The following is a 144179-nucleotide window of genomic DNA, read 5'->3' as shown; positions in this document are numbered from 1 at the left end:
TGCTCGTTTTCATGTTCGCCCGAAGACGAATGCGCAAGTCTACCGGAAACCTGACCTCGGCTTGTTTGACTTGTTCTGTCCTGGAGTCCTACCTGACCACGGTGTCTCCTAACTACTTGTACATGACACTCTCCTTGAAAAAACAATATATAGTTTACATGGGTACACTATTCACAGGAAAAGAGAATAATCGCTGAACCGACATAGCACAAAAATGGCAAAATTGCTCCGGGCTTTGAGGTACCAAAAACCCTGGGATTGAAGGGGTTAATATAGGCAAACATTTGTTTATCGCTCTTTTAATCTTGAAAGCTTTGTCGTTATACTGTGTTAAAAATGAAAAATTAAAATCATTGTTCCTTTTATGTTTTCTGTTTACTATTAATCGACATAAAACTATCTGTCAAAAGCTCCTCATGATAATTTCTCTCTTCAAACTTGTAATTGGTGGCTCTGGACAAAAAAGTCATCGTCCTGGGTGCAGTTTCATGAAGTGAATTGTAAATTGTATTCATCTGCCCCTGCCATATAATTAAAATGTCATCAATGTAGCGTATCCAGAGAACCAGACTTGTACCAAACGGATTATTCGACCAGATGTGATTAGCTTCCCAGTCTGCCACGTACAGATTGGCATAGCTTGGTGCAAATCTGGTTTCCATGGCAGTACTGCACATTTGTAAATAAAAGTTTCCTTCAAATACAAAGTCATTTTGTGTTTAAAATGAAATTAACCCCTTAACCCCTTCGTGACAAAGGCTGATTTTACTTTTTGTACCCTTCGTGACAATGGCTGTTTTATCGTTTCTGCGGTGTTTGTGTTTAGCTGTAATTTTCTCTTAACCCATTTACTAAACCCACACAAGTTATATATTGTTTTTTTCAGGACAAGAAGGGCTTTCTTCAGACACCAAAATTTTTTTCATATGATGTAATTTCCTATAATAAAAATAATAAAATATGACGAAAAATTGAAAGAAAAACAAATTTTCTCACTTTTATTTGAAAAATCTTTTATTCATCATAAAAAACTACTGAAAAAACCTGCTAAATAGATTCTACTATTTGTCCCGAGTTTAGAAATACCCAATGTTTTTATATTTTTTTGCTTTCTTCTACACGTTATGGGGCAATAAGTACAAGTAGCGTTTTGCTAATTCAAAACCATTTTTCTCTGAATCTGGTAATTCTGTCTCTATGTGGTATTTGGGGCATCTTTGAAGCCAGCAAATTAAATTTACCCCACCAAACCATATATTTTTGAAAACTAGACACCCCAGGGTATTTTAGATGCTGATAGTTTAACCCTTTCCATGCACTAATCCTACCACCAACCCTTGTCAAAGTTTGGGATAGTAATTGTTTTTGGTGTTTTTTTCACATACTTTGTACTTCAGGTGTGAAATTACAGCTCCTGGTATATGTTGCGGTCACACAACACCCAGATATGTGTCCAGCAACATCTCCTGAGTACATTGATACCCCACATGCATGGGTTTGTCAGATTGTTTGGGGGCAAAAGGGCCACGTTTGGAACATGAGCAATTCAAATTCAGTAGGAATTTTACATCTGGGTAAAGAAAAATGCTTGTACCCAACTATCAGTAGGGACAGGTTACAAGAAAGCCTGGCCTATCTCCAAGAAGGGATTTGATCTAGCACCTTAAGTGGTCCCTCATGCCACGGAATGGACACAGGGGTCACTTGACAGTGCAAATAAAAACGCTTAAAAATGGTGGAGCAAATAAAAGCTAAAAAACAGTAAATGTAACAAAAAATTAAAAAAAAATACAAAAATGGAGCAGGAACAAAAAAAAAATTAAAAATGGGAAACTGTGTGATACAGCTTGAAGCAGTCACCGACACAGAGTGCAGGTTTTCCAGGGCAATCTGGACAGTAAAATGTGGTGTCCTTTCTTTGCCCCCTGCTGTAGCATACCCTGCATCTCTTTTGGGGATTCTGCTTCTTTGCTGTAGGGGGGATTTTAAAAATAAAATGGGTAGCCCCAATTCTGTTGGTTCCCATCACTACTTGGGGACCAGGTGCATCACGGTACAAGATACCTGAAATTACTTCGAGCTGAAACTGCAAAAAAGACAGCTTCAGCCCAGTGTCTGCTTTTTTGTGCAGCAAAAAAGCGTTATAGGTTGCAATTTGCATTAGATAAATTGCAACCTTCTTGTACCAGGCCTTTGTCTTCCTCATAATGAGGTAGGGCTGTAGGAGTTGATCTGACAGATCAACTCCACCCATGTGCTTGTTATAGGCCCTGATGCACACTGGCTTTGTAGTGACCCCAGCTCTGCCACGGACAGAAACCTCCACGGTTCTCTCATCGTGGATGGTGCTCAGCATGCACACCTCTTTTCTGTCCTTGAACTTCAATGCCAAAAGCTCCTCTTGGCGTAGAGCTGAGGTCTCCCCCTTTCCTAGCCGGGTTCGTACCAGGCGTTGTGGGAAACCCAAGCGGTTCTTTTTTATAGAACCGCAAGCTACCGTATCGAAACAATACAGCAGCTTGAACAAAGGGACGCTTGTATAGAAGTTATCTACATACAAGTGGTAGCCTTTGTTCATAAGGGGGAATATTAGGTCCCAAACAATCTTGGCACTGGTGCCCAGATGATCTGGGCAACCTGGAGGGTCAAGGTAGCTATCCTTACCCTCGTATACCCGGAAGGCATGAGTATATCCTGTCTCGCTCTCGCAGAGCTTATACACCTTCACTCCATACCTGGAGCGCTTGGAAGGAATATACTGCTTGAATCCCAACCTTCCTTTATATTTCATTAGGGATTCATCCACGCAGATATTCTTTCCAGGTGTATAAACCTCTGGAAACCTGGCAGCGAGATGGGTAATCAGGGGGCGGATTTTGTACAGCCTATCAAACTGGGGGTCCTCCTTAGGGGGGCACAGGCTGTTGTCGCTAAAATGCATGAAACGAAGAATCATTTCATACCTTTGCCTAGTTATAGTTTGGGCAAAAATGGGGGTACTAAAGATGGGGCTGGTGCTCCAGTAGGAGCGGATGGAGGGCTTTTTTATAATGCCCATTAACATTGTGAGTGCCCAGAATTTAAGAAATTCTGGCACGTCAATGGGAGTCCATGGCTGTTTTGCCCAAAAAGAATTAGGGCTAGCAGCACGGTGCTGCTGGGCATAAATGTTTGTTTGTGTGACAATGTCTCCCAAGACATCGTCTCCCAAAAAAACCTGCACAAATTGCAGTGGAGTGAATCCTGTAACATCAATATTGATGCCAGGAATTCCAGAAAAAGGAGGGATAGCTGGCTTGTACCTATTAGGCGCTACCCATGCCTCTGGTGCACTGCCACGACTACGTGTGGTAGGCGTCCTAACAGCCACAGATACATCACTAGATGTATCTGTGAACTGACCAACGTCAAAATCTGACGCTGTATCAGTGGCCTCAGAATCTGTGGCCAAAAAGGCATACGCCTCCTCAGCCGTATACCGCTGCATGGTAAGAATTGCAGCAAAAATAGTGGGGAAGGAAAGGGTTAATGGCTATAATAAAAAATAAAAAAAAACCTAAAAAAAAGTAAAAAAAAAGTAAAAAAAGTAAAAAAACATGTAAAAAAAAAAAAAAAACCAAAAACAATTGCCACTATGCAAGATCACTGTTTATGCAGTGATCAATGGCAATGAAGGGGTTAATATTATATGGGTGGCTCTTATAAGAGCCTTTGGATCAATATATATATATTTTTATTAGGGAATACCTGAAATACCAGAACACACCGATCTGTCTCTCTCCCTCACTAGAAGCAAGTGAAGGAGGGGGGCAGATCCAATACTGATCAAAGGCAATGTTTAGAAAACATTGCCTTTGATTTATCAAATCATGATCACTCTTATGAGTGATCTGACCACTAGGGGTGTTATTCACTGGATGTCCATGACATCCAGCAACACCCCCCCGATGATGTCAGCAGGCTCCGCCCCCCGGCTTGATGGGCGCCGCCATCTTGAAACACCGCGTGTGTTTCGAAGACACCGGCACCGGGAAGGTAAATTGAGCATTTAGGAAGCGATCGCGAGTCGCTTCCTTTGCTAAACAGGTGTTGCAAAGATGCCTCGATACTGAGGCATCTTAGCAACACCAGCTAAGCAAAGGAAGCGACTCGCGATCGCTTCCTAAACCCGTTTTTCGGCGGCGGGCGCCGCCATGTTTGAAAGACGTGCAGTCTTTCAAACATGTTTTTTTTTTGCTTCTAGGAGCGATCGGGGGGGGGCGGGAATGTTTTTTTTGGTGTTGCTCAATGCCTCGATGTCGAGGCATTAGAGCAACACCGTTTGAGTGAAAAAATCGATCACGGATCGATTTTTTCACCCGTTTAAAGACGTGCCGGTCCTGGCACGTCAATTGTCATAATCGTCACGATTTTCAGTGACGTGCCCGGACCGGCAATTGTCACGAAGGGGTTAAGGACCGGGCTCATTTTTCGTTTTGTACCCTGTGGGACCGAGGCTGTTTTAATACTTTTGTGGTGCTTGTGTTCAGCTGTAATTTTCTCCTCACCCATTTAGTGTACCCACATAAGTTATATATTGTTTTTTTCAGGACAAGATGGGCTTTCTTCAGATACCATTATTTTGATCGTATCATCTTATTTACTATAAAAAAAATAAAAAAAACATGGTGAAAAATTGAAAAAAAACACATTTTATGACTTTTATTTGAAAAATCTTTTACTCACCTAAAAAAGCAAGTAAAAAAACTAGCTAAATAGATTCTACTACTTGTCCTGAGTTTAGAAATACCCAATGTTTTTATGTTTTTTTGCTGTTTTTTGTAAGTTATAGGGCAATAAGTACAAGCAGCGTTTTATGATTTCCAAATCTTTTTTAACAAATCTGGTCATTCTGCCTCCATCTCCTCTTTGGAACATCTTTGAAGCCGGTTAACTCAATTTAACCCATTCAAACCATATATTTTTGAAAAATAGACACCCCAGGGTATTCCAAATGCTGTTATTTTAACCCTTTCCATGCACCAATTATACAACTACACTTTGTCAAACTTTGTAATAGTAATTTTTTTTCACACAAATTGTACTTTAGTTATAGATATACAGGTCCTGGTATATGCCACTGTCAAACAACACCCCAATGTGTGTTCAGGAACATCTCCTGAGTGCAGTGATACCCGGCATGCATGGATTTGTCGTGTTGTTTGAGATTTAAAATGCCACATTTGGGAAGTGCGCTTTTTTGTCCATTTTGGAAAGTCTGTACCTATGCCCTATCTTTGAGCTCAGCCACTCCAATTTACCCCATCAGCCATTTTTTTTATATTAGACACCCCTTGGGTATTTGAAGTGCTTTTATTTTAACTCTTTGTTGAGATTTTTGAGAAATTTTAGCACTTGCTCAAAATAATAAACTTTATTTTTTTATTTTATTTTTTTAATACTTTTTTTTTTTTTATATTTTTTTTTACACATTTTGCTGGATGGTTCATCTAGTGACATCACTGCATAATTATTTTTAAATGTTAGCACTTTTAATTTTTTCCATATTTTTTTTTTCCATATTTTTTTTTTTTTTTTTTAATATTTTACTAATCACATTGTGATTAGAAAGCTGGGCTCCATTGACTTGCATGGTTGAATGCAGTACCTGTATTCAACCTGCAAGTGGAGCCAGAGTTCTCTAGACCATCTAGCGAACTTTAAAAACTTGTTTGTTCCTTTTACAGGGCGGCCGCCATCTTGTTGATGGCGAAGAACATCGGCAGCTGCGGCTGTGACCGCTCTCCGGAGCGGTCACAGCCCACCCAGAGGTAAGTGTTTGGTGTCGCTGGATGCCTCCTGATCGAGGCATTCCAGCGACACCATTTAAGTTTAGGAGGCGATCAACGATTTTAAAACGGGCGTCCGCCAATGTATGGCTGTTGTTGACACCTCGGGGAGGGGCCAGACATGGCCCCCGATGCCGATCTCGGCGTTACTGAATGCCTCAACATCGAGGCATTACAGTAACGCCGTTTAAGCGAAGAAAGTGATCGTTGATCACTCTCTAAGCTTATTTTACTTTTTGACGGTTCAGGACCGTCAAAGGTCATTTAGTGACCTTCATGTCATGACGGTCCTAAACCGGCAAAGGTCGCGAAGGGGTTAATACAGTCGACAATAAATTTGTTTTGTAGAGGATTCATTCTTGTATCAGTGGACAATACTTTTTTAATAGTTTCCACTCCTTGTTTATGGGGAATAATAGTGTATAATGATGATATATAGTCCCTAGACCATGTGATGTTATCTTTTTTTTTATTTTTTTTTTATACAAAAATACAAAAGACTTAAGGATAAATACATAAATACATAGAAGATTTAAACATGAGTACATGAGTACATACATACATAGAATAATTTAGGACATACATACAGTTTTGGATTCCAAATGACAAAACTATTGCCACATAATACAAGAAAATTAAAAGTACAAAATAGGAGGGCAATGCTACTTCTTCATATCAGTGTGTTATTAACTCTGTTGGGATATTATTAAAGCTCAATTTCTTTCGTTCTGCAGGGGTGAGACTGCAGAAGAAAGGATGAAAGATTGTTTATCTTTACTAATCCATTTTTCCTTCTTGCAGAGTTTTTATCCAATTTTCCCAGGCTACTGAACCAATTTTATTCCCTCTGTCGTGTAACAAAAGCAATTTTTCCATATAACATTGATGCAGAATGTGGGGTATTATTTTTGTCCAGCTAATTGAGTCTGAGGTTCTCCAATTTCTGGATAAAATTATTTTAACTGCTGTTAAAACATGTAGTAAAAATTGCAATTCCTGAGTAGATATTTTGGGTAAATTTATGTGTAATAGTCCCCAGTGTGGTCCATATAATTTAATAAGCTTATTAGATAATTCTCGCCAAATTCTGTTTATCAGAGGACAGCTCCACCATATGTGGAGAATGGCTCCTTTATAGTACCCACATCTCCAGCAGTTCGTTAAATTATTGGGAGACATTTTTGCCAGTGTTGTAGGGACTAAGTACCACCGGTTCATCAGTTTGTATTGCATCTCATTTAGATTCAAGCAATGTATATATTTTTTTTTTTAATGTATATTTTTTTTTTTTTTTTTTTTTTATAACTTCTTTATTACAAGGAGAAGACAAAGCATACAATATAACAAAACAATGGTACACAGAGACATGGTGACAGATGAGATGCATACAGGTACAAGTAATGCACAATTCCAAAAACACATACAGTGCAGGTTAGAAAAACCCTTCCTCAAGCACAGAACACCTAGCCACAACACAAAAATTTCGAGATCCGTAACTAGATCAAAACCCCGGTATGGGGCGAACACCTTTGAGGACCTGAAGACCACTCCGTGGTATTGAACGTTTGAAACAGGGACAACCTGGTGGCGTTGTCTAAAGTTGCGATATACGGGGACCAGCGACCGAAAAGATATTTAACTTTGCTTTCCTTATGAAGGACAGCCTCAAGCCAGTCCATATGGAACAAAAATTGCAGTCGCGACAGAACCAGAGGAAGCAACGGAGGTTGAGGAGCAATCCATTGGGACAGTATCGCCCGTTTTGCCACCGCGGAAAGTATAAGCAAGAGAAATTTAGCCCTCACTACAGGTGGGGGAGTGTGGTCAGGGAATATACCAAAAATAGCCCATTCAGCAGAGATGGTAAAGCGAATGCCCAGAGTGTAGTTGATATATGTTTGTAGGGCATCCCAAAATAGGGCAATAGAACTGCAAGACCACAAGCCATGCGTAAGATCGGCCTCAGGCAATTGACATTTTAGACAGCGGGAGTGATCCGCTAAGCCCGTTAAAAACCGAAGTTTAGGGGTGACATACGCTCTATGCACAATCTTGAGGAACATTTCACTATAATCCCTAGAAACCAGGACCCTAGAATTGAACACATAAGCCCGGAGAATCTGGCTCGGAGGCAGGTTCGGAAAGTCAGCCCTCCAAGAGGGAAGACCTGCGCCTTGAGACTCCCAATTGAGGACAGGCCGGAGTAGACTATAGATGGTAGATGTCTTGAGCAGCATGGCAGGGGACAATACCGTTACCTGGTCCAAGGGACTGCTAGAATTAGCCCCAGAGAGACGAGGGAGCAGGGAATTAATATAATGACGAAGTTGAAAGTAGTGAATAGGGTGAACACGAACAGTAGGGAATTTAGATTGGAGCTGTAAAAAGGACAACAGTTTACCCCCACGAGGATCCAGAAAATCGCCAATGGTGCGACCCCCCACCCGGGCCAGGCGCCGAAAGACAATATCCTCCCTCCCATGCTGGAATTGCGGGTTACGAATCAAAGGCAGGAACTTAGAATAGTGGACCTCCAGGCCCAAGCGCCGCCTAACACGCCCCCAAGCCTTAACAGTATGATACAGCAACGGGTTGGATACGACCTCCGCGGGCAGGTCAACTGTAGATAGATGCAGGAGAGAGGCCAAAGAAATGGTAGGAGACAAGCCTTGCTCCAATGACACGTTGGTAAATTTAGACCCTCCACGCAACCAATCAGCCGCAAAACGATAATTAGAAGCCAAATTATAGTCTAACAGATTAGGTAAATTCACCCCCCCATTGCGAGCAGGCTGTTGGAGTTTAAACAGGGAAATCCTAGCCTTTTTATTGCACCACAGGAATTTACGCAGCAGTGCATTATGATGTTGGATATCTTTCTTCCTTAAGGTAAGAGGTAACATATGGAGCGGATATAAAAGTTTGGGGAAAAAGGCCATTTTGTACAAGTGGCAGCGTCCCAAGAAGGAGAGGTTAAATTTGGACCACGTTTTGAAAGAATCCTCCATGTGACGCAGCAGAGGAGAAAAGTTATGTTTATAGAGGTGCGCCAAATTGGTAGGAATAGTGAGACCCAGATATTTTAAAGAGGGAAGTTGGGTCCAATTGAAGGGGAACGTCCCTCCCCAGCCACGTTTAGCCTGAGGAAAAATAGGCAGCGCCTCTGTTTTGAGCTTATTTATAAGAAATCCGGAGGCTTTATGAAAACAGTCAAACAGATTAAGAAGGAACGGCATGGCCGCTTTGGGGTTGGAAAGGTATAACAGAAGATCGTCAGCAAAGGCAGCGATCTTAAGCTCAACCTCACCGACTCGGATACCCTCAAGCTCAACAGAACGCTCAACAATTCGTATGAGGGGCTCAAGTGCTAGATTAAACAGAAGTGGGGACAGAGGACAGCCCTGACGAGTACCCCTGCCTAGAGAGAACCAGCGGGAATTCATATTATTCACTGTGACTTGGGCCATAGGCAGATGATACAGTGCACGAAACATCTGTATAAAGGGCAAGCCAAAATGATGGAATTTAAAGAAACTAACAAGATAAGGCCAGGAAATTCTGTCAAAAGCCTTATCAGCATCACAACTAATCACAATGGAGGCTTTACTATCTGTAATTTTAGCAGTAAAAATTGCGGAAATAAGTCCTCTAATATTCCGCGTAGAGTGGCGGCCCTTAACAAAACCCGTTTGAGAGGGGGAGGTAAGCTTCATTAATACAGGTTGCAGTCGAGAAGCCATGATTTTAGCATAAAGTTTAAGATCCTGGTTCAGCAGGGAGATGGGGCGATAAGAGGACAGCAAAGCAGGGTCCCTGTTGGGTTTCGGAATAACTATAATGCGGGAAGCCGTAAACTCCTTCGGGGGTATCTTTCCCTGTAGAAATCCATTAAAAACATCAGTAAGATGTGTCGGTAAATAAGTAGAAAGTAGTTTATAATATTCGGCACCCAGGCCATCTGGTCCCGGGGATTTACAGTTAGGGAGGGACTTTATGGCAGCCGCAATTTCGGAGGGGGTGAAAGGCGTAACCAAACGTTCTCGATCTTCAGGCGTCAATTTAGGAATACCAGCCTGGCGAAACAGGTGAAGCATCATATCAGGATCATTGGATTCAGGGGAATAAAAAGCCTCAAAATAGTCAGCAAATAGTCGCGTGATTTTGTCTGGTTCAGTCACGACCGATTGAGAACCATCACGAAGCTGAGTTACACTATGATATTTAAATTTAGAGTGGCGGATAAGATTGCCCAAGAGCTTACCGGGCCTGTTACCCCAGCGAAAAAAGGCGTTGCGAGTGTAATTATGGGAAAGCTGTGCCTTCTCAGAAACCCAGACATCGTAGAGAGATTTGATTTCCTTATACGCTTTCAGGGTATCAGGACTAGGATGGGTTTTGTGAGCAGCATATGCCGCAGAGAGATCGTCCGTAAGGCGGACAAGTTTAGCTTCGGCCTCTCTCCTGCGTCCCACCACATAAGCAATAACATGGCCCCTGAGAACTGGCTTAGAGGCACCCCAGAATAAATCCGGGTCATCAAGATGGACATGGTTATCATCAGCATAGTCATTCCATTTGGCAATCAGGAATTGCTTAAACGCTTCCGAAGTATAAAGGTAGCTAGGAAACCGCCAATTACGGGACACCTGATATGGGGAGGTTAGCGAGATCTCTATCCAGATGGGGGCGTGATCAGAGATCACTATCTGGCCCACGTGGGCAGCCTCCAACCTATGCAGCAGTAATTCAGGCAGGAACAGATAGTCCAGCCGGGAAAACGAATTATGGGGATGGGAGTAGAACGTGTATTGTTTGTCTGTTGGATTAAGAAACCTCCAGGCATCCCGCAAACTAAGGTGATCCAGCAAGGGCAGGGAGGAGAGCCCGATAGGGCGGGAGGAAGGGCCAGAGACATCCAAAGCGACATTAGCCACTAAGTTAAAATCACCCCCCAAAATCACATTAGGGGCCGCAATCCCCAGTAACAGCGAGTAAACTTTGGCCATAAAAGAGGGCTGGTCGGAATTTGGGGCATATAAATTGACAAAGGTAAAGGATTCATTAAACAATTTGACCCTAAGAATAATGTATCGCCCTTCCGGGTCAGCAATCTCTGATTCGACAACGAAAGGCAACTTTTTGGAGAGGAGGATAGTGGCACCCCTGGATTTCTTGGTGTACATAGCGGAATAACAAGCGCGCAGCCTTTAGCGTATTTCTGCGTATTTAGCGTATTTCTGACAGGTTCACACCAGTGGGTTTCTTGGAGGTAAATAACATCCGGACGCATACGCTTGAGATGGGTGAGAACTTTTTTACGCTTAACAGGGGTGTTCAAACCTTCTACATTCCATGACGCAATACGCAAGGAGGACGGCGCATCACACCTAGTATCGGCTTGCATCAGAACTGTTATGGCAACGGAGCCAGGTTTTCACCCGATGCCCCGCGGAGGAAGAGACCGAATAAAAAATAGGCCGGAACAGGTCGGTCCAGGGGGGTCCCAGCCAGCCCTCCCAGACACCTTACAGACAGAACATAAAATGGAATCGTACACCACCATTTGAAAAGAGCTAGGCTTCTCCCAATTTTTTTGTTTTTGCATAAACCAGAACTCGGCACATGTAATTTTGCGCCTAGAAACACAAAAAATTAACCAAAAACAATAACAATAACCACGAGCAAACAAAACAATGCATGGTAGAAAACGATGACTCGTACGATACAAAGCCAGGCACCAACGGCTGACTGAAGTCTCAAGCCCTAGGAGAGACAGGTGGAGAGGAACCAGGCAAAGAAGCAGGGCGAGAGCGAGAAGGAGGGGGGGAGGCCTCAGGCACCGCCGAACTGTTATCTGGAGCTGGAGAAGACCTGGAATCCGCACGTAGAAATTCCTTGGCCGCCGCAGGGGTGTCAAAGAAATAGGTTTGCCCCCCATGGGTAAGCCTGAGCTTAGCCGGATAGAGAAGAGCGAACTTCACTCGCTTGTTATAGAGTTCAGTACAAATTTCGGAGAACTGACGGCGTTTAACCGTTACTGCAGCAGAAAAATCTTGGAAGAGTAACAGCTTGTGCTTGTGATAAAAAAGAGCCGTGACCTTTCGATAAGCGTCCAGGAGCTTGACCTTGTCCGTATAGTTGAGGACCCGAAAAATCTCCGCCCTAGGACGAGACGAAGCAGCCGCAGGGAGTTGACCAATACGATGTACCCTCTCGATGACCAATTCACCCTGATGTGCGGTCCGCACACAGCTCCCGGGGAGTATAGGAAAGAGGGCAGCGGATCCAATAAACCCACGAGCCAATGCTGGGTAGTATGTCCACAGCAGCGGTGATGAGATGGGTCTAAATTAATAAGCGTAATGCGTGGATGGATGTTGATTGCGCTAGCCCTCAAGGAGCTCATCTAAAAAGCGGCCATCTCAAGGGCCCGCCTCCCGGAAGTCTATCGCAATGTATATTTTTATATGATAAGTACAATGATTTATTCCATTCCTCTAGTTTAATTGTGATATCTAAATCTCTCTCCCATTTTTTAATTGCTGGAGGGATGTATTCCTTTTTAAGTAACGTTATCAGAGTTAAAGCTTTTGAAAGCAATTTTTTCTGTGATTCCCCTGCCACTAAATCGCATAAGAGTTTTTGTGTTTTCAAATTTTGATTCCAATTTATCGATTTTAATAGAAAACTTTTAACTCTTAAGTAATTATATGCTTCGCCTGCTGGTAGATTAAATTCTGATTGAAGCTGAGTGAGGGGCTTTATATTAGAGCCATTGATTACATCTTTTATTCTATGAGCACCTCCTTGTATCCAAGTTTTTAGATTTATATTGTCCATTAGATTTTCTATAATATATAACGGTAAGCCCAATATTATCTTGTCTTTAAGACCTAATTTACTTCTCAATCAGGTCCAGTTCATGTATAAATGTCTTAAGACTAAGCTATTTATTGTTGGCATTAATTCCGTCGCTCTCTTATAGGAAATCCAAAAGAAAGTTTGTAAATCTTTAAAAGGATATTTTTTTGTAATCTCACCCCTATACCAAGGCTCCTGAGTAGATTCTTTTCTCTGGGATATACAAGCTTGCATTAGTAAACCTGCCTGTGAATATTCTTGGATTAGGGGGACACTTAATCCACCTTGCTCTTTGTTTTTTGTAATCAGTTTTGCATTTAATCTCGGTTTTTTACCTCCCCAGATAAATCTGTTTATGGCGCCTTGGATTAGGTCTAACCAGCTATGGGGTATGTTCAGTGGAATAATCCTGAACAGATATATAAATTTAGGTAGGATATATGCTTTCACAACATTTATCTTCCCCCACCAGGAGATAAATAGGCCTCGCCATTTTTTAAAGGATAAATTCATTTCTTTAATCATGGGAAGAAGATTATTTTCAACCCATGTATTTGGAGTATTTGTAATTTTAACACCTAAGTATACTAAGGTTTCATTGATGCATCCGAAACCAATTCTCTCTATTTCTTTCTTTTGTGTTTAGTTGAGGTAAGATGATAACGCTATTGATTTATTTATATTTAATTTATAATTAGCAATAAAACTGAATTGATGTATTAGCTTCTTAATCTGATTCACTGAATTCACTGGATCTTTAATTGTAAGTAATATGTCGTTTGCATAGAGTTAAATTTTTTTGTGTTTCTCCCTCTCCACAGCCCACTATCCCAGAGCTACTTCTAATGTCTCTTGCGAGGGGTTCTAAGGATAGGACATAGAGCAGTGGAGAAAGAGGACAACCTTGTCTTGTCCCATTAGACAGCAGGAACCATTTGGATTTAATTCCTGACCCAGTAACTCTACCTCTCGGATTCTTATAGAGGGCCATTATCGCTTGATGAATCTTGCCTTTTATCCCGAATGCTTTCAGAGTTTCTGATAGATATCTCCAGTTGACCCTATCAAAGGCTTTTTCAGCATCTAGAGAGAGGGTCAACTGAGGAATTTTAGTTTGTATATTCTCTTCAAAAATTCCCAATAGTGCTCTTATATGGTTAGATGCAGAACGTCCTTTAATAAATCCAACTTGGTCTAAATTGTATGCTTACTAATGCCAGAAGTCTGACCAATAAAACTGACGAACTGGAGTTAATAATGTCTGAAGAAAACTATGACATAGTGGGTATAACAGAGACATGGTTGGATGATAGCTATGACTGGGCGGTTAACATACAGGGTTATAGTCTATTCAGGAAGGATCGAAAAAAACAAAAAGGGGGAGGAGTTTGCCTTTATGTAAAGTCCAGCCTAAAGGCCACACTGCGGGAGAATATATGTGAGGGAAATGATAATGTGGAGTCATTATGGGTAGAAATATATGGAAAGAAAAATAATAAAATACTGATCGAGGTTTGCTATAAGCCACCAAATATAATGGAAGCAGCAGAAGATCAATTATTAAAGCAAATAAACAAGGCAGCAAATCACAATGAGGTGGTTATTATGGGGGACTTTAACTATCCCGACATAAACTGGGAAACCGAGACCTGTGAATCTCATAAAGGAAACCGGTTTCTGACTATAAGTAAGGATAATTATCTGTCCCAAATGGTACAGGACCCGACCAGAGGGGGCGCCCTACTGGACTTAATATTAACCAACAGACCTGACAGAGTAACTAATGTGCAGGTCAGGGGGCATCTAGGAAATAGTGATCACAATATGATACATTATAACTTGTCCTTCAATAAGGGAACTCTTAGAGGAGCCACAAGAACTATGAACTTTAGGAAGGCAAAGTTTGATCAACTAAGAGAAGCCCTTAACACTGTAAATTGGGAAAATGTCCTCAAAAACAAGAGTACAGACACTCAATGGGAGATTTTTAAGGATATCTTAAATTCTCACTGTGAAAGGTACATACCGTATGGGAATAAAAGAGTCAGGAAAAAGAGAAAATGTAAAGGGGGTAATAAATGGCAAAAAAAAGGCATTTAAGCTACTAAAACAGGAAGGCAGTGAGGAAGCACTAAAAAGCTATCGGGAAAAAAATAAAATATGTAAAAATCAGATAAAAGCAGCAAAAGTGGAGATAGAAAGACTCATTGCCAAAGAGAGTAAGACAAACCCCAAAATGTTCTTTAACTATATAAATAGTAAAAAGGTTAAAAATGAAAGCGTTGGCCCCTTAAAAAGTAATGAGGGAGAAGTTATAGACGGGGATCAGGAAAAAGCTAATCTATTAAATATATTCTTCTCTGCTGTATTCACAGAGGAAAATGAAATGCCAGGTAATATACAGCAGGATGAGATAACTGCCCCAGTACATGTCGCCTGTCTAACCCAGGAAGAAGTGCAGTGCCGCCTAAAAAAAATCAAAATAGACAAATCACCAGGTCCAGATGGCATTCACCCCCGCGTTCTAAGGGAGTTAAGTAATGTAATAGACAGACCCCTATTTCTAATATTCAAGGACTCTATAGTGACAGGGTCTGTTCCCCAGGACTGGCGCATAGCAAATGTTGTGCCAATATTCAAAAAGGGGACAAAAAGTGACCCGGGAATTATAGGCCTGTTAGTTTAACTTCTGTTGTGTGTAAACTGTTTGAGGGTTTCCTAAGAGATGCTATTTTGGAGTATCTCAATGAAAATAAGTTTATGACTCCATATCAGCACGGGTTTACAAGGGATCGGTCCTGTCAAACTAACCTGATCAGCTTTTATGAGGAGGTGAGCTCAAGACTGGATCGGGGTGAATCGCTGGATGTCGTATATCTTGATTTTTCCAAAGCATTTTATACGGTGCCACATAAAAGGCTGGTACATAAAATGAGAATGCTTGGGCTGGGGGAGAATGTGTGTATGTGGGTAAGTAACTGGCTCAGTGATAGGAAACAGAGGGTGGTTATTAATGGTACATACTCTGAGTGGGTTACTGTTGCTAGTGGGGTACCACAGGGGTCAGTTTTGGGTCCTATTCTTTTTAATATATTTATTAATGACCTTGTAGAGGGATTGTATAGTAAAGTATCAATCTTTGCAGACGATACTAAGCTCTGTAACGTGGTTAACACAATAGAGGACAGTGCACGATTACAAATGGATCTGCATAGGTTGGAGGCTTGGGCTGGGATGTGGCAGATGAGGTTCAACACAGATAAATGTAAGGTTATGCACATGGGGAAGAAAAATCCAGGCTGGGAATATGTATTAAATGGGAAAACACTGGGGACGACTGACATGGAAAAGGACTTAGGAGTTTTAGTTAACAGTAAATTTACCTGTAGCGACCAGTGTCAGGCAGCTGCTGCTAAGGCAAATAAAATCATGGGGTGCATCAAAAGGGGCATAGATGCCCACGACAAGGAAATAATTCTACCACTGTACAAGTCACTAGTCAGACCACACATGGAATACTGTGTACAGTACTGGGCACCAGTGTACAAGAAAGATATAGTGGAGCTGGAGAGGGTTCAAAGACGGGCAACCAGAGTAATAAGGGGAATGGGAGGACTACAGTACCCAGAAAGATTATCAGAATTAGGGTTATTTAGTTTGGAAAAAAGACGGCTTAGGGGGGATTTAATAACTATGTATAAATATATAAGGGGACAGTACAGAGATCACTCCCAGGACCTATTTATACCCAGGACTGTATCTATAACAAGGGGACATCCTCTACGGTTGGAGGAAAGAAGGTTTCTACACCAGCACAGACGGGGGTTCTTTACAGTAAGAGCGGTGCGATTATGGAACTCTCTGCCAGAGGAAGTGGTAATGGTAAACTCAATAAAAGAGTTCAAAAGGAGCCTGGACGTGTTTCTTGAAAGCAATAATATTACAAGTTATGGATATTAGATTAATAGGGACAGAACGTTGATCCAGGGATTTATTCTGATTGCCATATTTGGAGTCGGGAAGGAATTTTCCCCCTGGTATGGGGCAATTGGCATCTGCTTCATAAGGGTTTTTTTGCCTTCCTCTGGACCAACACAGTAGGGACACAATATGTATATTGTGAACTTGATGGACTTTGGTTTTTTTTCAACCTTATGAACTATGTATACTATGTATATGGATCAGCTGCGGTAACACTATGTTTAGTCTTTGAGCTAATATACCTGCGTATATTTTTGCATCTACATTTAAAAGGGATATAGGTCTATAACTAGTTATCTTGTCAGGTTCCTTCCCTGCTTTAAGTATTGGTGTAATATTACCTCTCAAAAATTCTTCAGGAAGCGCCCCCTTGTCCATACCCTCATTAAAGGCTTGGACTAGACATGGTGAGATCTCCTCTATAAATACTTTATAAAATGTTGCATCGAAACCATCTGGTCCAGGGGATTTTTTTTCCCACAATCTGTGTATTTCTTTATGAACCTCATCTAAAGATATTTTTTCATTTAAATTGTCCAAGACATGTTTAGGAAGTGTTCTTTCCGAGAAATAGTTCTTTACATCTAATTCAGTAGTCTTATTTGGCAAATTATATAGCTCTTCATAGAATTCATTAAAAGCTTGGCCTATCTCATTAGGGGCTAGTAAGGTTTTTCCTTTAAATAATATTCTAAGATACTATAAAGGAAAAAGGGCAGATAAAATGTTATCCAATCAATTGAAAAAGAAAAGGGAAGATAAGATGATTATCTTATCTTCCCTTTTCTTTTTCAATTGATTGGATAACATTTTATCTGCCCTTTTTCCTTTATAGTATCTTTTTGATTTCAGGGTCATCAAGTCTCTATTGGTATTCTCCAGTAATAAGTGGTTAATTTTATCATTTATTTCTTTAATTCTCATAGCAGTATTTTTAGAGGGATTCTGTTTATTAAGTTTATTCAGGTGAGAAAGGGTGATATATAGGTCGGACATTTTAGCTACCGCTTTTTTTTTTGCATATGCTCCTAATTTGATGAAATGTCCCCTTATAACTGCCTTAAATGCACACCAGAGACTTAGGGCTGAAGTGTTATCCACATCATTCTCAATAAAGTAAAGACGTGATGTCTTTTTTATATATTCGATGTCTTCTGGTTTTTCCATTAGTTTGTGGTTTAGTCTCCAATCTGTTCTAAATTTTTCCCCTTTCTCCTCCAAATCCATAGTTACTAGGTTGTGATCAGACCATGTTGTTTCATGTATTTTAATATTTTTAGCTTTTAATGCTAGACTACAGTCTCCCAAGATTAAATCAATACGGAAATATGAATTATGTGTTTTAGAGAAACATGTGAAATCTTTTTCTATAGGGTGGGCCATTCTCCAGATATCAAATAAAGCATGCAATTTTATCCAGGCTTGGAATCTTTGTGCCTGTAGAAGAAGATTTCGATCACTAATGGTTCTCTTTGAGGACATTTTATCTAAATGGGGGTCTAGGATGCAATTGAAGTTGTCGTCTCCGGCAGGCGGGCGGGCGTCCGCACATAATGTCCGTGGGGCTCGGAGTCCCCAATCTCCCTGCACTGGCAATCGGCAACTCGATCGCCGGTGCAGGAAGCAGGATGACAGGTCTGGGGATTCGGCAGCGATCAGAATAAAATCTGCTCGCTGCCTTAGGAATCCCCAGAGAGGTTTACTTACCGGTTCGCCGGTCTCCACTGGGGGCGCAGCTAATTCTCACGGCTGGAGCCGTGAGTCAGTGGGACGTCTTAGGGCACGCCCCTGACGCACTGTTTGGGGCGTGGCTTTAGGTGGCGCCAGTTTTAAAAACCCTGCAGTACTCCTCACAGTCACCCTGTTGTGGTCCATTTCCTGAGTCTGCGTTTGAGTTTATTCTGCTACTTTTTGGTTGACCATTGGCTTTCCTGACTACCCTCTTGCCTGCTGATTTTGTACCTCTGCCTGAGACTCTTGTTACCGACCCCTGGCTCGTCCAACTACCCGCTTAGTGTACCTGACCCCTGGCTCGTTTGACTACCCGCTTCGTGTACCTGATCCCTGGCTCGTCTGACTACCCGCTTAGTGTACCTGACCCCTGGCTCGTCTGACTACCTGCATCGTGTACCTGATCCTTGGCTCGTCTGACTACCTGCATCATGTACCTGACCCCTGGCTGTTCCTATCATCTGCTGCTTGCTGCACCTCGTTGCTTCAGCTCAGTATCTACCTTTCTCTGCTATCACTGCGGCTTCTTCATGGTTGGGATCATCCTGAGTTACCTGGAGGTTCCTGTTCTGAAGATCTCCTGTGGTGAGTGCCTTTTGGTGCTAGCATACGTGACATTACAACAGGGTCATGGATCCCTCTGAGCTTCGCAAGGTGCTGTCGTCCCATAGTCAACTATTGGACTCCCATGAAGCAAGGTTTAAGAACATGCAAGATACTCTGGATCATATGGCCAGAGCCCTGCAGGTCCTGGTCTTCAGGTCTGATCTGGCATCTGGAGGCTCTGCCTCATCTTCAGCCTCGGATGCATCTTCTCTAGCCATGACGTCGGGGTCTTCTCAAGCTACAGTTCCCCTTAAATTACCTTCTCCAAGCAGATATAGCGGTGAACCAGAATCATGCCGTGTATTTTTAAATCAATGTTCGATTCAGTTTGAACTCACCCCTCATATGTTTGCCTCTGAAAAGGCTAAAGTGGGCTATCTTATTTCATTGTTGTCGGGTAAAGCCTTGGCCTGGGCTTCACCGTTATGGGAAAAAGACTCTCCTTTAATTTACAAAAGTGCATCATTCATTTCTGCATTTCGTAAGACCTTTGATGTCCCTGGAAAAGCAGCCACGGCTTCGTTGTCTTTATTACACTCTTCTCAAGGTTCCCGCTCTGTAGCTGAATACGCAATTGAATTCAAGACTTTAGCAGAGGAGGTTAATTGGTCGGATGAGGCTTTAATTGCAGCATTTTATGACGGGTTGTCTGAGCGTCTTAAGGATGAACTGTCTACTAGAGATCAACCTGTTGACCTAGAAGATTTTGTTTCTTTGGCTCTGAGGTTACATAGTAACATAGTTCATAAGGTTGAAAAAAGACCAAAGTCCATCAAGTGACTTGTACAGTGGTAGAATTATTTCCTTGTCGTGGGCATCTATGCCCCTTTTGATGCACCCCATGATTTTATTTGCCTTAGCAGCAGCTGCCTGACACTGGTCGCTACAGGTAAATTTACTGTTAACTAAAACTCCTAAGTCCTTTTCCATGTCAGTCGTCCCCAGTGTTTTCCCATTTAATACATATTCCCAGCCTGGATTTTTCTTCCCCATGTGCATAACCTTACATTTATCTGTGTTGAACCTCATCTGCCACATCCCAGCCCAAGCCTCCAACCTATGCAGATCCATTTGTAATCGTGCACTGTCCTCTATTGTGTTAACCACGTTACAGAGCTTAGTATCGTCTGCAAAGATTGATACTTTACTATACAATCCCTCTACAAGGTCATTAATAAATATATTAAAAAGAATAGGACCCAAAACTGACCCCTGTGGTACCCCACTAGCAACAGTAACCCACTCAGAGTATGTACCATTAATAACCACCCTCTGTTTCCTATCACTGAGCCAGTTACTTACCCACATACACACATTCTCCCCCAGCCCAAGCATTCTCATTTTATGTACCAGCCTTTTATGTGGCACCGTATCAAATGCTTTGGAAAAATCAAGATATACGACATCCAGCGATTCACCCCGATCCAGTCTTGAGCTCACCTCCTCATAAAAGCTGATCAGGTTAGTTTGACAGGACCGATCCCTTGTAAACCCGTGCTGATATGGAGTCATACACTTATTTTCATTGAGATACTCCAAAATAGCATCTCTTAGGAAACCCTCAAACAGTTTACACACAACAGAAGTTAAACTAACAGGCCTATAATTCCCCGGGTCACTTTTTGTCCCCTTTTTGAATATTGGCACAACATTTGCTATGCGCCAGTCCTGGGGAACAGACCCTGTCACTATAGAGTCCTTGAATATTAGAAATAGGGGTCTGTCTATTACATTACTTAACTCCCTTAGAACGCGGGGGTGAATGCCATCTGGACCTGGTGATTTGTCTATTTTGATTTTTTTTAGGCGGCACTGCACTTCTTCCTGGGTTAGACAGGCGACATGTACTGGGGCAGTTATCTCATCCTGCTGTATATTACCTGGCATTTCATTTTCCTCTGTGAATACAGGAGAGAAGAATATATTTAATAGATTAGCTTTTTCCTGATCCCCGTCTATAACTTCTCCTTCATTACTTTTTAAGGGGCCAACGCTTTCATTTTTAACCTTTTTACTATTTATATAGTTAAAGAACATTTTGGGGTTTGTCTTACTCTCTTTGGCAATGAGTCTTTCTGTCTCCACTTTTGCTGCTTTTATCTGATTTTTACATATTTTATTTTTTTCCCGATAGCTTTTTAGTGCTTCCTCACTGCCTTCCTGTTTTAGTAGCTTAAATGCCTTTTTTTGCCATTTATTACCCCCTTTGCATTTTTATTTATCCACATTGGTTTTCTCTTGTTCCTGACTCTTTTATTCCCATACGGTATGTACCTTTCACAGTGAGAATTTAAGATATCCTTAAAAATCTCCCATTGAGTGTCTGTACTCTTGTTTTTGAGGACATTTTCCCAATTTACAGTGTTAAGGGATTCTCTTAGTTGATCAAACTTTGCCTTCCTAAAGTTCATAGTTCTTGTGGCTCCTCTAAGAGTTTCCTTATTGAAGGACAAGTTATAATGTATCATATTGTGATCACTATTTCCTAGATGCCCCCTGACCTGCACATTAGTAACTCTGTCAGGTCTGTTGGTTAATATTAAGTCCAGTAGGGCGCCCCCTCTGGTCGGGTCCTGTACCATTTGGGACAGATAATTATCCTTACTTATAGTCAGAAACCGGTTTCCTTTATGAGATTCACAGGTCTCTGTTTCCCAGTTTATGTCGGGATAGTTAAAGTCCCCCATAATAACCACCTCATTGTGATTTGCTGCCTTGTTTATTTGCTTTAATAATTGATCTTCTGCTGCTTCCATTATATTTGGTGGCTTATAGCAAACCCCGATCAGTATTTTATTATTTTTCTTTCCATATATTTCTACCCATAATAACTCCACATTATCATTTCCCTCACATATATTCTCCCGCAGTGTGGCCTTTAGGCTGGACTTTACATAAAGGCAAACTCCTCCCCCTTTTCGTTTTTTTCGATCCTTCCTGAATAGACTATAACACTGTATGTTAACCGGCCAGTCATAGCTATCATCCAACAATGTCTCTGTTATACCCACTATGTCATAGTTTTCTTCAGACATTATTAACTCCAGTTCGTCAGTTTTATTGGTCAGACTTCTGGCATTAGTAAGCATACAATTTAGAGGTGTATGGTTTTTTTCCCTATGAAGCCTATCCCTATTGACTATTCTAACCCCTCCCTCCGCTCCACCCCCAGGTACATTTATAAGCCCCAGCTTTCTATCTACATTATCTTCCCCTTCTATATTGTAGTTTCCCTCCCCCCCTTTACCTAGTTTAAACACTCCTCCACCCTTCTGGCCATCTTTTCCCCGAGCACAGCTGCACCCTCCCCATTGAGGTGCAGCCCGTCCCTACCGTAGAGCCTGTATCCGACAGAGAAGTCGGCCCAGTTCTCCATGAACCCAAACCCCTCCTTCCTACACCAGCTTCTGAGCCACTTGTTTAGCTCCCTAATCTCCCGCTGCCTCTCTGGTGTGGCACGTGGTACAGGTAATATTTCAGAAAATACTACCTTGGAGGTCCTTGCCTTAAGCTTGCTACCTAAGTCCCTGAAATCATTTTTAGGGACACTCCGCCTACCTCTCACTTTGTCATTGGTGCCAATGTGTACCATGACTGCTGGGTCTTCTCCAGCCCCTCCCAGTAATCTGTCAACCCGATCCGCGATGTGCCGAACTCGAGCGCCAGGCAGACATCACACTGTTCGGCGATCCCGGTCTTTGTGACAGATCGCCCTGTCTGTCCCCCTAATAATTGAGTCCCCCACTACCAGCACCTGTCTGGCCTGCCCTGCGCTCCTCCTTCCCTCCTTACTGGAGCAGACACCCCTCTGGTGGTCAGAGGCAGTGACTTGCTGCAGTACTGCTAACTCTGAACTAACATCCCCCTCATCTGCCAAACGGGCAAACTTGTTGGGGTGTGCTAGATCAGGACTAGCCTCCCTGGCGCTTTTCCCCCTACCCCGCCTTCTAACTGTAACCCAGCTAGCTGCCTGACTGTCCTGTACCTCCATCCCGCTATCCTCCCCCACCTCTACCCCCGAGAGAGCTTGCTCAGTGAGCAGCAGACTCCTCTCCAAGTTGTCAATAGATCTCAGTGTTGCCAGTTGCTCCTCTAGACTCAGGATTTGTGCTTCCAAATGAGCAACCCGCACACATCTCGCACAGCAATATGCACCCTCGAAGCGCTGCTCAAGGATTGCATACATTGAGCAAGATGTACACCTGACCGCATTGTCAAACATGGAGGACATCTTGGCAATGGGGATAGCTCAAATAACTGGCAAAAACAGACAGTAAGGTGCAATATATATATATAAATATATGGAATCACAAGGATTTATACTTTACCCTCCTTCTTGCTTTTTAACTCCTTCTTTGCTTGTAACTCCTCACTTAGAGATGTCACTTAGGAGATTCGCCCCAGCTCAGGATTCGCTTGTGTGTCCAAGCTAAATGCAACTGCAAAAGCCAAGCAGAACTCACAGAACCTCTCACAGAGAGGTTAGATAACCGCATTCGGGAGAGACACTCGCAAAGGGCTAAAAGATACGAATATAGATCCTACCCTCCAGCCCACCCCCCAGACCTTCATCACCTGTTTTACCTCCAGAGGAGCCAACTGGGAGCTACTAAACTGTCTTATACGGAAAAGAATCGTCGTTGGGCGGAAGGTTTATGTCTATATTGTGGAAAGAAAGGTCATTTTGTTCGAACCTGCCCCAACAAGCCGGGAAACTACCGTGCCCAGTCCAAGTAAAGGGGCCTTGTCTGGGTGAGCATGCTTCAGCCCCTAAATTTAAAGACTGTTTTCATGTTCCCATTTCCCTGGAATGGGGTGGGACGAAGATTTCTTCATCAGCGATGATAGACTCTGGAGCTTCTGGCTCCTTTATTGATAATAATTTTGCTCTCCTTCATAAGATTCCGCTCGTCAATGTATTTCCTCCCATCGCCATTTCTGCCATCGATGGTCGACCGTTGCAACCTTCGTTCATTACACAACAAACTTCTACCGTACTGCTCTCCGTGGGATTATTTCATCAAGAAACCATATCGTTCCACGTAATTTCGTCTCCTGCATGGCCTTCCTTGGCTTCGGCTTCACAATCCTTCATTCAACTGGCGATCCGGGGATATTCTTGGATGGGACCAGAAATGTTCAACTCAATGTCTTTCCAGAGTTGTTTCTAGGAAGACCTCCATTCGATCTATATTGTCTACAGCGGTGCCTTGGTCTTATCAGGAATACCAGGATGTATTTGATAAAAAACAGGCCGAAGTGTTGCCCCCTCATAGACCGTACGATTGTCCTGTTTAATTGCTTCCGGGCACTATGCCTCCACGGGGACGTATCCATGCCTTGTCTTTACCTGAGTCGCAGGCGTTAGAAGAATATATTAAGGACAATTTGAATAGGGGATTCATACGTAAATCTACCTCCCCTGCCGGAGAAGGTTTTTTTTTCATTACTAAGAAAGATGGGGGATTACGGCCATGCATTGACTATAGAGGTCTGAATCGTATAACTATTAAAAACAAATATCCACTTCCCCTCATTCCTGAGCTTTTTGACCGCTTACGTGGCTCCACTGTTTTTACGAAATTGGACCTTCGTGGGGCATATAACTTGATACGTATTCGGGAAGGTGATGAGTGGAAGACTGCCTTCAATACTAGAATGGGACACTACGAATATACGGTCATGCCCTTCGGACTGTGTAACGCTCCGGCTGTGTTTCAAGAATTCATCAATGATATATTTTGCGATATTTCTCTTCAATTCGTCATTGTGTACCTTGACGACATCCTGATTCACTCGCCGGATCTTCAATCACACCGTACCCATGTCCGGGTTGTTCTACAGCGCCTTCGTCATAACAGACTGTATGCTAAACTTGAAAAATGTTTGTTTGAAGCTTCCTATGTTCCGTTTCTGGGATTCATAATTTCTGCGGCAGGATTTGAGATGGATCCCACCAAGTTGTCGGCCATCTCCGATTGGCCTCAACCTCAAGCTTTACGTCCCCTGCAAAGATTTTTAGGGTTTGCTAACTACTATAGGAAGTTCATTAAAGATTTCTCTAAAATCGTACACCCCCTTACCGCCATGACGAAGAAGGGGGCCGACTGTAAAAACTGGTCGGATGGATCCCTTCGGGCATTTACCCGCCTTAAAAAAGCTTTCGCATCTGCTCCAGTGTTACGACATCCTGATGTCACTAAGCCTTTTGTCGTTGAAGTGGATGCCTCAGAGATCGGGGTGGGGGCTGTGCTTTCTCAAAGGAAAGACTTTAATGCGAAACTTCATCCGTGTGCTTATTTCTCCAAGAAATGTTCTCCTGCTGAAATGAACTATGATGTGGGCAACCGTGAACTCTTGGGTATCGTGTTAGCACTCCAAGAATGGAGACATCTTTTAGAAGGGGCAAGGAATACCGTCACTATTTTGACTGATCATAAAAATCTAGAATACCTCAGTCACGCCAAGAGGCTTAATCCCAGACAGGCTAGATGGTCCTTGTTCCTCTCTAGATTCAATTTTCTCATCTCTATTAAGGCCGATGCCTTGTCTAGACAGTTCGCATCCGATACTGACAATACGTCTGAACCTGAACCTATTATCTCCCCATCTCAGATTATTGCGTCAGTTTCTACTCATGTGTATTCGCCGATGTATACACGTATTCTTAAAGCCCAAAGCAAGGTACTCGTCCATAGTAAATGGCCTCAGAACGGTTTAGGGTTCTATCCTGGGCTCATTCGGCCCTTCCGGCAGGTCACCCTAGTGCTCGGCGTACTCTGGAGATTTTAGGCAGACAGTTTTGGTGGCCTGAGATAAAGGCGGATTGTGTCGATTATGTTTCTTCTTGTCACCCCTGTGCCACAGCTAAAGCGTCTCATTCTAAGCCTTCCGGGTTGCTTTTACCTTTACCTGTTCCCTTTCGTCCTTGGACCCATTTAGCAATGGATTTTATCGTTGACCTCCCTCCCTCTGAAGGTAATACTGTTATATGGGTTGTGCTTGATCGTTTTTCTAAAATGGCGCACTTTGTTCCGCTCCCTAAACTGCCTTCGGCTCCTGATTTGGTTACTATATTTGTTGATAACGTGATACGTCTACATGGTATTCCTATGCAAATAGTTTCAGATAGGGGGGTGCAATTTACGGCGGTATTCTGGAAAACCTTTTGTTCCTCATTAGGGATATCCTTGGCCTATTCCTCAGCATATCACCCCCAGACCAATGGCATTTCAGAAAGAACGAATCAGACTTTAGAACAGTTTTTACGTTTATTCATAAATGAATATCAAGACAATTGGACCCAGCTTTTGCCCTGGGCAGAATTCACTAGAAATAACACCATTCATGAATCATCATTATTTACTCCTTTTTTTTTGTAATTATGGTTATCATCCCTCCTCTCTGCCTGATTCATTTAATGACTCCCAGGTCCCAGCGGTAGACTCGTATGTTAAACAATTACCATCCGTATGGAACAAAGTCCGTGACGCCTTGTCCGCAGCGACCCTCAGATACAAACGGCATTCTGATCGTCGTCGTCGTCGTTTGGGTCCGTCCTACATGCCTAACGATCGTGTGTGGTTATCCACGAAAAATATTAAACTTAAAGTTCCCTCCATGAAACTTGCCCCTCGTTACATTGGTCCTTGTCGAATTCTGCGTAAAATTAATCCAGTAGCCTATGAACTTAACCTTCCCTCCTCTCTCAGAATGCCCCGCGTCTTTCATGTTTTCCTACTTAAGCCTCTCACCTGCAACCGTTTCACCAGATTTATTCCTCGCCCTCGCTCGGTTATAATTGATTCCCATGTTAAGTATGAGGTTCAATCCATCTTGGATTCCAAGAAAGTCAGAAACTCTGTATTTTATTTGGTTCACTGGAAGGGTTACGGTCCGGAGGAAAGGTCTTGGGTGAAGTCCAAAGATGTACATGCTCCTGCGTTACTTCGGTCCTTTCACCTCAAATATCCCACCAAGCCTGGGACGTTGCGGCCGTTGGCCGGCCCTCGAGGCGGGGGTAATGTCGCGGTCCCGGGTCCGATCGCAGTCCCGGGATCTCTTGTGCAGCGATCCGCTCGCGGGTCACGGAGACCCGAGCAAGAGAGCTCGGGCTCCGTCTCCGGCGGGCGGGCGTCCGCACATAATGTCCGTGGGGCTCGGAGTCCCAAATCTCCCTGCACTGGCAATCGGCAACCCGATCGCCAGTGCAGGAAGCAGGATGACAGGTCTGGGGATTCGGCAGTGATCAGAATAAAATCTGCTCGCTGCCTTAGGAATCCCCAGAGAGGTTTACTTACCGGTTCGCCGGTCTCCACTGGGGGCGCAGCTAATTCTCACAGCTGGAGCCGTGAGTCAGTGGGACGTCTTAGGGCACGCCCCTGACGCACTGTTTGGGGTGTGGCTTTAGGTGGCGCCAGTTTTAAAAACCCTGCAGTACTCCTCACAGTCACCCTGTTGTGGTCTATTTCCTGAGTCTGCGTTTGAGTTTATTCTGCTACTTTTTGGTTGACCATTGGCTTTCCTGACTACCCTCTTGCCTGCTGATTATGTACCTCTGCCTGAGACTCTTGTTACCGACCCCTGGCTCGTCCAACTACCCGCTTAGTGTACCTGACCCCTGGCTCGTCTGACTACCCGCTTCGTGTACCTGATCCCTGGCTCGTCTGACTACCCGCTTAGTGTACCTGACCCCTGGCTCGTCTGACTACCTGCATCGTGTACCTGATCCTTGGCTCGTCTGACTACCTGCATCGTGTACCTGACCCCTGGCTGTTCCTATCATCTGCTGCTTGCTGCACCTCGTTGCTTCAGCTCAGTATCTACCTTTCTCTGCTATCACTGCGGCTTCTTCACGGTTGGGATCATCCTGAGGTTCCTGTTCTGAAGATCTCCTGTGGTGAGTGCCTTTTGGTGCTAGCATACGTGACAGAAGTCTCCCATTCATACTAAGAAACCCTGTTTTACCTTCTGAACTTTTCCTAGTAAATTAGTCAGATAGCGAGCTGGAGAGGTATTAGGTGCATATACATTTACTAGTGTGAATAATATATTATTAATTTCAGCAATAGCTATAATATATCTACCATCGGAATCAGTTTCTACATATTTGAATTTTAAGTCCAGATCTTTAGAAAATAATATGGCTACACCTCTTTTTTTCTTTGTTTTTATTGATGCCCTTATGGAATGCGGAAATCTCTGATTTCTTAAAATAATATTATCCACAAGGCGCCAGTGAGTTTCCTGGAGGAAACATATATTCATTTTTTCTTCCCATAACCTTTGTAATACTATATGGTTTTTTTGGGTAGAATTAAGGCCTTGGGTGTTTACCGAATCTAATCATCCTTAATTAGTTTAACAATCTTACTTATTCTCCCAATGAGTCTCACACTGTATATCTTTTGTGTAGTATAAACATGGAATCCACAGAACGACAAAACAACATTTAAAAACAATAAACAAATTAGTAGGAATAACATCCACCGATGTATCTGCCTACATCCGCACCGTTTCTCCCCTCTCATAGTGCGGATAATTGGTGCCATCAAACAGATGGCAATTGGAGTCTAGGTATAAGTTATTAACTAATTATAAATATGCCCATATTAATTCCTAAGAGAACAAGGAGAGAAAAAAAAACAAAAAACATAATGCCTCATATGACTTGTGTCATATAGATTCGAGTGCAATGCTCAATGTACACCCTGAAATACGATAAGTCTAAACTAAATTAATTATCTCAACCTAGCTATTAATAAATGACTATTAGCTGAATATATTCATATCTGAAAATAATTTCATATGTGTATTACTTATAATATTAGTATCGTGTATTAAATTGCTTTTATACCAAGAGTTAATAAGTGCTTATTTATTTATGTCGGTAAACCTAAGTCACCTATAATAATAGTGATATGTTCATGCAGTATCCTAAGTAAAAAAAAAATAAAAAAAAATAAGCCATCGTTTAAATTTAAGCAAGTGTGTATCTGTAAAAACTATATGTCCTAGCTACTTCAATTAGCTTAATATGCCCAATAAGTATGTGTCTATTTTTATGTAAGCAAACGCTTCCTATTAGTCCTCCATGAATTCAATATAAAATAGTGCAAAAAAATTATTTATATATGGCAATTTTAATTTTTGCATAATAAAAAAAAAACCCCAAAAAAACATAATGCCTTAAATGAATTGTGTCATATAGATTCGAGTGCAGTGCTCAGTGTACACCCTAAAATGGGATAGGTCTAAACTAAATTAATTATCTCAACCTAGCTATTAATAGATGACTATTAGCTGGATATATTCATGTCTGAGAATAATTTCATATGTGTATTACTTATAATATTAATATCGTGTATTAAGTTGCTTTTGTACCAAGAGTTGATAAGTGCTTATTAATTAATAAGTGCTTATTAATAATAGTGATATGTTCGTGCAGTGTCCTAAGTAAAAAAAAAAATAAAAAAAATATGTAACAATAATTAATTTAATTATCTCGTCCTAGCTAATTAGTAAATAACTATTGGCTAGAAAAATTTGTGTCGAAAGTTAATATCACGTGTATATTGCTTATAATATTAATATCGTGTTTTTATGGTGTCCTAAATCAGGAAAAAAAAAAAAGTTAATTAATTCTTTTCTCTTGTAGCCATTTCTCCAAATTCTCAGGTGTATTGAGGTCCAAGTTTTAAATTCATATGTAAGCGTAATTTTAGTCGGAAAAGTCCATCTGTATCGGATATTGTTTTTCCTCAAAATGGTTGTAAGATGCGCGTACTGACGTCTTCTTAATCGTGTAAGGTAAGAGAGATCTGGAAGGATTTTAATTTTCTTATACGGTTCTGACAGTGGATTCACTCTATACATTCTTAGAATCTTCTCTTGGATTTGGAGGTTTGCACAACCCATCAAAATATCACGGGGTATTTCTGAAGGCAAATCTGGTGCTTTTGCAGGTCTGTAAAAACGGTCCCATATAGGTATATGGGCTTCTTGAGTGATCCCCAATTTTAAGAATAAGTCTTTAAGAAACTTTTCTAAAGTGTCATTTGTTAAACTCTCCGGAATTCCTCTTATTCTCAGATTGATTCGTCTTGCACAGTCTTCAAAATCTGCTATTTTCAGTTCCAAAGCCTCTATTTTTGTAATGTGTAATGTTATCTTGATGAGACAGGTCTTGTATAATTAAATTTTCTAGTTTCTCTTCATTTATTTTCACCCGTGTGGTAACGGATAGTAAATCAGTTCTTAATCCCTGCATCTTTATTTGTATTTCAGATTTTATTTTCTCAAATTGATCATCCAGAGCCGTTTTGAGTTGCTCTTGAATTATGGGGGTTAAATCTCCTGCGGGAGCTGAATTGATTTTTTGATGTTCTTCCTCCCCAGGGCTTGTATTCAATGTTTGTTCCAATACTGATCTTTCATTCTCGGGTTTAGAGGCTTGTGGTGAAAAAAAGGATAATCTTTTCTCAGGTTTGTCTTTTTTCTCGTCCCTTTTCTCTCTTCTGAGGGATTTCTCAGAGGGCTTTTTTGCCGCCATTTTTTTTTTTTTCTTTTTCCCTTTTCCTTGCCCTTTTTTCTTCTTCCCTTTTCCTTGCCCTTTTTTCTTCTTCTTCCTTCCCTCCTTCTTCTCTCCTCCCTTATTCCCTTCTTTTTCTTTTCCTTTCTCTTCTACTCTATACTTATCCTTCGTTTCTTTATTTTTTTCTTCTTCTTTCTCTTCCTACTGAGGTGTCTATAACTAAGTAGCACTCTATTTTACATTTATGAGTCTTTTCTTCTTACATAATTCAATGAAATAGGTGGTGTTAGAGTAATATATCATATATAGCTTATGTGTAGTAATAATGCTGATTATCACGTATATTACTCTTAACAGAGAAAAAAAAAAAAAGAAGAAAATTTGTTGAACAGCCCAAATTTTTAGAGAATGCCACACTAACAGTCCATAAGAAATATCAGATTTTGTCCACAAAGTTATCCACAGAATATCCAGTAATTCAGCAATGAATTCAGAGCAAATAAGCAAAGTCGGTAAGAAAAAAAAGAAAGTCGGAGAAAAGAGAAAATCCACTTATCTGAGGGATGTAGTCATTTCCAGGTATCTATGACAGCATATATTGAAGTTGAAGTTTAGTAATTCAGGGCCTCAACCGGCACACGCATCAGGATGCAACCTCCACAGATCATACAGCCGTCCCCCCCGCAGGTCAATCCTCTTCTTCACCGGACCGGACCGCAGCTCTCTTCATGTAACTCCCGGTTACACACAAAAAAAAAAAAAATAAAAATAAAAATCCCACCTCTACGGGTGAAATCGTACGGGAGCGGCCTGAAGTATGGCTCTGGTAGCGCCGTCCGCGGCGATTGCGGCGGTAACAGCCTCAGCGACAATTGCAGCGGCGATTGTAACAGCCGCAGCAGTTATGGAAGTCCCAGTGGTCCCGGCATATGCAGAGTTAGCGGCGGTGGCGGCAGTAACGATAGGTATAGTAAAGCCGGCAGTGCCGACAGACTCTCGATACGCCGCAGGATTTGCTGGGCCTATCGCGCCCTAGACTCCTTTGCCACGAGCATGTGCTACGTCATGGCTCCACCCCTCCAGAGAAGATCAATACTTTGAGATGCATGCACCGGAGATCTGGCACCATTCAGTGTGTCTTATCTTTTATATATCAAGGGACTAATGGTACACATTTCTGATATGTGTGATATGTTACTAGTAAGGGAATTGATTCCACTAATAATGGGATGTCCTGGTGGGTGAAATTCTGTATTTAAAAAATGTAATTCATTCTCATTTAAAACCTTCCTGTAACCTGTAATACATTCTTGTAGGATCCATCGGTAATTTTTTATATGTGTTATCGTCATTTAGAATACGAAAAGACTCTTCAATGACCTGTCCATAATGACCGTGGCACCCCCTTTATCTGCTGCCTTTATCACTATTTGTTTGTTTTCCTTTAATTCTTAGGAATATCATTTCTAGATAAAATAATAATAAACACACTTATACACAATAGCTTGGAAAATAGTATTTATTTATTTATTTCATTTCACTTTATTTGTTTATGGTTGCTCTGGAGAGCACTTTGGGAAAATGTTCCTATATATTCACAAATAATTATAGGCCACAATGGGACATCCATTTCTTTGATATTTGATTCCTTCCACATTAATCTTTTTGTACCCTGATCGGTGTTCATTATTTTTTACTGCACATTCCGCTGTCCCGCTGGTGGAGATCCAGGAGTACAGGAGGGAGGAGGCCCACTGCATCGTTTACTTTACTATGAGAACAGAGTCTTCAGTAAACTTTATTTATGGATGAGGAAGGTCAGCCTACCATTTATACAGTCATCGCAGGGGTAGGAAGAAAATATGTTGGTAGACACTGGAGCATCCCAGGGTCATAAATTGGGATTGTTCGGTCATTCGTCATTCCACGTCTACGTCCCCAATTAATGGAATTATTTAAATCTCATGTCATTCTGTCCTTCCCCCGGATATTTTGTTGCAGGATTTGATCTAATTACTTCCTTCCTGACATGGTAATTAGATCATGTGATATTTGTCTTGCCCCTTTTCTTACTTGTGTATATATAGCTCTGTCTTTGGTTTTAATAAAAGGAGTCCTGTTTTCACCTCAACATGAGTGTTGCCTGATGTTTGGGGTGGGCTGTAGCCACTCTGTGTAGCTAAGCTTCGGATAGCCACAGTGCCAATGCAGCTTCGGTGCAGCAACGTCACCCCTTCTATCTACAATGCTGGTTCTGCCTGGCGCTGAAGGGGTTACTTGTTGGTGTCCCGGCAGGAGGAAGCAACGTTTGGCGGGAGTACCCAGTCGGGGTACAGGTCGGTCCCGTCCCACCACACACATCAACATCCATGTTCACACACATACATTCATGCTCACATACACATATCCATGCTCACAAACTCCCATTTGCAAAGACTTCCACACTCTCTCACACACACACTTACACATATACATCCATTCTCACACATACACATTCACGCTGTCACACAAACACACATACATGCTCATACCCCATACACATTCATGTAAACACTTTAGGAATCTTGGAGAAAGTGTTAATTAATAGTTTATCCCTTCTGACAAACCAAGGAAAAACATTTACTGCTGTATCCTTCAGATATCACCTCCAGCTAAAGACCCTTGATAACTGGCATTTCCATCCTGGAAACGACTGAGGGACAGCAAGTAATGATCAGAAACACGACAAGTCAGAAATTTTAAGAAAAAGTCGAATTAGGTGAAATGGCCAGCTCACCAGCCCGCAAAAATCCACAGAATGCCAAAAACATAGCAGCTTTGAGCACTATGCATGTATTTGGACTAAAGGGATGTGCATTTAAACAGTTTACCAAAGCCCTGAAACGACTGGGGGGCTTCACTGGCTTGGTCTTTTGCAGACCTTTTAGTAAGGTTTTGACCGCGTGAGAAGAAATCAGAGAGGGTTCGTTCGGGAAAAACAACAATATATGATGTTCCACTCCTGTTAGGTAAAGCTTTATTGTACCATATGAAAGGGCTAGGGTAGAATGGCAATAGGGAGAGAAAGCTAGGAGACTGAATAAAATGCTAACTGAATAAACATTGGAGGGAGAGGATGAATGTACAAAACTACAAAACAGGGACCAGGCTCTATCGTATGATTTTGTGGTGTTGCTGGACAACGCCCTTGTGATAATATGACAAGCTGTGTCCAAATACTTTTTAAGGCTAAAATGAGCTCGTTGAAAACCGGAGCAGCAGTTAGGAAATTAAAGCGAGATAGAGCATCAGCCGCTATATTCTGCACTCCCGGCACATGAGAAACATACAATGGAGAACTTGTGATATACAGATAACCAGGTAAGTTTACGCATAAACCACATACTGGGCACTGAAGACCCATTATTGACAATTTCGTCAGTGGACATGTTATCTGAAGGAGACTGTTTCACCTGTCCATGTACTGCTCCAGACTGCCCCTTCCGCAACAATAGGATATATTTCAAACAACAATGTCATACATCTGGGAAGGCCATTCCTCAGCTATCCATTGATAAATACAGTGAAGGGAAAAATTATTTGATCCCCTGCTAACATGATCACTCAGATCAGATGAATCATTCAGATGTTCATTGGCAAACTTCAGACAGGCCTGTACATGTGCTTTCTTGAGCAGGGGGACTTTGTGGGTGCTGCAGGATTTCAGTTCACGACGTAGTGTGTTACCAATTGCTTTCTTGGTGACTATGGTCCCAGCTGCCTTGAGATCATTGACAAGATCCTCCCGTGTAGTTCTGGACTGATTCCTCACCATTCTCATGATCACTGAAACTCCACAAGATGAGATCTTGCATGGAGCCCCAGAGCGAGGGAGACTGACAGTTATTTTGTGTTTCCGCACCAATTGTTGTCTCCCTCTCACCAAGCTGCTTGGCGATGGTCTTGTAGCCCATTCCAGCCTTGTGTAGATCTACAATCTTGTCCCTGACATCCTTGGACAGCTCTTTGGTCTTGGTCATGGTGGAGAGTTTGGAATCTGATTGATTGCTTCTGTAGACAGGTGTCTTTTATACAGGTAAAAAGAGAGTGCTCCTAATCTCAGCTCGTTACCTGTATAAAATATACCTGGAAGCCAGACATCTTGCTGATTAATAGGGGATCAAATACTTATGCAAATCAATTTATAATTTATTTGAAATGCGTTATACTGTATTTTGTTGTTGTTATTCTGTCTCTCACTGTTCAAATAAACCTACCATTAAAATTCTAGACTGATCATGTCTAAGTCAGTGGGCAAATGTACAAAATCAGCAGGGGATCAAATAATTTTTTCCTTCACTGTAGCAGAAAAACCCAGGGACGGAGTGGCATCTGTAAAAACCCTGGGTTGGGGAATAAACATGGAACGTCCATTCCACGTTCTAAGGAACCTAGCCCACATACATAGTGTCACGATCTCTCCCTTGGTGTCGGGTGCTCGCGTACGCAGGACCGCTCGCGAGCAGCCGCTACCGGGGGTGACGGGTATCCCTCTTGACGCGGGCGGTCGAGTCCTCGATCGCCGGCGTCGAGGAGTCTTGGTCTCTCCCCCGGTGACGAGTACTCGCGGGCGGAGGACCGCTCACGGGCGGAGGACCGCTCGCGAGCGCCCGGTTCCGGGGGTTACTTTTGTCTCCCGCGATGCTGACGATTGGGTTTTCGATCGTCGGCATCGAGGGTTGAAGGTGGGATCTGGGGACAGTGCTGCCGTCCAGCATCATGATGCCCGACGGAGCACTGATCCCCAGTATACGGTACTCACCCGCTCCCGGTCCAGTGGTGTTCCTCCTGTCTGTATTGATGGGGGCGCGGCTGGACGGGTCCGGAGGCGGAGTTCTGGGAGATTGCCCAGAGCTGTGATGCTCTGGGCTGTGATGCTCCAGGGGGCGGAGCTTGTAAGGGCGCCAAGTTTAAAAACCCAGGAACTGCTTCATTCTGTACCCAGTTGTGGTCTGAGTATCCAGGGTTTCTGCTGCTGTTGTTATTGCTTTAGTTTTTGACCCTTGCCTGCCTGACGATTCTTTTGCCTGACGATTCTGTACCTTATCCTGCTTATCCTGGTTACCAGTTTTTTGGCTCGTCTGATTACCTGCTGTTACTGACCTGGCTCGTCTGATTACCCGCTCTGTTACCGACCTGGCTCGTCTGATTACCTGCTCTGCTACCGACCCGGCTATCCTGTGCACGTTACTAGAATTAACCCCAGCTCAGCTCCTATTGCCTACCGGCTCCGGCTGTCGGGGCTTTTGCACCTTGCACACCAACTCGGGCCTTAATTTATCCATCTGCATCAGGCCTCCTCACTGTTGGAATCATCCCAGCCTCCACTCCCTGTCTCTAAGGGTCTCCCTTGGTGAGGGGTTTCGGAGCAGAAGAACTTCTGCGGTGAGTGCCTTGGTGTTTGTGGTCGTGACACATAGGTCAGACATGGCTGCCTGATCAATGAAAACTGAATTGTCAGTTCTATGGGATACTGACAGAAGAGACAGGAGATGGGAGATTCCCCTGACTTGGGGAATTATACACATAGCAAAATTTAGATGACCTACAAGGGACTGTAATTGGAGTTTAGAACATGTAGTGGACCTCTTAAAAACCTGGATATTATCCTGAATTCTCTGAAGCTTAACAATAGGCAAGCTGGCTTCCTATTACTATCCCCAAGAATTCTATGACTGTATCTGGACCTGCTGTCTTGTGCTGAGCTACTGGGATACCAAGCTCCTTAAACAATTCCAGTAATTTCTGTAGACTGGATGGGGACATGTCGGGTGACTCAATAGTCATAAAATGATCTAGGTAATGAATAACCATGGGGCAGCAGCAGGAGTTCAGCAGGAGCCAACACAAAGTCTCAGCTAAGGTGTCAAAGAGTTTCGGACTACTCCTAGAACCAAAAGTTAAACGGGTCGCAAAGTAGTATTTCTCCCTAAATTTAATCCCATGCAGATGCCACAAATCCGGATGAATAGGTAACAATTTGAAAGCATCCGTAATATCTGCTTTCGATAACCATGAGCCTCTCCCCGTATGGACTATGGCTTGAATAGCGTTATCCACGAAGGCATATTTAAGGGAAAACTCATCACCGGTATGAGGGAATTGATTCTGGGGCACATAGAAGAATAAGGGGCAGACAAATAAAAAATGAGTACAGCAATACCAATCAGGCTAACCCTTCAGACCAGAAAAGCAGGCGAATCAAAGGGGCCGATGACAAGACTAAAATCCAGATCCTGGATTCTCCTCTCCAGCAGCCGGTGGAGGTCTGTGCGCATCGCGCGGACAACGTCCGCTGCTGCTGCCGACACTTCTGCAGGGGCTTCTATGATGGGGCGCCGGTGTCACATGACCTTCCGGTGCTCATTCATAGAAGCCCTGGCAGAAGTGCCGGCAGCAGCAGCGGAGGTTGTCTGCGTGCTTCACACAGACCTCCGCCGGCTGCCCCTCAGGGAGGCAGAGTGGCATATAGGGGGTTAAAAGGAATATCAGGGAGGCAGAGTGACATATAGGGGGTTAAAAGGAATATCAGGGAGGCAGAGTGGCACATAAGGCACTTCTGGGGGCAGATTTGCATAACTGGGGGTAGGTTGATAAATAAAAGGAAATAAAAACAAAAAATGCATTTTTCTCAATCCTAGTTTTCATTAAATATAAAAAAATAGTTTACATGTGAATTAATATTTACTAGTAAAACTTTTTTCTTATAGGGTAGTCTTATATTCAGGCTTTTTCTTTCTTCCTAAATGAATAGGAGGGTTGTCTTATAATCAGGGTCGTCTTATAATCGAACAAATACGATATCCATCTGACTCCAGTCTGTAATATAATTTAACTGGGCAAGAGCCGCAGCTGCCTTAGCAGAAAAGGATCTGTGGTTATTTCACTTTCAGATGTAGCGCGATGACGATCCAAACGCAAACACGTTTCACCCAATCAGGCTTCTTCAGTGACGTCACTGAAGAAGCCCGATTGGGTGAAACGCGTTTGCGTGTTGGATTACGTGTTGGATCGTCATCGCGCTACATCTGAAAGTAATTCGCCTTGGAAAGGAACAGAGAGACTCAGACGCGCTACAGATTATTTTTTTAAATGTAAGCATGCTGCACTTTTTTTAATATTAAATATACATTTATACCTCACCTCCCTGCCTTTCTATTTTCGTACTGATTCGACTCGTGCTCCCGCTCTGTGGACGGCATAATACTTCGAAGAAGGGATTCGGAGAGGGCGTCCTGAAACAACTTGTTCGGCGGGAACGGAGCTGAAACTTGCTATATACTTCAATAAGTCAGAGCAAACTTATTGCACATCTCCATGTGAGTGAAACATCATATAGAGGATATACTTGATTCACATATATTTGCGGAAAGCACTATGATTTTTTGTTTCTTTTTTGTTTCCATATATTGATACATGATTTTGACACAACGAATAGAGACTGGTATTGTTTTTCGTTTATTTATATTGCACATTATATTGATGTAATAAGTAATTTACTGTCACTTTTATAATTATAGACGCACTTTATTATATTTTGTTTATTACTATAGGTATTTTGGGGTTACCCTATTAGTGTCTGCAGCATTATTCATATTCAGTTATATATATATCTATATAATTTTCTAAAAATAATTATTTAATTATACAAATATTTAGCGCCTGATCACTATTATTATTATCACCATCTTAAACATAAAGCTGTTTGCCATAAACTCTGTACCATTATCAGACCTTATACATTGTATGACTACATAGAAGGCTGTGTTAGCAATAAACCTTTACGTAGCTAACACTGCATCACTCTTGTTTTTTAGGAAATATACAAATATTGCACCAGAGTAATCATCAGTGAATGCTATTGTATATCTGAAACCCTCTTTAGCTGGTGGTTCTATAGAACCTGCAAAATCAGTCTGTACTAGCTCTAATATAGCTGTGGCTCTTGTATCTCTGTTCCTGCTCAGATTCTCTGTTCCTGCTCTGAACAAATTTTCCTTGAGTGCAGACTTCACAATTTAGATTAGACTTATCAATCTTACCCCTAATTGTCATTCCTTCTACCACATTTTGTAACTATAAATATAAAGAAAACACCAATCATGTGAAAAGTGAATAAATGAAGTCAAAAATAATACCTTACAAGTTCTGCAGCTCCCAGTAAAACACTCCTCACAAATGATGAAATGGTCAGTATATCAGAAGTGGGGAGCATGAACATGTGGGAAAAAAATTAAACAAAAATTAAACAATAGTGTAATAAGTTCAAACGAAAATAGTATGTATATGTGTAAGGTGCACTCACAAGTGTAAGATCAAAAGAAGGTACGTGTGAATTAGTGCTGGTCAGGTTCTATGTGGGCAGTAAGGACGCCAGGGCTGGCTTTGGGTTGTGCAATTATATGCCTGTAGTTTTATCTCTTGCTATGTTTCCATACATTATTATTGTATACCTGCAAATACGAGATTTGTATGTCTGATTCTATGCCTCCAGTGCTGAGTTCACATGTGAACAATAATAACAATATATATATAATTGCTAACAGCAATCAGCTAGTACATGCTGGAATCTGGGCATGCCTGGGCATGATAGGAGTGTGATTGCTGTTAACAATCATATATATATATTTTGCTGTGTTACTTACTTTAAATAAAAGTGTGAGATTTTTTTTATGGTGGGGGGTCATATTTGGTTTCGGACAGGTAAATGCTGGATATTCGGTTTCAGTCCAGAATTTTCGTTTCGGTGCATCCCTAAGCCAGACAATGAAGTGGTAGGCCTACACCACATCAATGTTTGGCTTAGTATATAGTGATAGGAGTTATGCTGCACTATTATCAGTGTCTGGCTCAATGTATAGTGATAGAGATTATGCTGTACCACCGTCAAATTTCTGCCTCAGTATATAGTGTTAGGTGTTATGCTGTACCACCGTCAATGTCTGCCTCAATATATAATGATAACAGTAATGCTGTACCACCTTCAATGTCTGCGCCAGTATATAATGATAGAAGCTATGCAGTTTTAAAGTGTTTGGGGGGGGGGTGCCACATACAGGATCCGCCCCAGGTGCCAAATACTCTAGGTACGCCCCTGGCATCGCCTCTTCTCAGCGCCACACCAGTTGTCTTTTTCCCATCTGCAAGTTCCATTAAATGTTTCTCCGGTTTAAAAGTGTCATAAAAGCTCTTACATTTTCTAATGTCAGTAATTATATGGGACGTTGCTCCTGTATCCACCATTAGTCCTTTTGGTTATTCAGGCAAACCTTTCAAAATCATTGCAATCAACAGTCACTTAATGTTTCTCCAGCATTTCTCAATAGAGACCAAATTAAAGTCTTTCCCTTCCAGGATGTCTTTCCTATAATTACCCTGAATACAACAGGCTGGAAAAATCGAAGGAGATCTGATAGAAAACTACCTGACCCCAAGGCCCCTGAAGGGGTAGGTCCAGAATTAGGCAGGACCTGTAGGGGGGAAGGGGGAACGAGCCTTCCGCATTTGTCTTAAAATGTGAGATGAACTTAAAACAGATTGTGTTTGTTTTTGTAATTTATATTAATAACACACACATTATTGTATTATTCTTATCCATATTGAATACATCATTCAAACCCATAGTGTTGGTTGGAAAAATTATATGAGCCCCTAGGCTAATGACTCCAACAATATTACATTAGAGCCAGAACTCAGCAAACATTCGGTCCTTTCAATGAAACAAAATTGCTTTAACCCCTTCACTCACCTATGGACGTACCGGTACATCCATAAAATGCATCTCAAGAAACCCCTATGGACGTTCCGATACGTCCTGACCTTCTTGCAGCGGCAGGGATCATTTGAGAGCCTGGGCTCCCCTCTGTCAGCAGAAACCAGCATCTCCTGCTATAACAGCTGCTGGCACGAGCGCTGGAAAACTGTTACTATTTTAAATGCCCGATCGCACGATTGGGGATTCCCTGCTGAAAGTCATCGGAGGAAAGGATATCCCCTGCAGGGTCTGTCTGCTGGGATATCAGATCGCTCTGATGAGGCACTAATCCCAGACACTGTTTTGCCCAATAAATGAGGATACGGAATGACAGCACAACACACAGCAATTTCATCAATCAAAACTTTAATACGGAACTCTTACTACAGCAGATAGAAAATAGTTATGTGTGTAAACTTATATGTATTTATATATGTGTGTGTGTAAAACGAGTTAAACAATCAATATCACAGCAATGAATGCTATAGTGTCAAATGTCAATACATCACCGAGCGACATCAACTCACAAATTACCAGGGACTGGAAAACCCTCAGAACAGTCTTTTCGAAGAGCCACTTGTCTTGGACCCAAGGATCCCTGGATTCATCCTGGGCTGTCCGTGCACGTTCTTGCAAAAACTGCAGGTGAAGCTTCAGGTGAAGTTGGTAGCTGCGGCCTTAGGTTTTTATAGCCATTGTGGGGACTTTCCAGAATCTTCCAGGGGTGAGTGTCATGGTGTTAGCTTAGACAGAAAAACTGTTACTTTACCATTCAAGGGAGTAGTTAGGTTTTCTGTGATTTCTCCTTTTTATTTTTATCTGTTTGGTGTAAATGATCTGTTTAACATCTGCTTTTCTGTATGCACTGTGACTAGTTTTTGTTTATAATAAATATTCTTTTATTAATAAATATTCCTTTATTAAGCTCCTTTGTCTGGTAAAGACTCACGTTACCAGATTAGATCATTTTATCGGTAATTTGAAATCACATAATTATTGTGTTAAAGTATATTGTATGGGATTTTAGTATGATTCGCTTGGGGGACCAAGGCACCCCATGTATAAATTGTCTTGGTGGTGGCAGCGTTATGATATTAGTTATATCATTATAGTTAATTGCGGGTGGTATTAAGGGTGGATATTTTTATCACTATTTGCGGTATAGGGCAGACAGTTAATTTTAACCCTTTTACCACCAGAACCAAGTCACACGTGCGCTTGGAGTAGGGTGCGTTCGTGACAGTGGTCTGAACTAGTGTTCTTAGAGAAATGTTTTTGAAATGAGTGTTTATGATAATATAGTTGAGCCTTATATCTACTATAACAAAATAAACGTATATGTAGTTAAGGTTTGTGCTCGCCCTCTGATTTCAGCTTTTCATTAAGCTGACAAAGCTGCTTCAGAAAGCCATCATTGGGTCCAATCTCCCTCTTCTGTCGAACAGTGGAGATAGCAGTTCTAACATCCATATTGTGATGCAGCATAAGATAAGCAATGACCAAAGTGGGAGAACGACTGTAACCCTCACGACAATGGACAAGCACACGACCTGAATAGAGGAAAAGAAACATGCTTCAATAAAGAAATATGTGCGTACTTATTATATTGCGCATTAACAATGTTGAATCATATGAGGTGCCGTTAGGGACATTATTTCAGTTTTTTATCTCACATATATCATATAGTGAAACGCATATATCATATAGTGAAACGCATATATCATATACTGAAACGCATATATCATATACTGAAATGCATATATCATATACTGAAACGTATATATCATATAGTGAAACGCATGTATCATATACTGAAACGCATATATCATATACTGAAACGCATATATCATATACTGAAACGTATATATCATATAGTGAAACGTATATATCATATACTGAAATTTTTCATATATCATATAGTGAAACGCATATATCATATACTGAAACGTATATATCATATAGTGAAACGCATATATCATATACTGAAATTTTTCATATATCATATAGTAAAACGCATATATCATATACTGAAATTTTTCATATATCATATAGTGAAACAGATGGAGTGAAATTTGTATATATATAGACTGAAAAAACGCTTATATCATATAGTGAAACAGATGGAGTGAAATTTGTATATATCATATAGTGAAACAGATGGAATGAAATTTGTATATATCATATAGTGAAACAGATGGAGTGAAATTTGTATATATCATATAGTGAAACAGATGGAGTGAAATTTGTATATATATATACTGAAACTGGTCATCAGTCACATGATCATGACCCTGCCAGGTTGACTCCGCCTCCTAGAGCTCATTCTGCACTTGCTGGTAAGCAGTGTAGGCCTCTGCATTGAACTGGGTAAGTTTTTCTTCCCATTGTTTTTGTACATTTGAGCCCCTTTGCTTAATTTGTGATCATTTTCCTCATTTTGAATTGTGTATTATATACATTTATGTTAGTATCTGTGAAATGGTTTTACTGTGGTTCAATTAGTTTCATTGCTAATGCTTGTTCAAGATGGCATGATGCTATCATGTGAGGTTTTGGATGGGGGTTCTGGGGTGAGATGGGGACTTGCTTGTTTTGATCTTTTTTGGGCATGTGAATTAATGATGATTTTGGGGGTTCGTGGGGTTACATGTGGATGTGCTGCCTTGAGATGGTCTGTTGTGGGATTAGTGGTTTTGGGAGGTGGAGGAGGTGTTTGTTTTTATTACTTCAGGTTTTTTTTTAATACATTTTGCCATTTCATTATGTTTCTTGTTGTGTTGGGTTTTTAAATTTTTCTTTTCCTTTTCAGGCTCTGTGTAGGACTTGTTTTTCCAGACACATTGAAGATTATTTCTAAAAGGTATGTGATGCATTAACCATTCCTTAAATGTACAGAACACAAAACATAGTGACATATAGGGGGCACATAGTGAAATACAGTGGTACACTATAAATATAGGGACACACAGGGTGGTACATAGACAAAAATAAGGACATCAAGTATAGAGACACAGGAGGACACAATATAAATATAAAAACACATGGGGGCACAGAAACATAGGGGCCCACAGACAAACAAAATAAAAACATAGGTACACAGCGTCACACATATATACAGGGAGACACACAAAGACACTCATAGGGACACATAGAGACCAATACGCACAGGAACACACAGGGTTACATAGAGGGGTACGCTTGAAAAGTAGTTCATTTGCATATCAAAATACAGGTAATGTCATAGACATGAGGAAACCTTTTCCTAATTCATGCATTTGCTTACATATCTGTTGATACAATGTATAGATTATTCTTTATCATTATTTACACATTTAATATGGCTACATCACATAGAGAGTGGCCTTACTTTGTGAATTACAAAAGGTAGAAAATACCTACAAATTGTTGCGTCTCCCATTCCAAGTGTCACTTCTTGCTTGAGCTCAGTATACTTTTGATGCTCAATTTCTGATTGATTTATCTTTATTTTTTCGTTGTTTTTGAAGAAGATTTTACAGTTTGGTCACCCTCCATGTCCTTGTTCCTGGAGCTCAGTTTACCCCCACATCTTACAGTGTATTAAAGATATTAATATTGTAATTAATGACTTTTTTTTTTAATACATTTTTTAAAGCTATTTTAAAGACGACCATCAATAACCTTTGGACACCGCATTTGATGTTGTAATACTTTATTTTTTTTATTTGATTTAAAAAAAAGTGTTTTTGTTCATTTATATTTCATTTTATTACATTTGTAAATACAACAGATGATACTTTGGAATTCTTATTAGAGTTAAAGCAATGCTTGTCTGCAGTACAAATACATGCTTTCTCAAATGATTGCAACATTATTGAAAATCTAAATAGGAAATTAGACGATTACTTAAGAATTTTAAGTGCATAATTGTTTGTTTGCACTCTGTGATAATTCTTTTTTTAATTTTTTACAGGCTCAAATCCCATTGGAGGACGCCTATTGGAGACCAACATTTCTTAGCTCCTCGCTTGGTAGTGACTGGCAGGCGGGGATGTCCAAGATATGATATAAACATGGAACATATTTCTGCTTTGTCAACTCTTGGTTTTCGTTGGCAAACAATTTCTAAATGTTTTGGTATTAGCCGTTGGACTTTCTATTATCATAGCCAAAGAACTGGATTTTGAAGACCCCGGTTATCAAATATTTCTGATTCTGAACTTCAAAATCTTATATGTGAAATTCTCATCACTACTCCAAAATGCAGGAGAAGTCTATCTAATTGGTAGCTTAAATGCAAGACAAACTCGAGTTCAGCAGTGTTTAATGTTTATTGACCCGGTTGGAAGAACAATCAGAAGAAGATCAGCTATCCAGAGAAGAGTTTCTAATGTATTATGCTCTAATCAATTATGGTAAATTTTAATTTAAGAATTTTATATTTTGTAATAAAAAATATAATATTGTATAATTCCCTTAAAAATTGTAAATATATGATATATAAATTATATAATTATACCATGCTTACGATCTATCCATTGTCTCAATTATTATCTTTGTTAACATGTTTTTCTTTCTTAAAATGGTAACAGCACATGAAGAGAGTCCTTACATTTGTGAATTAAATTCATCACGCTCTGCCCCCGTCCCCCAGACTTACCACTGCATCCCCAGACTCCATGGTGTCTAGCGGGGGCAGCCACTGGATGTGCTCAGTTATACTGGTGCTTCCTGTATCTCGTGAGCCCCTCCGTTTTTCAAGTTATTTTTCTCCTGTGTATCCTGGTATCTGACCCTGGTCTGCTTAAAGGTTCTCATGTATTTCTGGCTATCCCAACGACTCTGAGTACCTCTGGCTTCCTGACCCCGGCTTTCTCAACGGCTCCTGTGTACCCCTGGCGTCCCGACCCTGGTCTACTAAACGGCTCCGCCCTGGCCACCCGTGCTTACAGCTTACGCCCTGTTATCCTCACCAGGCCCCTTGTGCGCGTTCTGTACTGAGCAAGTGTGTTCCATTCCTGCATTCCGGATTCCTCCTGGTAAGACGAACGGTACAGTCAGAAGTGATTGAGGCACCTCCATTTTTCATTCATCAGTAACAGAAGCTTTTATCAATTTTCTTATTCATTAAACACACCGGAGGCAGTGGCAAGGGACAATGGGCACTTCGGCAGGAGGGGCGGCGCTTCTACAAGTTGTTCCAGCGCCGCCTTCTCCTACATACTCTGTGCTCGAAGGGAAGGAGGGCGGGACAGCCCTGGGTTCAGTTGAAGGGGCGACGCTTACAGCGCCTTCTCCTTCAACAGAGAGTAGTAAGGAAGGCGCGGGAGGTGGATCTTCAGGCATGACGTCATCCCTATAAAACCTCTGAGCACCCTTATGCTGCCTGTACGCTGATCCCGGATTGTTCTTTGACCCTGCCTATTGATTGCTGCCTGGACCTGACAACGGATTGTTCTTTGACCCTGCCTATTGATTGTTGCCTGGACCTGACCACGGATTGTTCTCTGACCTTGCTTTGGATTGCTGCCTGCCTAGACTTTTGGTTTGCCTATTGACTTCCTCTCAGTTTCTTGGGAATCTCTCTAGACGCCCCTGCATATTGGACTCCTCCCTCGCCCGCACCCCAGGTACCTCATGGTACCTTACAACAGGAGATGCGTTGACTACAGCTTCCTCACCTCATAAACCACATAGGTAATTTAGGTACACTCTATTCAGGTATACGTTATGAAAGTGAATAAAAAAACCTGTAAATATTCTGGGGAAAAAAAGAATAAATGAAAAAAATTTTTTTTTTTTTTTAAATGCATAACACGGAGCTTCAACAGTGAACATCCTCTCTGTGAGGAGGTAGAATACAAAACTAAGCTCCGTGAGGAAGCGGCAGTTGGAAGGAGAGGAGCTGAAAGCTTGTGGTTGTGTACTTCCTCTCTGAGTGTGATGAATTTAATTCACAAATGTAAGGACTCTCTTCATGTGCTGTTACCATTTTAAGAAAGAAAAACATGTTAACAAAGATAATAATTGAGACAATGGATAGATCGTAAGCATGGTATAATTATATAATTTATATATCATATATTTACAATTTTTAAGGGAATTATACAATATTATATTTTTTATTACAAAATATAAAATTCTTAAATTAAAATTTACCATAATTGATTAGAGCATAATACATTAGAAACTCTTCTCTGGATAGCTGATCTTCTTCTGATTGTTCTTCCAACCGGGTCAATAAACATTAAACACTGCTGAACTCGAGTTTGTCTTGCATTTAAGCTACCAATTAGATAGACTTCTCCTGCATTTTGGAGTAGTGATGAGAATTTCACATATAAGATTTTGAAGTTCAGAATCAGAAATATTTGATAACCGGGGTCTTCAAAATCCAGTTCTTTGGCTATGATAATAGAAAGTCCAACGGCTAATACCAAAACATTTAGAAATTGTTTGCCAACGAAAACCAAGAGTTGACAAAGCAGAAATATGTTCCATGTTTATATCATATCTTGGACATCCCCGCCTGCCAGTCACTACCAAGCGAGGAGCTAAGAAATGTTGGTCTCCAATAGGCGTCCTCCAATGGGATTTGAGCCTGTGAAAAATTAAAAAAAGAATTATCACAGAGTGCAAACAAACAATTATGCACTTAAAATTCTTAAGTAATCGTCTAATTTCCTATTTAGATTTTCAATAATGTTGCAATCATTTGAGAAAGCATGTATTTGTACTGCAGACAAGCATTGCTTTAACTCTAATAAGAATTCCAAAGTATCATCTGTTGTATTTACAAATGTAATAAAATGAAATATAAATGAACAAAAACACTTTTTTTTAAATCAAATAAAAAAAATAAAGTATTACAACATCAAATGCGGTGTCCAAAGGTTATTGATGGTCGTCTTTAAAATAGCTTTAAAAAATGTATTAAAAAAAAAAGTCATTAATTACAATATTAATATCTTTAATACACTGTAAGATGTGGGGGTAAACTGAGCTCCAGGAACAAGGACATGGAGGGTGACCAAACTGTAAAATCTTCTTCAAAAACAACGAAAAAATAAAGATAAATCAATCAGAAATTGAGCATCAAAAGTATACTGAGCTCAAGCAAGAAGTGACACTTGGAATGGGAGACGCAACAATTTGTAGGTATTTTCTACCTTTTGTAATTCACAAAGTAAGGCCACTCTCTATGTGATGTAGCCATATTAAATGTGTAAATAATGATAAAGAATAATCTATACATTGTATCAACAGATATGTAAGCAAATGCATGAATTAGGAAAAGGTTTCCTCATGTCTATGACATTACCTGTATTTTGATATGCAAATGAACTACTTTTCAAGCGTACCCCTCTATGTAACCCTGTGTGTTCCTGTGCGTATTGGTCTCTATGTGTCCCTATGAGTGTCTTTGTGTGTCTCCCTGTATATATGTGTGACGCTGTGTACCTATGTTTTTATTTTGTTTGTCTGTGGGCCCCTATGTTTCTGTGCCCCCATGTGTTTTTATATTTATATTGTGTCCTCCTGTGTCTCTATACTTGATGTCCTTATTTTTGTCTATGTACCACCCTGTGTGTCCCTATATTTATAGTGTACCACTGTATTTCACTATGTGCCCCCTATATGTCACTATGTTTTGTGTTCTGTACATTTAAGGAATGGTTAATGCATCACATACCTTTTAGAAATAATCTTCAATGTGTCTGGAAAAACAAGTCCTACACAGAGCCTGAAAAGGAAAAGAAAAATTTAAAAACCCAACACAACAAGAAACATAATGAAATGGCAAAATGTATTAAAAAAAAACCTGAAGTAATAAAAACAAACACCTCCTCCACCTCCCAAAACCACTAATCCCACAACAGACCATCTCAAGGCAGCACATCCACATGTAACCCCACGAACCCCAAAAATTATCATTAATTCACATGCCCAAAAAAGATCAAAACAAGCAAGTCCCCATCTCACCCCAGAACCCCCATCCAAAACCTCACATGATAGCATCATGCCATCTTGAACAAGCATTAGCAATGAAACTAATTGAACCACAGTAAAACCATTTCACAGATACTAACATAAATGTATATAATACACAATTCAAAATTAGGAAAATGATCACAAATTAAGCAAAGGGGCTCAAATGTACAAAAACAATGGGAAGAAAAACTTACCCAGTTCAATGCAGAGGCCTACACTGCTTACCAGCAAGTGCAGAATGAGCTCTAGGAGGCGGAGTCAACCTGGCAGGGTCATGATCATGTGACTGATGACCAGTTTCAGTATATATATATACAAATTTCACTCCATCTGTTTCACTATATGATATATACAAATTTCACTCCATCTGTTTCACTATATGATATATACAAATTTCACTCCATCTGTTTCACTATATGATATAAGCGTTTTTTCAGTCTATATATATACAAATTTCACTCCATCTGTTTCACTATATGATATATGAAAAATTTCAGTATATGATATATGCGTTTCACTATATGATATATATACGTTTCAGTATATGATATATGCGTTTCACTATATAATATATGAAAAATTTCAGTATATGATATATACGTTTCACTATATGATATATACGTTTCAGTATATGATATATGCGTTTCAGTATATGATATATGCGTTTCAGTATATGATATATGCGTTTCAGTATATGATATATGCGTTTCACTATATGATATATGTGAGATAAAAAACTGAAATAATGTCCCTAACGGCACCTCATAGAATCAGGATGTAAATACAAATCTCATCAATGGGGTACACAAAGGTTTGCATTTAGGTTTGATTTAGTTTTTAAAATTCTGACCATTAGTTACTCTTTCCTTAATACAGTTTTGCATGACATGTCAAAATATACGATTAAGCCATAGAGTACCGTGGATATTACTGTTTAGTCTCTAGACCTATGGGTTCCAAAATTGCTACAAGTTTATGACATACTGCGTGTTTAGGAATATATTTCCTGAGTTTTTTTAGATAGAGTTTTTACTTTGTAATTGTGGGGATAAGGCTATCTTCCCTCTGTCAGATAAAATGGGCGGACTTTACACTTTAAAAGGAAGTGAACTCATATTAGACACATTAATTCACTGGGCTGCTAGAACAATTGCAAATAACTCCTGAGGAAGCCGGTTATCCAGTGAAGCGTGTTGAGAGAATATATCCTTGGAGAAGAATTCTGCTGCTGGACGGTGGATCTTTTCTTTTCCCTGCTTCACCCGGACTCTGTTTTTTTTGCACCTTTACACATAATTTGATATGTTAAACACTCTTGTAAGACTAAATATTTTTAGAAGCAAAGAATTAACAAGACTTTTATGATAAGCCAGTTTTCCTGTATGGATATAAGAGTGCAATAATTACCCGTACCAATACAGTCGCTTTATTGTTTTACAATATCACACTATTGCCTGTATGTCTTTCTCCTCTGTGTTTGTGTGCCTCACTGTGAAGATTGGCTACTGTTTTGAGTGCTGGAGGGAGCTGCCACTGTAGGAGAGTATATACTTATATATATATACACACACACACTCATGGTGTGTTTGCTTTTTCAAAGGTCTGAATATACCTGAAAAAAAGATTAAAGCTATTCAGAGAGCACAAAGGGTATCCATAAAATTTTTGCAGGAAACATTTCGAGAAGCCTCAGGTAAAAGATTCACATTTTTCAGTATACTATACAGCTAGCGCGCAAGGCTCCAAGACTTGGTGTGCTCAGAGCCGGCCTTAGGTGTTCTGGCGCCCTGTGCGAACTACTCCTCTGGCGCCCCCCCCCTCACTACCCCCCCATCTGCCCCTTCAAACTAGCCCCCCTCTGCCCCTTCAAACTACCCCCCCCTCTCCCTACTTCTCCTTATCCTAACTTACCTTGAGGAGTCCTGCCGGCATCTCATGTTGAGCGCCGGAATAGTCCCCATGGATATTTTTTTATAGCAGTAAATTTCAGTAGCATTGGATCTTTATTATGATGTAAGAAATGTTGAGACACGCTATGGGTGACAATTCCATTTCTAATATTGCGACAACGTTCTGATATTCTAACTTTTAAACATCTTATCGTCATACCTACATACTGTAAGCCACAAGGGCATTCTAGTAGATAAATTAAATTTTTTGAATTACAGGTAATGCTGCAGCGTAAGTTGTCTACGCGAATCGCTGCCCCAGCTACACACCAGGGGTGGGGGGGAGGATCCAGATCCAGGTCCCCTGCAGCCGTGGGGAATCTGGATCTTAGTCGTCTCATAGTCAGACCCCGATTATAAGACGAGGGGTATTTTTCAGAGCATTTGCTCTGAAAAAAACCTCGTCTTATAATCGAGCAAATACGGTAGCCACTTTGAAAAAATACACTGATGAAAAAATAACCCCATGTGGTCTAAGATTGTTCAAATTACCTACCACCTACAGAGAAGATGGCGACTTCATGAATGATTGGCACAACCAATTAGAAGGTTGTACCTTTGGCCTCATGAACCTGTTAATTCAAAAAAAGAAACAACTAGTACTAGATTTGAGGACACTCAGGAATTTAAGCAGAACTCTGTATTCATTCAAAGCAAGGTAGAGATGGAAACAAACAAGAGACAAACAGGATTATGCTAAAATTACACAAAAATAAATCATCTTTGTTACTCACCTGTCCTCGGTTCCCAGGTTGCCGCAACAGGCGCCGCGGAGGAGAGGAAGACCCCCCTCCAATGCACGGCCACCTCCACAGCAGCCGCCACGAAGGAGAGGGAGACCCCCCTCCAATGCACGGCCACCTCCACAGCAGCCGCCACAAAGGAGAGGGAGACCCCCCTCCAACGCACGGCCACCTCCACCGCAGCCGCCACGAAGGAGAGGGAAACTCCCCTCCAACGCACGGCCACCTCCGCAGCAGCCGCCACGAGGGAGACCCCCCTCCACCTCACGGCCACTTCTGCTGACGTCCTCCGAAGTGCCGCGCAGGAGAGGCAGACCTCCTGGCTCACGGTGTCCTGCTACTGCGCTCCCTAACTGCAGGCCTTTATGAAGGGAGACTTCACCACACTCAAAATGGTCGCGATTCCCGGACACCAGAAGTGATGTCATGAGGGGCTGATGGGAGATTCAGACTTCCTCCGCGGTTCTCCATTTAAACCCTTCAGACCTGTTACACCTTGCCTTCTGATGGTCGTCTATGCCTTGTGCTAGCACCCAGATAGCGTTTACCTTCCTGATTCCTCTGTTTGACCTCGGCTTGCCTGACTACGTTGTTTTCCTGTATCCTGACCTCGGCTCGTTTATTGTTTATCCTGATCTCCTGAATCCTGACCTTGGCTACGTTTATCGACTATCCTGCTCTCCGGAATCCTGACCTCGGCTTGTATGAACTGTTCTGTCCTGGAGTCCACCTGACTATGGTGTCTCCTTACTACTTGTACGAGACAACCTTTATGGAAAACCAATCACAACAAAGAATACAGAACCCATCAGCCCCTAAACAAATATCCCACTAGAGCACCATCAATTTATGACACACCTCAACAATCACCAAAAGCTCGGAATACAACCAACCACAAACTAAGGAGTAGGTCACCACTAAGGAAGAATTTGACAATCCCCTATAGTGAAGTTTTAAAAAATAATAGATTTTATCCGTTGTCCCGATAGGCCCATCACCACAGAAATAATTACAACAACAAATAAAACAGAAAAAGAACAAGGCATTTTTAATTTGACAGATAAATCTTTTAACCTCATACAAATATCCGTTTTAAGTAAAGGTCTCAAATATGCGCCCACTCGTAATTTTAATCATTTTAAAGCTTTTATCGATCTTAATAAATCACGAGAAATGTCACATTAAAAAGATTGTATAAAATGAAAGAGGATGAAGCTTTAAGCACGATAAAAAATAGAAGTACCGTTGAAAATATCTCAAAAACAAACTTAAAAGTTAAATCAAAATTCTGTCCATACCAATATAAATCTCGTGCAATACAAACCTTTGATAGGCTGGTCCTTAAAGATTTAGAAAAAATGTAAAAGAATAAATATGATTTTAATCATTTTACTAGTAAAGAAAGAAAAATACTTAAGGAATTATATGAGGACAAAAAAATTGTCGATAAAGGTGGAGGTCTGGTCATTTTAAGCAAAAAACAATATGAGGACGAAGCATATAAGCCGTTAAACGATAATAATGTATATAGAAAACTGAGCCACAACCCCATTGAACAAATAAAAGATAAAACTTAAGGTTTTGCTGTGAAAGGGACTACTAAATCAACTTATCTCAAAAGAAGAATTTAATTACATAAACAACACCAATCCAATAACACCAGTGATCTATTTCTTACCAAAAATCCATAAGAATGAAAGGAATCCCCCTGGACGTCCTATCGTGTCAGGCGTTAACTGTCCAACTTATCTAAATACATTGACATTATCCTCCAACCAGTAGTAAAAAAAAACAAAAGCTTATCTAAAAGACACAATTATTATTATTATTTTTTTTTTTTTATTAGCAAATTAAGTAGTAGATCACAACAGGGATATCGCCAGCATATATTGATTACATCAGATTTACATTACAATAATTCAAATCTAAGTTGTTCCTATTGTGAAACTACTTTCATTCATTCATCATTCATACAACATATTTCTTGATCACGTCATTGGTAGGAGGGATTAATTGCAATCATGTGTCTCACCTAAAAGGAGTCAACACATGAAGTGATGTGAAGGGATCGTTGGTGTGAGGATAATAGACTAGGACTTGTAGTCACTCTCCACGTCTAATTTGGTTTGTTTGTAAAGATATCCACGGAGCCCATATTTTATCACAGTGTCAAATTTTTTGACATCGTGAAAAAATATTTCTCCATTTTACACTGATAGTTTATTTGTGTAATGATATTATTCCAAATCAAAATATTTGGTTGTTTCCACTCCCTAGCTATACATATTTTGACTGCCAGTAAAATATTAATGCTTAGATCTCTTTGGATTTTTAATTTATAGGGAAATTCTAAATGAAAAAGAAATGTTAATGGAGAGAGTGTCCAAACAGATGACGGAAAGGACCCAGCGCGCCCAAAGATTGTGTGCAGGAGTTACGGTGCAGTAGTGGAGTTGGACAGGGCCTGGTTGCAGGGCGACCACACTCACCCAGGTGTTGAGCACCTAGGGTTGTGCAGCCACATACCAGCGCCCTGACATAGCAGCAGATGTAATCCTGAAGGAAACAAAGTGAAATCCTGAAGGCACCCAGGAACAGGCATGAGACTTCACGCAAGATTCATGTGCGGGATGCTGCAGGCTGGGAGTATGGAAGCTAAGCAGAGAAATATAGCAGAAACATAACAAGCAAGGGACAGGGAGACCAGGCACGAAACATAACCAACAAGATATACATTATTACAGAGCACAACAGTGAACAAGACAAGAAATAAACATAACCATACAAGATATACATAATACAGGGCACAACAGGGAATAAGACAGGACACCCCGCTGCCGGGGAAACAGGACAGGACACCCCGCTGCCAGGGATACAGGACAGACAGGAGGGACACATAAATACAGAAACTAGCCTAGGACTGTTTGATAACTATTGGAGATTCCGTCACATCTTATGGCCATAGTATGCTTAGCCCACCGCTACGCCAAAGTACTCCAATGACGGTGGGTCCTAACGCTAATCCCTGCTGACAAATATATACGAAACAAACCAAACATGAAATCCAAACACATAGCACAGAGACATACCTTTAGACTGCAGACTGAGACAAACAGAACACACGGGTAGGGCACACCTTATAAAGGAAACAGAGATGAAGCAAAGAGCTGAAGCAGAAGCAAGGAATGGAAGATCAGAACAGAGCAAAAGGAAATCCAGGAATGGATTGAAGCAAAACAGGGAAACTGAAACAAGAGTGAGATATGCAGCTCTGCAGCCTGGGTAGGACGTGACAGAGAGAACAATTTCTAAACCAAACAACTCTTTTAGTAGGTTTTCTGTTTTTTTGTTTGAGTGTCCCAAGTTTCTCACAGTCCCACCAAATGTGTATCAAAGTTCCTTTCGATTTATAGCATCTCCAACATCGCTCGGATGTGGTTTTATACATTTTATGAAGCTTAGAAGGCACTAGATACCATCGGTCTAGAATCTTAAAATATAATTCCTGGAGATTGATACAGTGTATTGCTTTTCTTGTGGAAGACCAAGCAGTAAACCAAGTTTGTTGATCTATGATCTTTCCTAGATCAGATTCCCATTTTACTATAGTGCTAGACTTATCTAACGTTTTTTCTTTATCTAGCATATTTATGATTTTTGAGAGAAGTTTGTTCTTATAGTTTGCTTCTAATAGTCTATCCGTTACTATGGGTGGAACAACTTTAGAATTCAAATAACTTTTTAGCCTCAAATACGTAAACTTTTCTTTGCTCGTCAACCCATATTTAAGTTGAAGATCTTCAAATCCCATTAAATGTTCTGAAGCCTTAATGTCTATTATCTTTTTTATTCCCGCCTCCAACCAAGATTTTAAATTTATATCGCTGATTTCTAGCTGTAGAATTTCCAAAGGAGTAGAGGAAGAGATTGAAATATCTGCTATAAATTTTCTTCTAATTCTAGAAGATATTTTAAGAATCCCTGTCACAATAGGATTTGCAATATTTAAGTTTTTTAGTTTCCCTGGAGATACCCAGTATAACATCAGGGGTTCTATATTATTGCAAGACCACTTCTCATAATTGTACTATCCTAAGTTTTTTTCTTTTTTTGTTTTCCAAGCATAAAGGTGGGAAAACATACACGATTCGTATATTTCTAACAGATTTGGATAATTTAGTCCATCATAAGTCATCTTTCTTTTCAATGTCTGTAACGAAATTCTAGATTTCTTGTTGTACCATACAAATTCTGAGAATATTTTATCGAATCTACGTATAGTAGAAATTTGAATCTGTAAGGGAATTGTTCTAAATAAGTAGATTCATTTTGGTAGCACATAGGCTTTCAGGACATTTATTCTCCCCATCCATGATAGCTCTATTTTAGCCCACTCCGTAAATTGTTCTTTTAAATCATTAGCTAAATTTCCATAATTAGCGTTTATAATTCTGTCAAAATCTGTCGTAAATTTGATGCCAAGATAATCTATATAATTTTTCCCCCAATCAAAGGCTAAATTGTCTTTTAGACACTTTAATTGATCATCTTCAAGATTGACAGTTGTTATTTGTGTTTTAGATATATTAATCTTATAATTTGAATAGGAACCATATTCCGTAATAATTTTAAGCAGAGCAGGAATTGAAGTATGTGGGGATGTAAGGGTTAAGAGAACATCATCTGCGTATAGTGTAACTTTGTAGTTCTGAGAATTTACTTTTATTCCCTCAATCTTGTTAGACATACTTACCATTGTGGCAAATGGTTCTATTGTTAATATATACAATAATGGTGCTAGTGGACATCCTTGTCAAGTTCCGTTTTTTATATCAAAATAATTAGAATCCAAGTATCTTCCAGATACTTTAGCTTGGGGAGAATTCTATAGAGCCATTGTATTGTTAAAAAAGGAACCCACTTTGCCAAAAGTTCTTAAAGATTCTTCTAGAAATGACCAACTAACCCGATCGAAAGCCTTCTCTGCATCTAAGGCCAAGAATATTGTTGGAGTAGATCTATAATTTACCTCATAAGATTGAAAATTTTTCGGGTGTTGTCTTCTCCGTTTCTTCCTGTAATAAAGCCTGCTTGATCCGGATGGATAAGATCAGGTAACTCCTTCTTTAATCTTTCAGCAAGTATTTTAGAGAAGATTTTAGAGCCTATAATTTTTCACACTGATAGGGTCTTTCCCGGGCTTTTGTATAGGGGATATTGTGGCTTGAAGCATCTCTAGTGGAAATTTATTTTTCTGATTTATCTCCGAAAATACTCTCAGGAGTAAAGGAGAAATCGTCTGCTCCAATGTCTGATAAAATATGGCTGAATATCCATCCGGGCCTGGGGCCTTTGTTTTTTTTAAATTTTGGATAATATCTTTAATTTCAGTTAAATTTACTGGTTTATTTAGCCGAGTTAGTGCTTCCTTAGATATTTTTGGGAGATTTAAACTAGCTAAAAACTCTAGTAGTTATTGGATTTATTTGGTTTGTTTTTTCTAATTGTGCAAGCTTTATGTAGAGGTCTGCTAGGTCTAATCCTCTTTTTTTTTTTGATCTGGGATCCTAGTTTAATCAAATAACCTCGTAAAGTAGCTTTCATAGCACACCATAATATAGCATCTGGCACGTCCTTAGTATCATTTTCACTCAAAAAATTTTGTTCTAGGCTTATTATTTTGATCGTTACAGATAGAAAGGAAGACTGGTGCATGATCTGACCAGACTATATTACCAATATGGGAAGTCTCACATATTTTTAAAGTTTTGCCGTCTGTTAAAAATGAGTCTATTCTTGAGTATGAATGATGTACTGCGGAATAGAATGTATAGTCTTTCTCATTTGGATTTTGTACTCTCCAGGGATCATATAAATCGTTCTCATGCAAAAATTTTGAAAAGGCGACAGACGATGATTTTATTCTAGAATCTAATGTAGTTCCGGGCTTTATACTTTTATCCAATCTATAATCTTGGACACAATTCATACTGATGCCGGTTCAGTGCTCAGTTGTTTTTACAACTAGCTGTATTATTTACCTGGTGCGTACCTGTTTATTCATGTTGATTCCTGTTACCGACCTCGGCTTGATTCCTGACCACGTTAACCTCTCTGCTCCTGACCCGGATTGTCTGACCATTCTCTGCCTGCTACCTGGTACCGACCTCGGCTTGATTCCTGACCACGTTAACCTCTCTGCTCCTGACCCGGATTGTCTGACCATTCTCTGCCTGCTACCTGGTACCGACCTCGGCTTGATTCCTGACCACGTTAACCTCTCTGCTCCTGACCCGGATTGTCTGACCATTCTCTGCCTGGTATCCGGTACCGACCTCGGCTTGATTCCTGACCACGTTAACCTCTCTGCTCCTGACCCGGATTGTCTGACCACTCTCTGCCTGCTACCCGGTACCGACCTCTGCTTGATTCCTGACCACGTTAACCTCTCTGCTCCTGACCCGGATTGTCTGACCATTCTCTGCCTGCTACCCGGTACCGACCTCGGCTTGATTCCTGACCACGTTAACCTCTCTGCTCCTGACCCGGATTGTCTGACTATTCTCTGCCTGCTATCCGGTACCGACCTCGGCTTGATTCCTGACCACGTTAACCTCTCTGCTCCTGACCTGGATTGTCTGACCACTCTCGGCCTGCTACCCGGTACCGACCTCGGCTTGATTCCTGACCACGTTAACCTCTCTGCTCCTCACCCGGATTGTTTGACATTTCTCTGCCTGCTACCCGGTACCGACCTCGGCTTGAATCCTGACCAAGTTAACTACTTTACTCCTGACCCGGATTATCTGACCATTAAGAGACTGATCCATTTGCATCCTGCATCCTGGTTTTCCAAACGTAACAATTCCAAATCTTGTTTTGAAACTGATTCAGGAACTCCTCTAAGTCTTATGTTTTTCCTTCTTGATCTGTCCTCTATTTCCACTTTTTTTTCCAGTAGAGTCAAGTTTCGTTTCAACTCCGAGTTCTGCTTTTCCATTACTTGCAATTTTTCTTGAAGTTGTTTAATTACATTAAGTTGAACTTCCAAATTGCCCGATATTTGTAATATATCTTGTTTTAAAGTCATGGTATTTTCTCTCATTTCTTTGCTTAATTTGTCATATAATTGAGTAGTATTTAAGACTGCACATGTCTGGGGAGTATCAACAAGAGAGACACTTAAGGTATCATCCATAACAGTTCCTTCTGAAATGGTCAATGAATCGTTATTTGAATTTTTTTTTTGTAGTGTTAGGAGATTTAACTGTATAAAACGAGTTGATTGATTTTGATTTTTCTGAAGATTTTTCCGTTATCTGATTCTTATCTTTTTTGGGAGCCATCTTTAATTTAAAATATTCCACGTTCTTTAGAAGCCCAAAGATATGCAAGATTTAGCTACCGGTGTAGTATTTCTATTTCTTCGTCCTCTTAATAGACATTTAATAGGTACTGAACATAGAGGTGGATCTTTCAAGTAGATTTTATAGTTTCAAGACTAATACTGGTCTCCAATCATAGCTTGTTTAAAGGACTGAATATAAATGTTTTAGAGATTCAATATATAAGCAGAGGGTGTGTCAGATCTTTGTGTTAGGCAGAGTGGTGAAAATGTGCGAACAGAGAATCTTAATTGCTAGCAGGAGGATTTAAGGAGTTAAGTACGTCCCTCTTTAAGGTGTTCCAGCAATAAGCGTTGCTTAATGGTCTTTCTTTATTGGGAAATTAACTTTCACTAGATGGAAGGGTACAGTTCAGTCCCATATATTAATGTGTCAACATCATCATAGGTTTCATAAACGTCTGTCTTTTCTTTGGCAACAGCGTATTCTAGGTATATTGACCTCTTTTACAGCAAATGAAATGCCATATATATTATAAGTTATTCTTTGTTGATAAACTTTAGTCTTGAATTCCAGCTCAGCAAGTATCAATATGTTCTTTGCAACGGCTTATTAATCATTGTTCAATGTCAATAAAGAGAGAAGCAAAAACAAAGGTCTTTTACTTAGCTTGCTGAAATTCTCTCTGAGTGTGCGTTGGAACACTGTAATAGTGCCGATCTCTACTTTGGCCGCGGCCGATTTACCCCTGGTAAGTTGCTCTTGAGTGCCGTGTTGGACCGTGCTATGCTGTTACTCAGCCGAGCGTATGATCGGCACTTTCGGCTCTACTCCGCTCTGCTCCGCTTTAGCTGGGGGGCAAGATTTGTCCGTCTCTCCGGCTCCCTGGTCTCCGGCTCTCCGACTCCCTGGTCTCCAGCCGCACCCTCAGCCTTCTCTAACCCTCTCCTCCCAGTGCACCATCACCGACGCAGGACATCGCGTCACGTACCTACGTCATCACGCTTTCCTCCCAATTTATTGCAAATTTTAAAGAATTTTAAGTGGAATACCAATTTTATTATGGTGACATGCGACGTTCAGTTCTTGTACACGATAATTAACCATAATCTGGGCTGTCAAGCAGTAAAAAACCTTTTAGAATCAGATGAAAATTTTCCTCCTATTTTTATAGATTTTTTAATAGAAGCCATTAGGTTAATTTTGGCAATTAATTATTTCTGGTTCGATGATTCTTTATTTTCAATTAACAGGCACTGCTATGGGAACCAAGTTACGCCAATTTGTTCATGGCGGACTGGGAAAATGACGTAATTTGGACCAATAACAAATGGAGTGCAAGCTTGGTTACATATACATTATATATATATATATATATATATATATATATATATATATGACAATGTGGTTTTTTTTATTTGGGGAGGCCCCGTACCAGATCTTAATGATTTCTTAACATTTTAAAAAACCAATAATAGGGGAATAATCCTAACTTCTAATTTTAGCCAAGATAGTGTCAATATTTTAGATTTAGATATTTATATAGAGGACAATAAAATCAAAACAAAAACCCATTTTAAAAAAGTATGCACAAATACTTTTATGGACCAATCCAGCTGCCACTATGGTCCTTGGTTGGAAGCAATACCCAAGAGCCAAATGCTACCAATTAGAAGGAATTGCACAGATACCCTTGTTTTTAAAGCACAAGCGGATTGAAAAAAAACCCCAAATGTTTAGAAAAAAACTACAATGCACAGAAAATTCAGCACACAATAGCCAGCATAGAAAACCTAGAAAGAAAAGATTTAGTAAAATATAAAGAAAAGCCAGATAAAACAAATACTAACTTTATTTTACCTATAGTAACTGATTTTAATAATAAGAATACCATTTTTAAAATTATTTTTGGAATATTCTAAAAGAAGATGACATTTTAAGAAAAATACTCCCAAAATAACCCAAAAATAGTTTTTAGAGGCGCACCTAATCTAAAAATTTTATTAACAAAGAATTTTACACGCAAACATAGGGATACGAAAGGGATGTTTTTTAATAATGACAAAGGTTTTTATAAATGCAATACTTGTTTAGAGTGTAGATTAACTACTGTCACGCAAAGAAAACAAAATATTTTTGTTTTGTCAAGTACAAGTAGTTTGGAATCGCGGCCATCTTGATGGTGGCGTAATCTACCTTCATAAAGTCCCGCAGTAGGTGAGTTCGCCACTAGAGGACGTGCGAACACTGAAGCTGGACGCCGTGTACCAGGAGGTCTGCCTCTCCTGCGCGGCATTTCGGAGGACGGCAGCGGAAGTGATCGTGCGGTGGAGGGGGGTCTCCCTCTCCTTCGTGGTGGCTGCTGCGGAGGTGACCGTGCGTTGGAGGGGGGTCTCCCTCTCCTGTGCAGCACTTCGGAGGACGGCAGCGGAAGTGATCGTGCGGTGGAGGGGGTCTCCCTCTCCTTCGTGGCAGCTGCTGCGGAGGTGGCCGTGCGGTGGAGGGGGGTCTCCCTCTCCTTCGTGCCGGCTGCTGCGGAGGTGGCCGTGCGTTGGAGGGGGGGGTCTCCCTCTCCTTCGCAGCGGCTGCTGTGGCAACGTGGGACCCGGGGACAGGTGGGTAACAGTACCCCCTCTCAAAAGGGCGCCCTCAGGGCTACCACCAGGACGAGAAGGACGTCTAGCGTGAAACGCACGAATCAATCGAGGCATGGAGAGGCGTGCGGCTGGTAGCCAGGAAGGCTCCTCAGGACCGAGACCTCTCCACTGCACCAGATACTGTAGGTTTCCTTGCTGGCACCGGGAATCGAGAATGACCAGAGGAATGTTTCTCTCAGAAGGCCTCCTGGCAGTGCCAGCAGTGGAACGTTCGCCTCGGGTAAAATGGTTGCAGACCAGAGGCTTCAGTAAAGAGGCGTGAAATACCCGAGGAATGCGAAGTGTTCTGGGTAGCGAGAGTTCATAAGCCACCGGGTTGATCTGACGTAGAACCGGAAAAGGCCCAATAAACCGCGGGGCCAATTTCATGGACGGAACCCGGAGTCTCAGGAATCGTGTAGATAACCAAACCCTATAACCAGGTCGATACGATGGATTGGAAGAACGTCTCTTGTTGGCCTGGCGTTGCTGGAACTGAGCCGCGCGTTCCAGTGCGGAATGAACAGAAGCCCAAGTACCCCGGATGGAGGCAAGTCTCTCCTCCAGATCCGGAACAGGTGAAACCGGTAATGTGTCCGGGAGAGACTGCGGATGGAGACCATAAAGACAGAAGAACGGGGAGATCCTAGTGGCCTCCTGGAGCGTGTTGTTCCTAGCAAACTCAGTGAACGGCAGTAGATCGACCCAATTATCCTGGTGGTCGTTGATGAAGAGACGTAGGTATTGCTCCAGATGTTGATTAGCTCTTTCAACCAGCCTGTTCGTCTGAGGGTGATATGCCGATGAGAAAGCCAGGGTGATGCCCAGGGACTTAGTAAAGTCACGCCAAAATCTTGCAATGAACTGGGTACCTCTGTCCGACACAATTTCAGACGGCACTCCGTGGAGTCGAACGATCTCCAGGATAAAAACATCTGCCAGAGTAGAGGCGTTGGGAAGCTTCTTGAGCTGAATGAAGTGAGCCATTTTAGAGAATCGGTCAACCACCACGAGAATCACGGTATGACCCTTAGAAAGCGGCAGCTCCACAATAAAGTCCATGGCCACATGAGTCCAAGGCACCGAGGGACAAGGAAGCGGCCGCAGAAGTCCAGCAGGACATGCACGGCAGGACTTGTTGGCCGCGCATTTGGTGCATGATTGGACAAAGGCCGTAGTGTCCCTGCCCCAGTGGAGTCACCAAAAAGTCAGAAAAATCAGATCCTTAGTGCGCGCCACTCCAGAATGTCCCGAGGTTCTGGTGCCATGGAGCGTGTGTAGTACAGGAATACGCAAACTAGGGGGCACAAATAGTCTCCCTGGAGGTAAGGAGGCCGGAGCTTGTCCTTGAGAGTGAGATATGCGATCCAACAAAGGGGTGTAGCCACGTAATCGAATAGCAGCGATGACTTTGGACAAAGGGATAATGGGTTCAGGATCCCTACTCTCCTCCTCCGGACGCGTGTGCATGCGCGATAATGCATCTGCCTTGGTGTTCTTTGAACCTGGACGGTACGTCAGCACGAATGGGAATCGGGAAAGGAACAAAGCCCACCTGGCCTGGCGCGGATTGAGGCATTTAGCCGACTCCATGTACTGGAGGTTCTTATGATCTGTCAAAATCAAGGTAGGTACCGAAGCTCCCTCCAGCAGATGACGCCACTCCTCCAGAGCCAGGATGACAGCCAACAATTCCTTATTCCCGATGTCATAGTTCCTCTCGGCTGCCGAGAAGTGCCGAGAGAAATACCCACACGGATGCAGCGGTCCGCTGTACGATGCTCGTTGCGAGAGTACGGCTCCAACCCCGGATTCAGACGCATCCACCTCCAGGACGAATGGTAGGTGGGGATCGGGGTGCCGTAGCACCGGAGCCGACGTGAATCTCTCCTTCAGAAGAGCAAATGCAGACACCGCCTCCGTCAACCATTCCGCGACCTTGGCACCCTTCTTAGTCAAGTCAGTTAAGGGTGCAACAACCTTGGAGTAATTCCGAATAAAACGCCGGTAATAGTTGGCGAATCCAAGGAAACGTTGAAGAGCCTTGAGGCTCATGGGCTGCGGCCAGTCCTTGATAGCTTGTACCTTAGATGGATCCATGTCGAACCCCTCCGGCGTGATAATGTAACCCAAAAAGGTCACTTGACGAGTCTCGAAGACGCACTTCTCCAATTTAGCGAATAGTCCGTGTTGCCGAAGACGGGACAGTACACGACGGACCTGTTCACGATGGGAAGGCAAGTCAGCAGAGTAAATCAGGATGTCGTCCAAATAGACAACGACGAACTGCTGGAGGAAATCTCGGAGACAGTCATTGATAAACTCCTGAAAAACCGCCGGGGCGTTGCAGAGTCCGAACGGCATAACCAGGTATTCATAGTGTCCAGAGCATGTATTGAACGCAGTCCTCCACTCATGACCGGCACGGATACGGACAAGGTTATAGGCCCCACGAAGATCCAGTTTAGTAAATATTGTTACATATAAGGTAACGAACGTCTCTGTCACTAGCTCTCATGCCGTCCCGCTGTACCTGTCGCTCGAGGAGTCGAAGATCAATCTGTGTTATGCAAGATATCACCGAGTCAAGGGCAGATGGTATATCTCGGGCCGCAATCTCGTCTTTCAAAGTCTCAGATAATCCGTTCAAAAAGGCCGCAATCAATGCTTCACTAGTCCAGTTCACCTCAGCCATAAGGGTGCGACACTCTATAGCACAGTCCATCAGAGAGCGCTCCCCTTGACAAATATTGAAAAGTGCGGACGAAGCGGTTGAACTCCTGCCTGGAACGTCGAATACTGTGCGTAGTGTAGACACAAATTCGGGGAAGGAGCGAACTACAGGTGCGTCTCTCTCCCACAAGGGAGATGCCCAAGCCAGAGCCTTGTCGGTAAGGAGCGAAATTACGTATCCAACCTTAGCCCGGTCTGAAGCAAAGGTAAAAGGAGAAAGTTCGAAATGAATTTCGCATTGGTTAAGGAATCCACGACATGTAGCAGGATCTCCTCCGTAACGTTGTGGCGGCGGAAGGTTTATAGGAGCATGAACCACAGCGACTGGAGCTGAAGGAGGAACTGGTGGAAGTGCTACTGCAGGAGAGTGCACCTGTAATCCAGGATCAGTGCGCTGAAGAAGAGTCTGGAACACCTGGGTAAACTGCTCCAGACGATGATCCATCTCATCCAGACGAGCCTCACAGGAACCTTGAAGTCCCACCGAAGCGGGTCTCATGATGGCCTTCTGATTCTGTCACGTACAGGTAGTTTGGTAGTCAGGTAGGACACCAGGACAGAACAGTTCAGACAAGCCGAGGTAGGGATTCCGGAGAACAGGATAGCCGATAAACGTAGCCGAGGTCAGGATTGAGGTGGTCAGGATAAATGATAACAAGCCGAGGTCAGGATACAGGATAACAACGTAGTCAGGAGAGCCGAGGTCAAACACAGAAATCAGGAAGGTAAACGCTATCTGGGTGCTAGCACAAGGCATAGACGACCATCAGAAGGCAAGGTGTAACTGGTCTGAGGGGTTTAAATGGAGAACCGAGGAGGAAGTCTGAATCTCCCATCAGCCCCCTCATGACATCACTTCCGGTGTCCGGGAATCGCGGCCATCTTGATGGTGGTGTAATCTACCTTCATAAAGTCCCGCAGTAGGTGAGTTCGCCACTAGAGGATGCGTGAGCACTGAAGCTGGACGCCGTGTACCAGGAGGTCTGCCTCTCCTTCGTGGTGGCTGCTGCAGAGGTGACCGTGCGTTGGAGGGGGGTCTCCCTCTCCTGCGCGGCACTTCGGAGGACGGCAGCGGAAGTGATCATGCGGTGGAGGGGGGTCTCTCTCTCCTTCGTGGCAGCTGCTGCGGAGGTGGCCGTGCGGTGGAGGGGGGTCTCCCTCTCCTTCGTGGCGGCTGCTGTGGAGGTGGCCGTGCGTTGGAGGGGGGTCTCCCTCTCCTTCGCAGCGGCTGCTGCGGCAACGTGGGACCCGGGGACAGGTGGGTAACATGTTTAAATTAAATATTACAAATAAAGAATATAAAATACAAGAATGCATTACCTGTAATTCAAAAAATTTATTTATCTACTAGAATGCCCTTGTGGCTTACAGTATGTAGGTATGACGACAAGATGTTTAAAAGTTAGAATATCAGAACATTGTCGCAATATTAGAAATGGAATTGTCACCCATAGCGTCTCTAAGCATTTCTTACATCACAATAAAGATCCAAAGCTACTGAAATTTACTGCTATAAAAAAAATATCCATACCCTGGAGATGAGGGGATATTGTTAAGATATTAGGAAAGATCGAATTTTATTGGATATATTGTTTAAAAACCCTTACTCCTGAAGGGTTAAACATTGATTTTGACATGCACCTCTTTTTGTAATGTTCCAATTATGCTTGTTTAAAAAAAAATATATAAAAAAAAAAATATATATATATTTTAGTGATGTTTAAGCCACACCTCTTTTTTATGATGTCATTTGGCGCCATTTTAGACATTTTAAACTGTATAAAAAGATTCAATGTATGTGCTAGGCGAAATGCATCTGTGTGTTATTTTATATTAACCTTTTGTTGGTTTTTATTACCGAAAGTTTAAAATAAATACGTTTTTTTGAAAACTATTTTATCTTACTCCTGGACCTTTTTTAATTTACACAACAGAATACCTTGTCAGCCACCACTATATCTTGGTGGGGAACATACCACCTATGCGCTAAGGAGTGAGAAATTCTATCACTGTTCACCAAACAGGAATTGAGGACACTTCGGACTGCTCCAAAGGCTGTTGCTAAAGAAATTCCAAGGCGAGGATTATATAGCCCAAGCGCATACATTGGGGCTAACTTTTAGAGACATATTGCACTATTGTGTTTCTCTTTCTTTCACATATATACATCCATGAGAGCACAGCCACTAACCCCCTTGTGAACTAGTGTATACTTTTGGCAATATATACGTCCCCTAATGTTAGACCTACGTGCTATATAACCCAGACGCTGGCCAAGCTAAATTATTTTGCGGAAATGTAACGGAGTGGACCTTGCTGGATGGAACACCAGACTTTATTTTCAAATTTGTATGGAGTTGACAACTCTTCTTAGCATACAAAGTAAGCAACACTGTTGCATTCACAGTGACATAATATATACGCAAGTGAAACATAACAAAACCTCACCTCCACTTAGTTATCCCCCTCCACTTAAGGTCAAAATAAAAGTCTCCCAAACAACATAAACCCAGTCTGCTTAGTGTTGTCACAGCCTGTATGAGATCCACAATTCAAGTGAAGGTGTGTTTGTTTTAAGCCCCAGTAACTGCTACAACAGCAGATACCAATCAACTAGATTGGAGTACTGGGCTTAGACTCTTGTAAGCAGTTAACCCTTTCTTCAGGGAACCGCTTATACACACCATCACAGGAAGATATACGGATTCTGGGGGAGACCTCAACATCACACTAGACTTCAAACTTGACAGTTCTACAAAGAAACCTAGACATAGGGTATAGGTAAAGGGTACCCACAGAACTTAAACACATATTTCCAAAGACAGTGGAGGGATGCTGGGGGTGCAGGGACATACATGCATATCTGGTGGCCCTGCCCAAAAATGAAACACTACTGGGAGACTAACTGGCAGTAACATTGCTGAACCACACACAAACAGCACTATTAAATGCATCTGCCTTTGTGCCTGTGCCTTTATTACGCTTGTTAACCAGTCCAGTTTCACCTGTTCTGCCAGCCCACTCCAATATAGGCTGTTACATATATATTTCCAGCCTTGTGTGTTTTCTGTTTGCCTGTCTGGCAGGGGCTGGTCAACAAGAATGAGACTGTTTTTACTCATGAGTCTCCTGGGGCCAGAATGCATATTTCTGGTAACTGTATGCATGCCGAGTCAAAACAAACTTGGTTTGGATCTTGGAGCCAGCCAAAAAAAGGTAGGAGACAGCTTGTTCTTCCTCAATCATGTTTTTATTTTCATATATTACTCAGCCTGGTGACCAGGGTTTTTCGAGCCTTGCCATACACTAAAACACTCTTACACCATACAGTAACAGGCACATGCTAACATCTTCTGCTCACAAGCACTAATACACTATGGTAACACACACGCTAACATACTACGCTCATAAACACATCATGCTAATGACATACTGTAACATAAGCACATTACCTGTTAGCTAACACTATACATATATAAAAATACCCACTCTAACAACTAAGGGCATATGCAAATAGAATTTGGCACAACAATACAGTAGACGTATTGACTTCGGTTTGTGCAATGCTCCTGCTGTTTTCCAAGAATTAATTAATGATGTCTTACGAGATATGTTGCAACAATATGTGGTCATCTACCTAGATAGACTCTTCTTGCAGATGTCACTAGGGTATTCAGAAGACTGAGTTTCAACAGATTCAAAAGTGTGAGATTTTGCTATGGTTCACCAAAGTCTATACAATGGTTCTTGGGTGTAAGTGGCCTCCTGTCTCAACATCCTACTCCGGAGAGTCTTTTACACCCGTGTGGATTATTTTCTAAGAAATTATCCACAGTGGAGTGTATTCATGAGATTAAATTTAGAGTATTTATGAGAATAAGGATAGAGAGTTACTGGCTATAATCCTAGCACTCCGAGAACGGAGTCAATGACCACAAGAACCTATCTCACTGAAGCTAAGCGTTTGTCTCCCTGACAGGCGAGGTGGACCCTCTTTCTATCTAGTTTTAATTATATAGTCTCCTATCTTTCCAGGAATAAGAATACCAAGGCTGACACCCTGTCATTCATTCCCACACCTGTCATTTCACCTGATCATATAGATATCTTGGCTGTGGAACCCACTGCTCCACCCGAGAAACCTAAGGGTAAATGATTTGTATCAGAGAACCTCTGGGTCAAATTACTGCAAATTTATCATAATACAAAGGCTGCTGACCCCCCCCCCCCCCGGCAAAAATCAGATCCTATGGTCCGTGTAGGTCCATATAGTGTAATTGTTGTAAGGTGGTAAGATTAGATAGAAATAGGAACTTGGTTTGTCCAGAGATCTATTGGATAAAAAGAATTGGCTTTGTGATTTGATACCTAATGTAACAAATAGGTCGTAATTGTATGTTGATTGTGGTGCATCTTTAGTGTGTTTTATTAAAATTACATCTATTTTTAAACAAAGTCTCCTTTCGGTGCTGTTTGCCATACATGAGTGTTTATATCACCATCTGAAATAAAGGACTATAGGGTTCCTGAGGTGTATATGTAGGTCCGGACATATTTACATAGTATTGTATGTCTTCTATGTACATAAGGCCTTAGATACCGACAAAAGGTATTTTGTTTGTGATATTTTTATATCACTCCTCAAACAACCTTTCCACCTTGTCGTGTCAACAATAATGAGGAGTATGAAATACGCAACATACTTTATTCCAGCTGTTAGGACTCAGGTAAACAGTAGGAGCCCAGTAAAAGGGGATACCCTACGATGCAAGATACCAGATGGGAACATACATACAGAAAACACACACAAGGCTGGATTTATAGGTAACAGTATATTTTGGGGTGTGCTGGTAGATCAAATAAATGCAAGCAGAACTGGTTTACACAGAGCAGAGAATGGTATGGCAGGATACAGACTTCGGATACAGATGAAGTGTATAGGGAACGCATCTTGGAGTGGATAGGGTATAGATTTCAACAGGCACAGGGAGTTGCGGCTGAATAGCCCACACAGACTGGAACTCGGCTGAAGCCTTCTGGCAGGGCACAATTTTTCTGTCCACAAAACCGCTACCAAAGGAGGCCCTTGGCAGCAGTAACCCAGGACTTAGATGATTGCCCTCTGGAATGCTCGTTTGGTCACTCACAGCCGTGCACAGCCTATTTGTCACAAACTCTTTCAACCTCCTAGCTATTACTGAAACCTGGCTTTCCTTCTCTGACACTGCTTCCATTGCTGCTCTCACATATGGCGGCCTCCACTTTAGCCACACTCCTAGGCCATGGTGAGACACATGGAGGCGTTGTTGGAATCTTCTTCTTCTTCTCTCGTTCCATGTCGAACAGCCCTGGCACTCAAGGAACCCACACTATTCACAAAAATGCTCCCGCACTGCTGAGCGTGTCTGGAGGAAATCTCGCTCTGAAGATGACTACATCCACTACAAGTTCACCCTCCACACTTACACATCTGCCCTTCAGCTAGCTAAACAAGCATACTTTTCTTCCCTCATTTCATCTCTTTCCTCCAACCCCAAACAACTTTTCTCCACCTTCCACTCTCTCCTCACCCCACCCACACCTTCCTTTAGTGCCCAGGATCTTGCGGACTATTTCCAAACATAAACACAATCCATCCGCAACATCCCAGCGCATGGTCTCAATGTTCCTCCTCCTTCAGCAATCAACCCCTCTACCTCTCTTCTATTCTTCCCCCCTACCACAGTGGACGAAGTTCATGCTCGACTGTCTTCCTCACACCTCACTACATGTCCTCTAGACCCCATCCCATCATACCCACTTCTATCACTCTCCTTTAGCCTTACTCCTGCCCTCACTCACACCTTCAACTCCTCAGTCTCTTCTGGTATATTCCCACCCCCATTCAAACATGCACAGGTCACTCCCATCCTCAAGAAGTCCTGCCTTGATCCAAATTCCCCTGCTAACTACCGCCTCATATCACTACTTCCTATAACATCTAAACTCTTAGAAAAACTAATTTACGACCGTCTAACCCACTTTGTCCTCTGACTCCCTGCTCGATCCCCCGCAATCTGGTTTCAGCCCACAGCACTCGACTGAAACCGCTCTCACCGAGGTCACAAACGACCTTCTATCTGCTACAAACAACTGCCACTACTCTATCCTAATCTTACTCCACCTCTCTGCTGCTTTCGACACAGTCGATCACCCCCTCCTCCAACAGACTCTCAGCTCTCTGAGACACTGCTCTCTCCTGGATTAACTTGTATTTTCCAACAGATCCTTCTCTGTGTCTTTTGCTGGTGACTCCTCCTCCTCAATGCCTCTGTTTGTTGGAGCGCCTCGGGGTTCTGTCCTGGGTCCTCTACTATTCTCCATCTACACTTCCTCACTCGGAAAACTTATCGACAGCTTTGGCTTCAAATACCACCTCTATGCAGACGACACACAAATCTATCTCTCCACCCCCAAACTCTCTGCATTGCCTCTAGATCCACAAAATGTAATGGAGATGGGGAGCCATGTCCCTCTTGTTTATAGTGCACAGCCATGGCATTTAATTCCTACATAGAATTTAGCACAAGGACATGTCAACATGCATACTACATATTCTGTATTACATGTAATAAACTGTTTTATAAATATTTTCCTGCATTTGTATGGATGATTAACATATTTTGTGTATTTTGACATTGTGTACAGTGACCAAATTTAAAATGACCTATTGTAGTGGGGTCTCTCGTTTTTACATCGTATGTCATTGTATACTAATGTAGAGATGGTTGTGTGTGAAAGTCCCAGTAGATCAGCAGTTTCTGAAATACTCAGACCAGCCCGTCTGGTGCCAACAACCATGCCATGTTCAAAGTCACTTAAAAACCCTTTCTTTCTTCCCCATTCTGATGCTCGGTTTGAACCTCAGCAAGTTGTCTTGGCCATGTCTACATGCCTAAATGCATCGAGTTGCTGCCATATGATTGGCTGATTAGCTATTTGTGTTAACAAGCAATTGAACAGGTGTACCTAATAAAGTGGCCAGTGCGTGTAATTACAATATATATTTAACCTAATAAAATGTTATGTGGTCACTAATCATTGATCAGTCTCACTTCAATAGCCAGTGACCTAATCTGATCATCATTCCTTACACTAACACTATTTGTTGGAAGATGCTGTGTGGAATCAGGTGCATGAGACAGGTTAATATGATCTCAACCCAGATTATCCTAGCTGTCAAGTTTTTGCAAATATACAGTTTTATGGGGTTAAAATTAGATGAGGACCTAGCTAACTGATCAGTCAAAATTCCATGTTTGAAAATGCTAATGCACATGTTCCAAAAAGACATGTCCTATCCATGCATATGGGGATCTTCCTGTACTTTGGGCTGATGGGTTTGTTAAAAATGAAAATAAAAAGTGTTGAAATGCCCCAAGTAAAATACTTTTGAATGTCAACTTTCAAAAAACATATACTTTTGTTTAGCAGTTTTTCTTTTTCTGGCCACTATTGGGCGCAACTCATATACCACATTTTTAATTGTTTAGAAACAGCGATGCATAGCATTCATATTTAACACTGTAAGTGCCAAAATAAATTAAAATACAGGTATATGAGGTGTTTACAAAAATTCCTAGTAGCTACACGTTTGGAGGTTTTTTCCTTTCCCTGTTTCTGAAGGTTAATACAACTTGTGCATGGCAAAACACAACCCACCTCATCATGTGTGCTGGCACAGAAGAACACAGGCCCATTTTCTAAGAAGAATAAAAAATAAATGATTTTTTCTTTATCAATTCCCCATTTGTTTTTTATTTTAGTTTTTTAGTTGAGGGCAGGGTTGCTTTAAGGTGGTAGGCACCTGTAATGTCACAATACCTGATCCCTGCTGAGAGGATCAGATATAGTTTGCCCTGAAAGGGTTAATAAAGGAGAATCTTATGCCACTGTTTAACAGAGCCTACAGTCCCTTATTTGACTCCCACCACAATGTTGAAATCTGTTGATACAAATAAGTGTTGTACCTATACCATTGTATGCCTACAGTTCCTTGTCTGATACAATATATGTTTAAAATATCACATTTTCACATACATTTGGATACATTTTTTGTGTGTCTATTTTAGAGCAAGGCCTACCATTCTTCTGTGATAATGCTTTGTCAATATAATCTGAGGCATCTTCAAAATGAGAACTGAGGTCATAATTTGGTCTGTCATCGGCCTTAATACCATGATAGCTAATGTTTGTTCCACTGTAGAAAGCATTATTTGTGTCCACATGCATTAAAGAGCTCCCTTCCGCAGCATTAAGAATGTGTGTTATCCCAAGACGCTGCAACCTCATTTTGTTCTGGGCAATAAACCTAAGGAACAAAAATACGTGGAAAACTTAATTTCAAAAACGAAAAAATTAGTAAACACAGTAATTCCACACCTTCAACATAATTACACAGAATGGGAAATATATTAATTTATACATATTAGCATTGACAAACTTATCAATACACAATTTTAAAAATAAGATAAAATTGAATTTTAGATGTTACATGTGTAGTTTGCAGTAGCCATATTAGTCCAGTGTATAAGAATGCAAAAAAAAACAAACAGAATGTTGCAGAATCTTGTAATACCTTTTTCATTGGACTAACAGTATTTAAAATAATAGACAAGCTTTCGGGAGTCCTCCTTTTATCAAGTCAAAAGTTGTGGTGCAAAGTGAAAAAAACTAGCAACAAACAGATATGTCTATTCTTTTTAGAAAAATCTAATTTTCTTGCTTCTACCTCAACCGTAAAAGAAAAAAGGGAGAGGGGAAATGTTAAAATCAAAGGTCCACCAAAAGAAGCCAGTCTTTAACCCCTTCAGGATCAGACATCCCAAGTTATTTCAAATGCTGGTATTTTAACCCTTTCCATGCACAAGATCCTACCACCAGCCTTTACTAAAATTGATTGCCTCTGGCAGGGGCCACACGGGGCCTCAACATCGAGGCATTACATCAACACTGTTTAAGTGAAGAAAGCAATCGTAGATCACTTTCTAAGCTTGGTTAATGCCATGACGTTCCAGAAACATCATTGGTCGTTAAGTGACTGTTTTTGCATGATGTGCCTGGCACGTCACTGATCGTTAAGAGATTAAATCCCACCAAGAACCTGCCAAGACAAGGTTAAGGAGGATAACAAGAGGAGCAGTGTATTGTGGAAAAACACAGCCTTCTATCCAGTACAGATCAAAGGATGACAATAAGACACGCAATAGAGACAACCAATAAACAATGAAGGGTTATACAGTGGGACCAATTAATATTGTTACTGTAAACACTTGCCCTACATAGTGACCAATTGAGGGCCTCCTGCCTTACTAATACTATGCTATGGGGAAAAGGGACTTATGTTAACCCTTTACAGGAGGGTGTTGAATCTACACCCTACATAATAGTTAGAGGGGATCAGTACAGAGAGCCCAGCATCACTTTTATTATATGCAGCTGTCTGACGCCGAACTCAATTTCACGAATGTTCCCACTCCATCATGCCAATTTACTACATAAGCTCTTATCCCCAAGTTATTTACCATGAGGTTGTAAGGAACATAACGATAACTCAATAAAAACACATAACAAACTTTGGATATAACAGGTCGTGGTCTTTTATTTAGTTTACCAACAAGATAATAACCTGAAATGTAACCTAATAACTCAATAACAAATATATATGTACAAGCTCTTTGCCTATACTCAGACAACCCAAACTTAATTTAAGCACATTGTCAACCACCCTATAAGCCAGAATGCATCACATTACACCTTAACAGTTCACCCCTTGTGTCATAGGGTAAGTTTATCCCAATGAAAGCCACAACAATATATTACCAAATAACATATGTAAAAGTTCTTCCATGATGTCTTTGGCTCACCTGCCTCTCTGCTGCTCACCAGACTCAAAGTCAGTGCAGACAACTTAGTTTGCTTAGAAAGTGAAAATAACACCTATATTGATATTCAAAACTCCCGCTAATAGTGTAGTGTGAGACACTGAAAACATGGCAAAGTGCAAACGCGAGTGCAACCAGAACCTTAAGGTTTTTTTTACATACATCTTGACCTTTACATAACTACTTTTTTATATAACTCTTTCCCCCACAACCCCATGTCACCCTGCCCTAAAGGTGCAGGTTTTCCTGACACTAAAAGAGTAACTATGTGGTTAATACATTGTAGATATGTCAAGGGGTCCAAATCATTTTACTCTATAAAAAATGAATTTAAAATGAAAAGTTATACAAACTGTAACATCAAGTGTATAATTTGAATTTCTTCTTTAACCCCTTCGTGACAAAGGCTGATTTTACTTTTTGTACCCTTTGTGACAATGGCCGTTTTAACCTTTCTGCGCTGCTCGTGTTTAGCTGTAATTTTCTTCTTTCCCGTTTACTGAACCCACACACATTATATAGTTTTTTTCAGGACAAGAAGGGCTTTCTTTTGATGACATTGTTTTGATTGTATCATATTATTTACTATTAAAAAAAGTATAAAATATGGTGAAAAATTTAGAAAAAAATGACTGTTTCTAACTTTTAGTTGAAAAATCTTTTACTCATCTATAAAAGGTAATGAAAAAACCTGCTATAGATTCTACTATTTGTCCTGAGTTTAGAAATACCCAATGTTTTTATGTTTTTGCTTTTTTCTACACATTATGGGGCAATAAGTACAGGTAGCGTCTTGCTATTTCAAAGCCATTTTTTCCAAATCTGGTAATTCTTCCCCCCATGTGCCATTTCGGGTATATTTGAAGCCGGCCAATGCAATTTACCCCATCAAGTCATATATTTTTGAAAACTAGACAGCCCAGGGTATTCCAAATGCTAGTATTTTAACCCTTTCCAAGCACTAATTCTACCATCAGCCTTTGTCAAACTTTATGGTAATTTTTTTTGCATGTGTTTTTTCACACACATTTTACTTCAGGTATGAATAAACAGGTTCTGGTATATGTCACTATCATAAAACACCCCAATATGTGTTTAGCAACATCTCCTGAGTACAGCGATACCTCACATGAATGATTTTGCCTGGCTGTTTGGGGGCAAAAGGGTCACATTTTGGGCATGCGCATTTTCAATGTTGAACTTAGGGCATGGGCAGTTGATCGCCAAGCGCCAATTTGGTACATCTTTGAGCCGGGCCATTTCAGTATGCCCAATAAAGCCATATATTTTTGAAAACTAGACACCCCAGGGTATTTCAAATGCTAGTATTTTAACTCTTTCCATGCACCATATCTACCACCAGTCTTTGTCAAACTTTGTGGTAGTCATTTTTTTTGCATTTGTTTTGTCACACACATTTTACTTCAGGTATGAATTAAAAGGTTCTTGTATATGTCACTATCACAAACCACCCCAATATGTGTTCGGCAACATCTCCTGAGTACAGCAATACCTCACATGCATGGGTTTGTCATTTTTTTGGGGAACTAAAAGGCCACATTTGGTACGTGTGCATTTTTCTAATTGGAAATTAGATGTGTGGCCATCCTTCCCCCAGTGTTATTTGGGACATTGTTGAACCCGGCAAATTCAATTTACCCCATCAAATCATACATTTTTTAAAAGTAGACACCCCATGGGCATTTAATATGCCAATATTTTAACTCTTTCCATGCGAGAATTGTTTTAAGCTAATGTGCTAATTTTAGGACTTGCTCCCAAAAATATATTTTTTATATATATATTGTCACGGCACAGCGTACAGAGGAGACCCGTAGTCAGGTAGAACTGGCAGGAATGGTCCAGAGAGCCGAGGTCAGGATACCGGAGAGCAGGATAGTCAATGAACAAGCCGAGGTCAGGATACCAGAGATCAGGATAGTCAAGGAACAAGCCGAGGTCAGGATACCAGAGATCAGGATAGTCAAGGAGCAAGCCGAGGTCAAATACAGGAATCAAGCAGGTAAACGCTATCTGGGTGCTAGCACAGGGCATAGACGACCATCAGAAGGCAAAGTCTCAGAGTTCTGAAGCCTCTTAAATAGGCACAGGAAGTAGGCACTAATTGGAGATCTCCCGCCAAATGTTTAAGGTGCCGTTATGTCACTTCCTGCACGGCCATCTTGTGGTTGGCGATTCCTCAATCTTCCCATATAGGTGGGGGTAGTACCTGCCGGCGCCACTAGGTGGCGTACAGAAGAGCGAGTCCGGACTCCAGAGAAGGACGCGTCTCCCGGCTGCAGCTGCTGGGAGGATCTCGTGCAGGTAGGTGGTCTCCCTCCTCCTCGCGGCGGCTGCGGCTGCTGGGTAGAAGCGGGAGGTCTCCCCCTTCTCCGTGGTGGCTGCGGCTGCTGGGTAGATGAGGGAGGTCGTCCTCTTCTGCGCGGTGGCTGTGGCTGGGACTGCCGTGCGGGGGCAGGGGGTCTCCCTCTTCCTCGCGGCAGTTGCGGCTGGGGCTGCCGTGCAGAGGCGGGGGGTCTCCCCCTTCTTCGCGGTGGTTGCTGCTGCTGGTCCGAAGCGGCGGGTCTCCCCGTTCTACGCGGCAGCTGCGGCCGCCGGACCGAAGCGGAGGGTCTCCCCCTACCTCGCGGCTGCTGCGGTTGCAGACCGGGAGGTCTAACCGCTGGGGCCGTGACAGTACCCCTCCTCAAAGGGGCGACCTCAGGGCGGCCCCTGTTAGAGCAACTCCGCCCTCTAGCCAGGAATGCACGCACAAGGTTAGGAGCATGAAATCGAGCCTCCGGTACCCAGGAACGATCCTCTGGGCCAAGTCCCCTCAATGAACCAGATATTGGAGACTCCCTTGTTGCCTGCGAGACCTCAGGATAGCTTGAGGAGTACGTCCCGAAATATCTGTGGCCGAAGTCTCCGAAACAGAGGATCTGGTCGAAAAGCGGTTGCAAACCAGCGGCTTTAATAGGGAGACATGGAAGACTCGAGGAATACGGAGTGTCCTAGGCAGAGAGAGTTCATAGGCGACAGGGTTCACCCGGCGGACAATCGAGAAAGGACCGATAAAACGTGGTGCCAGCTTCATGCTGGGTACTCTGAGTCGCAGGTACCTCGTAGACAACCACACTCTGTCCCCAGGAGAATAGGCAGGATTCCTAGAACGCCGTTTGTTGGCTTGGAGTTCCTGTCGCTCACCAGCCAATTCCAGAGCCCTCCGCACCGAAGCCCACGTAGACTGGATAGTCGTCAACCGCTCCTCAAGTACTGGATCAGTGGAAGTAGGGAAGGCGCCAGGAAAGGGTTGTGGGTGAAGACCATACACACAATAGAAGGCGGATTCTCCAGTGGACTCTTGTACCGCATTGTTGCGAGCAAATTCAGCCAATGGCAACAGGTCAACCCAATCGTCCTGATGATGGTTAATGAATATGCGCAGGTACTGTTCGAGGTGCTGGTTAGCCCTCTCTGCTGCGCCGTTGGACTGTGGGTGGTATGCGGAGGAAAAGGCCAGGGTGACACCCAAGGCTCTAGTGAACTCGCGCCAAAAACGTGCAATAAACTGAGTGCCACGGTCGGAGACAATCTCAGTAGGGACTCCATGGAGGCGGACGATCTCCCGCATGAATAAGTCAGCCAACACCGAAGCCGTGGGCAGTCTTCTCAAGGGTATCATATGTGCCATCTTAGAAAAGCGATCGACGATCATGAGGATGACGGTATATCCCTTGGAGTTGGGTAATTCCACGATAAAGTCCATGGCAAGGGGAGTCCAGGGCCTTGAAGGACGAGGTAATGGATGGAGCAGCCCAGCAGGGAGATTTCTAGAAGACTTGTTGGCAGCACACTTGAGGCAGGAGCGGACAAACAGGGCAGTGTCCCTGCTCCAGTCTGGCCACCAAAATGTCCTGGACACGAGGTCCTTGGTACGTGCTAGCCCAGGGTGGCCTGCAGTTCTGGAGCCATGGGACAGACGAAGCACGCGGGTACGGAGGTTAGCAGGAACAAAAAGTTTCCCAACCGGCAACGAAGCTGGAGCTTGGGTTTGTAAACCAGAAATGCGGTCAAGCAAGGGAGTCCGGCAACGAAGGTGTAGAGCAGCGAGAACCTTGGTAGTAGGTATAATGGGCTCCGGCGCACGACCCTCCTCCTCGGGAAGCACATGAATCCGGGAGAGGGCGTCAGCCTTGACGTTCTTGGAACCCGGACGATAAGTCAATACAAAGGAAAATCGGGATAGAAACAAAGCCCACCTGGCCTGTCGGGGATTTAGGCACTTGGCATTCTCGATGTACTGAAGGTTCTTGTGGTCCGTTAGAATCAACGTAGGAATCTGAACACCCTCCAGAAGATGACGCCACTCCTCCAGCGCCAGGATTACAGCCAGCAACTCCTTGTTCCCCACATCATAGTTCCTCTCTGCCGGGGAGAATCTCCTGGAGAAGAATCCGCACGGATGGAGAGGACCACTGTATGAAACTCTCTGGGACAGGACAGCCCCGACTCCGGCTTCAGATGCATCGACCTCCAGAACAAATGGCAACCGAGGATCAGGATGACGCAACACAGGAGCGGTGGTAAATTCCGTGGGCAAGTCTCTGGCAGCAGTCTCGTCCTTGAGGGTCTCAGAAAGTCCATTCAGGAAGGCAGCCACTAATGCCTCATTAGTCCAGTTCACCTCTCCCATCAGGGTCCGGAACTCTATAGCATACTCCAGAAGCGGACGGGACCCCTGACGAATAGTAAAGAGCGAATTAGAAGCGGTGGCCCTTCTACCCGGAGTATCAAACGCAGCACGTAGACTGGAAACAAATTCAGCATAGGAGCGCACTGTAGAGACGTTCCTCTCCCAAAGCGGTGAAGCCCATGCCAAGGCTTTATCCGTGAGGAGTGAAATGACGTATCCCACCTTGGCACGTTCAGTGGGAAAGGCATAAGGAGACAGTTCAAAGTGTATCTCACACTGATTCAAAAAACCCCGACAGGTTGCTGGATCACCATCGTAACGTTGGGGTGAAGGCAGGTGAGCAGGAACCATGGCTACTGGTAACGGCGGTGGAGTAGGAGCCGCCACAGGTTGAGGTGCCTGCTGTGTAGGATCAGTACGCTGAAGCAAGGTCTGAAGAGCTTGAGCAAATTGATCCAGACGATGATCCATCTCGTCAAGTCGAGCCTCAGTGGACCCTTGTCCTACCGAAGCGGGTCTCATGATGGCCTTCTGATTCTGTCACGGCACAGCGTACAGAGGAGACCCGTAGTCAGGTAGAACTGGCAGGAATGGTCCAGAGAGCCGAGGTCAGGATACCGGAGAGCAGGATAGTCAATGAACAAGCCGAGGTCAGGATACCAGAGATCAGGATAGTCAAGGAACAAGCCGAGGTCAGGATACCAGAGATCAGGATAGTCAAGGAGCAAGCCGAGGTCAAATACAGGAATCAAGCAGGTAAACGCTATCTGGGTGCTAGCACAGGGCATAGACGACCATCAGAAGGCAAAGTCTCAGAGTTCTGAAGCCTCTTAAATAGGCACAGGAAGTAGGCACTAATTGGAGATCTCCCGCCAAATGTTCAAGGTGCCGTTATGTCACTTCCTGCACGGCCATCTTGTGGTTGGCGATTCCTCAATCTTCCCATATAGGTGGGGGTAGTACCTGCCGGCGCCACTAGGTGGCGTACAGAAGAGCGAGTCCGGACTCCAGAGAAGGACGCGTCTCCCGGCTGCAGCTGCTGGGAGGATCTCGTGCAGGTAGGTGGTCTCCCTCCTCCTCGCGGCGGCTGCGGCTGCTGTGTAGAAGCGGGAGGTCTCCCCCTTCTCCGTGGTGGCTGCGGCTGCTGGGTAGATGAGGGAGGTCGTCCTCTTCTGCGCGGTGGCTGTGGCTGGGACTGCCGTGCGGGGGCAGGGGGTCTCCCTCTTCCTCGCTGCAGTTGCGGATGGGGCTGCCGTGCAGAGGCGGGGGGTCTCCCCCTTCTTCGCGGCGGTTGCTGCTGCTGGTCCGAAGCGGCGGGTCTCCCCGTTCTTCGCGGCAGCTGCGGCCGCCGGACCGAAGCGGAGGGTCTCCCCCTACCTCGCGGCTGCTGCGGTTGCAGACCGGGAGGTCTAACCGCTGGGGCCGTGACATATATTTTATTTTTTTTGCCTTTTTTTTAAAAAAAATTTTAAAAAAAATTTTCAACTTGAAGGTTCGAGGTCAAGGCATTACAGCAACGCCTTCTGGGTGCAGAAAGCGAACGTAGATCGCTTTATGCACCCGTTTAAAGACATGCCGGTTCTGGCACGTCATTTGTCTTAAACGACTTGTTTTTCCGTGTCGTGCCAGAACCGGCAATTGTCATTAAGGGGTTAAAGGGATTGAACAATGCTGTTTAGGGGCTCAAGGGGGTGATGCGGAGATGTTACTTAATAGGTCTTTTGGATCTTTAAATTAAGGATGAAGGCTCCAAGAGGCATCAACAGAGTTGTTATGTTGAGTATCGTATTTGCTCGATTATAAGACGACCCCCCAAAATCTGAATATTAATTTAGGAAAAAAAGAAAAAGCCTGAATATAAGACAATCCCATAGGAAAAAAGTTTTACCAGTAAATGTTAATTCATGTAAACTATGTAAACTATTTTTTTTTAATAAAAGCTATGATTTTTGTTTTTATTTTCTTTAATTTTCCAACATGCCCCCACAGTTATGCACATCTGCCTCCAGGCTTGCCACTCTGCCCCAGAAATGCCTTATACCCCCTATATGCCACTGTGGCCCATGATATGCCTTTTAACCCTCTAAATACCACTGTGCCCCATGATATGCCTTTTAACACTTTATATGCCACTGTACCCAATGAAATGCCTTTTGACCCCCTATGTGCCACTCTGCCTCCAGAAATGCCTTATAAGGTTATAAGGTTAAAAGGCATATTATGGGGCAGAGTGGCATATAGGGAGGTATAAGGCATTTCTGGAGGCAGAGTGGCATTAAGGGGGTTAAAATGCATTTCATAGAGCACTCTGCCTACAGAAATTCCTTATGCCCCCCATTTACCACCCCCCCCCCCAAAACTTACCGGTGCTTCGGATTCCCTGGTGTGTTGTCCGGCCAGCATGCAGACGTCTATGCGATTCGCATAGGCAACCCCCGCTTCTAACTGCACCTCCTTCCGTCTGCAGCGGAAGTTTTATACGCGAATTGCTACATACCGGGGACTCAGACGCACTGGTAAGTCGGGGGGGGGCATAAGATAGGAGGATCCAGGTCCCCTGCAGCGCTGCGGGGGATCTGGATCTTAGTCTCTTAGTCATACCTATTTGAGGTCTGATTATACGACGACCCCGATTATAAGATGATGGTCTTTTTCAGAGCATTTGTTCTGAAAAAAACCTCGTCTTATAATCGAGCAAATACGGTAATTCATCGAATGGACATCATCACTATATATTAAAAGATTTTTACTAAATTTATGGTATTTTCTGATTATTATGAATCTATAAACTTGGAATTTTTATGTAATTTTATTGGGCTCAGCAAAACCCAGGAATTTAATATAATCTTGTTTGGTATAACTAATGTATATTAACTTGGTCTCAAAATAGTATAGTTATTCAAATCCTATTGGCTTCACAAGTTCACAAATTTATTATCAATGCAGAATGGAAGAAGGGTTGGATTAAACAACAACCCAATTAGATCTAATTTTTGAAGCCCCCATGGGAAGGGGACCCCCCTCCACAACTTTATATTTTAACAAATAATATTATATTATATTTAGCCCAGTAATTATTGTTTGGGATATATGTTTGACGCAGTCTATTGATATTCTCTGTCCTTGTAGGTATATGTCATATTCTTTTTTTTAAATAAATTATAATTAATCATAGTGTTTATGAATTGAAATAAATTTTGTGCACTCCACAAATCTGTTATGAAATGTGCACACTGTCCAGCAGCCTTGGAAAGCTCCTCTTTCACTGCTGAAACACAGGACCAATACAATGTGGGGACAATATTCCTACTAAAAGTGAAACAGGCGGGACTTTTGCATTCTGGGGCTACAGCCGCCATCAATTGTGTGAAAGGCCCCTCTTCAATCATGGAAAAGGAACCCAAACAGCAATCAACTGCCCAATAAGTCTGGTCATTTTATTGGCCTGCTGTTTGGACATTGACCTCCTGGAGTATATATTAAGGAGGAACCTATGGCAATGGATATACATAGGACTACTGAATTTTTTTTTGCTGTGATTGGATAGCTCAGGACAAGGTGCTGCAGCAACTAAAGAAAGTTAATGTTAACAAAGCTCTGGGGCCTGACGGTATTCACCCTTGAGTACTTAAGGAGCTGAGTCAGGAAATAAGTGAACCTCTGTTTCTAATCTTTCGGGATTCTTTTCTTTCAGGAATTGTACCAGAGAATTGGTGGAAGGCAGATGTGGTTCCTATATTCAAAAAGGGTTCAAACTCTGTGCCCGGAAATTATAGACCTGAGAGCTTAACTTCTATGGTTGGGAAAGTATTTGAAGGGCTGTTTAGGGATATTATTCAAGAATTCATTGGGAAGAACAGTATTATTAGCAAAAATCAGCATGGTTTTATGAAACATGGGTGCTGTCAAACTAATTTAATTGCATTCTATGAAGAAGTAAGTAGATCAGGGTGTTGCAGTGGCCTCAAATAGGTCTGACTATGAGACTAAGATCCTCCTGTCTTATGCCCACCCCCCAAACTTACCGGTGCTTATGATTCCCCAGTGTGTAGCCGGGGCAGCGTGTAGACTTCGCGATTCGCGTAGACAACTTCCGCTGCAGCCGGAAGGAGGTGCGGTTAGCAGCGGGGGTTGTCTGCGTCCATCGCACAGACTGGGCACACAAATGGGAGATAAAATTCAATGTAGATAAATGTAAAGTTATGCACTTCGGGGTAGGGAATGCACAAGCAACCTACACCCTAAACGGTAGTGAATTAGGGGTAATGACAAATGAGAAGGATTTGGGAATTGTTTTTAGACAACAAACTAGGCAACAATGTGCAATGTCAGTCAGCAGTTGCTAAGGCCAGTAAGGTATTGTCGTGTATAAAAAGGGGCATCAATTCGCGGGATAAAAATATAATTTTGCCTCTGTATAAATCAAAGGTAAGGCCGCACCTCGAATATGCTGCGCAATTTTGGGCACCTATTCTAAAGAAGGATATCATAGCACTAGAAAGGGTGCAGAGGCGGGCTACAACATTAATAAAAGGAATGGAGCACTTTAGTTACGAAGAAAGGTTAAATTTAAATCTGTTTAGTTTAGAAAAACGGTGCCTCAGAGGGGATATGATAGCATTGTATAGAAACATAGAAAGTGACGGCAGATAAGAACCAGTAGGCCCATCCAGTCTGCCCAACCTCTGAGTGCTTTCCTTTAGTACCTGCCCTTATCCTATATCTAGTTTGGCCTCATGCTTATCTCATGGTTGCTTAAATGCCTTTACTGTATTTAAATCTACCACTTCTGCTGGAAGGCTATTCCATGCATCCACTACCCTTTCCGTAAAGTAATATTTTCTGATGTTACCATTAAACCTTTGCCCCTCTAGCTTATGGCTATGTCCTCTTGTTGTGGTAGTATTTCTCCTTTTAAATAAACTATCTTCCTTTACCTTGTTGATTCTCTTTTAGTATTTAAATGTTTCTATCATATCCCCCCTGTCACGTCTTTCTTCCAGGCTATATAGGTTAAGAAAAACGAAAAACTAAAAACACGTGTAAGGTGATGGTAAAAGAATAGGAACCAAAAATTACTTCTCTAATGTATCACTGCCGCAGCCCAACCAGAACGCTCCTCTCAGCGTTCAAACACGTAACCAGCAAAATTCGGGGCGCATGTGTACATAGAAAAAAGAAATAATCTTATAGTGTAATATTGTCAAGAACAAGAAGCTATGTAAAAGGTGTGAAATGCACTCACAAACAGTGCCAGCACAACAGGCTCGTCTGAGGTATGAAGACTGTTCTTTATTCTTTAAAATCTCTAAGAGCATAAAATAAAGAAAACAACCATATGGTGCAGTATCTTCCTTAATAGTATATGCGCAAGTTAAAAAAAGCACTTACAGGATGGTTGAATTCAAGTCGCTATTCAAACTAAATGTCCATTGTAGTGGATCAGGAACATGCAGATTAAAAAACTTCTCAACGCGTTTCGCCGCTCACTGGGCTTCCTCAGGAGAAATAAATATCAATTGATGTCATCCGCTATGATAATCCGCAATCGTGGTGAGTAAAAATAGAATAAAAATTGATTGTAGCCGTCCGCTTTAAATGTCCTCCGGAATGCTTTTAGTCACAGTGCATGTTCGGAAAAAACGTCATCACTTCCTTGCGTCGTATCCTAGCAACGGATCAAGCTCCTCACAGTGTCACGATGCATGTTGGGAAAAACGTCATCACTTCCTTGCGTCGTATCCTAGCAACGGATCAAGCTCCTCACAGTGTCACGATGCATGTTGGGAAAAACGTCATCACTTCCTTGCGTCGTATCCTAGCAACGGATCAAGCTCCTCACAGTGTCACGGTGCATGTTGGGAGAAAACGTCATCACTTCCTTGCGTCGTATCCTAGCAACGAATCAAGCTCCTCGTTTCTTCTTCTCTGGATAGGCGTGGTTTACATTCAGATGTTGATGCGTCAATGATGGGCGTTTTTCGGTCTTCTGTGTATAACGAGGTGTATCTAAGCAACGTATACGCTGAGGCAGTTCTCGGCTTGATCTCTTTTCAGGAGCTGGATATCGGAGCTTATGGAAAATGATTCTGTGAGCTATATTGAAGATCCAAGCTCATGGAGGTATAAAGGAGGTAAGGGGCGGGAAAAAAATACATAATTATGTTCACAGCTCAAAAAAATTATAAATAAATGTGAGAGATATAGGTCATATAAGGTAAGTGTGTCAGTGTTAGACAGGTGTATGAGAGAGATAGATTATCCATGTATGGATAAAAAAAAAAAAAAAAAGTTGGTTAAAATATGTTAAAAAACTGGAACCAAAAATATATATATAAAAGAGAATATATATATATACATATATAAAAATATATCTAAGTGGAAGTGTACAAAACATTAGTAAAAGGACAAAGTCGAAGCACAGGGATTGTTTCTTACTGATGATCCAGTTAGAAATATAGTGGAAATAAAATATAATATGAAGCAAGGCTAGACTCATATAAAAGTAATGATATCCAGATCTGTATTAAGGCAGATCTGGATATCATTACTTTTATATGATCATATATGGATCATCAGTAAGAAACAATCCCTGTGCTTCGACTTTGTCCTTTTACTAATGTTTTGTACACTTCCACTTAGATATATTTTTATATATGTATATATATATATATATTCTCTTTTATATATATTTTTTTTTGGTACCTTATATATATCTTTTTGGTTCCAGTTTTTTAACATATTTTAACCAATTTTTTTTTTTTTTTTTTTTTTTTATCCATACATGGATAATCTATCTCTCTCATACACCTGTCTAACACTGACACACTTACCTTATATGACCTATATCTCTCACATTTATTTATTATTTTTTTGAGCTGTGAACATAATTATGTATTTTTTTCCCGCCCCTTACCTCCTTTATACCTCCATGAGCTTGGATCTTCAATATAGCTCACAGAATCATTTTCCATAAGCTCCGATATCCAGCTCCTGAAAAGAGATCAAGCCGAGAACTGCCTCAGCGTATACGTTGCTTAGATACACCTCGTTATACACAGAAGACCGAAAAATGCCCATCATTGACGCATCAACATCTGAATGTAAACCACGCCTATCCAGAGAAGAAGAAACGAGGAGCTTGATTCGTTGCTAGGATACGACGCAAGGAAGTGATGATGTTTTCTCCCAACATGCACCGTGACACTGTGAGGAGCTTGATCCGTTGCTAGGATACGACGCAAGGAAGTGATGACGTTTTTCCCAACATGCATCGTGACACTGTGAGGAGCTTGATCCGTTGCTAGGATACGACGCAAGGAAGTGATGACGTTTTTCCCAACATGCATCGTGACACTGTGAGGAGCTTGATCCGTTGCTAGGATACGACGCAAGGAAGTGATGAAGTTTTTCCCCAACATGCACTGTGACTAAAAGCATTCCGGAGGACATTTAAAGCGGACGGCTACAATCAATTTTTATTCTATTTTTACTCACCACGATTGCGGATTATCATAGCGGATGACATCAATTGATATTTTTTTCTCCTGAGGAAGCCCAGTGAGCGGCGAAACGCGTTGAGAAGTTTTTTAATCTGCATGTTCCTGATCCACTACAATGGACATTTAGTTTGAATAGCGACTTGAATTCAACCATCCTGTAAGTGCTTTTTTTAACTTGCGCATATACTATTAAGGAAGATACTGCACCATATGGTTGTTTTCTTTATTTTATGCTCTTAGAGATTTTAAAGAATAAAGAACAGTCTTCATACCTCAGATGAGCCTGTTGTGCTGGCACTGTTTGTGAGTGCATTTCACACCTTTTACATAGCTTCTTGTTCTTGACAATATTACACTATAAGATTATTTCTTTTTTCTATGTACACATGCGCCCCGAATTTTGCTGGTTATATAGGTTAAGATCCTTTAACCTGTCCTCGTCAGGTTTATCTTGTAATCCATAAACCATTTTAGTAGCCCTTCTCTGAACTTTCTCCAACATATCTATATCCTTCTGGAGATACGGTCTCTAGTACTGTACACAATTCTCCAGTACTGTACACATATATATAAATATATTCGGGGCCAATACAAACCATTGTGTGGAAATCTGTTCATAAACAGGACTATGCATAGGACACGCGGTCAGACGTTTAGACTGGAAGAAAGGAGATTTCGTCTAAGGCAGAGGAAAGGGTTTTTTACAGTAAGGACAATAAGGATGTGGAATTCTCTGCCTGCAGAGGTAGTTTTATCGAAGTCTGTACAGATGTTTAACCAGCAACTGGATGGATACTTGGAAAAACATAATATTCAGGGATATAATTTTAAATTGTGGGGAAACAGCTTATTGATCCAAGGAGAAATCTCACTGCCATTTTGGGGTCAAGAAGGATTTTTTTCCCTGGTTAGTGCAAAATTGGAAAGAGCCAAACTAGGGTTTTTTGCCTTCTTTTGGATCAACAGCAACAAATTAACAGATATAGGGAAGGCTGAACTTGATGGACGCATGTCTTTTTTCAGCCTATATAACTATGTAACTATGGAGTAGAATGCACCAAATTGCTCCAGGGTGTGCTGCAACTTGCCTTGGTCTTTGGATACCAGTACCACTAGCTGTAGCTGCTATTGGCTCTGAAATTTAACTATAATAAAGTAACTGCTAGAAGTACTATTTTGATTTTAAAGAGGTGTAAGAGCACAAATAATCTATCAGTCTCTTTCTTCTACTACTAGGCTATATTTCCTTCCCAGCTTCCTGCAATTAAATAGTAGTCTAAGTCTAGGCAAGGGTAGAAGCTCCCAAGCCCACTGAGCTAAAGTGAGGTTATATTATTTATAATTAATATTATTAATGCCACCTACCGGCGAAGGGGGAGACCCCCCACCTCAGAAACACAGCTGCTGCGAAAGGGGAGACCCCCGGGTTTTAACCCACAGCTCCACAATTCACTCCTCCCACCACTTCTTCCTACCCTACTGAGAAGCCAATGTGTAACCACCCGGCCTGTAACTACTACAGCCATAGCAGTCTCCCGCTGCCGCACTAGAGCCTCGAGTCAACATGCCATCCCTTTCGTGCACTACATGCATGCGCGCGCCACTCCAAAAATGGCCGCCGGAACATGAAGACTCATGCCACATCAAAGATGGCCGACCAGCAACTGACTGCACATGTGCAACCCACGATTTAAAGGAACAGTACCTGTTTTTCCCTGCAAGTAGCTGGAGGCGGGGTTATCTGCCTGGGCTATTTAACCCCTTAGTGACAAAGGCTGATTTTACTTTTTGTACCCTTCGTGACAATGGCCGTTTTAACATTTCTGCGCTGCTCGTGTTTAGCTGTAATTTTCTTCTTTCCCTTTTACTGAACCCACACACACATTATATATTGTTTTTTTCAGGACAAGAAGGGCTTTCTTTAGATGACATTGTTTTGTTTGTATCATATTATTTACTATTAAAAAAAGTATAAAATATGGTGAAAATTTTAGAAAAATAAAAAGACTGTTTCTAACTTTTAGTTGAAAAATCTTTTACTCATCTATAAAAGGTAATGAAAAAACCTGCTAAATAGATTCTACTATTTGTCCTGAGTTTAGAAATACCCAATGTTTTTTTACTTTTTTCTACACATTATGGGGCAATAAGTACAGGTAGCGTCTTGCTATTTCAAAGCTATTTTTTTCCAAATCTGGTAATTCTTCCCCCCATGTGTCATTTCGGGTATATTTGAAGCCGGCCAATGCAATTTACCCCATCAAGTCATATATTTTTGAAAACTAGACAGCCCAGGGTATTCCAAATGCTAGTATTTTAACCCTTTCCAAGCACTAATTCTACCATCAGCCTTTGTCAAACTTTATGGTAGTAAATTTTTTTGCATTTGTTTTTTCACACACATTTTACTTCAGGTATGAATAAACAGGTTCTGGTATATGTCAGTATCATAAAACACCCCAATATGTGTTTAGCAACATCTCCTGAGTACAGCGATACCTCACATGAATGATTTTGCCTGGCTGTTTGGGGGCAAAAGGGTCACATTTGGGGCATGCGCATTTTCAATGATGAACTTTGGCGCTTGGCGATCAACTGCCCATGCCCTATTTGGTACATCTTTGAGCCGGGCCATTTCAGTATGCCCAATAGAGCCATATATTTTTGAAAACTAGACACCCCAGGGTATTTCAAATGTTAGTATTTTAACTCTTTCCATGCACCATATCTACCACCAGTCTTTGTCAAACTTTGTGGTAGTCATTTTTTTGCATTTGTTTTGTCACACACATTTTACTTCAGGTATGAATTAAAAGATTCTTGTATATGTCACTATCACAAAACACCCCAATATGTGTTCGGCAACATCTCCTGAGTACAGCGATACCTCACATGAATGATTTTGCCTGGCTGTTTGGGGGTAAAAGGGCCACATTTGGGGCATGCGCATTTTTCAATGTTGAACTTTGGCATATGGGGATCCACTGCCCATGCCCTATTTGGTACATCTTTGAGCCTGGCCATTTCAGTATGCCCAACAAAACCATATATTTTTGAAAACTAGACACCCCAGGGTATTTGAAATGCTGGTATTTTAACGCTTTGCATGCACACATTTTACCACCAGAATTTTTTCAAAGTTTGCAGTAGTATTCTTTTGTGTGTATTTTTCCCCCACACACCTATGTAATGTATGAATTTACAGCTCCTGGTATATGCCGCTGTCACACGACACCCCAATATGTGTTCAGCAACATCTCCTGAGTACAGTGATACCCCACATGCATGGGTTTGTCATTTTTTGGGGGAACTAAAAGGCCACATTTGGTACGTGTGCATTTTTCTAATTGGAAATTAGATGTGTGGCCATCCTTCCCCCCGTGTTAATTGGGACATTGTTGAACCTGGCCAATTCAATTTACCCCATCAAATCATACATTTTTTTTAAAGTAGACACCCCATGGGCATTTAATATGCCAATATTTTAACTCTTTCCATGCGAGAATTGTTTTAAGCTAAATGTGCTAATTTTAGGACTTGCTCCCAAAAATATATTTTTTATATATATATTTTAATTTTTTTGCCTTTTTTTTAAAAAAAAAAAAAATGTAAATTTTTTTTTTCATTTTACTGTTTTTTTTACTATTTTTTTCTAATTATTATTAATTTTATTTTTTTAATTTATTTTTACTAATCACACTGTGATTAGAAAGCTGGGCTCCATTGACTTGCATGGTTGAATGCAGTACCTGTATTCAACCTGCAAGTGGAGCCAGAGTTCTCTAGAGGGTCTGGAGACAGTCTAGCGAACTTTTTCATCTTTATTATTTTTTTTCCCGGGCCGCCGCCATCTTGCTGATGGGGGAAGATCACCGGCAGCTGCGGCTGTGACCGCTCTCCGGAGCGGTCACAGTCCATCACTCCTGATCGAGGCATTCCAGCGACACCATTTAAGTTTAGGAGGTGATCGTTGGAGGCAGGGCATGGGAGGAGAGTAGGGGGAGAATGGTCAAAGTAAAAGGTGATATATAGTGATGCCTTGAGACTAAGAGGGGAATTGCATCTTGGAGAGGAGAGAAGAAGACCCACATTTAGAGCTGCAGGAAGTATGAAAGGCTTCTCCCTCCTGCTTCTCACTTGTTCCAGTATCAACACCGTAAAATAGCCTGGGATTGGATAAGTATTGAAAACGTATTGATTCTCATATTTTATACTTTATATCACTCAGGTAGATCCGTGTTAGCTTACTAACCATAGAGCATGTAATATTGTATTTAATGTTTGCATGTATGTTTTTTGCTACAATATGAATGTTTAATATTTTGTTACATTAACTAACATTGCTTATTAAACATTATTAACTGCGTTGGTTAACGCTAGCGAGATGGGGGGGACCTCTAGCAAGAAGCACCTCTGCATGAATAAGAGAATGAGTAAGTATGAATAAGAGTGAGTAAGAGTGTGAAAGGGCATGTGTGGGAGTGTAAGAATGTGATAGAGCATATTAGAGAGCATGAATAAGAATGATTGAGAGAGTGAGACAACATGAATAAGTGTGAGGTGGCACCAGAAAATACAGGTGGAAACCCAGAATGCAGGCAACACAACAGTAACAAATAGCCAAAGTCTGGTACACGGAGAGTCAGCAAGAAAAATCAAGGGCAAGAGGGTCGAAACGGCACAATAACGAATGAATCTCAGTGCTCAGTTTTTAAATTACCCGCTAGTGATCGCCATGCCCGTGGGTGTGACGTCACTCGCGCGTGTTCCCAGCCGTCTGTGCCGAGGAATGCATAAAGTTTGGTGAGCGCGCGCGCAAAGAAGAGACCATGCGGGCGGTGGAGCAGGAATCAATGGACGCAGCGCGGGACCTTCCTCCCGGAGAGAGCGGGTATTCAGGTGAATATGAGTGGCTGCGCCAGGGATTCCTGTGGGGATCCTGACAATAAGAGTCAGTGAAAATGTGCATGTAAAAGCATGTGTAAGAGAAAATGAATGAGTGACAGAGTGTGTAGGAAAATATGAGCATGAGATTGTGAATACGATGTAAGAAATAAAGGGTGTCTTTAAAAATTTGATATTACAGTTAATAAAAAAACATATACTTTTGGAAAGGTTTTGGGTGTGTGTAAGATAAGCTATCTTGTTTTACAATATAAGGTCATTTGCATATTAATGCACTACAAAATGGGTTGGAATCAAAGGCTCCAGCAGAGATGAGATTTTTAGATACTCTCCAGGTAGTCAGACACCTGAAGCAAAAGGTGCTATACTATCACATACATGTGTGTATTTCCACATACACTAAACGTCTCCTCCATAACTGGGTTACACAAATTTTGCTAGACATCTCTGGAAAAGGGGGCTGGGCGAACCACTTTCTGGGACGTACCGGGGATTCTGGGATAACTAGTTAGGGGCTGCAAGAGTAATCTTGGTGAGGAAAGCGCAACAAGCAGAAGTGTTCTGGGTCATGAGACTCAGAGTGAAGCCATGCAAGATGGTGCCCTGGAGAATGCTTTGATTTGAAAGAGGCTGCTCAATGATGAAGGCCCATAGAGAAGGAGTTGAACAAACTGCATTATTTTAGTACTTAAATATAACATGTTTTGTGTATGTTCTATGTTTTATAATCTTTAATTCAATATCAATACATAATTTTTCTATACACTTGTCTTTGTGCTTTAGTCATCATATATTCCCTAAATAACAAACCATGTAACAAGGTCATAATTTCTTACAAACATTGAGTGACAATGTGAGAGAACTTGACAGAGTGTGAGTGAGCATAAGAAATTGAGGGCACGACATACCGCATGACAGCATTAATAAGAGTGTAAGATCATGAAAAAAAAAATGTGCACCTACCTAGCATGGCTTTTTAGCCCCCAAGCCACCTAACAAACCTGCAGTGGGTGGTATTGTACTCAGGAGATGTTGCTGAACACACATTGGGGTGTTTGGCTGGGACTGTCAGGGTTCAGGTAATCAGGTGAGGAAGGAGCCCAGTTGCAGGGGATATCAGAGGCTCAGTTTGTACCCCACGATGCATCATTAACAAAAGAAAGGTACAGACAGGCAAAATGAAACATACCACAGGCTGAATAGTAATATATGATATGATATGGTCTGGTCTGTATTGAAGAAGCTGGCAAAACAGAGAAGTACAGGCTGTAGACACGACCAAATATGGAACAGACACAAAGGCAGATGTAGAGCACCATAGCCCCTAGTCGGGCACAAGATAGTACACTGTAGCTGGACTCACTCTTTGGAACACAGCAGAAAGTCTGCAGACAGGGCACATTGCCTAACATAGGGCACTGGAAACACAGCAGAGAGCCCTCAGGAAGGGCAGACATAGTCAGGCAGGCCGGGTCAGAACCAGAAAGCCAAATGGGAATCCACAAGGAGAGTCAACACATGCAGTAACAGAGCCAAATCAGGAACCAAGGGACAAAGTCAGAAGCAAGCCAGGTCACAACGGGTTAATCTAAAACAGACCGCTGTTAGCAGGAGAACAGGGGCAGGTAGATTCACCATGAGGCAAAGGCCAGGAATGGAGGCGTAAGCAGGTATTTAAGGGGGAGGTCGCACCCAGGTGAGCAGATGCTGCTGGTCAAATCGTTAGCATACACGGTACTGTGATCTCAAAGGTGGCTCTAGAGGCTACAGCGGATATAACACCTATACATAAATACAGAGTCCGGGCTAACAGGGTGGAATCCTGACAGGGACGTATACAAGGAGCTGTAAATTTATACCTAAAGTACAATGTGTGTGGAGAGAAAAAAAAAAGAAACTACTGCCACAAACTTTGACAAAAGCTGGTGGTAGTTGCCATAGATATATGGTTTGATGAGGTGATTTGAACAGATTGTCTTCAAAGATGTCTCAGAATGGACATGAGGCAGAATCACCAGATTTTTTTTTAAAAAAAATGGTTTTGAAATAGCAGTATGCTACTTGTACAAATAACATTAGAACATTGGGTATTTCTAACGTCAGGACAAATATTAGAATCTATTTAGCTGTCTTTTCTGATTAGCTTTTGTAGGTGGGTGACAGATTTTTCAAATAATAGTCAGAAAAAGTCATTTTTTCAGATTTTCACCATATCGTATAGTTTTATTTTATAGTAAATTAGATGATATGATCAAAATAATGGAATCTAAAGAAAGTCCTTCTTTTCCTGAAAAAATAATACGTATATAATTTGTGTGGGTATGGTAAATAAGAAAGAATAAAATTACGCAAACACTGTCACAAAGGGTACACGAGAGAATGATGTCTCTCGGAAAATCCAGTTCCAAGAAAATGTCAAATGTCCAAAAATGTAAAAATAATAAACATTTTAAACACCTATTTAAAAATAGGTGCCCAAACAAACAGTTTGTGTCCCTCCTGCTAGAAAAACACTTTCACAACAATTTGTTAGATAACCTCACTCTGATTCTTCATTCACTTCCTACAACCATGTCCTCCATTTATATGGTTATACAACCTACTCTTGAATTGGAAACTCAAATAAAGGGGTTGGCAGCCTGGAAAATAGATCTCTGATTTCGAGAGTGCTATAGTGAAATGTTTTACGAGATTCTCCACAGAGCCTATGTCACTACCAACTTAAGACACAAGATGGGACTGGAGTCCCACTCCAAGTGCCAAACACCTAATGCTGACTTACTGCATTGCTTATGGTCCTGTACATTAATAGAACAGTTTTGGCGTAAGGTCTTATATTATATAATGCACGCGCTAAGAGTTGAGTCCCAACTTACCTTATCTTCATCTCATCTTTTCTTCATCTCATCTCTGAGCTCTGGTGGTGGCTTGAAGGCAAATGATTGAACCCTACTATTAACTGTCTCTGCTGCTGTTAAAAAGGCAATCATGGCTCAGTGGATTGATCTGCAAACCTCTGACCCTAGATATGATGTTAGCCCGACTTAAATTTCCATACTAGATGGACTGGATTAAGGCCTCCTTGCAAAAAGAGCATAGAGCCAAGACATTTAAGAAATGGTCGCCTTACATTGCAGCCCTTGATCGATCTATTCAGCAGTCCTTACTTAATACTTTTCTACACAAGCTCTTCAGTGACCTGTTCATTAACAGAAATGTACAAAGAACAAGAGGTCACCATCTGAAACTGGAAGGAGGTGTCAGGAGGTAATGGCTGTGTTAATAGAACTGTCCAAAACTAATGGGAGGTTAAATTAATACTCAAATTTAACTCTTTAAATGCTGGCCTCAACCAGGATAGGGAATTTGTATCCCATTATCACTTTGTAGATTAACAAACCAGACATGCACACAACCTGACCCCATTAGAGTTGTGAATACCTCCTGACACCTCCTTTTATGACTCCAATCCACCTCTGATTTTAACACTATTGACTGATCAAAGAACCTTGCCCTAGACATTTTGATGTTATCTGCTTCCCATTCTTAACCATGTTATTTGACTGACAGGGGCGTAACTAGAAACCTCAGGGCCCCGGTGCGAGAATCTGTTAAGGGCCCTCCTGCCCCCAACCCATCTATCCCTTTCTCACAATCTACCCCCTCCCTCCCTACCCCCCTTCTCACAATCTACCCCCTCCATCCCCACCTTCTTACAATCTACCCCCTCCCTCCCCCCTTCTCATGATCTACCCCCTTCTTACAATCTACCCCCTCCCTCCCACCCCCTTCTCACAATCTACCCCCTCCCTCCCCCTTCTCACAATCTACCCCCTCCCTCCCCCTTCTCACAATCTACCCCCCCTTCTCACAATCTACCCCCTCCCTCCCTAACACCCCCTTCTCACGATCTACCCCCTCCCTACCCCCCCTTCTCACGATCTACCCACTCCCTCCCTACCTCCCCTTTGTAGGTCACTTACCGTCAACTCCTGTGTTGGGAGCGTGAGGCGTTTGTCTCAGGTGCCGGCGCTCAGCGTGAAGCGCCGGCACCCGAGACAAACGCCTCACGCTCCCAACACTTCACGCTCCCCCTTCTCACAATCTACCTTCTCCCTCCCCCCTTCTCACAATCTACCCCCTCCCTCCCTACCCCCCCATCTACCTCCTCCCTCCCCCTTCTCACGATCTACCCCCTCCCTCCCCCCCTTCTCACGATCTACCCACTCCCTCCCTACCTCCCCTTTGTAGGTCACTTACCATCAACTCCTGTGTTGGAAGCGTGAGGCGTTTGTCTCGGGTGCCGGCGCTCAGCGTGAAGCGCCGGCACCCGAGACAAACGCCTCACGCTCCCAACACTGCACTCTGAGCAGCGCTGAGGCAGGCGACGGCGGCAGCAGCGGCGGGGAGCAGAGGCATCCTGGATTTCTGTCAGTCAGGGGGGCCCAAGAGTTGCCGAGCGGTCGTTTTCAACAACCGCTCGGCACCCCTTGGGCCCCACTGACTGGCAGAACTCCAGGGCCCGGTCGCAGTCGCGACCCCTGCGACCCCGGTAGTTCCCCCACTGTTGACTGATACTTAAAGAGAGGTCTTTCACATTGTTGTATAACATGCCTGGTGAAGGGACCTGAGAGGTTTTGAAAGCTTGCAATCTAGACATACATCTGCCGTGCTCTGATGTCATCTTTGTCCAGCACACATGGATGCAGAGGAGTTAAGATTCTGTCCATTCCCATGTACTTATTTGGGCCTTTTAACACTGTTGATTCCTGGGATTTTAATAATAATAATAATAATAATAATATCGTAAAGTAACAATTTAATATAGTTCTAAAAAGAATGATTTATAGCTATTTGGATGGTAAATAGTGTGGCTCAGATAGGCGTGTGTAAGGGGTGTGAAGTGTGGGCACAAGAGCTCGACCACGTGATGCAATATATGGGGCTGGTGTCCAAATATATCCAGGGCTGGTGTCCAAATATATCCAGGGCTGGTGTCCAAATATATCCAGGGCTGCTTTTCATTCCCAGTCGGGCCTTGTGAATGAGAGACTGAATGAATTAATGTGTGGATGAATTGTGTGAATGAGTGAGAGAATAAATAATTGTGTGAATTAGTGAGTGACTGTAAAAGTGTTTGTGTGTATCATAGATTGTCAGATATTTTATGATAGAAAACATGTATTCTATATATTCTGTATTTTACATGAGCACAAAATGGCTTTTTCTTAATCATATAATGATTATTTCTTTCTGTCTTTGTTCCCTCTATAATTGAGAACAAAGAAGTATTCATGTATATAGATGTTTCAGTATATATGATCCAATTAGCGTTATCTTCCATGAGAAAGTTAAGGAGTAGACACTGCAAATCCTTAGGAATGTAAATTGGAATGGGGGATACGTCTTAAGACCACCAAAACCTAATTTACTACCTAGGAGGCAACGTCTGGAGATATGGGTGACTACAAAGACCTGATTTACTATCTAGGAGGTAACATCTAAAGATAAGGGTGACCATGGATAAATTCCAAACGCATATGTAATGGTCTTAAGTTATTTCTTAGACCAGAGCATCTCTCGGAGGTAAATTAAGAAATTACAACGGTGTAAATATGAGTAGAAGTCCTAATTATAATGGGTAAAACCCACTGTTATGATTGGAGAATTCCAATCAAGAGGTGGAGGCTATGATAATAAGCCCTGTCTTTAAAAGCTTATGTCTTTAATAATTAGGAAGAGCTCACCCTGAAACAAATTGGACCCTGACGGACTCATTCACCAAATGTACCCCAGAGAATTGGACACCTTAAGATCCTGGCACCATAATTTCTCTCTTAGAGTTACTTTGAGTCCTAACATATAACTTTTAGAAAGTTATATTTCTTTCCACTTAATTTCTTGCCGCTGAACCTGGATTAATTTCTGCAAGGACCGGTTGGACCACAGCAACAAGTGGTGGTAATTATAATTGTTTTATTATTCTAAATAGAGGTGAATTTTGTCTTCTTCATATAGAATTCCCTGTTTCTGGGAAATAGCAAGTATATTGCATTATTGTATATGACGGCTTGTGAGACTGCAGCTTATAACCCGTGATAATAACAATAATGAAAAGGTATTTTTACCTGTAGATGAAGTTTGACATCATTTGCATCTATTAGGAACTTCACTTATACTCTTAGACATTGTTAAATTGTTTTAATGTCATATTAGTTGAACTAATATAAGAGAGATAGTGACATCTTTTTATTACTACCCTGATTATTATTTGGTTGCTGAGTGGACTGGAAATTGTGTGTGTTAGACTCATAAAGTACTAATTCATATTGATAACTTTCGATTATATACTGTATTTGGATATACTGTAATTTGACATGTTTTTAAGAATTTCGTGTTTTATATCATGCACTGTGTGACTCATAGATATTTTATAAATTGTGTTTACAATAAATAATATTTTCTTGATTGACTATCGTGGTGATATATATCTAATTTGAATTATAATTTTCGGCGATCTGAAAGGATTTAGGATCGGAGATAAAATATAGGGTATCTCCTTAAATTAATATTGTGGATGTGGTCCTACAATGTTTGGTAGCGTCGTTATTTTGCGTGTGTGATAAAATATTAATTTTACCTATTTTGTCTCATTAATATCCCTAACATACTTGGAGGCACTGCTAAGATATTTCACGTAAAAGAATAATTCAAATTATTGATATACGGTAGTTGTTGTGAGTTTCTGTTGTTTCACATAGTATATTTCTGGTACTGTGTATTGCAGTACCAGAAATATCATAACATCTTCACTAGAAGACATCATAACCACGCTTAACATAAAACGACATGTTTTATGCACTGATCAGTGCATAAAACATGTCTGTGTCCAGCAAATCGAGTGCTACTTCTAGTGAAGATGTTTTGATATCTAAAGAAGGAGTGCTGGTACAGGTTAATAATGTTAAACATGATATTATGAGAGGTTATCATAAAAATATGAAAATCAAAGAGACTTATGGAGAGTGGCTCCAATCCCTTAAGGATGATGTACAAATGACCCTAATAAATGAATGGTCTGAAGGATCACCCTTGGTTGGAAATTTGAATGCTATTGTTCAAACATCTGATTTGAAGGAGAGAGAAGAGTTAATCTTTTCATCCTGGTCCTATTTCTTTGTATTGGCTTCTCGGTTGTTGCGAGATCGTGAAACTAGAGAAAAAGAAGTGTCTAGTCTCCAGAAAGAGTTGAATGCTTCTAAAACAGCCCTGGATCAGTTAAATGATACCCAGGCAGAGTACAAACGGTTGAGACTAAAGTTTGATGATTTGACTGATAAGCATTTTGCACTTCATGGTCAGTACTTTGATGCTAAGAGCAGGGAAACGGATTGTCAGTATGATCTTGATAATTGTCGTAGGGAGATACGAGAACTCCAAGTCCAATTGTCTAAACAGGATAGTATGCAAATGCCTAAGCTATCTTTGTATGGTGAAGGTGATGAAGGGGTTAAAACCCACACCACCGTAACAGAGTCTGCTGTTCTGAGTTTAAGTAAGCAATTACAAACTCTACAAGAACAGGTTAATCAGGTGGCTTCTGTCCAATCACAGCGGAATCAGGTTACATTGTCTGATACACGCGATTCCTCTGATTCTGATGAAAATCAGGAGAGTGATAAAAGGGATAGTGAATCTTCCGTTTATTCAGAAGGTCATGTTTCAGGTGAACCCTCTGTGATGTTACAAGGTGCCAATACGGCCAGAACACACAGATCAGACGGGCGCTCCCGTAACTTTAAAGGAGTGAAAAAGGGTACTAAGAAATTACCCGTACCTGTCTATGATGCCCCTAAGGGAATTAAATTCCTTAAGGAGACTGTTCCTGAATTTTCTAAAAAAGGCACAGCTAATATTGCTGATCATTTAGAATCATTTGAAAGGGCAATGCAGTTTTTGGGAATGGATGATGATATCCATAAGAAGCACTATGTGTCGTGGACTTTTTCAAGTCATTACAGACATTACTTTGAAGGTTTACAAAGTATGCGAACCCTATCTTGGTCTAAAATGAAATATGAGATTAAATTAGAATTTGGACAATATAAAACTGTCTCAGCCGCTAAAAAGGCTGTGTATAATCTCAAATGTAGGCCTCACCAAAGTCCTAGAGAGTTTTTAACTGTTCTAAAGAACGCTTATTCTCTTACAGAACGTAAACCCAGATATGACTCTCGAGAATTCCGTTATCTTTTCTTCTATGCAATGCCTTCTCCAATACGGACAAATCTTGCTAGAGATTATGATAGCGATTGTTCATTAGATTGGCTTGTTAATGAATGCATGACACTGTATACAGTATTGCATTCCAATGATGACTTGCCTGATAAAAAGAGTCAGAAATTTCATGGACAAGAGGTGGCAGAAACCCAAGCCCATCTGGGATTAGAATCACAGAAAAAGAGAAGCTATGCTGAGGTGGTTAAATCCCCAAAACCTCAGAAACAGGAATCGGCTACAGCCTCACCTGTTGTCAGGCCTAAAACTCTTAATGTGGAATCCCAGGATAACAAAGGAAAAAGTCCGACTGCCAAAAAGAATCCACAGTGGAGAAAGGGTAATTCCCAATGGAATAAAAACCCTCAGGCAAGGAGGAAATTTTATAGGACTAATAGGGACAGATCCAACCAATCTGAGTCTGATAACTCCCAACAGTCTCAGCCAAATAACTCCAAACCTAATAGGCAGTATAGGAATGGGAAAAACAATTTGCGTCATCATGTCAATCAAATGAGTGACCAAATCATTACCATAATGATTGTGTTATTGATGGTAAAACCTATGTGGTCCCTCCATTTTTGGCTAGGGGGGACGTGTCTGTAACTTTTTCTTCTATATTGCAGCCAGACCAAATGAGTCCGCAAGCTAACTTGTCTTTAAAAGCACCTAGTTCGCAGGAACCAGCTCCGAAGGAGTTAACTGATGAGATGCCAACCGCTAGTAACAGCTTGAATGCTCAAGACATTCCTGAGAAAGAAGAACTAGTGGGTAAGAGTGTGCATACATCAGTACAGGTTGGAACTACTGCCGTGACAGGTAACGTATGGAAGACAAGTGACATGTTGACACATTCTAAGTTCTTATGTGAACTAGAAGAATATGAAAGAAGATATTATGTTTCTGTAAATGTACAGGATTCATTGCCACAACCCTTCATGGGGTTAATTGATACTGGGTCACAGGCGACTATATTGTCAAATGTGTACTTTCAGAAGGTAATGGACTTAGCAACAGAAAAGCTAAGAGACTTTCCAAATACTCTACTGAGTGTTGGAGGTAATTCCCTTCATGTCGTAGGTTCTACCTGGTTAAAGTTTACCATAGGTAATAAGACCTTGAGACACCCGGTAATAGTGGTAAATCTCCCCTATGACCGATTGATTTTGGGTATAGATTTACTCAGAAGACTTAAGACGTAATCATAGATTGTGTGAATGGGATTGTATGGTCACAAACCAAAGTACCCATTCCATATGATAAGTAACATAGTAACATAGTAACATAGTTCATAAGGTTGAAAAAAGACCAAAGTCCATCAAGTTCAACCTATATACATATTGTGTCCCTACTGTGTTGATCCAGAGGAAGGCAAAAAACCCTTATGAAGCAGATGCCAATTGCCCCATACCAGGGGGAAAATTCCTTCCCGACTCCAAATATGGCAATCAGAATAAATCCCTGGATCAACGTTCTGTCCCTATTAATCTAATATCCATAATTTATCAGCAATCCAGGCGTAATTGCCATGTGATTGAGGAAAGGCCGGATTCGATTGAAATTCATTTTAGGAATAGTCAATCATCTGATGTTACTGTTTTGCAGGTTAATGATTTTATTTCCCCTGCAGATGATCATTCCATAAAAGTTCAACCGGAGAGGATCCGAAATGTATTAACCATTTCTCTTCACAGGAATTATGTGGAATCAGCAGGTCATGTTCAATTCCTTGATAAAATTGAAAGGGTTAATAACAATTTATTTTTTCCTGTTCAAGTGAATGATATAGGGAGAAACAGGTGGATCCATAATCTGGACGGCGAATCAGATAGCCATAATATTATTGCAAAATGTTTGTTATCCATTTCAATTGGAAATAGAAGACTGAACATCGGTGTGGAATCAGAAGATCCAAATCAACAATGTGGTATCGTATACAACTTGAAATGTGTGTTATGTTATGCGATCATGTATATTCATATCATTAATTTCCATACCATCCAGCAACTATATTAATATTGATAGGTAGCGTGGATAGATATGTCTTAAATGTTGAGTGATATTACAAGTATGTATACTCATACTATTCTTCTTTTTGAATATTAAGACAAGGATTCAAGTTCTGAAAGATGTCTAAGAAGGATGTGGCGATCGTCTGGATCATATTACTACTGTGTCACGAGATGCGGATGGAACTGATCGCAGAGCCTGGACCATCCTCTGGCATCATGATCCAAGAAGCTCCTGGATTCATCCTTACAGAAAAGAGGATCCTAACACAACGTGTGTTTGTCAGCTTAGACCCGAAGATCTCCATCGAAAAACAGTACAACGTTTCATCGATGCAGCTACCTGAATTAAAGGCCTGGTACCAGATGCATCTTGAAAGAGCACAAAGACGCGTTCAAGAAATTTTGGAACAAGCCAGGAAGCCGTTTGGATCGAGCTCTATTACAATGAATCATCGAGCTAAAAGATTCCTTGTTGCTTTAATTGTTGCCTTGGTATGTACAGCCATAGGTGCAGTCGTTGCAACCAGTATGTCTGCCGCAAACTCTGTTTCTGTTCAAACTTTGGAGAACGAAATTCGAGGTTTAAAAGGAGAAATCAATGCTATTCATCGGAACGACAAAGAGTATTTAGTCGACTTAATGGTTATGGTGAATGATACCATTGTAACCACAAATATGCATTCTAAATTAATCTCTCACGCCATTAATATGCACCAAAGTCATGAATAATTCAAACGTGAACTTTTGTTTATGTACGACCTGATAACATTCAACGCAGATTCCTTTTTGGACGAAGTGCAATCCGGAATGACTGATTTAACCAGAGGACACATTCCTTTATATTTTGTTTCAGATGATATTGAAGTCGATGGCAATACAGTGGAACCCATGCAACTAAATCTGGCCTATGAAATGGTAAGTGCTCTTCCTCTTTACATTGACCCAGAGCAAATGGAAATATGTTTCTTATTATCAATCCCGTATGTTACCCCACAAAATATTTTTCAGTTGAAAACCATACATAATGTCAGAATCCAAACCCCTGCTGTGTTGGCTTTTCAACCATGGGTACCAGATTGGTATTCAATACCTATTTTGACAGAATGTGTTAAATTTAAGGACAATAATTTTCAGTGCGACGGGAATCCTTTTATATATGATTCTACTAATGCCTTATGTGGAATTGAATATACTAAGCATGGTTCTGAAAAATGTCAAGTGACTATGACAAAAACTGGTGATAATGCTCCAGTACATGCTATCTTGGTAAAGGATAGATGGTTGGTCAGTACTCTGTACAAAAACATGAGTATATTTCAGAGAGATCAAGTGACTAATAAGGTGATAGCCTTGCCATCTCCAGTGTCATTGATCAAGGTACCCCAGGACTCGCGTATTACTATAGGCGATGTTACTTTGTACCCTGTTGGTATCGATGTTTGGGAAGGGGAAGTTCAAATGGTCGATGCGTTTAAAAATCTTGATATTCCCATTAATCCTGATCTCTAATATCTACTTGTGCAATAAACATTTATTGACCATACAAATTGGAACAGCATGAAGATCATCCAGATACAATGGGAACATATCACAAAATACAAACTGAAATACAAACGGCCTAAGAGGCAGCCAAAAATGCAAGAGGTGTACATTGCATAAGAATGAGGTTGATATCACAGTAGACCGAGACGAACAGTCCTGAGAACTGATATAGCATCAAACATACAACATAATGATGTGTGACACCAATCGAAACGGCCTGGTATGAGTAAGAGCCAATAATGCGTAGATATAAAAGAGCGTATCACACAATAGGTGCAACATAAACAAAAAAAAAACCAATGTAATAATAAAGAATGTAACATGAAAACCAGGGGCGTGTGCCGCGCCGTTGCCTGTTGGTCTTATAAGAGAAAAAAAATTGTAAAACAAGTGGAAAATATCAGTACATGATATTGGGTGAATCACATGTGTGGTAGCAAAGGGAAAATACGAGCCAAGTAGTCAGGGAGCCTATACACAATCTTGTACTACTTAAGTGACGGAACCCAAAAAAGTAGTAAAGGTCGGCGATGTAATAAGGGTCTTCCACCAAAACCATCTCTTCTCATATAAATGGGATTGCCCCCTAGAAGACCAGACTAAGTCCTCCATGTGGGAGATAAAATGCATCTGACGAAGCCAAGCCTGGATCGGAGGAGTACACGGTTTCTTCCAGAACCGCGGTATGACCGCCTTAGCCGCACTAAGGACATGGTAAGTGACCGAATGTTTATAGGTGTGCGGAGGTATCTTGCTATAGTGTAATAGGGCAGCCGCAGGAATAAAAACATAGTCAGGTTCACCAACCTCCCTAAGGACTCGCTCAATCACCTTCCAAAATGGCTGAATAAGGGAGCACTCCCACCAAATATGTATTAACGTGTCCGGTCCTGAGTTACAACGCCAACAAAGGTCGGGCACCTGTGGCAGAAAACGGTGGAGATCATGTGGAACACGGTACCACCTAGCAAGTAATTTGTAAGACGTCTCTTGGATCTTACTAGCTATAGCTCCCTTATGTATCGACTGGATAATCCAATCCCAGTCCTCGCCAGAGGAGATAGAAGGGAGGTCAGCTTCCCACATAGCTAGGTAGTACGGTTTCAGGACAGTATAGAAGTACAGCAGTAAGGCATAGAGAGCGGACAAGAGATGTGCTGGTTCTCCCTTAGCAGTGCACAAGAGCTCAAATTCCGTCAAGGGTCTGCGGTATCCCGCATGCCTAGGCAGGGAGGTAACAAAGTGGCGAAGCTGAGCGTAAAGAAAAAAGAGGTCTCTTGTCGGAGGGACAGAGGCATCCACTAATGCCCCCATGGGCTTCACCGTGTCAGGAGTAGTGACATGACATATACGCAAAACACCTGCGGGTAACGGAGAAAATTTTTTAAACCTGCCAGAGAGATATCCCGGCACAAAGGCAGGATTATCTGCCAGCGGTAATAGAGGGTTGGGAAACGAAGTCAGGTGGCCCTGAGCAACATATCTTTTAAATACCTTGAGTGTAGGGGAGATGGTTGGATGCTTGATGACAAGTTTGTTAACGTCTGGGAGCCATAGGAGCGAGTGTATCGGATGAGGCACAGAGGCCTCCTCCAACAGTACCCACTGCTTAGGAGTGCGGAGCGACCACTCCACAACCCTGCGCAGGTGAGCAGCGTGATAATAAAGCTCTAAGTCCGGCACTCCCAATCCCCCCCTAGCCTTGGGGCGAATAAGGTGCGAAAACGCCAAACGAGGGGCGCCCGACGCCCAGATATAGGTAGTGAAGATACGACGGCACTTCTTAAAAAAAATACGCGGAAGGAAAATAGGGAGGGTCTGGAAAAGGTAGAGAAATCGCGGCAAGACATTCATTTTAATTACTGAAACCCGACCGAACCAAGATACGTGGGGATATGCCCACTTACGCAGGTCCTCAGCGACCTGATGCAGCAAAGGTAAGAAATTTAATTCATACAATGAAGGCAAATCCCCAGTGATTTGCAGCCCTAGGTATTTAATGGAAGAAGAACACCAGCGGAACGGGAAATGGGCTTGTAAAGATCGCCTAGTCTGATCCAACAAATTAATACCAAGGATCTCAGATTTCTCCATGTTAATTTTATAATTGGAATGTGACGGAAGCCTCCATCACTGGGGCCACTGGAGAAGCCTGACTGCCAGCCTCCTCCCTATTGACTATGGGCCCTGGGTTTGTAAAGACTTCTGTGGCTACCCCCAGCAGTATCATCTCATCACTGGTTGAGGGGATTATCTCCAGCAGACAGCCAGGATCTGCCACCAGGGAGCGACCACCATTCTTTGATGTTTAATGTTGTATAAATCAGTCTCCCCCCTATTGTATTGTTAATCCCGTTACTGCCCCTGTTGTCTCTGAGAGGCAGATTAAGCGGGCGGTTTGTGTCCCAATATCTTGTTTTATGTTAATGTGTGTTTTGCTGGATATATCCAGCTCTGTGTGTCTAAAATAAATCAGTCTTCATTTGGTTTTACCCTACACTGAGTCTCGGCTAGTGACTGGGGAACCGGGGAAAGTGTGGTGTCCCAGGCTAAGGGAGCACAAGACAGCGGAGGCAGTCGGTCGGACTAGCCAGCTCCGTGACATTGGTGGCAGCGGTGGGATTTCTTCTTAGTCTGAGGGACACTTACTTTCTACCGGGATTGACCGACAGGACGGCAGACTTCGGTCGCCTTGACAAGGACATGGATGTGGTATCAGAATTCCAGGGGCTGCTGCAGGTCATCCTCTCCTGCTACACCACTGCTTTGCCTACAGAACAATACCAGAAACTGAGGCAAGTGGTTCGACGGTCAGTATGGCAGAGGGCTGTTATACGACGGGGTCAGTGTCTTCCAAGCTCCGAACAAAAGATTAGAGACCAGCGGGAACTACGGATGTCTTTCCTGGGACAGCAACCCCAGGAGCAATGGGTATCCGAATTGGACAAGCTGGTCCAACAGGAGGTAGAGCTGGAAGATCACTATAGGGCTCTGCAGTGGTATACAGAGCAAGCATATTGGGGAACTGCGAAAGATTGTTCTCCAGAGGGCTATGACTTTGGTGGCCCGGGATTATTATGGGATAGTCTTCAGGAGGATCCGGACTTCGGCAGTACAGCGGAGTGGCGGATTGAGGACATCCGGGATTTCAGGGAGTGGGACCTCCCAGATGCGCTAGGACTTAAAGGTGATTTAGACTTTTTAATTACGCAGGAGTGGGAACTGGAAAACGCGTATAAAAAACTGTTTGACCGCGTTCAACAGAATGCCCCGGTGTCCAGGGATTGTGTGGATTTTGTGGATGTTATTGAGTGGTCACCTGAGGATGTTGACTCAGGCGGGGTGGATGGGACTGCGGTCTCCACCCCTGAGTCAGAGGGATACTGGGCAGCTAATCCAGATCCGATACTGGAGCTGTGCGACTGTGCTCCACAACCAGATCCAGAGATTGTGGATCTAACTGATTTTACATCTGAGGATGTTAACCCAAGAGGGGTGGATAACACTGCGGTCTCCACACGGGGGGCCTCAGAATGCTGGGCAGTCTGCCCAGATCTCTTAGTCCCAGCTGAAGAGCTGGCAACAGGGCAGAGCGCTGCTGGCTACTGCCCCACACCTGCAATGACTACAGGGATCCAGGGAGATGTGGCAGTCGGCCCTTTTCCCCAGCGGCAGCTCACATGTCCGGGAGCGGAGGAACTTGTTTTTCCTCCCCAGCGGCAGTGGGAGGAACCGAGAGATGTGACAGCCGGTCCATCTTCCCAGCGGCAGCTCACATGTCCGGGAGCAGAGGAACCGGCCCTCCCTCCCCAGCGGCAGGCCGACCCACAAGATTCCCTAACCCCAGCTGAAGTGCTGGCAACCAGGCAGAGCATAGCTGGCCTCTGCCCAGCACCTACCAAAGCTGCAGGAATTCAGGGAGATACAGCGGCCGACCCGCCTCCCCAGCAGCAGAACCTAATTCCAGGACCGGATCAACCGGAACTCCCTCCTCAACGGCAACAGGAGCACCAGGGAGGGGATGCAGGCGGCATCACTCCCCAGCGGTACCCAGGAGATGGCGCAGCCGGCCCATCCCCCCAGCAGCAGCACCAATTTTGGGAGGGCATTAATGGGCCAAATAAACTGACTGACTACGGAGTCAACCCGTTTGGGGTCTCATCCTATGTCAGTCCAACTCTAAGGGGGGAGAATTGTGACGGAAGCCTCCATCACTGGGGCCACTGGAGAAGCCTGACTGCCAGCCTCCTCCCTATTGACTATGGGCCCTGGGTTTGTAAAGACTTCTGTGGCTACCCCCAGCAGTATCATCTCATCACTGGCTGAGGGGATTATCTCCAGCAGACAGCCAGGATCTGCCACCAGGGAGTGACCACCATTCTTTGATGTTTAATGTTGTATAAATCAGTCTCCCCCCTATTGTATTGTTAATGCCGTTTAGTGTGACTGTTGGAGGCCAGTCGGTCCCGAAATACCGTGAGTTGGGATAGAATATGAGGAGCTAGAGTTAGTTTATGGGACTGCTCCAGCGTCGCTATCTGATTAGTAAGTTGTAACATTTCACCAAGCGCTAAGCGTTTAACATGAGCACCCATTTTAATAAGGTGACCACGGATCACCGCCTTATGGGCTTCCCAAACCGTGGGGAAAGGGAGATGGGGAGAGATATTTTCAGCAAAATAGTGTTGAAGTTCCTTAGCCAAAAGTTGTACGTTCGCTGGTGTGGACAGAAGGGATTCATTGAGCCGCCAAGTCCCAGTCCTAGGTGGCATAGTAGAAGAGTGTAACACGGGTAAGTGGTGATGGGAGAGGAAGATCGCGTCAATTCTAGTATAGCGGGCATGGACAGAAGAATAGAAAGTAAAGTCCGTGACCGATGGATGCTGCGTACGCCATGCGTCAGCTAGTTGCAGAGTATGCAATAGACGTTTAACCCTAGCTATCCGAGAATAAGGGACATGCGATGTACCGACCGAACTGTCCAGGCGCGGGTCGAGCACCACGTTAAAGTTGCCCCCTAGCAGAATAATCCCTTCCTGAAAATCTGCAAGTCTGCGCAAGGTAGAGACAAGGAAGGCGGTCTGATTACGGTTAGGTGTGTAGATACAGGCCAATGTGACTTTGTGCTAGGCAAGAAAGCCCTTAACAAAAATACACCTCCCCTCCGCATCTCTCCAAGTGTTGAAAGGGCAATGCTTTATGTATAAGAATCGCGACTCCCTTGGTCTTGGAGTCCACAGAACTTGAGAAGTAATTAGTAGTATAATATTTCGAGGACATTCGGGGTTCTTTACCTTGCTTGAAGTGAGTCTCTTGGATAAAAGCGACTCTTGTTTTAGAGGTGTGTAAAAAATGAAAACAATCCAGACCGTTGCTCGGGCTTATTGAGACCTCTGACGTTAAGGGTCGTAACTTTAATAGTGTTGGGATGCATTAAACAACACCTGGAGACACCGAGAGACAAGAGGCAAGGCGGCATGCCAAAAAACAGTACTAAAAAGAAAACAAAAAACAACAGATATAACATTGAGCAACAGTATCCCAAAGGACAGGCCACAACCTGCCCTCTGGAGATGAGTGCACACCAGTGGGAGAGCCATCTGTCCCGAGAGTCGGGAAAAGCCAAACGCCAGGGTCACAGAGGACCTGGTTGGTCAGAGAACGGCCCTATGCAAGGTACATCATGTGAAATAAATTGTATAAAATAACATAACAGCAGGCGACATGGAAAAGAATCAAGTTGGGCCCCAGCATCTTGAAGTGGTAGGTGGAAGCAATGCTCCGGAGCACAAACCAAAGAACACGAAGCGGTAACAGAATGTGTAGAAAAGGGCACATCTACGGACGTATGGAAGAGCTTCATGAGGGACAGTCCCAGACGCAGAGACATGCTGCAGGTAAGTGGTAATCACAGGACCTCGAAGAGAGTACTTGTTATGAAGCGACTCTGCTCCAAGTCGTGAGATGCGCAAAATGTCCATCCCGAAACAGGGGCAAAAGGTAAATTCGCCGGACTATGGAGATGTGGAGTCCAAGAGTCCCAAAGAAAGCAGTGAAAGCAGCCACTCTGAGTCAGAGGTTAGGCAGTGGAATGCAGAGGGGGTGTAGATCGCTTCTTGCGTTGCGGTCTAGCAGACCATTCCTCGCCCGGTCTTACCAATTTAGAGGGCATAACTGGGGCATATCAGGGATGGTAAGTATCGGGAGCCCGAGACGCTCCAACACATCCGGCACATCTGCTGTCCGTCGAATAATAAAGCGATCGGATCCCCTCTTGACAGTCAGCGAAAAGGGGAATCCCCACTGGTAAGGTAACGAGGCTTCCTTCAGGGCAGATGTAACAGGGCGAAGCATCCTTCGATATTGAAGGGTGACGGGGGACAGATCCGGGAAAATTTGGATATTATGGCCATCCCACTCTACGGTACCAACCTTGCGGCACACTGCCAAGATGGATTCCTTCTGCGCATAGTCCGTGAGACAACAGATAATATCTCGAGGCGGCTGGGAATCCGATTGCCTGGGTCGGAGCGCACGATGTACACGATCCATTTTGAGATCAGCATCCGCAGGCCTAGAGAGCAGGGTATTAAAAATGGCGCGAACCGTCTTCGCCACCTCTGCAGGGAGAACCGACTCGGGCAGGCCCCGCAAACGTAAATTGGACCGTCTCCCCCTGTTATCCAGATCTTCTACCTTAATCATGAGGCGGGAGATGGTGGCGGCTTGAGTCTGCAGTTGTTCCGAGAGGACATCAACAGTCGAGCGTGTGCCAAGGTTGTCCTGCTCCAGAGTTCCCACGCGGTCTTCTATGTGCTGAAGATCGCGTTTAATGTCAGAAGTCCGCTCGCAGAGGAGTATGTGCCTCGTTGGTCTACGGAGCAAACAGACTAAGCGTCCATATTGGTCAGCGGTTAGCCACGCCCCCCCCTCTAATATCTACTTGACCATAAGCCTAACCATACGATACAGATGAATAATATTTCTGTTGATGCTTATAAGTACACGGAACAAGATACCAATATCATACACAATGTGGATTGGTCATATCATAGCGATATAATTTTTGGTTTGATGATGATAACCGTTCTTATATGGCTAATTATTCTTACTGTAAAGTTTTCATTAATGACTTCTCTTATAGGAGCAAAAGTGTTCCAATCTGTGCATTATACCCCTGCAAGTCCCATTTCGGACAGCGTGATTTGAGGTTGTTAATATGCCATCTGACATTTGTTTAGATCATTCTAAAGCAAACTGGATTTTGCTTTGTCATAATCTAAAGGGGGGATTATGTCAGATATTTTATGATAGAAAACATGTATTCTATATATTCTGTATTTTACATGAGCACAAAATGGAGTCAGAGCCATTTTATTTTACTTAATCATATAATGATTATTTCTTTCTGTCTTTGTTCCCTCTATAATTGAGAACAAAGAAGTATTCATGTATATAGATGTTTCAGTATATATGATCCAATTAGCGTTATCTTCCATGAGAAAGTTAAGGAGTAGACACTGCATATCCTTAGGAATGTAAATTGGAATGGGGGATACGTCGTAAGACCACCAAAACCTAATTTACTACCTAGGAGGCAACGTCTGGAGATATGGGTGACTACAAAGACCTGATTTACTATCTAGGAGGTAACATCTAAAGATAAGGGTGACCATGGATAAATTCCAAACGCATATGTAATGGTCTTAAGTTATTTCTTAGACCAGAGCGTCTCTCGGAGGTAAATTAAGAAATTACAATGGTGTAAATATGAGTAGAAGTCCTAATTATAATGGGTAAAACCCACCGTAATGATTGGAGAATTCCAATCAAGAGGTGGAGGCTATGATAATAAGCCCTGTCTTTAAAAGCTTATGTCTTTAACAGTGGCGTCGCTACAGGGGGGCAATTGCCCCCCCTAGGATATTCCTTGCCCCCCCTGTTGCCCCCCCCCCCGCCGAATTTGGAGCCACCCAGGACAGTCCCCTTGACTGCTAACGACGGCATGGTGCCGTCGCTAGCAGTCCCAGTCAGGTGCTAACGACGGCACCATGCCGTCGCTAGCACTATCTTACCTTTATGGAGGTCTGTGGATCCCCATCACCCCCTACCCCGGCGATCTGCCCCTCACACTGAAGGGCATCACCGCGGCCACCCGATCCGCGATGATGCGATGACGTCACCGCACAACTTTATTAATAACTGACAATTGTCAGTTAAAGCGATTATGGGGGCATGCTGCTTAGATGCCTGTATCTCATTAATTATCTCACCTTTAAAAAAATTATGTTAAAAAAAAAGTAAAAAAAATGATTTAAACAAAGTAGTTAAACTTAAAAAAAAAAAAAAAGTTTAAGTATTCTAGCTAAATGATCACTGTGGTAGCCAATGTTACCACAGCGATCATATAGCTATAAAAAGTCACATTCCCTTTTTAAAAATGGCCGATACTCATTTTTAATCCCATGATCCCTTTGATCATGGGGTTAAATTAAGCCAACGGTAGAGGGAGGCAATTTTTGAAATCCTGATGAACTGCAAATATTATTAAAATCAGCCATTTAGCCTGTGTGGTACGTGATTAACCATCTCATCCCTGCAGCACCTTGCATTTTTACTGCAAACCTTTTTTTTTCCTGTAAAAGTGATTTTTTTTTTTCTCCCTTTACCATCATTTCTTTGGGATTGTAAGGGGAAAGAATGGTGTGTGTGCTTCTGTGAGTGAATGTATGGAAAGTATGGTGTGTGCTTCTGCGAGTGAATGGAGATATGAAAGGCGTGTGAATGATCAGTAATTAGGGTTGAAGCCTTGATGTGGCATTACTGCTCATGTAGGAAGTTAAATTATGGCACAAAAAGTACACATTTGCAAGAACTACACCCCTTGGCGCATCTAATGAGGGGCTGTATGTGTTTCTAGTACAAACCTGGAGTGCGCTAGACACAAATGAACATGTCGCTATGGTTAGAAAAAACATATTTTCTAGCCAAAGCGACATATTCCATCATTATTTGTGCACTCAACTTTTGTCCTAGAAATACATGTAGCCCCTTATTTGAAGCTCCAAGGGGCGTAGTTTCTTTAAATGGATGAATTGTCTGAATGAGGGAGAGCATGAGTTAATGTGTGGATGATTTGTCTGAATGAGGGAGTGTTACAGGGTCACCGTACCCAAGGCTGGGTACCCCTGTTTGAGGGCTGAGGAATCACCAGTCAGTCCCTCATACGGATAGCACTCAGCTATCCACGGATCATCCAGACCACCATTCGTAGCAAACCAAGAAGAACTCTCTTTATTACAAACACACAGAATTTATATACAATCTCAATGCAATGTGTACCGAACCCAACCCCCAATCCCATCAGCCACATCCCATCACAAATCCCATCAGTATACAGGAGATGTATCAGGTGAGGGGATTACAGAATACAATGGGTTCCCCCACCTGTGTTATCCCCCCTGTAGTGCGGGTGCCGTCTGGGCAGACAGGGCTGTGTTGGCTGATTAAGAGCCCCAGCCAGATTATAGGATCGTCTCTTTGAAGGCTGGGGCTGAATCCACATCAGTCTCTGGGCCGGTTACACAATAAACACAATATAATATATTACCGGCTAAACTTCATATGACACATGAGCCAGCTAGCCTGGCCCTGTCACAGGGAGTGCATGAGTTAATGTGTTTGTGTGTATCATAGATGTATAATTGTGGAAGGGAAAAGATGGCACTAGCAGAATGTTTGAGCCTTGGGGACCGAGATGGCACATCCCGGGTGTATATGGGACAAAGATGGCAAATCGTATGTGTGTTATCTGGGTGCTGGCCAGGTTCTATGTGGGCAATGTGGACGCCAGGGCTTGCTTTGGGGTGTGCAACCTGTGATCTATGCCTGTAATTTAGGGGGTTTTAAATATACCTTTAATGCTGTGTTTCTATGTGAATTCCAATTGATCTGTACCTGCAAAGCTGGGTTTCTGTGTTATTCTGTAGATCCATATCTGCTATGCTATGTTTCCATACGTTATTTATGTATACCTGCAAATACAGGGTTTGTATGTCTTGTTCAGTTGATTAATACCTGCAATGCTGTTTCCATGTATTTATTTGATCTATACCTGCGATGCTACGTTTCATATATTATTATTGTATACCTGCAAATACAGGATTTGTATGTCTGATTCTGTTTATTTGATATATACCTTTAGTGCTGAGATCACAAGTGAATTGCAATTGATCTATACATGCAAAGCTGGGTTTGTGCGTTAATGTGTTGATCTATACCTGCTATCGGCAGCAGGGTCTAATATATATATATATATATATATATATATATATATATATATATAAATAATCGGCAGCAGGGACTAATATTAATATATATATTAATATATATGGGCAGCAGGGGCTAATATATATATATCAGCAGCAGGATCTAATATTAGGTCCTGAAATAATTTAGTGCAAAAGTTAAGGTATTGTGTTGTTTAAAGGATTTCAAGGATTAGTCGTACTAAATTGTGGCTTCAGGCTTCCCATGTTGAATGATCAAGTATTGTATTGTCCAATAACAAAAGTATCATTCCATAGCACATTACTTTTGGCAATATATATATATATGTTTTTTCAGTCGTATGATTTAATGGTGGAAATTATTAATGCCCCCCCAGTTTGACTGTGGTATCCTGTGTGCCCCCCTATATACTGTTTCTAGAGTCGCCACTGGTCTTTAATAATTAGGAAGAGCTCACCCTGAAACAAATTGGACCCTGACGGACTCATTCACCAAATGTACCCCAGAGAATTGGGCATCTTAAGATCCTGGCACCATAATTTCACTCTTAGAGTTACTAATAATATATATTGGCAGCAGGGGCTAATATTAAAGGATGAAAACTAATATTTCAATCACGGTCTTTACTTCAAAGAGATAAGTACATATTTTGTAGCTATATATCTATCATGTGCTTCATAGCGTGTCCCTGAAATAAAATGTGGTCACCTTAACCTGCTATGTCAATTGTCACAAAGGGGTTAATGAGCACTGGACCCCACTCTCATAAAGTGACATCTAAAATTAACTCTCCATTTCAATCAAATACCGGTATAATCCCTGTTAATCCCATAATTTGCTTTTGTAATTGGGGAATATCTGTCAAAACACATGTCAGGGTTGTATTTGCAAATCACTTTCCATCTGTGGTATTTCGCAATATACCGTAATTCAACTTAATCTTGCATGCCCTAGAATACAACCTTAATCCCTGTTAATCTTACTCTTAAAACATGCCACTACAGTTTGGGGGAACCTGTGGCAATGATTTGTAATATACTTTCGGGATTGTGCCTGTAATTATTTCTACATACCCCCCCCCATTGTACCACAAATTTGCCCATAAAATATATTTGAAAGGATTCCAGATTCCAGTGCCCATGTAAGCAACCTGTCGAGTACCTAATAATAGTTAAGTAACAGTCACTGCATGTACAAATTTGGAACTGTATAGCTAAGCAGCTATAATAAGTAATAGCCATATGCAAATTTAAAAAAGGAATGTATGCCTAGAAACATCGAATAATAAAATTAACGCCTAAAGTCATTTGTGGCCAAGTAGTATATTGGATGCACTCTCAGAAAAACAATGGAATATGTTTGCACATTTGTTTTTTTATTACATTGGTAATACAAAAGCGCATACCAGGTCCGCGTATTTCCATAACTATTTATTAGCATGAACGCTGAACTGTTTTATAAATTAAAAAAAATCACAAAGCTACGAAACCTAACGAAACGTCTAGCTGTAACAATACGCATTTAAAACAGACCTGACGTATGACAATTAAATCCCACAAAAAAACATCATGTTCTGGTCACTCACGCGTCGCCCACATAGATTCGCCGGTAAACCTCGTTAAAATGTTGTGAGGGCAAGCTGTAGAAACCGTCATCGTTCGCCAGCAACTCATTCAGCGCCTGCACTGATATATCGTACTCCGACATAGCAACTCTATTTACGAAGAAACTTTGGCCTTCAACACTAGACGCAACAACCAATTAACTGCTCTGTCGAAAAGTAGGAGGATTCTTATAACATTCAATTATCGTATACATTCATCGTCTAAGCCAAAGGCGATAACAGTCTAAAAAAACAAAACTGATGCATTTCTGAAAAACATCTCCTGACTGTGGGATTATTCATTATTAGGCTTTGAGTATCCGTAAAGTTTAAAAGGCAAGTACCAAGTTTGCCGTCTGAACTGGGCCTGTACCTAACGACTCTTCCATACAGAAATGTTTTACTGGTATGCCAAAAAGTACATTTGAAGAGAAATAAAAGTAGTTTGGTATCGTTATATACTTTATAGAGACTGTAGTGCAACATTTAACTGCCAAAAAAGTACATTTGAAGAGAAATGAAAGTAGTTTGGTATCGTAATATACTTTATAGAGACTGAAGTGCAACATTTAACTCTGGGTTTTAGAGCTAATATTGTATTTTAACTGCTGTTGACAATGGTTGTTTTAACTTTAAACAGTGTTTGTGTTTAGCTGTAATTTTTTTTTTATTTATTGTACCGATACAAATTATATATTGGGGTTTTCTTTAGATACCATTATTTTAATCGTAATATCTAAGTTACTATAAAAAAAAAATCAATAAGATATGGTGAAATCCGGCATGGCATCCTGCGCTATGTATATGCCACTCCTCCCCTTCCCTCCCCTTCCCTCCCCTTTCCTCCCCTTTCCTCCCCTTCCCTCCCCTTTCCTTCCCTCCCCTTTCCTCCCCTTCCCTCCCCTTTCCTCCCCTTCCCTCCCCTTCCCTCCCCTTTCCTCCCCTTCCCTCCCCTTTCCTCCCCTTCCCTCCCCTTTCCTCCCCTCCCCTTTCCTCATGATATGCCTTTTAACCCTCTAAATACCACTGAGCCCCATGATATGCCTGTTAACCCTCTACATGCCACTGTGCCCAATGAAATGCCTTTTGACCCTCTATATGCCACTGTGCCCAATGAAATGCTCTTTGACCCCATATGTGCCGCTCTGCCTCCAGAAATGCCTTATACCCCTATATACCACTATATATGCATATAAGGGGGCAGAATGGCACATAGGGAGGTATAAGCATTTCAGGAGGCAGAATGGCGTATAGAGGGTTAAAAGGCATTTCTGGAGGCAGAGTGGCATTAAGGGAGTTAAAAGTAGGGCTGCAACTAACGATTATTTTCATAATCGATTAGTTGGCCGATTATTTTTTGATTAATCGATTAATCGGATAAAAAAATGAATGTAAATATTTAATTTATTTAAAATTATTTAATAAACAAGCAGGATGTTAAAAACAAACAAAAAGCCCAGGCTTGCCACACTGCCCACATATGCCACATACCCCCACATTTGCCACACTGCCTCCCAGACATGCCACACTGCCCTCCCCACATATGCCTTATTACTCCCAGATATGCCACACACCCCCATATATGCCATTCCGCCCTCCCCATATATATGCCTTACATCCCCTATATAAATCAAAATAGAAAAAGGCTCCATAGTTGGGGGTATAATGCATGCTGGGGTATAAGGCATATCAGGGGTATAAGACATATAGGGGATGTAAGTCACCAAAATCAGGAATCTGCACTCACTCCCCACAGGAACTCAGGTGCTTAGCTGTGCCAGGAAGGGCCAGCTCCCCAATAAATCAAAATAGAAAAAGGCTCCAGGCACTCATGGGTTCCATCAGGCAGATTTATTGGAAGAGACGACCATCAACTTGATAAAGACCTCATCGTGAGGTCGAAACGTTGTTGGTCGTCTCTTCCAATAAATCTGCCTGATGGAACCCATGAGTGCCTGGAGCCTTTTTCTATTTTGATTTATTGGGGAGCTGGCCCTTCCTGGCACAGCTAAGCACCTGAGTTCCTGTGGGGAGTGAGTGCAGATTCCTGATTTTGGTGACTTACATCCCCTATATGTCTTATACCCCTGATATGCCTTATACCCCAGCATGCATTATACCCCCAACTATGTCACTCCGTCCTCCCCAAATATGCTACTGTGCCCCCTGATATGCCACTGTGCCCCCAGATATGCCTTATACCCCCAGGTATGCCACTCCGTCCTTCCCAGATATGCCTTATACCCCCAGATATCCCATAGTCCCCTCATAGACCCGTTCACATCACACTGATACAATACTTTTATAAATAAGTACCCAGGATTTAGATTCCCCTTAGTTGCCCCCCTTTACATCTAATTGCACCTTAACTTAACTTTATTAAATTAATTAAATTAACCCTCAGTCCTCAGCATTAAATGAACCCTAAAGACCCCATCAACCACAACTGCCTCTAAATTAACCCCAAAGACACCACCAACCACAATTGCCCCTAAATTAACCCTAAAGACCTCATCAACCACAACTGCCTCTAAATTAACCCTAAACACCCAATCAAGCACAACTGCCCCTAAATTAACCCTAAACACACTTGGGCGGGGAACTCTCCTCACTGATAGCTGGGGAAGGTCTGTGCGATGGACGCAGACAACCCCCGCTGCTAACCGCACCTCCTTCCGGCTGCAGCGGAAGTTGTCTACGCGAATCGCGAAGTCCACGCGCTGCCCTGGCTACACACTGGGGAATCAGAAGCATCGGTAAGTTTGGGGGGTGGGCATAAGACAGGAGGATCTTAGTCTCATAGTCAGACCTATTTGACCCCGATTAAAGGGGTCTTTTTCAGAGCATTTGCTCTGAAAAAAACCTTGTCTTATAATCGAGCAAATACGGTAATTTAATACAATTAAATAATTAACTTGGCAGATCAGACGTGTTCTAGTAGTTCAGGAATAAGCAGTAATGGGTAACAATTTTTCACCATAATGTTGTTAAGCTCCCGGTAGTTGACACAGGGACGCAGACCTCAATCTTTTTTATGGACGAAAAAGATCCCAGCTCCGGCAGGAGAAGTAGAAGAACGCATGAAGCCTTTCGTAACATTCTCTTCTATACATTCTTTTAATGCAGCAAGCTCCGGTTCGGAAACACATCCTAGAGACTGGGCCCTAGGATGGGTATGCGCTGGTGTCCAGCTGGAAGACGTGGCTTGCCATTCTGATCACCTCTCGTGGAGTCTTCTGTCGATCTGTTTCACAAGACGCATAAATTCCTCCAAAGAAGGTGGAATAGAGGTACGGGCCAGTTCGTCCTTGATTGCATCCGACAAGCCCCAGCGAAACTGGTCGTGGAGTGCAGGCTCGTTCCAGTTCGACTCTAGGGCCAGGCTCCTGAATTCCGTGATGTACTCCTCCACGGGGCACCGTGCTTGCTTTAAGCCTCTCAACGTAGTAGCAGATGAGGATACCCTGAATGGATCTTCATAAAGAGCACCACCATCATAGGGTGGTGCCGAGTTGTTGAGGGCTCTATAGGTCAGGGTTAGAAGTTTGAATTTGATTCTGAAAGGTATGGGGAGCCAATTAAGTGATTGGCATAGTGGAGCAGCAGATGAGGAGCGGTGGCAGAGAAAAAATAATCTAGCTGCAGTGTTGAGGATGGATTGAAGCGGTGAAAGGCGACCGGTTAGCAGGCAGTTGTAATAATCCAGGCAGGATATCACAAGGGAGTGGAATAGTAACTTGGTGGTGTCTTGCGTGAGGAAAGGGCAGATTCGGGAGATGTTTTTCAGGTGGAGGCGGCAGGATTTGGGGAGGGACTGGATGTGAGGAATGAAGGAGAGAGCAGAGTCGAGGGTGATAGTGAAGTTATCAACAGTAATAGAGATGTCAGGAAAAGCGGACAGAGCAGATGGCGGGATTACCATGAGTTCGGTCTTAGAGATGTTGAGCTTTAGGTAACGGGACGCCATCAATGATGCAATTCCTGATAGACAGTCAGTGAGGCGAGTAAGAAGAGAGGAGGAAAGGTCAGGAGTAGAAATATAGAGTAGGGCAGGGGCGTCCAACATGCGGCCCGCGGGACCTCGAGGTGCGGCCCGCGTGAGATCAGCAGCCAGGATCACAAGAGCCCTGCTGCTTACTTGTGGGAGGGTCTATTCTCTGCTCCGGTCCTGTCTCCTCTGTGGGGAGAACGAGGGAGGCTGTGCCCCCTGCTGAAGTCTGTGATCTGCATTGAGAGAGCTGTAGTGCAGGTAAGGGGGTGGGGGAGGGTGTTTGAATGAGTATGCCTGATTGAGGGAATGAATCTGTGAATGAATGAATTTGTGTGTGTGTGTGAAAGCATGGATGTGTAAGTGCTGAAACCTAGGCATGATGGGACTGTGATTGCTGTTAACAATCTCACTCCTATCATGCCAAGTCAGCCTGAAACCTGGCTAGCTACCCCCTTGTGTATTGATGCTGCCAGTAGTATGGGGTCTGCACTTACAGCCACCCTGTACCAGCATGTACTGGCTGACTTGGGATGATAGGAGTGTGATTGCTAACAGCAATCTGCTAACAGCAATCACAGTCCCATCATGCCTAGGTTCCAGCATTTACTAGTTGCCTGGGTATAAAAAGAGTGTGTTTGCTGTTAGCAATCACACTCCTATCATGCCAAGTCATATTGTTGATTCTTTTTGTCCAATTGTGGTGTGTTACTTTTAATAAAAGCGTGGTCACACACTAAAATTGGACAAAAAATACAATGCCCAGCCAACCAGTGCATGCTGGAATCTGGGTATGCCTGAGATTGCTGTTAACAATCATAATATATAATTTTTTGTACAATTTTGGTGTGTAACTTACTTTTATTAAAAAAGTGTGGGGGGGGTCATTTTCAGTTTCGGCTAAGTGAACCCTGAAATTTCGGTTTTGGTCCAGATTTTCATTTTAGTGCATCGCTAAAATAAATAGAACTATTTTATTTTTACTTATCCAGAATCCTGAATTTGTAGTCACAAAACTTTCTAGGCTCAGAAATCAGTGAGAGGAAAAGTAAAGGTTTTGTGTCATTTACTTTATTTTAATCTGCATATTTTATTAAAGGCCATATTTTCTCACAGTGAAAAATGAGTGCGGCCCTCGCACTGATACAATTCTGATGAAGATGCAGAAAAAACTTGGACGCCCCTGGAGTAGGGTGTCATCTGCATATAGGTGGTACTGGAAACCAAAAGGAAGAAATACGTTTTCCGAGGGAAGAAGTGTAGATGGAGAATAGCAGAGGCCCAAGAACTGAGCCTTGAGGAACACCAGTAGATAGCCAGTTCCAGTAAATTAGACACTAAAAGTACGATTAGAAAGGTAGGATTTAAGCCATGAAAGAACCATGTCACATATGCCATGAGCATGGAGGGTCTGTAGGAAAAGGGGGTGGTCGACTGTGTCGAAGGCTGCTGAGAGGTCCAAGAGAACAACCAGTGAGAATTGGCCTTTCATTTTAGCCTTGAGGAGGTCATTAGTAATCTTAGTGCAGTCTCTGTTGAATGCTGTGGACGGAAACCAGATTGTAGAGGGTCAAGTAGAGAGTTTGACGAGAGAAAGTTTGTCAGTTGATTGTAGGTTAATCGTTCTAGCAGTTTGGAAGCTAGCGGGAGAAGTGAAAGTGGATGGTAGTTTGATGGGGATGTGGGATCAAGGGAAGGTTTCTTTAGGATGGGGGAGATGATGACATGTTTGAATGAGGATGGAAATACACCAGAGGACAAGGAGAGATTAAAGATGTGGGTTAGGGTTGGGGTAAGGACACTAGAGAGGGGTGGTAGGAGATGCGAAGGTGCAGGGTCGATGGGACAGGTGGTGAGGTGGGAAGACAACAGGACCTTGGAAACTTCAAGTGGTGTAACTGGGCTGAACCAAGTGAGGATGGATTGAGGTGAGGAGGGAGGTTGCAGTACCATATGATTGACACTATGGGGGAGGATGTTATCCCTGATGATGTCAATTTTGTTTTTGAAGTAGGTGACAAGCTCTTTGGCAGGGAAGTTGGAGGGCAAGGGAGGTGCTGTGGGTCTGAGAAGGGTGCTAAATGTGGAGAATAGACATTTAGGGTTATGGGAAAGAGAGGTGATTAATGAAATGAAATATGTTTGTTTAGAGAGATGGAGGGTCGAGCGGAGCATGAATTTGTAGTGAACGAAGTCTTCAGGTGAACGAGACTTCCTCCACAGGCGCTCAGCGGTACGTGAACACCTTTGAAGGAGGCGTGTCTGTTTGGAATGCCATGGCTGAGGTGGACGGCGTGGGGGATTGCGTACAGTTAAAGGGGCAACCATATCTAGGGTTGTAGTGAGAGCAGCAGGACAGGTAGTGTCCGAGGGTGTCAACCACGTTTCGGTGCAAGAAGGCTAAGGTGGTTCGAGATGAAAAGGTCGTGGACAACAGTTATTTTATTGCAAACAGAGCATGCATTCCAGAGGGCACAGGAGAGAGGGGTGCCGGGGTTGCATTGGACTGATTTAAGATTGGAGGGATTGCGGTAGTTTGTGTTAGTTCAGCAGGTGCGTGGACGGAAGAAGGTGGGGATGGTGGGGCCAGGGTTACGTTCAATGTCACCTGAGCACAGAAGGTGTAGGATACAGACAGAAAACAAATGGGAATGTGATTTGTGGGCATTGGATGCCTTCACTTATGAGTGCTGAGTTGTGTTGGGGTATAAAGATAACAGAAAAGCATATGAGCTAGGGTGGGGTGATAGATGGGATGTGGACTGTAGAGGTTTCGTCAAGGGGTGTAGAGGCTGCAGCGGTTTGTGGGAACGTACATAGAAACATGTATGGGTTCATAGTAGGGAGTGAGGTGTAGCAGGCAAGTGCCTATGTGGGTTACCTGCTTTTTGCGATGTCATTTGTCGTTTCCCTCTAGTTTAACTCCAGTGTAACTCTTATCTGTCCACTTATGAAGAGTCCACTTGGGGAAAGGCCACAGCAGCTACATTTCCAAGTGTGGTCTAACAATTAAAAGGCCTGCCTCACAAGTGGTCAGATAAGGTGATTGCAAACAGGAGGCAGATGTTTCACACCTTGGCTTACAATTGCAATTAGGTTAGACTAGAGGGCACCAAATTTAACCATTTAAGCAGCAGGGTATGGAGAAAGGCAGGATAAAGACATACCAGGTGAAAAACAGGGGTGTTACAGCAGGAGATGAGGGTTCAGGGGTACGTCAGATGTTATGAATTAACCATACAAGGTGAAAAACAGGGGTGTTACAGCAGGAGATGAGGGTTCAGGGGTACATCAGATGTTATGAATTAACCATACCAGGTGAAAAACAGGGGTGTTACAGCAGGAGACGAGGGTTCAGGGGTACGTCAGATGTTATGAATTAACCATACCTGTAAGAGAGGGAAATGGATGAGATTAATACAGATTATCAGGTGAGTAGTCAGATGAAAGCATGGAGACCAGGATGGGTGTCTGGATAGTCCAGTGTAACTCTTATCTGTCCACTTATGAAGAGTTCACTTGGGGAAAGGCCACAGCAGCTACCATTAGGGACATTTGAGGCATGACTTTAGCCAGGAAGCGAACTGGCAAAAGACCACCACCAGCAGAAGCAGCATTGGAAAACTGAAAAGGTGAATGAGTAGGCAATTGACGACCCGCTCACCTGTTTCACCCCAGGGCAAAGCATCCAAACACTGTCAGTCCTTGACGTTTGGGAGCAGACTTCCAGGGCTCAGACACTAGGCCCAAGCGTAAGTTGGCTACACTGGCGAAAGCAGCAGATGTTGCCACACCGCAAACAAGCGCAACCAGGGGGAGAAACTACCTTGACCATTAGGGACATTTCAGGCATGATTTTAGCCAGGAAGCGAACTGGCAAAAGACGTTGGTACCACCACCAGCAGAAGCAGCACTGGAAACGGAAAAGGTTTGACGACCCGCAATTGACGACCCGCTCACCTGTTTCACCCCAGGGCAAAGCATCGAAACACTGTCAGTCCTTGACGTTTGGGAGCGGACTTCCAAAGCTCACACACTAGGCCCTAGTGTAAGTTGGCTAAACCGGCAGAGGTAACAGACATTGCCACACCGCAAACAAGTGCAACCAAGGGGAGAAAATACCCTGACCATTAGGGAAAATTAACTTTCCAAGCTAAGAGCTTTGTACCCCAACTTGGGCAGATTGAATTTAAGATGAGGTGCCTTGCGTGAGCGCTTTGGACTCAGTATGTTTCCAGTCATTGGAAACACGCGCTCACTTTGAACAGTGGTTGGCAGACATGATAGTAGCTGCTGCGCAACCCATGAGAGTGCAGGCCACACGCTTTTCTTTTCATCCCAGTAGCTAAGAGGATCAACATTAGGTGCAGAAGGAACTTCACAGAGGTAAAGTTTGACCATTTCAGCAGCACTACTCTTCTTTCTGCTGCTAGCTCTGTCAGATGGTCCAACTATGCTCCCAAGTGCCTCTTCCCACAATGCAGCTGCTCCACTCAGCTGTGTTGTGCTGCTTGCGGCACTGCTGCTGATGCTGCGGCTAGGAGTAGCAGACAACATCATCTCTCCCTCCTCGGACGCTGCCAGTCACGCACCTTTTCAACCAATTGCTCCCAGTAGCTACTGAGAACATTGAATTTCATTGCTAGCTTTCCCTTAATCCTTTGATCGCAAAGGCACGCTAGCATCATTTCGGGACTTTCTTCCATGCGTTTGCAAAGGCATATTTTTAGCAGATCCTTCAGATTCCTGACTATGGGTGCTATGTCAGGATGTAGAGTGCCACCTTGAACAGCCTCATGGTTTTCAAGTAACACATCCATCTTGCTACCTAGATGGGAGAACACTGGGATTACCTGGGCCAGACTGGCAGTGTTTGAACCTTTTGTGGCATCCCTGAATAGTTTCAGGACAGACACTAGCTGGGCGATCACTGTCCAATCCTCCCTATTCAATAGAGATGTAATCCCAATATTGTGCTCTGAGGCAAGATTGTGGATTGCCCTTTGCCGCTCCAAAATCCTCTCCAGCATCTCTAAAGTGGAGTTCCACCGCGTACTGGCATCTTGTCATAGACCAGAGGTGTCCAACATGCGGCCCGCGGGCCAAATGCGGCCGGCGGGACCTCGAGGTGCAGCCCGCGTGAGATCGGCAGCCAGGATCACAAGAGCCCTGCTGCTTACTTGTGGGAGGGAAGTCTGTGATCGGCATTGAGAGAGCTGTAGTGCAGGTAAGGGGGTGGGGGAGGGTGTTTGAATCAGTATGCCTGATTGAGGGAATGAATCTGTGAATGAATGAATTTGTGTGTGTGTGATAGCATGGATGTGTAAGTGCTGGAACCTAGGCATGATGGGACTGTGATTGCTGTTAACAATCCCACTCCTATCATGCCAAGTCAGCCTGAAACCTGGCTAGCTGCCCCCTTGTGTATTGATGCTGCCAGTAGTATGGGGTCTGCACTTAAAGCCACCCTGTACCAGCATGTACTGGCTGACTTGGGATGATAGGAGTGTGATTGCTAACAGCAATCACAGTCCCACCATGCCTAGGTTCCAGCATTTACTAGTTGCCTGGGTATAAAAAGAGTGTGTTTGCTGTTAGCAATCACACTCCTATCATGCCAAGTCATATTGTTGATTTTTTTTGTCCAATTGTGGTGTGTTACTTTTAATAAAAGCATGGTTACACACTAAAATTGGACAAAAATTACAATGCCCAGCCAACCAGTACATGCTGGAATCTGGGTATGCCTGAGATTGTTGTTAACAATCATAATATATATTTTTTGTACAATTTTGGTGTGTAACTTACTTTTATTAAAAAAGTGTGGGGGGGGTCATTTTCAGTTTCGGCTAAGTGAGCCCTGAATTTTCGGTTTTGGTCCAGATTTTCATTTTAGTGCATCGCTAAAATAAATAGAACTATTTTATTTTTACTTATCCAGAATCCTGAATTTGTAGTCACAAAACTTTCTAGGCCCAGAAATTAGTGAGAGGAAAAGTAAAGGTTTTGTGTCATTTACTTTATTTTAATCTGCATATCTTATTAAAGGCCATATTTTCTCACAGTGAAAAATGAGTGCGGCCCTCGCACTGATACAATTCTGATGAAGTGGCCCACTGCAGAAAAAACTTGGACGCCCCTGTCATAGACAGTGTACGGGAAGAACTGCCCTCTCTTGCTCTTCCCTCAAAAGTTGGCTAGCCTTAACACTGTGGTGGAAAAGCCCAGCGATCTTTCTACAGCGTGACAGAACTACTGCTGCTACATTAGTTCCTTCTGACATTGCTGCCTTGACTATAAGATGGATGATGTGGGCTGCACAGCGCACACCAACAGTATGACCATCTTGCAGCGCTTTCACCATGTTTGCACCTCTGTCAGTTACCACAAAACCAACATCAACATTGGTGCCCGCCTCTGCTCCCACCCAAAGGCAAAAAATTTTCCTTATTGCATGCAGAATATTTATAGAAGTGTGCTTTTCATCCATCACTTCTGCATGTAGAAGGAATGATCGGTAGCCCGCTGCAGCAGTTTCCTTAGACACACTGGGCTGCCACCAGTGTGCTGTCAAGGAAAGAAAGGCATGCTGACCGCTAGGTGCACTCCACAAATATGTTGTGAAATGTACAGACTGACCAGCAGCCTTGCAAAGCTCCTCTTGCACAGGACCGATACAGCGAGGGGACAATGTTCCTAGTGAAAGTGGAACATGAAGGAACTGTGTATTGTGGAGCCACAGCTGCCATCAATTTTTATTTTTTTTTAAACAATTTATTCAAAGAGGGTAATGCACAGATGAAGTACATAAAAGAAATAAAGGGCAAACTGAAATACAGTGTACAAATACAATAAGAATGTATCAGCATCAGCAGGACGGAATGCTCGGCAGACCCATGTGTAAGAAAATACATATAAAGAATGAACCAACAGGAAGGATACATAATACAGGCGGGTCTGACAGTAGCAGTTTATGAACGACGTCCGTAGAGAAGGCGTGGCTGGTAAACAAGACAATCAAAAATATAGCGAACATGTATTAACCTAGCCCCATCACAACTCCCGAAGCACTCCCCCAACCATAGCCTGAGAAGGACGAAACCCTGGAATGGGGCAGATCCCCCTCAGCGCCTGAAGACAGAACCAACCAGTGGAATGAAAGGAATTATAAAGGGACAATTTTACAGAGTCATCTAGGACCGCAATAAAGGAAGACCGTTTTCGGAAGAAGAATTTAGCTTTAACTTCCCTATGCATAGCGGCCTCTAACCAGTCTAGTCGAAAAATACTATGCAATCGGGAAAGAACCATGTCAAGAAGAGGCGGGGAGGACTTTGTCCATTGGGTCAGTATGACCTTTTTACCAACCGCTGATACAATAAGCAGAATAGCTTTTAATGCAGCAGAAAAGGGACGAGTATCGGAAGGCGGCAAGATACCAAAAAGAGCCCACTCCACTGTCATGGGAAGGGGTAAACCCAAAACAGTAGTAACATATTGGTGAACGGCTTTCCAAAAGGTGGTAATAGAGGAACAAGCCCAGAGGTTATGATAAAGATCGGCATCAGGCTCTGCACAACAAAACATATAGGCTCTGTGGAGAATTTTCAAAAACATTTCACTATATGAGCGGGACACCAAGAGCTTAGAGTTGAACACCGTGGCGTCAACCAAGGTATCCAGGTCTATCTCCGGGAGGTCCTTCTTCCAAGCAGGCAGGCCCTGTCTAAGGGACCCCCATGTAATAATAGGGCGAATTTGCCCATAGAGAAAGGACATGGTGAGAGAACTGGTAGGAGTACGTAGGGTCACATTATCAAGAGGATTATTGTGGTCTTTGGGCGATAGCATAGCAAGAGTACTCACAACAAAACTGCGAAGCTGCAAATAATGTAGCGGTGAACAGAGACTGAGGAAAATTTCACACGGAACTGCTGCCAGGTAAGAACACACGAGGTAGTAAGGGAAAGAAAATCAGTCACAAGGCGTCCCCCAACACATTCCAGTCTCCTGAAAACAGGAGCAGATTTACATAGTAACATAGTAACATAGTTCATAAGGTTGAAAAAAGACCAAAGTCCATCAAGTTCAACCTATATACATATTGTGTCCCTACTGTATAGATCCAGAGGAAGGCAAAAAACCCTTATGAAGCAGATGCCAATTGCCCCATACCAGGGGGAAAATTCCTTCCCGACTCCAAATATGGCAATCAGAATAAATCCCTGGATCAACGTTCTGTCCCTATTAATCTAATATCCATAACTTGTAATATTATTGCTTTCAAGAAACACGTCCAGGCTCCTTTTGAACTCTTTTATTGAGTTTACCATCACCACTTCCTCTGGCAGAGAGTTCCATAATCTCACCGCTCTTACTGTAAAGAACCCCCGTCTGTGCTGGTGTAGAAACCTTCTTTCCTCCAGCCGTAGAGGATGTCCCCTTGTTATAGATACAGCCATGCTGGAATCTGGGATTACGTACCATGGTCACATAGGGAGAGTGCAAGAATCCCAAACCCAAGCGCTTCCGCACCTGGGACCAAGCCCTAGACGTGTGATACAGCAGCGGATTTAAGCGTAAGTCAAGCGGCCACAGATGGGTAGGCATATGTAGGAGGGATGGCAAACGGATATTAGGAGAAAGCTGGGATTCCAGCCCAATAGAGGCAAAACGGTGCCTGTCTAAAATCCAGTCAACCGCATATCTGTAATTGGCCGCTAAATTATAATCAGGCAGGTGAGGGATATTCAAGCCACCATTGTTAGTGGGTTGTTGTAATTTGACCAGTGCAATCCGAGACCGCTTACCGCCCCACAGAAAACGCTGGAGAGAGCGATGGTGGGCATGTACATCAGCCCGCCGTAGCGTAATCGGGAGCATATGAATGGGGTAGAGAAGTTTAGGGAACGCAGCCATTTTATACAAGTGGCATCGTCCCGTGAAGGAAAGGGGAAACATGGCCCACGATTTAAACAGTTCGTCCACTTGTTGGAAAAGAGGACGAAAATTTTGCTTATACAGTTGGGAAAGAGAAGATGGGATCATAAGACCCAGGTACTTGATAGCCGAGGTGGCAGTCCAGCGGAAAGGAAAACGATCGCCCCAGCCATTCCTGGCCTGAGGGAAAATTGGGAGGGCTTCTGTTTTGGTTGCATTAATCAAAAACCCCGAAGCCCTATGAAACAACGCAAAAAGGTCCATAAGAGGAGGGACGGACTGCTTAGGATCAGAAAGAAACAAAAGCAGGTCGTCGGCAAAAGCAACCACCTTCAAGTCAGCGCCACCCACAGGGATGCCCTTTAGTTGGTTAGAGCAAAGAATCAGACGAAGCAGCGGCTCAATGGCTAAATTAAATAGCAACGGGGAAAGGGGGCAGCCCTGACGTGTACCCCTTCCCAACTGACGTGGTGAGTTAAGCCCATTAATGAGGAGTTGGGTGAGAGGAGAGCTATATAGAGACCGAAACAAGTGAGTAAAACGGATGCCAAAATGATGGAATTTGAAAAAGGACGTTAAATAATGCCACGAAATACGATCAAACGCCTTGTCAGCATCACAACTTAGTGGAGACAATGGCCGAGATCAGACTGCGAACATTTTGGGTAGAATGCCTCCCACGAAGGAAGCCCGTCTGGGATGGTCCGATCAACCGAGCTAAAATGGGCTGGAGGCAAGAAGCCATTATAGCAGTCAAAATTTTAAAATCCTGATTGAGGAGAGAAATCGGGCGATAAGAAGACAACAGCTCGTGGGGCGCGATTGGGTTTAGCAATAAGGACCGTCTTAGAAAGATTAAAGTCTCGCGGAGGAGGTTCACCTGCAAGTAGACGGTTATATAATTCCTGGAGATGAGGCAACAGATGGGGTGATAACATTTTGTAGTATTCCGCACTGAGGCCGTCAGGCCCCGGCGTCTTATGAGTTGGCAGGGACTTAATAATGGACCTAATTTCTTGTAGAGAAATAGGTGCTTCTAGGTGATCCCTATCCTGTTGGGTGAGTTTAGGGATTTGAACCCGGCTGAAAGTGTCAATCATTGCATCAAAAGCAACAGGTTCCTCGGTATAAAAGCTGCTAAAATAGTCAACAAACAGTTGGGAAATCCTGATAGGGGACGAGGTACGAGTTTGATCACGATCCCTCAAACGGGTAATAAATTGTCTCTTATATTGAGAGCGAGTGACCAAATGAGCCAGGAGTTTCCCCGCCCTGTTGCCCCAACGGAAATATCTATTGCGCATATAGGCACAAGAGATCTGTGCCCTCTCAGTGGCCCAAGCATCATATAACGCTTTAGTCTCCCTATAAACCTTCGCAGTTTCAGCAGATTGGGACAGGACATGGTTAGAGTATGCCCGAGACAGATCACGACCCAAGTGCAGGAGCCGCTCAGCAGTCTCCCGCCTACATCTTGACACATAGCTAATAATATGTCCGCGCAACACAGGTTTAGATGCCTCCCAAAATAGGTTCATATCGTCCATATGAGCGAGATTATCATCAACATAATTAAGCCACTCCCGTTCCAAAAAGGAGCGGAAGTCGTCGGAGTGAAAGAGATTAGAGGGGAATCTCCAATTGTAGGAGAACGACCGAGGGGTAGCAAGCCGAAAATCTAGCCCTATTGGCGCGTGGTCGGAAATAGCTATAGGGAAAATGTGGACAGCCTTGATCCTATATAGCAAAGGCTCCGGGAGAAAGAAATAATCTAGCCTAGAAAAGCAGGATTCCAGTAAAGTAAACAGTAAACAATAGTCCCAGGGAGTCCCAGCGAACCCCCATCGAGACAGACTTATCAATGCGAAAACATAATCGACAAACAGGTTGCCCTAAGAATGAACAAGACCTCTCAATTTTTTCCCCCAATTTAACCCACCCTATGATGCGAGAACAAACGCACCAAAAAACCCAAACAAAACAAAAAACCCTAAAACAATAGTACAGAAAACATAACAGATTCCAAGAAACATATGGAATGCAGCAGGTATTACTTGGAAGTAACCAAGGCAGAAGGAGGAGAACGAGGAGAAGGAGAAGAGGCAAGAGGCGAGGACCCGGTGCCCCCTTGTGAGGCTTGCAGGTGAGTCGGTAAATCCAGGTCATCAGCCATGAAGCGCTTAGCATCTTCCGGGGAATCGAAGAGAAAGGACGTACCAGCATGATGTATTCTCAATTTCGCTGGGTACAATAAGGCAAATTTTATCTTGGAATACAACTCCGTGCAAACTGAGGAAAACTGCCTTCTCTTCGCAGCAATAGCCGCAGAGAAGTCTTGAAAAAGCAAGAGCCGATGTCCTTGGTAACGAAGATCCCGCACTTTACGGTATGCCTCAAAGAGCCTGTGTTTGTCCTGGAAATTCAGAACCCGAAAGATAAGTGCGCGAGGTCGAGCTTGGGAGCTCTTAACGTCAGGCCCGATCCGATGCACCCTTTCCACAAGCACTTTATCATAGGGAGAGGGAAGACCTAATTCTTTCGGCAGCCAATTGCTGACAATGTCCATCAGGGAGGAGGCCTTCTCAGTTTCCGGGAGACCCAGCAGTCTGATATTGTTATGCCTGCTACGATTTTCCAAATCTTCCAGGCGGTCCTGTAATTGAAGGATAGCAGCCGCTTGATCTTGTACAGTAGCCGTCAAAGATGTGCGGTCGTCCTCCAGGTCAGAAACTCGCGACTCCAATTCTCAAATTCTTTGACTCTGTGAAGTAAGCTCAGCCAACGTACTATCTATGGAAGCAGTCAGTTTGTCGAGTTTCACATCTAAGAGGGGAGAAATCAGATTGACAATATCTTGAGCCGTAAGTGGAGGTGGAGGCGTGCAATCGTCAGGGGATGCCGCAAGTGTAGCCTGCTTCGGAGAATCAGGAGCAGATCTGGAGGCTCCATGTGTCTTGTCCCGTGCCTTCCCTTGCCTGGTAGACGATTTCGGTGTCGGATCCATGTAGCGTTCCATGGGGCCCAGAAGGCACCGGGCACCCCTCGTTAGGAAAGAGGGGAGAAAGACGAGAAGGGAGAGAAGAAGAAAGAAAGAAGAGAGACGGAGAGGGTAAGAAAGAGTAAGGTACCAAGAACAGCTGCCAAGGTGGAAAGCAAGCTGTAAATCAAGTGGTAGGAGATACACCACAACAGCCGCAAAGTAAGTAAGATACAAGCAATACGGTATATAGTGCAATATATAGTGCAGTGTAAACAGAGACGGTGAACCACGCAATGAAGAAATAAACACAGCGTATAACCTATTACAGTTCAGGGCAATGATAAACAGCAGAAAGCAAACTGTAATGGTGTATGAAGTCCAAAGGGGCGGTTAAATAAGTCCAGCAGCAGGAAGGAAACCTTTAGTCCCAAGTCCCAGTCCCACCACCCAACCTATCTAGAGCCCACCCCACACCCCTACCTAGCTAGTAGCACAGGAAAACAAAACAAAACAAAAAAAAAACACCCAGAACCCAACCCAGCCACCCAACCTAACTAGAACCCACCCTAAACCCCTAACTATCTAATGCCACCAGAGAAAAATAAACACAGAAAGGCCTAATAGCCACTTAGAGTCCAAAGCCTACCCCAGCAATCGTGCCAGATATGAGGAGCAGGTGGGAGAGGAAATCAGGAACAGCCGGGCACACGCGTTGCTGGAATAAAGGTGATCACTCCCGGTGGCAGCAGCAGGGATGCGGAGAAGAGGACGAGGACCAGCAATCGGATCCACCGCTACGGAGCAGGTAAGTGCCTCGAAGATGCAGCCCCATCCGCGACACCTCCGGCAATGCAGCAGCCAGGCCGGAATGAAGCAAGTGCGTCGCTGGTAGGGCAAAGCAGCATCGAACCTCAGCAGCACTGGGGAGGGAAAGGGCCGATGAAGGAGGCAGGTAGGGGCCCCCGAATGGGGAAGGCACGCGAGGTCTTGTGGCGTCGGGCCTAAAGCCCCAGACTAGGCCTTGACTCCCGGGCCGCAATCACGTTGCGCTTTAAACAATGTCCCAGCGACCGAAGAAACAAGATATCGGCAGGCCAATAAAGGTGAGCAGCCCACCAGTCATCCTGAGGGGATAATTTGGCGCTGTAGGGTCAAAATACCCGCAGATGGAACAGATAAAAGCTGAGGTGGCGGAGCGCAGCTAAAAAGCGGCCATCTGTAGGGCCTGCATCCCGGAAGTCCGCCATCAATTTTTTGAAAGGCTCCCCTTCAATCATGGAGAAGGATGCCCCTTCAACAGCAATGAACTGACCAATAAGTCGGGTTATTTTATTGGCCTGCTGTTTGGGAATTGACCTCCTGGAGTGGAATGCCCCAAATTCTTCCAGGGTGGGCTTGACATGTTGCAGTGCTCCAACCTTTTTAGGTCTTTGGCTGCCAGCACTAGCTGTAGCTGCTATTGGCTCAGAAGCAGCTGTTGAGGTTTTTCCACTCTCTCTGGAGATGGTACTAGTTTGCTGCCTGCCCTACGCTTTTCTGCATCTTTGCCCAATGGCACAGCGTTGTGTTGAGTGCTGAGGTGATGCTTCATGCTAGCACTGGTGAAATGCCCAGACACTTTCCCTGTGCTTATTAGCGTCCCACAATGTTTGCATTTTCCATAGCGCCATTCTTCTGCACTTTCATAGTGCTCCCAAATTGGGGCACGGAGAGCCTTGGACTGTGCACTTTTGGGTGCTGCTTCTACTGCTCTGGGTGGATGACCAGCGGCAGAACTAGTTCTCCGAACACTGGAGATTGCACATTAACCTCACTCTCCGTCTCTAGGCTCTCTACACTGCTACTAACAGTCTTATTGACACAGTTACAGTAATGGTGGTGGCACTGGTAACTGTGCCAGTGCAAACAGGAGTACTGGACATAGTGGGACTGCTAATTTCTTGAATTCTACCAGATTTAGTAGGTTTTGTTGTTGGTGGTGATGATGATAGTAGCGGAGAAGGTGGGGCTCAGGGGAAAATTGGGCACTAGTCATTCATACGGTATATAGACAAAAGTCGGGGCGCATAGATATGTGGGAAAAAATAGAACAAATATACTGTAATAAGTTCGAACTAAAAAACAAAAATTAAGATATTTGTTGCACTCACAAGTGTACTTGAAAGTGATAGCTCGTCAAAAAATCCAGACTCTTTTCTGTCTTGGAACTTCTGTGTAGAAGATAGGAAACGAAATAGTGCAATAAAAATAGGTATTGTTTAATAAATATAGATTAAAAACTTACAAACAGATGGGTATAACATATGGGTTATGCGTAAAAGCAGTGTCCTTCACGAAGGTAAATGGGTAATCAGCAAGTCCTTGTAAAGTCCAAATTTCGATAATTATAACGTTTCTCAACGCGTTTCGCCGATTTTTGTCTCGGCTTCCTCAGGAGAAATTCAAGAATCAATCTGTATCCCGTCTGTGTTTTCGCGGTTTTTTAAAGGTCCCGGCTCGCCGTCTTCCTCTGTTTACGTCATCTCTACGTCATCACGTTTAGTCTTTTCTTTTTTTCTTTTCTTTTAGATTCCTCAGGACGAAATGACAACAAATGGTGTGGAACTCCGTCGTCGTGACTCGTAGCCACCAATAATCGTGATCGGTAAGTGTATAAGTGTCAGATATTTTATGATAGAAAACATGTATTCCATATATTCTGTACTTACATGAACACAAAATGGAGTCAGAACCATTTTATTTTATTTAATCATGTAGTGATTATTTCTTTTTGTCCTTGTTCCATCTATAATAGAGAACAAAGGAGTATTCATGTATAATGATGTTTCAGCGTATATATGATACAATTAATGTTATCTTCCATGAGAAAGTTAAGGAGTAGACGCTGCATATCTTTAGAAATGTAACTTGGAATGGGGGATACATGGTAAGACTACCAAGGCCTGAGTTACTATCTAGGACAGGGGTGGGCAATTAATTTTCCCATGGGGCCACATGAGAAATTGGAATGGTTTTAGAGGGCCAGACCTCTACAAACTACAAACTCCGAAGCCTTGTCCATTTTGTTAACTTATGTGCTGTTTAATAAAGTTATTCAAGCCTACGTCATTGGTAGAGGTGCTTGAATAAGTAAGGCCTGAATAACTATTAGCACAGCACAGAAGTGAACAAAATGAACAAGGCTTCGGAGTGCATACCGTATTTTTCGCTCTATAAGACGCACCTGCTGATAAGACGCACCTAGATTTTAGAGGAGAAAAAAAAGGAAAAAATATTTTGAGCTAAAAAATGGGCTAAAATATTTATTACAATAACTGAATAAGCTATGAACACAGTAAGACACACACAGACACAGTGAGACACACACAGACACAGTAAGACACACACAGACACAGTGAGACACACACAGACACAGTAAGACACACACAGACACAGTGAGACACACACAGACACAGTAAGACACACACAGACACAGTAAGACACACACAGACACAGTGAGACACACACAGACACAGTAAGACACACACAGACACAGTAAGACACACACAGACACAGTGAGACACACACAGACACAGTGAGACACACACAGACACAGTAAGACACACACAGACACAGTGAGACACACACAGACACAGTAAGACACACACAGACACAGTGAGACACACACAGACACAGTAAGACACACACAGACACAGTGAGGCACACACAGACACAGTAAGACACACACAGACACAGTAAGACACACACAGACACAGTGAGACACACACAGACACAGTAAGACACACACAGACACAGTGAGACACACACAGACACAGTGAGACACACACAGACACAGTAAGATACACACACACAGTAAGACACACACACACAAACACAGTAAGACACACACACACAGTAAGACCTCCCTCCCTAACCCCCCTTCTCAGTATCTCCCCTCTAACTCCCTAACCCCCCCTTCTCAGTATCTCCCCTCTAACTCCCTAACCCCCCCTTCTCAGGATCTCCCCCCCCGCCCCGGTCACTTACCTTAAACTCCTGTGTTGGAAGCGTGAGGCGTTTGTCTCGGGTGCCGGCGCTTCACTGCTGATCGCCGGCGTCTGACGTCATATGCCGGCGCCCAGCGTAAAGCGCCGGCACCCGAGACAAACGCTTCCAACACAGGAGTTTAAGGTAAGTGACCGGGGCGGGGGGGGACACCGGACTCATTGGTGAGTCACCAGGACACTCTTTGCGGGCCGGTCCGAGCTATTCAGCGGGCCGGATGTGGCCCGCGGGCCGTGCTTTGCCCAGGTCTGATCTAGGAGGTAGCACCTGGCGATTAGGGTGACCAAGGATAAATTCCAAACACATATGTAATGGTTTTAAGTTAATTCTTAGACCAGAGCGTCTCTCACAGGTAAATTAAGAAATTACAACGGTGTAAATATGAGTAGAAATCCTAATTTTAATGGGTAAAACCCACCGTTATGATTGGAGAATTCCAATCAAGAGGTGGAGGCTATGATAATAAGCTCTGTTTTTAAGCTTATGTCTTGGATAATTAAAAAAAAAAAAAAAAGGAAAAGGACGGACTTATTCACCAAATTTACCCCAGAGAATTGGAATCTTAAGATTCTGGCACCATATTTCACTTTTGGAGTTACTTTGAGTTCTAACCTATATAACTTTTAGAAAGTTATATTCTTTCCCACTTAATTTCTTGCCACTGAACCTGGATTAATTTCTACAAGGACCAGTTGGACAACAGCAACAAGTGGTGGTAATTATAATTGTTTTATTATTCTGAATAGAGATGAATTTTGTCTTCTTCATATAGAATTCCCTGTTTCTGGGAAATAGTATATTGCATTATTGTATATGGCGGCTTGTGAGACTGCAGCTTATAACCCGTGATAATAACAATAATGAAAAGGTATTTTTACCTGTAGATGAAGTTTGACATCATTTGCATCTATTAGGAACTTCACTAATACTCGTAGACATTATTAAATTACTTTTAAATTTGTCATATTAGTTAAACTAATATAAGAGAAATAGTGATATCTTTATTACTGCCCGGATTATTATAAATTTTTGGTTGCTGAGTGGACTGGAAATTAATTGTGTGTTAGACTCATATAGTACTAATTCATATTGATAACTATCGATAATATATTGTATTTGAATTGATTCATTTTTGACATGTTTTAAGAACTTTGTGTTTTATATTATGCACTGTGTGACCCATATATAGATTTTGTAAATTGTATTTACAATAAATATTTTTTGATTGATTATTTTGGTGATACATATCTGATTTGAATTATAATTTTCGGCGATCTGAAAGAATTTAGGATCGGAGATAAAATATAGGGTATCTCCTTAAATTCATATTGTGGATGTGGTACTACAATATTTGATAGCGTCGTTATTTTGTGTGTGTGACGAAATATTGGTTTTGCCAATTTTGTCTCATTAATATCCCTAACATAATTGGAGGCACTGCTGAGATATTTCATGTAAAATAATAATTCAAATTATTGATATACGGTAGTTGTTGTCATTTTCTGTTGTTTTATATAGTATATTTTTGGTACTGTGTATTGTATACTGATCAGTGCATAAAACATGTCTGTGTCCAGCAAATCGAGTGCTACTTCTAGTGAAGATGTTTTGATATCTAAAGAAGGAATGCTGGTACAGGTTAATAATGTTAAACATGATATTATGAGAGGTTATCATAAAATTATGAAAATCAAAGAGAATTATGGAGAGTGGCTCCAATCCCTTAAGGATGAAGTACAAATGACCCTAACAAACGAATGGTCTGACGGATCACCTTTGGTTGGACATTTGAATGCTATCGTTCAAACATCAGATTTGAAGGAGCGCGAAGGGTTAATCTTTTCATCCTGGCCCTACTTTTTTGTATTGGCTTCTCGGTTGTTGCGAGATCGTGAAACTAGAGAAAAAGAAGTGTCTAGTCTCCAAAAAGAATTGCAAGTTTCCAAAGCAGCCCTGGATCAGTTAAATGATACCCAGGCGGAGTACAAACAGTTGAGACTAAAGTTTGATGATTTGACTGATAAGCATTTGGCACTTCATGGCCAGTACTTTGATGCTAAGAGCAGGGAAACAAATTGTCGCTATGATCTGGATAATTGTCATAGGGAGATACGAGAACTCCAAGCTGTTACAGGGTCACCGTACCCAAGGCTGGGTACCCCTGTTTGAGGGCTGAGGAATCACCAGTCAGTCCCTCATACGGATCGCACTCAGCTATCCACGGATCATCCAGACCACCATTCGCAGTAAACCAAGAAGAACTCTCTTTATTACAAACACACAGAACTTTATACAATCTCAATGCAATGTGTACCGAACCCAACCCCCAATCCCATCAGCCACATCCCATCACAAATCCCATCAGTATACAGGGGATGTATCAGGTGAGGGGATTACAGAATACAATGGGTTCCCCCACCTGTGTTATCCCCCCTGTAGTGCGGGTGCCGTCTGGGCAGACAGGGCTGTGTTGGCTGATTAAGAGCCCCAGCCAGATTATAGGATTGTCTCTTTGAAGGCTGGGGCTGAATCCACATCAGTCTCTGGGCCGGTTACACAATAAACACAACATAAAACATTACCGGGTCACGGTATACAGAACCGGACATAAAAGTGCTCCGTGACCCGGCTAAACTTCATATGACACATGAGCCAGCTAGCCTGGCCCTGTCACAGATCTCCCCCTTGACCAACGGTCCGGCAGACCAGGCAGATCCACACGGGTCTGCTGCAGGCTGTCCGAGTGGACAAAGTTCACAGGTGCAGGCCTTAGTTCATGGCCCCCTTTGTCAGAATCATCCATTGAAGGTGGGCCAGGGCCCTGGTTGCCCAAAAGGATAGTCAGTAGTCCTCTGTGAATTGGAGGACGGTCCCAGCTCAGCCGGGGGCACATGGCTATCCCCCTCACCGGGGTAACAGGGGCACGTGGAGACTCCTGCTCCCTAGTCTTGGGAACTGAGTCTGGGGCAGCTGCCAGGCCAGGGTGGTTGCATGGAAGGAAAACCCTGCTGATCGGGCCGGGGTTACTCAGGGAACCAGGGAAACACGTAGAGGTAGTAAGCAAGGCCTCTACCGGGACACTGGAGTGACCTAGGGGACACTCTGGGACAGGAACGGGTGTCCTTACGGGGTTATTAGGCGAGCTAAGCAGCACTGCGGGGTACTCAGGGGACCCAGGGGAATACTCCGGGGCAGGGACAGGTGCCAATACTGGACCACCGGGAGGGTTAAGCAGACCCTCGATCTTCCTCTCTGGGACAGGTGCCTCTGCCTGGGCACGGGGAGAGTCAGAGGAACACTCTGGGACAGTGACCTGAGCTTCTAGGAGGACACTTGGGGAACCAGGGATCACTTCGGAGAACACAGGGATAGGAACCAGGGCCTGCGCCAGGCTACTGAGAGGACCCAGGGAACTCGGCAGCCCCTCTGGCGTCCTCGCTAGGTTAGGGAATGGTGCCTCTACCGGGTCACCGGGGACTTCAGTGGGAACCTCTGGGGCAGTGACCCGGGCTTCTCCCAGGACACTCGGGAAATCAGGGGGCCAGTCTGGGGCACTGGCTTCTACGGGAATAGCTAGGGGTTTGGTGAGGGGGATTGTGCCACTTACTCGGGCGGTGGGGACAGTCATCTCTTCTGCCGGGGTAGAGCAGCCAGGATTGTTGGTGAGGACATGGGTCGGAGCTTTTGGCTTCCTCTTCCGCTTCTTCTTGCTGGCGAGGACCTCGGTTCTTCTCGCCAGGGCAGGGGCCGCGGAGTAGGTGAAGAGGACCTCGGTCCCACTCCTGCAAGTAGTAGTACCATGCTCCCAGTCTCCTTGTAACTCCTGGAGCTCCACTCTCCGCAGCAATTCTTTATAGTCCCTCTCGAGCTGCCATTCCTCTTGGACCAGGCAATCCATAACAGCCTCCAGCTCGGGGGGAATAGCATAAACCAGGACTTCTGCACGGTTGTCCCAGATTGTATCCCTGCGGTACTGGCACGGGCTTCCGAAGGACGAGTCAAATTGGAAGGCATCATATATCAGTCCTGGGTCGACGGGGCTATACAGCATCAGAGGGTCGCTGTGGTCTTCACCTGCTAACTGCTGGGAGAATCCCTGGTAGCGGCTCTGGAGGTCGAGCTCTGCATATATGAGACCCCTCAATTCGTCTTCCCACTCCGGCAACGGGTTCTCCCCCAGGAGTGGAACTCGTAGATCCCACATTGTCCAGTACTGTCCCCAGTAGGTTTCAAAGTGGGGATGGGAGAAATCATCCCTCCAGTCTGCAGGCGCAGACTCTAACTGCCATTGCTGGTGTTCCAGCTCACACACCTCGGCTGTAACCCGGTCTGTCTCATCCTCGGGTTCTCGGAAGGATTGGATATCCTGGTATGATATTTTGGGGGTCTGTTCCCCTAGTCTGGGAGATACAGACCCACTCTGGCTCAGTTCCTGGTGACACATTTTAATCACCGTCATCACTTGCTCCGATGTAGCCCCTCCTGGGTACAGGGATAAGTGCCATAGAATGTTCTTTTGTAGAGCACTCAGTCCGAGGCTCTCCTCTGGGGCATCCTGGTGCCGGTCCATCTCTCTGCAGTCCGCAATCAGAGTAGCCTTTCCTTTGCTACAAACCTCCAGGAGCTCTCTTGGTGTCTCTCGTCTGCAATCCCAGTTGGTGGTTTGGATTTCACCCAAGTCGTGGGATTCATCCCACCGCTGCCACCAATGTTACAGGGTCACCGTACCCAAGGCTGGGTACCCCTGTTTGAGGGCTGAGGAATCACCAGTCAGTCCCTCATACGGATCGCACTCAGCTATCCACGGATCATCCAGACCACCATTCGCAGTAAACCAAGAAGAACTCTCTTTATTACAAACACACAGAACTTTATACAATCTCAATGCAATGTGTACCGAACCCAACCCCCAATCCCATCAGCCACATCCCATCACAAATCCCATCAGTATGCAGGGGATGTATCAGGTGAGGGGATTACAGAATATTGTATTCTGTAATCCCCTCACCTGATACAGGTGGGGTTCCCCCACCTGTGTTATCCCCCCTGTAGTGCGGGTGCCGTCTGGGCAGACAGGGCTGTGTTGGCTGATTAAGAGCCCCAGCCAGATTATAGGATTGTCTCTTTGAAGGCTGGGGCTGAATCCACATCAGTCTCTGGGCCGGTTACACAATAAACACAACATAAAACATTACCGGGTCACGGTATACAGAACCGGACACAAAAGTGCTCCGTGACCCGGCTAAACTTCATATGACACATGAGCCAGCTAGCCTGGCCCTGTCACACAAGCCCAATTGTCTAAACAGGATAGTGTACAAATGCCTAAGCTATCTTTGTATGGTGAAGGTGATGAAGGGGTTAAAACCCACACCACCGTAACAGAGTCTGTTGTTCTGAGTTTAAGTAAGCAATTACAAACTCTACAAGAACAGGTTAACCAGGTGGTTTCTGTCCAATCACAGCGGAATCAGAAGATTAAATGTTCTGATACACGCGATTCCTCTGACTCTGATGAGAATCAGGAGAGTGATAAAAGTGATAGTGAATCTTCCGTTTATTCAGAAGGTCATGTTTCAGGTGGCAGAAACCCAAGCCCATCTGGGATTAGAATCTCAGAAAAAGAGAAGCTATGCTGAGGTGGTTAAATCCCCAAAACCTCAGAAACAGGAATCGGCTACAGCCTCACCTGTTGTCAGGCCTAAAACTCCTAATGTGGAATCCCAGGATAACAAAGGACAAAGTCCTACTGCCAAAAAGAATCCACAGTGGAGGAAGGGTAATTCCCAGTGGAAGAAAAACCCTCAGGCAAGGAGGAAATTTTACAGGACTAATAGGGACAGATCCAGTCAGTCTGAGTCTGATAACTCCCAACAGTCTCAGCCAAATAACTCCAAACCTAATAGGCAGTACAGGAATGGGAAAAACAATTTACTTCATCATGTAAATCAAATGAGTGACCAAATCAAATTGTTAACGGAGCAAATGACTAAATTAAGTCAAACTATGGCTACAGCGACCACCAATCCTTTTTTAGGGGCAGGTCCTGCCACAATGCCAGCTCCCCCGCAATAGATCATAACGAAATTAAAGCCGATGTGGCAATACAGGGATGGTTATCAAATGATATAATTCCTAAACCTGTTTTACTTCCAGATCCTCATCATGATTGTGTTAATAATGATGGTAAAACCTATGTGGTCCCTCCACTTTTGGCTAGGGGGAACGTGTCTGTAACTTTGTCTTCTATATTGCAGCCAGACCAAATGAGTCCGCAAGCTAACTTGTCTTTAAAAGCACCTAGTTCCCAGGAGCCAACTCTGAAGGAGTTAACCGATGAGATGCCGACTACTAGTAACAGCTTGAATGCTCAAGACATTCCTGAGAAAGAAGAACTAGTGGGTAAGGATGTGCACACATCAGTACAGGTTGGAACTACTGCCGTGACAGGTAACGTATGGAAGACAAGTGATATGCTGACACATTCTAAGTTTTTATGTGAACTAGAAGAATATGAAGGAAGATATTATGTCTCTGTAAACGTACAGGATTCATTACCACATCCCTTCATGGGGTTAATTGACACTGGGTCACAGGCAACTATATTATCAAATGTGTACTTTCAGAAGGTAATGGATTTAGCAGCGGAAAAGCCGAAGCTAAGAGATTTTCCAAATACTCTACTGAGTGTTGGAGGTAATTCCCTTCATGTCATAGGTTCAACCTGGTTAAAGTTTACCATAGGTAATAAGACCTTGAGACATCCGGTAATAGTGGTAAATCTCCCCTATGACCGATTGATTTTGGGTATAGATATACTCAGAAGACTTAATGTAATCATAGATTGTGTGAATGGGATTGTATGGTCACAAACTAAAGTACCCATTCCATATGATAAGTCTCATCAGCAATCCAGGCGTAATTGCCATGTGATTGAGGAAAGGCCTGACTCAATTGAAATTCATTTTAGGAATAGTCAGTCATCTGATGTTACTGTTTTGCAGGTTAATGATTTTATTTCCCCTGCAGATGATCATTCCATAAAAGTTCAACCGGAGAGGATCCGAAATGTATCTCTGGAAGGCGATATTTTAACCATTTCTCTTTACAGGGATTATGTGGAATCTGTGGAATCAGCAGGTCATGTTCAATTCCTTGATAAAATTGAAAGGGTTAATAACAATTTATTTTTTCCTGTTCAAGTGAATGATTTAGGAAGAAGTAAGAATGCCAAGCTAAACTTGGAGATCGAAAACAGCTATATCAGCAAAAGTCTGTTAAAACAGATCGCTAATCCTAAAATGATCCGGTATCTTTCTCCCCAAGACAGGTGGATCCATAATCTGGACGGCGAATCGGATAGCCATAATATTATAGCAAAATGTTTGTTATCCATTTCTATTGGAAATAAGACAGCCAAACATTTGTTTCTGGTGTTGGACGAACCTCGTTACCAGATTTATGTAGGCAATGATGTCATACATCGCTTTGCTATCCATCTGGATCTGATTAATTCTAATCTTTGGACCAGATTAAAAGGCGATCCTTGTGAATTTCAGGATGAAGATGAAGCACTGAAATCGGCACAGTTATTGCCATATGCAGTCAGTGTTCAAGTACCTGAAGATGTAACCATTCCACAAGGGAGTAGTAACTTTCTTCTACCCATACAGGTTAAGAAAGGCCAGAGATTGAGAAATCCCAATGCATTCATCTGTTTATCCAACCAGATGCAACAGCTAGGTATCATGGTAACACCTACACCAATGGTAAATATTCATGGAAACCCTATTTATGTTGTTATAAACAACATTGCACCTCATAATATTACCTTATCCAAAGGTACTGTTGTAGGTTTGGCATTGGATTCAGAATATTATACTTTTGGATTTCAAAATCATGTAATAGGTCTCATTCCTGAAGAATATCTGACAGAAGAACAAATAGTGGAACAAACGTTTAATTCTATTCCAGAAGGTTTATTCACTATCCAATCTGTTTATCCTTTCAATATAGGTGAAGGTTCGTGCAGGATTGAAGAATCCTCCATCGTCTTTGACCACCTAATTGATGAACAAGAATATCATGACCAAAAGAAAATTAATCCACCTGGAGAGGATCTAACCTCTAAACTTTAGGAATCCTTTGAAATAGGTCAACCTAAAGTTTTTCCTGGATTTCAGGAAAGGGTGGAAGAACAGATATCCATGGCTGATGCTTGCGCTAATGACAATGAACGTCAACAGCTAAGGGAAATTCTAATGGAGTTCCAAGAGATCTTTGCCAAAGATTCTTATGATTGTGGTTTTACTAACCTTCATGTCGCTAGGATCCAGACTGATCCCGATCTACCACCCGTATGTATCAAGCAATATAGACTACCTTTAGCGTCCTATGATGCGCTACAGGATATCATTCGGAATTTAAAGGACCGGGGCATTATCCGTTCGGTGCACAGTTCATATAATAACCCCATCCTAGGAATTCTGAAGCCTAATGGTCAATGGCGTTTGTGTGCTGATTTAAGACAGCTAAATAAACTTGTGTATATGTCTGGATGGCCTGTACCCTACATAGACCAATACTTGGTACAAATGCAAGGATTCAAAATATTTACTGCCCTAGATTGTGCCCAGGGATACTGGACTATTCCGGTACACAAGGAGGACCAATACAAGTTGGCCTTTACATTTGGAAAACAGCAGTATACTTGGACCCGGATGCCTTTTGGTTACATAAATTCTGGTCATGAATTTGCTGTATTCATGCATAAAGTTATGCCTGATGCATTTGAAAGGGGAACCTTGGCCTATGTGGATGATATTTTACTTAAAAGTACATCTTTTGATAAACATATTCTGGAGATCCGACATGTTCTTACTCAATTAAGAGAGGCAGGAGGTAAACTCTCATTACAGAAAGCCCAATGGTGTCGTACCAAAGTCAACTTCCTTGGACACGAGGTAACTTCTGAGGGGTTAAGTCCACAGAAGAAGAAAGTTGAAGCCGTTCTGAATGCCACAACTCCTACCAATGTCAAAGAATTAAGATCATTTCTAGGAATGATTAATTATTCCCGTAAGTTTATTGATAACTATGCAGAACTAACAAAACCTCTTTTACAGCTGCTTAAGAAAGACATAAGATGGAACTGGGGGGAAGCCCAGGACAAAGCCATAGATGAGCTGAGGAGAAAACTCACTCAGGCACCCTGTTTGGCATATCCGGAGGGAGGTAAGCCTTTCTATCTGGAAACAGGATTTACTAACTTAAGCATAAGTGCGGTTTTGTATCAAAAACAGGACAATCTGAACAAAGTCATCGCATATGCAAGCAAAACCTTGTCACCGGTTGAAGTGAAATTCAACAACTGTGAGAAAGCTTTATTGTCTACGGTATGGGCATTACAGAATTTTCGGAGCTATATCCACGGCGAGAAGATTATTGTAGAAACTGCTCACCAACCTCTACAATATTTGCAGAGCGACAGGATACGAGACGGTAATCTTTCTAACAGTAGAATTACTGCATGGACTTTATTCTTACAGGGATGGCCGTTAGAAGTCCGTTATAATCAAAACAAGAAGAATGTAGTTGCCCAGGGACTAGCAGATCTACATGATTGTGCTGCTCTACCTCTGGATTATCATCCGGAGATGATTTCCTAGAGGAACAATTACTTTCTCCTTATAAAGCGTATGACGAGGAATATTGTCGACCACTATCATGTGTATACATAGATGGTTGTTCATATCATATCACCATT

At 42.7% G+C, this 144179-nt stretch overlaps 1 protein-coding gene and 1 non-coding gene across 2 annotated transcripts; both read right to left on the bottom strand.

Moving 5' to 3' along the window:
• Positions 1-1586: 1586 nt before the first annotated feature.
• Positions 1587-1716, bottom strand: LOC149281545 (small nucleolar RNA SNORA35). The gene has a single exon (XR_016278036.1). It is a non-coding gene; the product is annotated as a small nucleolar RNA SNORA35 (small nucleolar RNA).
• Positions 1717-41677: 39961 nt separating this feature from the next.
• On the bottom strand, positions 41678-114565 carry LOC149281544 (dual specificity protein phosphatase 3-like). Its single transcript, XM_089499177.1, has 3 exons — positions 114444-114565; positions 71835-72061; positions 41678-41883 (listed from the first exon to the last, which is right to left on the bottom strand). The coding sequence occupies exons 1-3, from the start codon at positions 114563-114565 to the stop codon at positions 41678-41680; spliced, it is 555 nt and encodes a 184-aa protein (XP_089355303.1).
• Positions 114566-144179: the final 29614 nt, after the last annotated feature.

The sequence above is a fragment of the Sceloporus occidentalis genome, unplaced genomic scaffold (assembly GCF_023333645.1).
Source record: "Sceloporus occidentalis isolate IW3139 unplaced genomic scaffold, rSceOcc1.0.p SCAF_130, whole genome shotgun sequence".
In the NCBI taxonomy this organism is placed as follows: Eukaryota; Metazoa; Chordata; class Lepidosauria; order Squamata; family Phrynosomatidae; genus Sceloporus; species Sceloporus occidentalis.
Note: the sequence above shows the minus strand (reverse complement) of the source record. Positions and strands in the feature narration are given on the sequence as shown.

What these genes read in the sequence shown, in the direction of transcription:
- LOC149281544 (XM_089499177.1), bottom strand. Translation starts at nt 114,565, where the DNA reads ATGTCGGAGTACGATATATCAGTGCAGGCGCTGAATGAGTTGCTGGCG. An exon ending in CGAATCTATGTGGGCGACGC is followed by an intron (nt 72,062 to 114,443) that starts GTGAGTGACCAG and finishes TTTGTTCCTTAG; the next exon opens with GTTTATTGCCCAGAACAAAA. An exon ending in AGCATTATCACAGAAGAATG is followed by an intron (nt 41,884 to 71,834) that starts GTAGGCCTTGCT and finishes TCCTCTATTCAG; the next exon opens with GTCGTGTGCTTGTCCATTGT.